General features: G+C 39.5%; 3 protein-coding genes across 6 annotated transcripts; 2 read left to right on the top strand and 1 right to left on the bottom strand.

Moving 5' to 3' along the window:
• Positions 1 to 648: 648 nt before the first annotated feature.
• Positions 649 to 59,542, bottom strand: LOC137939035 (calcium-dependent lipid-binding protein-like). 3 transcript variants are annotated; one of them, XM_068784202.1, is made up of 12 exons: positions 59,388 to 59,542; positions 59,003 to 59,182; positions 57,393 to 57,494; positions 46,706 to 46,756; positions 46,469 to 46,589; positions 25,714 to 25,832; positions 25,508 to 25,606; positions 25,008 to 25,088; positions 24,788 to 24,873; positions 10,333 to 10,558; positions 9,987 to 10,151; positions 649 to 1,284 (listed from the first exon to the last, which is right to left on the bottom strand). In XM_068784202.1, the coding sequence occupies exons 2-12, from the start codon at positions 59,105 to 59,107 to the stop codon at positions 955 to 957; spliced, it is 1,485 nt and encodes a 494-aa protein (XP_068640303.1). In that variant the 5' UTR covers positions 59,108 to 59,182; positions 59,388 to 59,542; the 3' UTR covers positions 649 to 954. The 3 variants fall into 3 exon arrangements, with proteins under 3 accessions (XP_068640303.1, XP_068640305.1, XP_068640304.1); XM_068784204.1 differs by having other exon boundaries at positions 59,414 to 59,542; XM_068784203.1 differs by lacking the exon at positions 59,388 to 59,542 and having other exon boundaries at positions 59,003 to 59,298.
• Positions 59,543 to 72,378: 12,836 nt separating this feature from the next.
• Positions 72,379 to 112,610, top strand: LOC137939131 (uncharacterized). 2 transcript variants are annotated; one of them, XM_068784332.1, is made up of 6 exons: positions 72,379 to 72,565; positions 72,821 to 72,884; positions 74,006 to 74,169; positions 98,815 to 99,517; positions 111,611 to 111,783; positions 112,053 to 112,610. In XM_068784332.1, exons 3-6 carry the CDS (start codon positions 74,036 to 74,038, stop codon positions 112,159 to 112,161), a joined length of 1,119 nt encoding a protein of 372 aa, XP_068640433.1. In that variant the 5' UTR covers positions 72,379 to 72,565; positions 72,821 to 72,884; positions 74,006 to 74,035; the 3' UTR covers positions 112,162 to 112,610. The 2 variants fall into 2 exon arrangements, with proteins under 2 accessions (XP_068640433.1, XP_068640432.1); XM_068784331.1 differs by lacking the exon at positions 72,821 to 72,884.
• LOC137939321 (chaperone protein dnaJ 8, chloroplastic-like) lies at positions 101,048 to 103,994 on the top strand. Its single transcript, XM_068784602.1, has 3 exons — positions 101,048 to 101,137; positions 103,609 to 103,677; positions 103,797 to 103,994. The coding sequence occupies exons 1-3, from the start codon at positions 101,048 to 101,050 to the stop codon at positions 103,992 to 103,994; spliced, it is 357 nt and encodes a 118-aa protein (XP_068640703.1).
• Positions 112,611 to 121,896: the final 9,286 nt, after the last annotated feature.

Raw genomic sequence — 121,896 nt, 5'->3', positions numbered from 1 at the left:
TAAGAGCGGAAGACATAGGTATTTAACCCAGGACTATAACAGTTACACGAGTCTTTATGAGCCTAAGGAAAATACTATAATTATAAAGATAAGAATTTTTAGTAATAAATAAAGAGAACGAGGAGGAAATCCTAAGGCAAGTTGGGAGTTGCCTTCATGATTTGCAATTTATAATTTATTGAGTAAAAATTATCATAAATGCAATTAAGGTAATAAGCTTGAATAACTAAAAATAGTAATGCATAAGTTACATATAAGGTGGCTAACATAGAACATTTACAACTAACTTCCAATAGTTCTTATTCCACAAAACAAAACCCTACAGGAATAATATGGCAAAATTTAAAGCACTACTGCTGACACAATTTTTGGCTGCCATCAACTACTGGTGCAAGTGTAGCCCCTCTAATGGGGGCAGGGTAAGAGCTATACAAGTTTAGACACATTTAATCCACAAGGGACTCGAAGTGGTAGCTTCTTTAATCAAACAAGCTTGAAAGCGAGTGGGTTCTTGGAAGCGCGTGGGGCTCTCCCTTAGGGTGACTACACTGATAGGCTCATAAAGTTGGGTCTCTGCCTCCACGGCCTGGGAAATTTAGGACTCCGATTGATTACCTCATACTAAACCAGTGGCATTTTAAGATAAAATTGTCCCAATCGTGAAACAAACAGTTATCTTATTCAGGTAATGAAAATAACAGTTTTTGCCACTACAACAAGCTTCAACAGCACAGCATGTACGGTGATCAAACAGCAGTGTGAATTAAAACTCTGTGATAAGTACAAGCATCAGAAAGGATTTTCACAGCTTTCAGAAGTATAACAAGAAACTTGATACAGAAATAGCAAACACTGTAGTGGATGAAGAACTAAAATATTCACGACATCTGCTCCATCTAGACAACAATAACACCAACAGACAATACGACAGGAGCTCACTAGTGTAATCATATTTCAGCTTCCATTCTCCTGTGTTACAGGGGTGCTGGCTCCACTTTTTTTCGATGAAAAATTACCTGTAATAGTTTTGCCCATAAACTTCCCAGCTTTGGTAAGTCCACTGCCAACTGTACCTAGGCCAGATCCAACCAGCCCTGCTCCTGCGCCTATTCCACTCCCTACTAGACCAACCCCTGATGTCACTAATGATGCTGCCCCATCAACTGCATCCAGCGTGCTGCCTATTAGTCCTGCTTCTTTTAGCTTTCTCCTCTCCTCTAACATCTTCTTCTCTACTTCCAAGGCTGACAATTGCTCCTCTTTACTAAATTGATGGTACAGCACCTACAGTCCCCAGAACAAAATATAAAGCGACTACAGAGAAGTTTCATAAGTATAAATCAAATCCAATAGCTGCACTAACTTCTATCACATTTAAGGAAAACCGTAGAAGTGTGATTAAATCAATCTTAAAATTAATTCCACATCCTATCAGCAATCAAAAGAAATTGCAATAACCATCTCAGTATAGCTTGTTTCAGTTTCAGTTTCAACATCTTGTAATGAAGCAATTGTCAGGCAGAATTAAAAAAGGGCAGAGTTGGAAATAGATTTATTTTGTCTTTAAATTTATTATAAACATGACAATAATTGAATAGTGCCGATAGTGCCGATACAACTTGTACTACTTGACTATACATTTTATATAGCTTAGTCCATACATTTTATATAGCTTAGTCCATGATCTGCCAAGCTATGCAAAAATTAACGCAGTATTATATGTTAAAGGGTATGCATGCAAGAACGAGAGAGAGAGAGAGAGAGCTGGTAGGAAAAATGGGGTATGTGAAGATGTTTTCTCATCTCCACAATAAGCAGCAGCAGCAAAAGTGCTCTGAGTCACACTTAGGCCATGGCCACCCAGAATCAGTTATCACCGTTGTTTACCAATCACAATCACAATCACCCATCAATTATTGTACAAGCACAAATTCCTTCAACAGCAACCATCTCTGCTAGTTTTTTCCTTGAGTCATTTTTTTCAGTGTTGTTTATCAAGCCCAAAAATTTCCATGTGTTAGGCACCGCATGAGTAAAAGGCACCACCTTATTGACTGCTGAGGAATTACTGAAAAGGCACCACCTTATTGACTGATATATATGAACATGATTTTCTCTCCAATGAAGCTGGAAACTATCTCATGTATGTTGTATTATATTTGAGAGAGATGTTATATCTACCCAAACAAGAATGAATTTTGGATCAATTCCAGAGAGAGCAACACTGCCCCTTTTTTCTGTCATTTATTAGTGATAACACCAAACAAAAGAAAACCAGGTCAAGGACATGATCTTACAACGAGGATATAACTCAAAAAGAATTGTGTAGGCAGTTTCTTTAGTGCAGCGAAACAAATCTGCCGTGGAACTTTTTCCAGGGAAGCTTCAGAATGGTTAGAATGAACTTGATTTCATTAATTGGCTTATCGACAATATGTATTCAGTAGCTAATGGATTCACAAAAGAAAAAGTAGTCAGAAATAGACTTCAGTGACAAGCCGATACATTGCCTTTCTCTGTAAAACTCTTAATGTTTTGTGCTGTTATTTTTATTTTATTTTTTCTTGAAATGGTGAGTCATTGCAGTTGATAAACTGACATGGAAGCCCAGCATTAATAGCTGATTCACAGTTGCATCTGCCTACTCTCATATTAGAAAGCAAGATTACAACATGCTTGAGCACAAGGCAAACCTGGCATGGAAGCTCTCAGCGCCTAGTAAAATCAAATTCTTCATGTGGACGGCCATCAAGGAATAGATCCTCACCTCTGACAACCTCCATAAAAGAGGCTACACAGCCCCCGATCGTACTTGTCCCCTTTGTGGTGTGTGCAACGAGACAGTCCATCATGTTCTCTTACATTGTGATTTTTCTTGGCAAGTCTCGATGAAGATATTTCAGAAGATTGGACTCCAAATGGGGCTACATCAGGACTTTTTTGGCATCTATAAGATGGTTATGGGGATTCGCCTTCCTAGGTTGGGCAAGATAACTCTCTTGGCATGCCTTGCACATGTCCCATGGTGCTTATGGCTCAAGCGAAATAACCGGAGATTCAACTCCAAGGCTAACACCCCAGATAATACAGCTTCTCAGGCAGTGGGCTTTATCTCGAGTTGGTTACATACTAGGAAGGAGTTTGCCTCTCTATCAGGTTTCCCTTCGGGAAAATTGGGGTTTGATCGCGCATATGGTGAGCCCCTGCAAGAATCCGGTTATGGCCACCTGGGGTTCTCCCCCTTGCGACTGCATCAAACTCAATTTTGATGGCAGTACTTTATGGCTGTCCTAGACTGGCTAAAGCTGGTGGTGTTTTCAAAAACAGCAGTGGAGACCCTATTCTATCCTATGCTGGGCCGGTGCGTATTGCTGAAGTGAGTACTCTTCTATTCGACCTCCAAATCTTTAAAGATCGTCTCCATGGTAAGCTGATTATCGAAGGAGACTCAAAGACTGTCATCAGCTAGTGTAAATCTTCAAAGAGCGTCTCCTTGGCGCCACTGGCCAATCACTAATTGTATTGCTGACATTGTGTCATCCATTCATTGTAATTGGAACCTCGTTCCTAGATCAGCCAATTCGGAACCTCCCAACAATATCTAATTGTTTGGGAAGGTTTTCCCCCCTTGTAATTTGCTCGTTTGAGCTATATCTTAATAAAATTCAGCATCATTTAAAAAAAAAAATGGCGAGTCGTTAATGTGAAAAAAAATGCAATAGGAAGGGGAGAGGAGAGCCCTCAGCCCAATTGAGAGAGAATATGCAAACTAAAAGGCAAGATCTTCATACGGATCTTGGATCAACACAGGCATGATTTCCTGATCTTGAAATAACTCCGAGAAATATTAATATCAGAACACAAATGCAGTATCTCATCACAATTACGCCAAAAGACGCCAAGCAGGTCTCGTGCTTTTTCTTTCTATGACAAGAGTCTGAATGTTTTTATATTAATGTTAATTTTTGTTACTTTTGATTATTTTTATAAGTGATTGTAGAGAGAGCATAGTCCCATATTAATTAGTATTAAGAAGTGTTATTGGTTTATAAGTGTTGAAAAACAAGAATAGAGGCATTTTGGTCATTTTACCTAGTTGTTATTTATATTTCTTGATGTAATCTTATTCTACATGTCAAAATATGTTTACGGACCAAATTTCATGTAAAGGAGACACGTAAAATAAGAGATATTGAAAATTAGGGTTTTTCACTTAAAGTAGAGTCAATGTTGTAAATTGACCCTATCTACTCAAACCTAAATCTATAAATAGAAGCAGGAGGAAGTCCAGCCACGAATGTTCAGTTTTCTTTTCTCAATTTCTCTTCTCCAAGCTCTCTTCTTCTCATTCTCTCTCTTCAACCTTTCTTCTTTTTACTTTTTACATTGTATCAGGGCAGTAGATAGCATCTGGGAAGGATCTTTGTGAGTTTTTTCTCCTCTTTGAAGCAGAAATTTACATAAAAGAAGATCTTTTTCCGGGTTTTTGGTTACTAGTTAGTAAAAATCCAATTTTTCTCCTTTTTTCTATGCCATAACCCTAGGGTTACTGGTCTTACTGTTCTAAGAACATATTCTAATGTGCTAAACTGTCAAAGGAGGCTCTTTTATGCTGATCTAGAGGAGTGCACCAAAATTCCAGAACTATAACTGCTAACATCATCTACACAATTGCTGATGCCAGCCCTGGTGCAGGTTTCGGTGCACTTTTTCTTCTGAATTTAATCCCTGTTGGATTTTCTCGACTATATGATCTGCGCACATCTTATAAGTTGCCTAATTGTGTTTTCTTTTTACGTGGTGGGGCCCACTTGAACTAGTCAATTTGGAATTTTTGAAGGGATTATTTGATCTGTCTATTTGATCTTCTATATCTGATACGGCTAACCCTAGTGAGGTCTACACTCCAACAAAGGGGTCATATAATCCTGATGGTAAAGATATTATCACTATCACCTCTAATAGGTTGAATGGTTATAACTACCTTACTTGGTCCAGATCTATTAAAATGTACTTGAAGGGCAAGAAAAAGTTGAAATTTATTAGAGACGACCCTCTTATTCCTCAGGATGATGATTGAGAGGTTGGAGACAGTCAAGTGATGACTTGGCTTATCAATAACATGGAATCTAATATCAAGAGCCAAGTTATGAACTTTGAAACCGCCGAGGCTATGTGGCTGTCCTTGGAAGCTCTTAATGCCAAAGAGAGCAATCTTTCCAGGGTTTATGAATTATATACAGAACTTTTTGGCTTTAAAAGGGGTAATAGAACTGTGACAAACTACTATAGTTCTGTTTTGAGTATCTGGCAAGAAATTAATGTCGTTCATCCTTTTACTACGGATAAAAGTGAACTTCGAAAACAACGGAGTCAACTCCTAATGGTGAAATTTCTAGATGGATTGGGTGCTGAATTTGACAACATAAAGGCACAAATTTTGGCCCCAGATGAAATACCTAACCTCTCTACTACCTTTAATAGGGTACATAAAGCGGGTGAAGCTACTGCCCTTAATACATCGACTACAACATCTAATTCTATTGACACATCCAAGAACGTGCAAGGGCTGGTAGAGGCAGAGGTAGAGATAATTCTGGCAGAGGAGGACGAGGCCGAAGAGATGGTAAATATGAGTGCAAGTGTGTTCGTTGTGGATGCACCAATCAGTACTCAGATAGATGTTGGGAAAATTTTGGGAAGCTTGTGTGGGAAAATGCTAGTACACATGAAGGTACAACACCATGGTCTGAAAGTACAATCCCACCTGGTGCTCCAGATGAATTACAGAAATTGATCCAACTACAACAACAGATCTTACAGCAGCAATAACAGATTTCTCAACGTATGGCACAACTATTTATTCCCTCTACATCCTTGGCACATACGACTCCTACTATAGGCATGTTTGCACTCTCAATGTCTTATTCCTCATCTTGGGTTTTTTATTCCGGTTCTACAAAACACATGTTAGGTATGTCCTCTCTATTTTTTTATTTCAAAGAGTTTGTTCTCGTTAAGCATGTTAATCTTGCTGATGGGTCAGTTTCACCAGTACATGCAGTGGGAAATGTTACCCTTGCACCTTTTCTTTCACCTCAATCTGCACCGTTAGTTCCAAAATTTTCTTTAAATCTGTTGTTTGTCAGTCAGGATGCTAAGTCTGTGAATTTTTTTCTCACATTTTACCCTACTCATTGTGTGTTTTAAGATCTCGTGACGAGGAAGATGATTGGTTTCGCTCATGAGAGTGGATCATACTATCTGGACAGCCACAATCCAGATAGTACTTTACATGGCCTAACACAGCTGATTCACCTCTTTAGTGGCATCTCAGACTTGGTCATCCATCTCCAGCAAAATTAATTCAAGTAGTTCCAAATCTTCCTTCTAGTATTACTTTCTAATGCGAGTCATATCAACTGGGCAAGCATCACCGGAGCTCTTTTCTTGTTTCATCTCGTAAAACTAGTAAACCTTTTAAGCTCGTCCACTCAAATGTCTGGGGTCCTTGTCCTATGACTGGTCGGTTTGGTCATAGGTATTTTATTTCCTTTATTAATGATTTCAGTAAATGAACTTGAAAATTTTTCTCATGCGAGAAAAATCTGAAGCTTTTGATGTCTTTCAACTATTTTTTAATGAAATAAAGAACGAGTTTGCAACTTCTATCCATATATGTCGTACAAACAATGGTCTTGAGTTTATGAATCATAAATTTGGTTCTTTCTGTCACTCACAAAGAATCATTAACCAAACTTCTTGTGTGTTTGCTCCGCAACAAAATGGAGTTGTTGAACGCAAGAAACGTCATTTATTTGAAGTAGCTCGTACTATGCTGATTCACATGAATGTACCTAAGACTTATTGCGGTGATGTTATTCTTACTACAAGTTTTCTGATAAATAGAATGTCGACTTCCATTCTTGATGGCATTCAGATTGTTTTACCTACAACACCTTTGTTTCCAGTGACACATCAGGTCTTTGGGTATGAATGTTTTGCACATGTTTTTTTATAAGTCAAAGGATAAGTTGTCTCCACGGTCTATCAAGTGTGTCTTTCTATGGTATTCTTGAACAAAGAAAGGTTACAAATGCTATTATCCATATATGAGAAAACATTTGTTTCTGCTGATGTTAGCTTTTTTGAGGATGTTTCCTTCTTTGAATCTTCTACATTTGAATCGGTTCCACCTGAACCCTCTATACCTATTCCCGTTATTCCTCTTCCAATTGATGAATGTGCTCCAACTTCACGAGATGCTCCTACTAAATAACAACTGTAAGTATCCCAGCGCCGACAACAACCTTCTCATTCTGATCCAAACCCCCTACTCACATCCGACCATGACTCTTCATCGTCTCCTGATCCTAAGGTAAGTGATCTACGCTTTCCTATTGCCCTTCGGAAATGTGTTCATAAAGGTACCCGCCATCCTTTATCTCATTTGTCTTCTTCCATTCCTTGTTTAATAACGCTTAAGAACCTGCCCTTGGGAGGGGAACAACAGCTGGAAACGGCTGCTAATACCCCGTAGGCTGAGGAACAAAAGGAGGAATCCGCCCGAGGAGGGGCTCGCGTCTGATTAGCTAGTTGGTGAGGCAATAGCTTACCAAGGCGATGATCAGTAGCTGGTCCGAGAGGATGATCAGCCACACTGGGACTGAGACACGGCCCAGACTCACCCAAGTTCCATAGCTTTGCATCCGCTATCCCGATCATGATTTTCCTACCCCCATAGGTAAAGGAAAGGTCCTTCCCTTTTGGGCCGGTTGAGGGCGAGGAGGGATTCGAACCCCCGACACCGTGGTTCGTAGCCACGTGCTCTAATCCTCTGAGCTACAGGCCCCACCCCGTCTCCACTGGATCTGTTCCCGGGAGTACCCTCAAAAAGGAACCTTTCCTCTCCTCAGCCATTTCGGGTTAAGAAGATGTGAAAGCGCGTTTCTCTCTATAAGAACAGTGCGTTCCGAGGTGTGAAGTGGGAGAGAGGGGATGTCATAATTGGGGTTTTGAATAAGACGACCTTTTCATTTTTTTCTTTTTTTCTTTTTTACTATTGTAAGTTTGCTTTATCCATCTCCACTCCACTTGCACTATTCTTTCTTCAATGCAGGAGGCCTTATTGCAACGTCATCGGAAGAATGTCATGGATGTTGAGATGGAAGCATTAACAGATAGGACTTGGGAGTTATGTGACTTACCTCCAGGTGTTGTTGTAGTTGGATGTCAATGGGTTTATACTATTAAATATAACTCAGATAGATTAGTTGAACGGTATAAGGTTCGTCTTGTTGCAAAAGGGTATATACAAACATTTGGGGTGGATGTTTTTTAGACTTTTCTCCAGTTGTTCGCATGTCCTCTGTTCGTATAATTATTTATATTGTAGTCCATCATAGCTGGTCTCTATTCTACCTAGATATTAAAAACGCCTTCTTATATGGTGCCCTTCAGGAAAAAGTCTACAAGGAGCAACTTCCAAGTTATGTTGCTCAGGAGAAGACACATACGGTATGTTGACTAAAGAAGGTTCTTTATGGCTTAAAACAGAGTCCGCAAGGTTGGTTTTAAAATTTTAGCAAAGTGGTTATATCCATGGGATTTGGTAGAACCCATTGTGATCACTCATTATTTATTCTGAAATGATCATATGGAATTATTATCTTACTGGTATATGTAGATAATATCATTCTATCTAGGAGTGATAGATCAGGTATTAAAATAGTCAAATCCCAGTTGGCGAATCACTTTCAGACTAAGGATTGGGTCAGTAGAAATATTTTCTAGGTATTGAGGTATTGAGAAGCAAAGAAGGAACAACAGTGACTCAGAGGAAATATGCTACTAATATGCTTCAACAATATGGTCTTTTGGGGGCTAAACCGACGAATACACCTATGGAAGTAGGACTTGATCTTCACGATGATCAAAGTCCAAAACTAAAAGATAAAACAATGTATCGAAGTCTAGTTGGCAAACTCATCTATGCTACAATTACTAGACCAGATATTTCATTTGTAGTGAGTGTAGTGAGCCAGTGCATGTCAATCCACAAAAAATTCACCTAGAGGCTGCACAAAGAATCTTGAGATATCTAAAGGGAGCACTATGAAAAGGTCTCCTTTTCAAACCTAATAATCACTTGAAGGTTGAAGCTTTCTCTGATGCTGATTATGTAGGTTCCAAGCTTGATAGGAAATCAACCACTGGATACAGTGTATTTTTGGGATGAAATTTAGTCAGCTAGAAAAGTAAAAAACAGAATGTTGTTGCTTGTTCCAATGCAGAATCAGAATATAGAGCAATGGCCCACAGTGTCAATGAACTAATGTGGATAAAATCTATTGTTCAGGAGTTTGGCCTCGATCAACAAGATCCTATGACTATGTATTATGATAACCTAGCAGCAATGTTCATTGCAAATAATCCAGTCTTTCATGAAAGAACAAAACATATAGATGTAGATTTTCACTTCATCCGAGATGCAACAATGAAGAAAGAAGTAACTACTCCTATGTTCGGTCTGGTGATCAACTCGGTGATATCCTAACTAAAGCACTGGGAAAGTGTGAATTCCTGAATTTCTGCGGCAAGGTGGGATCGTTCAAAATATACTCTCTAGCTTGAGGGGGAGTGTTGAAAAACAACAACAGGGGTATTTTGGTCATTTTACCTAGTTGTTATTTATATTTCTTGATGTAATCTTATTCTACACGTCAAACTATGTTTAAGGACCAAATTTCATGTAAAGAGGACACGTAGAATAAGATATACAAAGAATAGCGTTTTCACACCAAATGGCTTTTCGTATTGGATTAATCGTGTATATATATATGTGTGTGTGTGTGTGTGTGTGTGTGTGTGTGTGTGTGTGTGTGTGTGTGTGTGTGTGTGTGTATCACTTATTAGCAGGTTGAATGAACCTTGTTAAGGTAATACTAGAGGTACAAGAGTTGGTTAAAAGCACAAAAACAACATACCTTGAGAGTAATTGTGCCTCTATCTTTCTTATCTTTGATTTTTACCATATCAAGTGAAGGCATCACCCTCAACTCAACCTCTTTTGTTGTTTCAGGCTGCAAATCAATTAAAGGTAATTTTGCAATACCAAGCCTCTTATCTTGCGTGATGTCTTTGTCATAAACCTGCATTAAGAATGGAAAGACAAAGGCTCAGGGATTTCTTGTGACAAAATTGCGCAAAAAATCAGCTCTTGTTTGCAGTTCAGTGTACATTAAAATCTCATTAGTTGGTCAAAATATGTATCCATATAAATTGAAGAAAGAAAGAACTTAAACTATGGAGCTAAAAGACATAGGATGAGACCTCAACGATGAGAGATTGTGTCTCCTTGTCTTCAGCAATCACCTCAAATGTTTCATTCCATACAGGATTCAGGTTATTGTCAACAACTTTTGTTTTAACTTTGAACTGCGGCCGGATATAAATGACAGCATAAGGATCAGATTTACCGATCATTTCCTTATTTTTCAAAGAGGTTGCCTTCACCACAGTCACTAAGAGCATTCCCTGTGGTTTAAGCTCTAATTCGCTGCAGCAAAAATATAAGCTCATTAAATTATTGAATGAAAAATAATTTTCAGCAAGACTTTACTGGAAACACACACTAAATCAACAGTAAACTAATTGTAACACTTAGTTCCCAATTTGTGAGACTTACTAAGACAGAACAACCACTTTCTTGAAAGAACATCATGCGGTAATGATGATAAGCAAGCCATATTCATCGGTAGAACTGACACATTCATCAAATTTAGCAATATTAATGAGGTTTTAATTTTAGGCAAACACTTCATACCATTTTTATTTTTATTTTAAAATAGATGCTGATTTTTATTAAGAGAAAGCTCAATCGAGCAGATTACAAGTGGGGAAGCCTTCCCAAACAATGAGAGATTGCTGGGAGGTTCCAAATTTTGCCAATTTATCAGCCAAAGAATTGGCTGATCAAGGAACGAGGTACCAATTACAATGAATAAATTACACAATGTTAGCAATACAATCAGTGATAGGTCGGTGGCACCAAGGGGGGAAGTTATCTTTTGAGTACCAGCTGATGATAGTCTTAGAATCTCCTTTAATAAACAGCTTGCCATGGAGACGCTCTTTGAAGATTTGAAGGCCGAATAGAAGAGCACTCACTTCATACCATTTAAAGATATGAACAATTAAATATATATTTTTTTTTGTTTTTAAACAAGAAAGGCCGACTCTGAATAGATCCACAACCAAGCATTAGGGCAAAATTTAGTTTAAGCTATTGAGTTTGATGTCATTCCTTGCAGTATCAAAACAAATCCGGTGGACCTTTACTATTTTTATACATAATGAGGGCCCACAAATGTGGGATGGGGCTGTGTTGAGAAAAAATGCCACAACAATTGTGGAGTGAACCACAACCTAGAATAAACCTGTTCACTTTCAACAGTTACTCAATGTTACTAGTCATTTTTTAATTTATTTTTTTTAATAAGTTCAAATTATTTAAATATATCTGTTTAAATTTAATTTTTAAAAATTGTTAAAATAAAAGTCTAGGGGTATTTTGGTCAGTTCCCATATTTTCCACATTACATTTTTCTCTTATAATATGGCTATTATATAGAGAATGTCTTATTTTATTTCTAGTTCATTCAATTTAGATATGTATTTTAGGAGATGTAATTTTGAGTATTGAGGGACATTTTTGTCCTTTTATGAAAAAAAATTAAATGATGCTGAATTTTATTAAATCAAAAGCTCAAACGAGCAGATTACAAGGGGGGAGATCCCATACAATGAGAGATTTATGGGAGGTTATGAATTTAGCCAATTTACTAGCCTAGGAATTGGTTAATCTAGGAAAGAGATTCCAATTACATCTTTTTATAAATTTTCACCTAAACCCTGATTATAAAGAAATTAGACGGGTTTTTTTGGCTCGGATTCCAAGGCAGCTCTAATACCAAATGTTAAGCACTTAGCCAATACTACCCAAAAGATCGGCCTGGTAGGTAGCGGAAAACCAAGTACTTAACTCCAAGATCATAACAATACTCCCACCATTATGAACCGACATCCACGACGGCCAACTCTAGTGACCCGGACCGCCTTTTTGCGCTACACAAGTCTCTAGGTCGCCCCCTCCAGGATTCGAACTCGTAACCGCGGTATAGCTCTGATATCAAATGTTATGGTCCCAAATCTGACACATGGATTTGTAGGGAGGAAGAAGAGAAAGACAAAAATCAAGCCAAAGGGAAGCTTGAAAAACCTAGGTTCGTTAAGGAGAACGCACACCCCTGAGCTCGTTGAGGACAACTCAAAACCTTGTTTAACCTAAATCAATGCTTCTCTCTCATTACTCTTACCCCTTAAATAGGGTTCACCCTCACAAGGTTTAAGATAAAATATTACAAAAATACCCCTATAAATGAAATATTTCAAAAATGCCCCTGTGGCCTATTAATTCTTTAACTGAAATAAAATAAAGTAAACTAAATAAAAAATTAAAATAATAATGTTATTGCATGCATAACATTACACACACACACCCCCCCCCCCGTGGAAGAAAGAGCTTGTCCTCAAGCTCGAAGGTAGGGTATGCTTGCCCTTGCCGACATCTCCATCCGTTCTCAAGTATCAACCGCAATATCTGTGTCAGCCCTTTGGACTACAAAACTGGAGCATCCAACCAGAGAAGCAATTTTTTTTTTTTTTTGACACTGCTAGCTTCACTTGATGTAGCATACCCCAATACGGATAAGCAATCAAACAACAAGTTGAACGATCACCTGCGCCAAATTGGTAACTTCTGCTTCGACATTAATAGCCTTTGTGGGAGCTGCCCCAGTAGTTGCCTCATTGGCAAAAAACAGCATGTCCCCGATAACCTCAATCTTTGGACCCAGTCCATGTTCAGCAAATTGCCCAACATACTCGATGAAAGTATCATGGCCATAAGCACTGAGCATGATATCAAGATATCATCGGGGTCTACTACTTTGTCAAGATCCACCAATTCAAGGTTGCACCTTTGGTGAAACTTCTCGCCCATATCAAGAACATATGCACACCCCCACTCATCCCTGAATCCAGCTGGACACTGACATTTACTGCCCTCAGCCTCCTGACAAGCTGAGAAGGAATGTCCATCTTGAGTAGCATGCCAACAGCCTCCATTGTTTAGCTTGCATCGTCCAGGCCCACTTGCTTCACCATGGCTATAACCATCCCCCTTGAACTGCACTCCTTCTACCAAGGGACGCTCACAAACTCTACCATGGAATGTGTCCTTGCAAGCTGTTATATTCACAATTTTATCTCGCCAACAACCCCCATTGATGCTCAGGCATTCATTTTTCTGAATATCATCACTCAAACAAACAGGTTCAGTAGTTTCCTCAAAACCAGCACAAATAGCCTTCAGTACAGCACCTTTCTCTAACTTCCCTTGATACCGTCGATTATGCATAACAAGTGTAGACAGTATGGTAACATCTCCCCTGGATCCCTTACCAACTTGAGCATCTTGCTCTTTTGCCAGCACAGGATTGTCAGCATCAGCATTTGAGTCGCCCATGCAATTCTCAATTTTCATATTGTCAAGTCCAAGAGATTTGATAACTGTATCTGCACATTCCCTGTTGTAATTTTTTTTCCTTCATACGGCACCTTATTTGAAAGTCTGTCACATTCAGTTCTGCGTTGTCATCATCATAACTTTCCATACTGTAAAAAAGCTTGACTATTGCATTTTGCACTATGCCAATCACAGATTGACCAACTTCAGCACCTGCTAATGTAAGATTTCCTGCGAGTGGTTCAAGTGCCACCCCCGAAGCATAAGCACTAGATTCAGCACCACTGGAATCATACTTCCCTTTTCCAGCACTCTGGGTTAGTGCCTTGATTGCATGCAAATAGCCATCTGCATCCTCAAGAAGCACCTCGGCTGGGCTGGCTAGCAGCAGTGTATGCTGGATTGACAACAGCCTTGTTTGCTTGGCTTGCTGGCAGCAGTGTATGCTGGACTGCCACAGCAGCCTTGTTTGCTTGGCTGGCTGCCTGCACTGGTTTCAGCAGTGCCACTGGTGGCTGCACTATTTGCTGCTGTGCCACAGCAGCAGCACAAAACAATTTGTGGAAGAACCTAAGTGCTGCCAAACCAGCAGCTTCCTCCTGTCTCCTCTCCCTCCCAACCCAATTTGCATTCATATTAATCAATCCATTGGATACAAAAACATTAGATTTAAAACCCATTCTGTATCGTGTAATTATGTATCAACCTGCCCAAGAAAAAATGGGTGGGGCACAGATAGGAAGGACACAAGACAACCAGTCCATACATGGCAAGCCTCGTTGGTGTGATGGAGATGGACTTCTGTACAGAAAGTTATGAACCAGAAAATGTTTCGATAGAAATCTTGCATAACCACCATAATGACAACCGTTCTTGCAAACAAAACTAATAGCATCAGTATACAACCACCCAAAAAAAATTTATCTCCAGTTTTTCCCACGTTGGCTACCTTCTCAAATTCAGAACTCCCACTGACATGAAAATTGTCCATGAACAGGGACCAAGCAGCATCACACCTATCATCCAAAAACAGAGATACAACGAATTCAAATTGACAATGAACAGACGCATCGGTACTGTTCTCATTAATAGAAAAATAAATCATCACCCATAGAAATTTTGTGTTTTCCATTCCCGGAATCCCAAAAAAATTCCCCTCTTGCGTTTCGGACCCAAAATCCGGGATTCCATAAAATTGTCTTTGTTTCTTTGCTTCACGGAACAATTTCAACGCCATTGGAGAGGAATTATGTAAAACATAAAGGGATTCGAGAAAAGAGAAAACGAAATTTGGAGAAATTCGTCGCAGGAGTTTACCCCAAAATTTTTGAAAGTTCATTTTCCGCTGTGCTGCCGAGACCGAGAGTGAGGTTGAGAGGGAGAGTGAGAGCTGTTGTCCGAAAGCCAAATCCCACCGAAATTTTGTCCGACGGAGTCTCCTCTTTCTCCTATGGCGAACAGCAGCCCTTTGGGGCTTCGCCGCTTGTGTCCTGGTCGAAACAGTAGCCGAAAAATTTTCCTTCTCCAATTCGGGACGGAGTGTTGCTTGCCGTGAACAGGGATGGTTTGATTTCGGAATTTCTGGGTCCCATTGCCCTGCTCAGGATTTTTGCGCATGACGTCCCTGCTCGAAGATTTCCATTGTCCCCAATTTCAGAATTGAGGTTGCACCCAAATCGTCCAGTGCCGACGATTTCGGAATTTCTCCTGTTCGGATTTTTATTACGTCCCGTGAGAACGGTTTTTTCGAAGTTGAATGCAAAGCAGGATTTTTCGACGAAGGTTGTGTTGAATACCCTTCCGATTTCGGAATTTCTGAGTTCCCGCCATCTGAATTCCATGCCTAGGATGACACTGGAAATTTTCACGTCTCCTATTTTGGGAGACGTTTTTCATCCCATGAGAAAGGTTTGTTGCTTTCCATGAGAAGGGTCCCTGTGCGGGACTTTTGCTCCACATCCCTTCACTCTGCGGCCCCTTCATGCATCGCTGCCATTACCTTTTCGATTCTGTGGAGTTTCTGGTTCATACTTGGGATTAGATACAACTTTTGCATGATCTGAGCGAGCCTTCTATTGGTTTCTGCGTGCGCCTTCAGCCCGTTGATCACGAACTCTTAACTCCTCATTGCTGGAATTCCCTATGTTACGCAGCTCTGATACAAAGTTGTTATGGTCCCGGATCTGACACATGGATTCATAGGGAGGAAGAAGAGAAAGACGAAAATCAAGCCAAAGGGAAGCTTGAAAACCCTAGGTTCGTTAAGGAGAACACACACCCCTGAGCTCATTGAAGAGAACTCAAAACCCTGTTTAACCTAAATCAATGCTTCTTTCTCATTACTCTTACCCCTTAAATAGGGTTCACCCTTACAAGGTTTAAGATAAAATATTACAAAAATACCCCTATAAATGAACTATTCCAAAAATGCCCCTGTGGCCTATTAATTCTTTAACTGAAATAAAATAAAGTAAATTAAAGAAAACAATTAAAATAATAATGTTATTGCATGCATAACAACAGCAAAGTTGCTCCTCTTCTATAACTCTTTTTCTCTTCTATTTTCTCCCTAAATCACATATTTTTCATGGTATCAGACTTGTAACGCAAGTCTTGGGCATGGTATCTTGTTGCCATTTCCAACAATCTCCTTGAAGGTTTTTCCCAAATTTCTAGACTGGTAGGGTAAAAATTCCAATTTTTCATTTTTTCTGCTTATCTTAGCCTATTGGCTAATGATTACTACTTCTATTTGATTGATTGTTGGGATTTAGAAGTGTTTGATGATCCCAATGAAATTTCTCAAATTTGTTTGTGTCATCATCCATATAGCCTACATCATCCTGGTTTCTTGCAATTAGGTAACTCTTGCATCAATTTATGGTCTCAATTGCTGAAATTGATCATTATTGGTTCGAAATTGAATGAATTGGGTGTTAAATTGCCCAAATTGAGTTCGGTGTGGGGCCCACTAGACTGTGCAAGAATAGAAATTTGGGAAAAGTGTTTCCCTTTGGTTAATTGACGCTCTAGTGTACTGAGTTGTGGTATTTGGTGATATTTAAGTACTGATTCCAGCACATGGGTTGTTGTCCAAAAGATTGTTGAGAGCTTAGATGTGAAATTCTCTCACTCTATTCAGATAACTACGATCCGATTGAATGGATCAAATTATGTAAACTGGTCCAGATCAGGTTTTACGTATTTGAGGGCCAGAAGAATGGCAAAATATATAACTGATGATCCCTTGGTGCCTGTTACTGAAGATTGGGTTGCAGAAAATAATTTAGTAATGACCCGGTTGGTCAATAATATGGAATCCAGATTTAGTGAACAGATTTTGGGTTACAATACTGCTAAGGCAATGTGGAGTACCTTGGCTTCTATTTTGTCTCAAGAGAGTAATTTGTCCAGGATCTATGAGTTATATATGAAATTCTTAAATATGAAAAGTGGAGGTAGATCAGTGACAAATTATTTCATTGAGATGAGGGGAGTACTATAGGAGATTAGTTCAGTGGGGAGTACTATAGGAGATTTATACATTTCATCCTTTTACTACAGATGTTGAAGAAAGAAAATCATATTTAAGTAGCCCGATTTTTGGATGGTTTGGGGCCTGAGTATGATGCTATTAGAGCCCAACTATTGGTCAATGAAGATGTGACCACCCTTGAGCAAGCATTTAACAAAGTTCTACGAGCTGAAGGTGCAATTGTAAATAAGAATAAGTCGGGTGGAGCTCTCTCAGAAGCAGCTGCTCTTAACCTTCAGTCTTCTACTGGTAAGCCTGATGGTCAGTGTTGAATTTAGGACCCCATGATTAGAACCTCAAGCAAGATAAGAGAGGGAAGTCATGTAAAGAAGGGAGAAAGACATAAGTAGACATGTTTACTTTGACTAATTACACCCTTGTGCCATCTTTATGAGATATACCTTATTTACAATCATGTCACCCCTCTTGGACGTGTGGGCCTTCTCCATACTCGTGTGGACTTGGGCCCATCTTCTAACAGTCAGTTCATGGTGGTAATAATAGAGGTAGAGATCACTCTTACCCATGACCATGGCCGAAATAATTTGGGGGGGGGGGGGGGGGGGGGATCGGCAATATGTTCATTGTGGTAGGACTAATCATATTTCGTAGAAATACTGCGAAAATTTTGGTAAGCCTACCTGGGCCAACTCTATAGTCATAGATAAGGATGCCTCCTCACACACTGGATCCTATGAGAAAATGCAGCAATTATTATAGCGAATGGATCTACTGACTACTTCAACTACTGCTTCTCAGACTACCAAGACTCCTTCCTCAGCAAGTGCCATGATGGCCTATACAAGTATGAATGCATTGAATGTGTCTCATTCCCCCCTCTTGGATCATTGATCTGGAGCCTCTACACACATGTCATATGTGCCCTCCCTATTTCAGTCCATTATTCCATCTCATTCATATCGTCGAGTTACTTTAGCTGATAAATCCACCTCTCCCATTCAGGGGAAGGGTACAGTTCACACTACTCCACAAATATCCTTAGATTCTATTTTATTTGTACCAAAGTTTCCAGTAATCTTTTGTCTGTGAGTCATATAACTAAACTCTTAAACTATTTAGTAACCTTTTATCTTACTTCTTGTGTTTTCCAAGACTTGCAGACGAAGAGGACGATTAATTCAATACATGAGAAGGGAGGGTTCTACATGTTGGATGATGTATCCGTTTCTCGAGTTATAGCTATCACTACTGTAGATTCTTCTTACTTGTGGCATCTGCACTTGGGACATCCCTCACTAACTAAGTTGTGTTAAACTTTTCCTTCTTTGTCAACTGATATTTCATTTGATTGTGAACCCTATCAACTAGGAAACCATCATCGCTCCAGTTTCCCAATTAGTTCTAGTCAAAGCACCAAGTTGTTTGAATTAGTCCACTCTAATGTATGGGGTCCATGTCAGGTTCCTAGCCCATTTGGTTTTAGTATTTGTGTCATTCATTGATGACTTCAGTAGAGTCACTTGGGTGTATCTCCTACGGGAGAAGTCCGAAGTATTTAATGTATTCCTCATTTTTTTCAATGAAATAAAAAATCAATTTGGTGCATGTGTTCGTGTGCTTTGTACTGACAATGGTTTGAAATATCTTAACCTTAAATTTTCAGTATTTTGTGTTTCTCATGGTATTATCCATCAAAAGTCCTGCCCTTATACACCACAACAAAATAGGGTGATTGAACATAAAAATAGACGTCTCCTTGAGGTTACAATGACACTATTACTGCATATAAATATTTCAAAATCCTTTTGGGGAGATGTAGTTTTAGCTTCGTGCTACTTGGTTAATCGTATGCCCTCATCTATTTTGAGTGATCAAGTTCCTCATCAGGTTTTAAAGCCCAATTGTAAATTGTTGGATGTGGCTCCTCATATTTTTGGATGTTCTTATTTTGTTCATTTGTTTGGAACTTCAATTGATAATTTGTTACCTCGATCTGTCAAATGTGTTTTTCTGGGATATTATTGTCGAAAAAAAGGGTACAAATGTTATGATCTTATTCGACGAAAGACATATGTGTTAGCCGATGTGACCTTCTTTGAACATACTCATATTTTTTATCATCTACTGAGCTTCCTGTATCACCTGAATCTCCTTCAAATAGTCATGTTCCTATTGCAGTTTGGTATGTACCAGCTTCATCGAGTTTTTCATTGCCTCTTCGAGTTTACAGTCGTCGCTCTCATGCTTTTGCAGTGCCTCAAGTAATTACTTCTACAAAGCTCTCTACTCATGATCCACCAGCTTTCTCATTGCCTACAGATCATGTTGTCTCTGATTTGGACCTGCCTATTAGTCTACGAAAAGGTAAACGATCTTGTACTTCTCATCTGATATCCAAATATGTGTCTCTTGATTTTTTGTCCCCATCCTTCAAGTGTTTTGCTATGTCATTGTCTATTTCCCATATACCTCATTCAGTGCAGGAAGCATTGTGCTTTCCAAAATGAAAACAAACTATGGATGATGAGAGGAGTGCTTTGGTGTCTCGAGGAATAAGCCATCGATGTGATCCACCTGCAGGAGCAACTATTATGGGGTGTCATTGGGTGTATACTATCAAATATAATGTTGATGGCACTATTGAACGGTACAAAGCTCAGCTGGTCGCAAAGGGTATACGCAGACTTTTGGAATTGATGTCTTTGAGACATTCTCTCCTGTGGCCCAACTTACTTCGATACGTATCTTAATATTTGTGGTTGTTAATAACAGTTGACCTCTCTTTCAGCTCGATGTGAAGAATGCCTCTCTATATAGTGGTCTACATGAGGAAGTGCATACAGAGCAGCCTCCAGGGTATGTTGCTTAAGGGGAGACAGGAAAAAGTTGCAGAAGACTTTTTTTTTTTTTTTTTGGAATAGTGCTAAGTTATTTGTTAAGTTGGGTCCAATGCCCAACCCAAAATGACTAGCCACCTTAGGAAACATCTTTCCCAACTAATAAACTCAAGATCTTTGTACTCACTAATCCATGTGGGACTATTCCTTAACAATATTAATAGTAAAGAAGGCTATTTAAGGACTTAAACAGAGTCCACGGGCCTAGTTTGAGAAGTTTAGTGATGTGGTACTACTGTTTGGGTTTTATAGGAGCCATTGTGATCATTTTGTGTTCCCACTTAAAAGAAAGACCGGTATGGTGGTTTTGGTTGTCTATGTAGATGATATTGTGTTATCCAGTGATGATTTTGATGGTATTACATAAGCTAAATAATATTTGGCCACACATTTTCAGACAAGATTTGGGCTCTCTCAAGTACTTCCTTCGCATTGAAGTCGCTCGTAACAAGCGAGGTATTGTTCTTTCACAGAGAAAATATATATTGAACATGTTACAGGAATATGGTTTATTAGGTGTTAAACCCTTAGACACCCCCATGGAAGTTAATCATAATCTACATGACACTCAGGGTCCTACACTCAAGGATAAAACTAAATACCGACGATTAGTAGGTAAACTGATTTTTGTTACAGTTACTAGACCGGATATCTCATTTGTTATGGGAGTTGTGAGCCGGTTCATGAAAAATCCTTAGAAAGTCCATTTAGAAGCTCATTGTGCTCGATTATAATCAAATCAATGGATTTTTTCTCTATCTTAGAAATTCAACATTGTATAAGAGCAGGTTATGTAGATTCACATTACGTCAATTTACAAAGGTGATGTGTTTCTCTCTCTCAATTAGGTTTTATTGTAATTTAACTTTTGTTTTTACCCAAGTTATTTTTTCAGAATAATTTCTCATTATTCTTCTATTTGATGTCCCAATTTATTGTAGTGTACTTTGGCGCCTCCTGAGAGATTATTCGCCCTCCTTCCTTAAATTTTCTTTTGTTGAGCTCAGATATTTGCCTTGGTAAAAGCCTCCACTCCAAACCATGAAAGTGCTTTTTGATTAATTTCCGCAGTCATGTATTAAAAAAAATTTCTTGTGGCATCTCCTTATTCTGATGAAATAGGGACATGAATAAAGCAAACGACAATGTCCAGTGTCCAGTAGCTGGTTGGGATCTCTTTGCCGTGGTGACGTCTAGTAGCAGAAAACCAAGTAGGGAAATTTCAGCCAAGAATATGTTTGCATGTCATTCCTCTAAGCAAGCTGATATAATAATCTTGCCCAGCTTTTGAATCCTGAAGTCAAGAGTCATTTTGCACATACCAATGAGGGTCATTGTACGTTTCATGCCATTCCTCACCGTGAGCCTTATAATAGGTCATTTTCGAGTGTTGACTCTTCGAAAACTGAAGGATGAAGAACCATACCGGAAAAAATTGTTTGCAGCCTCCACTGTTGAAGAATTTGACCACTTGCTGTTACTTACAACTCGCCAATCAGAGTTACCTTCATCCTCTGGATGTCCATGCATAGCATCTTTATCTGCAGATGCATGATCTTTTTCTTTGTGTTGTTGTCGAATCTGATCCTTCTCTCTGATTCTTTGATCTTCATTGTTTGATGTAGAACTTTGTCTTCTTCCTTGATTTTCATTTTGATACACTGCTGATCTTGCTCTCTTTTCCTTCCTCAATTCTTTCTCGTCTTCTTTCAGCATCCCGTCATTACCTCTCCCTCTCTCTCACTCATTCCATTTTTTTCTTCTAGCTATAAAACTCAGAGTTTTCAACATTATAATTTATATTATATAGAAATGTAGATAAAAATTCTAGTTATCTCACACACTTTGGAATTCAAGATTCAGAAGATATTTATAGTAGAATTCCACATACATATTGCAGATTTCTAGTGAAAAAATTTCAGTATAATAGATTAGTGTTGAGTTATACTAAAAAGTTGCAAAGAGCATAATTACAAGGTAGGGGGACCGTCGAATACAATGAGAGATTTCAAGGAGGTTCCAAGTTTAGTTAATCTATCAGCCCAGGAATTGGCTGATCTAGGAATATGATTCCAAGTACAACAAATGGTAGATACAATGTCAGAAATAGAAGAACGGGTGGGCCAATGACACCAAGGGGGCGAGGCCGAGGAAGAGCACTAATTGCTAACAACTCTGGAGTCCCCTTCCATGAGCAATTTTCCACACAAACGGTCCTTGAAAATTTTCACTCCATGGAGAAAAGCAGTCACTTCAGCGATGTTAGAGTCTGCAATACCAACCGGCCCCCGCATAGGATAGAATTGTCTCTCCTTTGTGATTTCTAAAAGCTCCCCCCTCACCGGTGGCCCCGGGCGACCCAAAGCACTACCGTCAAAATTCAGCTTGATGCAATCACTAGGAGGAGGCACCCATTCAGCCGCACCATATGAGCCAGAAAACTCCAATTCTAGCAAAGGGAGATACCCGCCTGGGAAGCAAACTCCTTCCCGGTGTGCAACCAACTTGAGATCATACCCACAGTGCAAGAGACAATCCTTTCCATGTTGCTGTTGAACCGCCGGTTTTTTCGCTTAAGTCAAAGACACCACAAGATATGAGTGAGTCAAACAAAGAGAAGCAGTTTGCCGATTCTAGGCAGTCAGTTTCCAAAAACTTCTGGATAATGCCAAAAAGATCCTGGTGAAGGCCCAACTAGATTCCAATTTTCTAAAAGATGACCATCCAAACTCTCCAAGAGTAGCTACTGTGAAGGAGAACATGTTAAGCAGAATCCTCACAAACGCCACAGAAAGGGCAAGAACTATCAGGAGCAGTAAAACCCCGCTTGTGGAGGTAATCCACAGTGAGCATTTTCTCTTTAATGGCAGTCCATAAGAAGAACTTTATCTTGTTTGGGGCCGAGAGTCTCTAGGCAAAATTGGCCTTGTGTTCTGGCACATTGGGGTCATCTTCCCTGATGTGGGAGTAAGTTGAGGCAACCGAGAAGATACCGTCTACACTTGGCTTCCAAAGCAACTCATTGTGAATCAGGTCCCGAATGATGACACTGTTGAGGCTGAATAAGAGCGAGTAGAAAGTAATGGCTTCCTCATCATTCACTTCATTCAAACCCCGATAAAAGATAAGGCTCCAAGACTGATTATTCCACATTTCAACCACCGAATAGGACAAATCCACAACAATCCTAGATAGCCCAGGGTAATCCTCCATGAGGGGGCAGGGGCCACACCACTCATCAGTCCAAAAGGAGTCCTCCCATTCCCAGGATAGAAGGATGTCGCGGCCTTGAATGTAGGGAGCAGCTTATATACAGATTTCCATATCGGAGATAGACAGCGAGGAGCGCCTCCCTCTCTCCACCCATGACAAGTGAGCTCAAGAGAGAATCTCACCATATTCCTCCACAAGCCGCTATGTTTGGAATTGAGATTCCAAATCCATTTGAGGAGGGCACAATTCATGTCTTTAGTAGGCCGGATACCCATACCACCTCTAAACCGAGGCAGATAGACCTCCTTCCAACTGACAAGATGATATCTAAAGGTGTCATCGGAACCTCTCCAGACAAAATGCCGACAGATAGAATCGATCTTAGAACACAATGAGGCCAGACAATGTATGAAGGATAGGAGGTAATTGGGCATGCCCACCAAGCACGACTTCAATAGAGTAAGTCTTCCCGCTATAGATAAGAGCTTACCTCGCCAAGTAGCAAGCCTCTTCTCAAACTTCTCAATGAGAGGGAACCAAAGTGTGGCCTTGGGACGAGCATCAAACAGAGGCAGGCCCGTGTAGATACTTGGGGTGCAATCAAGAGCATACCCCAGAAACTTGGCCATATCTTGGAGAACCGCGTCGTCGATATAATACCCAAACAGAGTGGTTTTCCTCTAGTTAATATTCTGCCCTGAAGCCAACTCGAAGAGGCCAAGGACAGCACTCAGCTTTCTGATCTAACCCATAGTGCCCACACCGAAACAAATGGTATCAATTGCGAACTGGAGAATCAGGATGTCAAAAGCTTCATACTCGGCAATAGAAAGGAGCCAACCCATCTCTTGGGCCGAATAGATTAGGGTGGAGAGCTTTTCAGCCACCGCGTTGAGGAGCAATGGGGATAAGGAGTCCCCCTGACGAATACCACGGGTTCCCTTAAAATAGCCACACACCGTCCCATTAAGAAGCACATAATAACTGGCAAAGGAGATGCAACTTTGGATCCAGAACCGCAGTATAATAATTCTAAACACACTAACACCTCCAAAGTGAAAAACTGGAAATCATGGCCAGCAAATGCAAGAGGTAATAGCTCACATTAAACCACTTTGACATTTTTCTATGTTATTTATAGATCAAGAATGCCAAAGACAAACATCAATGATATTTACATAGAAAAAGTGAAGCCAGTGAAGGAAATGTTCAGATCTGATAAATATATATGAAGACCAAATGTTAAAATGAAAACAATACATTACAATAAAAAATTCTATTGGATTTTGAAACAGATTACAATTGAAATCATTTTTAAGGGAAGATATTAGAATCTGGATTGTGTATTTCAAGCATATATGTTGCCTTTCACATTGATTAATTACACAATTTGTATACGCATACATTTAAAGACATAGTAGAGATTAAATTTTGAACAGCCAAATCGGGCACCAGAAATAATCAGACTTTAAACTAGGATTCTGAAACCAATTCTATTGGTAATTGATGAGGCAACCAATCACAAACAATCAAAGAACTTGTAAAACTTTAAGATTTAATCTTCGGAACAAAATCATTGCAGGCATCCATTACCTCGTATCAACAGGAATACCACCAATTGGTACAACAATTCGGTGGGGCCATTGGAGCATATCAGAGATGATTGTTTCCACAGTGTCCTAACAAACCAACAATTTCACTACATTCTTAGTAACAGTTGAAACTGAATTGATTAGAAAATAAATGTTCTGTTGTAGATACTGAAAGAAAACAAAATTGCAAAAGCAAAAGTTAACGATTGTACTAAACTTACATCTATCATATCAGAAAGTCCAGGTATTGCAGTTAAGCTCCCTCCAACAGCCTTCAATGTATAATCTATGCGAGGCTTCGGCTGGATTAGTCATACAATGGTTAATGAACAGATGTCATGGTGTACCATTTCAAACAAGCAAGTTTCGGTGACCCACTTTTCTCAAAAAGAAGCAAGGATATGTAAAAGTAACCACAACCTGCAACTTCCATCTAATTTGCATTACTGAAATTATATTTTTTATATGATGGATTGTACCAACCACAAAACAATCAAATTAATGAGAAAAATCTGCATGAGGCCATCACTCGGGTGAGCTCTACATGAACCCTAACCCTCCCCCTCCCAAGTACTAAGGAGATCATCAAAATACAGGTGCACATGTTGAGTAAGAAGGGTTAGCACACAAAAAAATGTCAGCAGACTTCCATAAAAAATTAATAAAGAAATAAATAAATGACCTGAATGAAACTGAATATTTAAACAATGAGACATCTTACATCTGAAAGCAGTGCCACAACAACGGCTGAAATGCATGGAATATCTTCAGTAAGTTGGAATATAACGCGTACAACAGTGAAAACCTGAAGGTCTTTCAACTGCAGAGAGGAAAACAAAAGAAAAAGGACAACAAACGAATTATAATGTTTGCTCTGTGGATCCATTGCTCAATGATTTAAAAAATAAAGATGGCAGACAGAAAGACCTGAATTGGAAGTGAAGCAACAAGTGCTTCAACACCAAGGATAATGCTTGGGTCACCGCCCCATCGAAAATCAATATCCATTGTAATTTGACCTTTATTAAGACTCTGAACTCGAATACCTGCAGTAAGTTAGAACAATAATGGAGCTAGTCATGGGAGGTGCAAGGAACCACAAAAACATAAGACCCAGTGAGGAAAAACAAAAACTAACTAATCACATAATGCAGCCCAGAGAGTCAACAAGCAAGAGGATAAGAAGACAAGATAAATTCGATAGCTGGAATTTAAGTTGATAATTTTTTTTCCTTTTTTTTTGAGTCATGATAAGTATTTGAGATGATAATGCCATAGTTGCTACTATGTGACAATGGGTACAGAGAATTCAAAACGCAAAACTTGTATCTAATTGAAGTGGCTCATTGGTTCCAGCAATTGCACATATGGTAATGCATGGATTTCAAGCCATTCACCCAGAAAAGAGGAATTTGTTAGGTCATCACAAATAGGAGGTTTTTTGGTGGGGACACCACTCTTGTGCCACCAATTACATGAGTGTATACCAAGAACCATAGGGCCACGGCTGAACCCACCACATTTTGGTTGGTTAGTGATTCACTTAGAATTGATAAGAGGCCATTTTGTAATTTTATTATTCATATCTTGGATTCTTTTTAGGAATTAATTATTTCATTTGATTAGGGGCATTATCGTCATTTGAATTATCAATTAGGCTTTTTGAATCATTATTTAAGGATTGTATAACTTTGAAAAGCTTAATGAATGAATGATTTTGGAAATTTCCTTCGACTTGCTTTCTCTTCTCCATCGCTCGTCTCCCTCTGTTCTTCTTCTGCACTCTCAATTTCAGGACAGGCATAATTGTGCCGCATTAGCTTGGTATCAGAGTGAAGATCCCGTCATTGTCAACCTTTTATAGATACGAAGACTCCATCTCTTCCCTCTCCTCTTTTTGTCTTATTCTTTCTTCTCTTCTTCCGGTGCCTCAACCAACTCCAAATCAGATTCCGCAACTTGGGTCTATTCTGGAGCAACGTTGTTTTCCAACCTCTCGACCATCCCTCACCACGTCATCAGCTCACTATTGCAAAATCGATGTCGTCTGATCTTCTTGCCATCGCTCCCAACATCGTCACCCGTTGGTGTCGTCATCTTCTTCCCTCTTCAATCGTCATCGTAGAACCGCTTCACTGAACCGTCGTCGAAACCTCCATGTCAGCACAAAAACCAACGTTGTCGTCAGCCTTCACCAGCCCTCCGTTGATCATAGCTGACACCTTTCGCCAGAGCCGAGCCCCTTCCATCTTTCAGAAACCCAATCCCTCGACCTTAGGGAATGAGGCTTCTGATTAATCAAAAGCTCATGAAGGAGACCGTCCACATACGTGTGAACTTCACACATGTAATAAAAAAAAGTTCATGCTTGAGGATATCATGCTCATTTGTTTCAGCTCCAGCTTACTATCTACCTTACGTACATCGACTCGGTCAGCCCCAAAATGGTGTACCAGGTTACGTCGTTCCAACTCTTATTTTGGTATTCCACTGTTTGTCTCAAATTGCATTAAATATCTATTTTTGTGCCGGTAGTTAGTTTCCTTGTTAAACTCACTTGAGTAAAATTTGACCTCAAGACCTATGCCAATTTAAAAAAAAAAAAAACTTTTCCAATTGACTGTGGTACATGTGTGCAGTCAATCCTTGGTGTTAATTTAAGAGTTTAGCCAGTCGATGCAATCTACTTCATTGCATGAGATAAACTCTTTTATCTTAGTGGTGTTTGCACTGTTATTTTGCAATCTATTAATTTGAATCTTGACTAGTCACAAAACAAACAAATAAGAAACTAACGTTAAAGTGCATTGAGCTTGTTTGGGCTTTACTTAATAGAATTCAATAGTAAATGCATTTGCATAGTGGTCGCATCATATTAGGGTTATGACAAAGATGACACACTCAAACAAATCTTGGGACAGTTAGGCACCATCAATGATAGGCTCACTGCCTAGAAATTACGTCTTCGAAAGAGAAAAGTCTCGTAGAAGCTAAGTTTCACCTAGGGATTATGACACTGAGGATGAGGAGTTTGCTTGTGATCACCCTCACATATTCCCTCCTCCCAGGAACCACGCATCCTACATCCTGAGCCATGAGGGACCTAAAGACAAAATGTTGAAACACATAAAAATCAAAGCCCTTCATTTGATGCCCTTAAGATCAATGGGTATTTTCCAAGTGGGTTTGTGAGATAAGACGGATTTTTTTAATGGTATGAACTATCTTAGGATTGGAAGGTCAGGTTTGCAAAAATGAAATTAACAAGCACCGCTCAACTTTTTTGGGAAAATGTTGAGAAAGACATTGCAAGATATTGAATTTAGGACCCCTTAACTGAAATCTCGAGCAAGATGAGAGAGGGAGAAAGAAAAAAGAAGAGAGAGAGAGAGCTCTTGGGTAGAGAGAAGATAAGAGAAAAAAAAGGGAGAAGAGTTTAGGCTAGAGAGGAAGGCTTCACGAGATGAGGAGTGGAGAACTACTTCTTTCTTATTATAATTCGAGTACAAGTACTTCAATTTATAATAGAGGAAAATAGTAGAGTCCAAGTACAACTAAAATACCATTCTTCTAATTACACCCAAACTATAACTCTTAAAGATAAGTCTATCATAATTAAATAACTCAACATAATTAGAAGACTAACATAACTCAAACTCAAACTCTTCTATGATGCACGTGATCCGATTATAGGAGTCCCACTTGACCTTCAAATCTTCCAACTCATGCCAACTCGTGTGATGACCCATCATGCTATCTCACATTCTCATGGTGGGTCCCACCAACTATTGCAACCATGGTGGGTCCCACATTGTAACACTTCCCCTCAAGTTGGGGGTGAGAAAACATCGTAAACGCCTAACTTGTTGTAGATGATAGACAAGATCTTATGATTGACCAGTTTGGTGAGAATGTCTACAACTTGGCTTTGTGAAAATATATGTTTGAGAGATAATTTGCCAGTTTTGAATTTTTCTCGTATGAAATGGCAGTCTACTTCAATGTGCTTTGTTCTCTCATGGAAAACCGGATTTGATGTGATATGTATTACTACCTGATTATCGCAATATAGATCCACAGGAGCTTCTTTACAGAATCCCAGTTCAATAAGAAGGGATCTAATCCATAGAAGCTCACTAACTGTGTGTGTCATAGACCTGTATTCTGCTTCTGCACTACACCTTGCAACTATATTCTGCTTCTTGCTTCTCCATATAACCAAGTTCCCTCCAATAGGGGTGGCTTCGAACAGAGCCGGTTCACGAGCGGCTCGAGCTCGGCTCGGTTCAATTCGGTATACTTGGATCTCGAGCCGAGTTTGAGATCCGGGATAGTTTAAATTAACGAGCCGAGCTCGACCGAATCAAGATTCGGCTCGAAAGCTCGCAAACCGGCTCATTAACAAGCTGAGTCGGGAGGGGGGGAATTCTTCCTCCCCTCGTCACCGCCGAGCCCCTCCCGTCTGATGTTGTCGCTGTCGGTTCGATTTCTTCCTCCCCTCGTCTCCCTTCACCTCTATTTTCGTCGCCACCACTTCCGTCATCCCCCCCCCCCCCCCCCCCCCCCCCCCAGCGAAGACGATTTCGCACGTGCGAGATCATAAACTAAAAAAAAAACAAAAATTTTTTCTTAAACTCTCCTTTCTCATGGCTCTTGAAGAAATTGAAAATACATTTTAGTAGAAATAAGTTTATAGGGACTATTAGTGTCTCATTTTTTTGTAAACATTTTTCTAATTGAAAATTCTTATTAAAAAATAATATAATTTTCTAAGTAAGATTTTTCCGCCAAGATGGGCTAGAAAATCGTATAGAAAATTTTTGAATAAGTATTTGACAGTTAATATTGTAATGCTTTTAGCATGAGGCAATTTTCATAGCAATTTGTGTTTGACATTTTATTTGATTAAAAATTTATCGATAAGTATAGTAATATATTAGATTGATTATTAATTTTTATTTATTTCCCTAGAAGAGGCAATAAATGGTCCATTTAACTTTCCTAAGAAAATTTTAAAATATTTCTTGTAATTTTCTAATAAGTCACTAATAGTAATAGGATTTTATTTAAAGGTTTTTTTGGAAATATGTATCATAGGAAAAACATTTCTAGTTTTTCCTAGAATATAAATTTTCAACCAGGGGCACTAAGGAGGCCATAGTAAATTTATGGCCAGATTCAAAGTTTACAAAATAAGCTACACAACATTTGGAGTAAAAAAGATTAATATTGATGCGTTCTAATCCATTATTGAAATTCAATCCTAAACCTCCCCTATCATTCTTTTTTTAAAATGTATGCATAATTTTATATATAATTTATTTAACATATATTTTATATAGAGTATTAAATGTAAGTTAAGCTCGAACTCAGCTAGAGCTCGAGCTCGAACTCGGTTAAAATTATTAGGCTCGAGTTTGATTACAATTTTAGGCCCGAGGCTAGGGTCGGCTCGAGCTCGAGTTCGAAATATTTAAATCAAGCACGGCTTGAACAAGGTTCGGACTCAGCTGGATTCGATGCCACCCTTATACCCAATTTTAAGTAGAGGTCATTCCCAATTTTATGTAAAATGTATGCATAATTTTATATACAATTTATTTGACATGTATTTTTTGAAAAATTTTAAATAATATTGGAGCACGAACTCGAGACATGTATTTTTTTTTTTAAGTTTTAAATGAATGTTGAAGCTCGAGCTTGGCTCGAACTCGGTTAAAATTATTAGGCTCGAACTCGATAACAATTTTAGGCTCGAGCTCGAGTTTGAAATATTTAAATCAAGTTCGGCTCGAACATAGGCAGGTTCGGGCTCGGCTCGGCTCGGCTCGGCTCGATGCCACCCCTACCCTCCAACCATTGTACAATATCCCGAAGTAGATTTTCTGTCATCCGGGGATCCGGCCCAGTCTGCATCTAAGAATCCTTCTATGTTGAAGTGACCATGGTTCTTATAGAGAAGCCCTCTTCCTGGAGCTCCTTTCAAATATCGCAATATTCTTTCTAGTGCTTGCCAATGACTTAGTTGTGGCTTGTGCATGTATTGACTCACCACACTTACTGCATATGATATATCCGGCCTTGTTACACAAATATAAATGAGTTTCCCCACAAGTCTTTGATATTTTCCAATATCCACATCTTCTCCACCTTCCACCCTGGATGTTTAAGAGCCTTCTGATAGGACTGTGGGACTGATATAGAGGAGATAGATGAAAGAAATTGACAACATAAAGGGGATAAACGAAATTGGTGAGAAGTAGAGGGCCTAGTGCAAGTTTTGGCTTCGTTTCTCAATGTTTGTGGCCAAAAACAATAGGAGAAGATGGACTTACCTTGGTGGGATCCATAAACTCAGCAGGTGTGGTGTCAGGCAGTGTGTCTGGGGGTTGAACAGTTTCCGTAGCATGACGCACAACCGGTCAAGGAGAAGTTGGTACTGAAGATAGACCAGGAGGAGCATTGTCAGAGTATTATGAAGAATCTTCAAAAAAAGTTACATCCCTGGACACAACCTTTAGAGAGTGGGATTATAGCAAATATAACCCTTCTGTGAGCGAGAGTATCCTAAGAAGATACACTTGATAGATTTGGGATCAAGTTTACTATGTTATGAGGAGGTAATATGAACAAAACATTGACACCCAAAGACTTTTAAGGGAAGTGAAAAAGGATCATCATCTGGCAACAATAAGGAGTATGGGGATTTATGACCAAGAATAGAAGAGGCTAGCCTATTTATAAGAAAGCATGCAGTAAGGATGGCATGCGGCCAATAAAAGTATGGGACTTTCATGGTATACAGTAAACTGCGAGCTACCTCAAGAGGATGATAGTTCTTCCATTCTGCTACACCATTTTGTTGAGGGATGTAGGCACACGATGTTTGATGGATAATGATATTCTCTTGACAAAAAGAGGCAAGGTCTCTGGAAGTATATTCTTTGGCATTATCGGACCAAATTACTTTGATTTTCTGACCAAACTGAGTGAACACCATAGCATGAAAGGATTTAAATATGGATGGTATTTCAGAACGTTCTTTAAAGAGAAATAACCGTGTGGTACGAGTAAAATCATCAATAAATGTAATATAAGTACTTGACTCGGGAAATATTTGAGACGCTCAAGGGTCCCCATACATCTGTGTGAATCAATGAAAAAGGAGCAACACTTTTAAGTTCAGGACGAGGTGAGTATGTAGTCCTCTGGTGTTTGCTCAGTTGACAAACTTCACAATATAACTTTGACTTCCTCTGGTGGAAGGAAAAAGACGATGAAGAGATTGTGCGGATGGATGTCCCAACTGATTGTGCCATAGACTTGTCTCAATTTCACTAGTTGAAACGGTATTTATTTTAGGCACGTCCAGGTAGTAAAGCGCCCCTTGTTCACGGCCTCCACTAATCATTTGCTTCGTTATAAAATCCTGAAACACACAAGAAGTGGGTGAGAAGGTGATGGAACAATTAAAATATTTGAGCTGACTAACAGATAAAAGATTCAAGAAAAAGTAGGAACAAAAGAATATCTGTGAGCGGAAGCGATGATGTAACAGAGGTGGATCCTTTCCCGAGAACTTTAGATTGAGAGTCGTCAACTATGGTAAGAAATTTATGATATAGACAAGGAGAAACTAAGTGTAGTAGATTTTTGTTACCTGTGAGATGCTCGGAGGCCCCTGAGTCAACTATCCAGGATGAAGAGGAGGCAGATAGCATACCTGAAGCAGTGGAGGCAGCAGCAGTTGAGGAGGAACTTGGAGAAGAAACCATCAATGTTTTCATTTTCTGGAATAAATCATATTGATCATTGGTAAGGTTTTCTTTTCTGTTGATGTGGTAGACTGGTCCTCTTTTGTATCACTTACCAAGGCTTTATTAGCCTTCATCCGATTTGGTTTGCCATGGATTCTATAATATGTCTCTATAGTGTGGCCATATTTTCCACAATGGGTGCATTCCTTGTAATAGCACGTATCTATGGTGTGGCCATATCTCCCACACTGAATGCATTCCTTGCCATCTATTCTGCACGGCCTCAGCCGCGGTCAGTTGATGTTCCCCTATGCCCGGAGTGCATAGCGGATGATACTTCAGTAATAGAAGAAGATGCGTCTGGAATACGGAGTAATGTGGCACATACATCATCAAAAGTGGAATAGCAGAAGTGCTAAGAAGTTGACTTTAGCAACTTCGAGATATGGCTTAATGTTTGCAAGGCAAATGGTAGTGACTAAAGCTTCTTTCTTCTTATCTTGGACAGAGACATCTGTGGAGGTAGGTTGAGCTATTTTTCATTCTTGAAGAAGGCCTCTAAAATGAGCCAAATATTCATGAATATTTTCTCCTTGTTTAGTGTTGAATATTCTTTGGTAAATATCATATGGCATGTGTAAGTTGACGGAGCTAGAGTACAACTTATCACATGTCTCCCAAATTTGTTTAGCGGTATCAAGATGAATAACATTGTTGGAGACATGTTCTTCCATGTTGTTGATGAGCCAACTAATAACCAAAATATCATTTTTTAACCACTTAGTATAAGAAATATCTTCTTCATCAATAGGTGGCCCAAGTTTGGTGAGGTGACCAAATAGGGAGGCGGCCCAAATTAAGATATTTTACATCATTGCCACTATACTGGGGTTACACCTTTCAACAAACCGCTTGGGAAACCTACTTTGATGCCTCATAGGAGATCACCACTGCACTTGGGACTTAATTCTCCCAACAGCCCAATTTGTCTAAAATAATTTTGTCAATAGTTGTATAGGCATGAGTCAATCTCAAGTTGTCCATGGTTATCAGCCTAGGAAACCTTTAGACCTCATACCCATGCCTCCTCGTACTAGGGTTTCAGAATCCACCACCTCATTTGCACGTAGGTTTCAAGACCTACATGCCGAAGTTACTAAAGGCATCCAAGTAATGCCCAATGCAAACTTCAGGCTGATGAACATAAATGTGATAAACGGTTTAATGTGGGAGATAAGTCATGGAGGTGATATGTCATGGTTTCAGATTAGACCAGAACAGTTCTTTACAGGATCTGCTCGAAAGTTACTAGCATATAGTGCAGGACCTTTTAAGGTGCTAAAAAGGGTAGGTCCTAATGCTTATGTTGCAGATTTGCCACCTGATGTAAGCATTAGCTCCACTTTTAACATTGAAGACTTGATGGCATATACGGACCACCCCTCCATTCCAGATGACTTTTTTTGTACTCCACCCCATCACTCGACACCCCCTCCTTCCTTCTTTGATGTCCCTTTGGACCCTATTCCATTATCTATAACACCAGCACATATAGAACGTATTGATGTTATTTTGGATGAGCAAATTGTTTTTACCAGGAGTGGTGCAATTCAACGTTTCCTAGTACGATGGCCAGGATAGTCGGATTCCGACTACACATGGATTTCGAGAGTCACAACAACAGTTGGACCCCGATTTTTTGGAGTATTATTAGAGCCATCAGGAGTCCCACTCGATAAGGTTCAGTTCCCCCGCCCCAGGAGAGTTGGTGGGAACACCACTCATGTGTTGCCGATTACATCCACATTGTGGTTGGGTAATGATTCACTTATAATTGAATAAAGGACATTTTGAAACTCTATTAAATCATATTTTCAATTGTCATTAAGAATTAATTATTTCATTTGATTAGAGGCATTATCGTCATTTGAATTATCAATTAGGGTTTTGAGTCTATTGATGAGCAGATATGGAAGAGTCTTACATCATTCTCACAATAAGAAGTCGTATAGAGCCATAATTATTATGGAAAGAGGTCTCACAGAAGAGTTTCAATAAAAAAGTGTTTTAGTTATATTAGTTTTCTATTTATGTTGAGTTGTTAATTACGCTAGAACTTATCTTTATATGTTAGACTTTGGGTGTAATTGGGACAAGGGTAGTTTAATTGTAATTGGCCTCTACTACTTTCCTTTATTACAAATAAGGGTTCATGTACTCAGATTGCAACAAGTTAGTAAAGTTTTTTCTCTTTTCAAAAAATTCAACATCGTATCAGAGCAGGTTTTGTGAGTTAACTTGGTAAACCCACAGAAATAATGTGATCCTTTTCTGATCTATCATCTCTAATAGTTTGGGTTTGTATTCTATCTTCTTTCCCTCTTTCTAGTCCCAGTACCTGTAATTTTCTGGGCGTTTGCACCTCCATACTGAGCTTTTCATATAGCAAAATATATATGGACGGAAAGATCTTCGAGTCTACTTTCCAAATGCAAAAATAATTTTGGCAATCAGAGTTTTCTACAAAGAGAATTCAAAATTTGAAGTAGCAAAAGTAAAACTGAGAGAGAGGTTTGAGAAGCAACAGCAAAAAAGCTTCAACTTTTGAACCGTTTTATGTCATCAAGAACGAGACTTTATACGGAGAAATATTTATCAAAAGAAAGATATGTAAGTCTATTTTTTTAATTATCCAACCAATTCTCAATCTGAGTTTTCTAGAGGGAGATATTGATCTCAGAAGAGTCAATGGTCACGCTGGCCAAAGTAGAAAGAGTACTCAATTCGGCTAGATTAAGAGTCTAAAATCTATTAGATTATTTATCTTTTATTTTATTTTTTTTGAAAAAGTAGATTCTTCATCTCAAAATAAGTTTGTTTTATAAAGAGAAATTACACTTATATGAAAGGTATTGAAATCTAGTTCCAGATGGAGAAAATTTCATGTCAATTGATCTATATTTAAGGAGATATTTGCACTTAAGTTGGCAAGGGTCAAGCTACAGAACAAAGAGAATCAAAAGGTCATAAAAGATTCAAGAACGAATCTTTTTTTGTCAAATTAGGTATCAAATTAAAACTCTTCTGAGTCTAGTTTCTTGAGAAGGAAACCGTTTGTGATTCTGAGCTATATTTTGGGAGATATTGATATCAAAAGTACCAAAGGTCAGTTCTACCAAAAATCTCTTATTTTTTTTCCTATTTTCGCTCCTATTATCTTTCCAAGCATTGACATGAATTGAGTTTCCTTTTCTCCTAAAATCCGAGTTTTTTATCCAAATTTGTCTTCTAATCAGAGAGTTTTGGTTTGACTTCAATACTATCTTCTTGTTTGAAATCTCTTTGATCCAAAAAATCTCTTTATCTTTGGAAAGTTTAATTTAGGAAAGTGTTACTAATTCAGGAAAGTCTATCATTAGAAAGGTTTTTTTTTTATTCTACAGAATCTGGAAAGTATTCTAGATAGGAATTCGTTGAGTATTTGATTAGAAAATTTTCTCATATGGATTAATCAATTTGGAAACAGAAACTTGTAAGTTAAGTAATGCAATTATCAGAGTTTCCATAGTCAATGTTGTTTTCAAGATTTCTATTATTTTACTTGGTTGTATATCTTCCGCATCGTCAATTCCAAAAAATAATTTGCTCACCCTCATGAAATTATCTTGAGGTCATACTTGGTCAAATTTGTTAAGTTATTTTTCTATTTTTACAGTCTCCTTCTTATTGTCGAGGTGGTTATTTTTCCTTCGTTACATGCCCCGCATACTTCTTTTCATCGGTTACCTTTTTCTACTCTCGCATACCCCTTTGGGCCAACCTCTTGTGCATTGTTTCAATTGGTTTCTCTTTTTATATACATATAGGTGTTTTAAGTTCATCAAGACTTTTTTATGAGTACCCTTAAGTGGGTTTTATCATTGTCCTTTGAGTGACAGGCGTTATCCTTTTTAGAAAATATCATCACTTCTTTTGTTTGAAATCCTTTGAGGTTAGTTTCAAACTTTTTTATACGTACATCACCCATCTTATTTTTTGAGAGTCATCAGATTAAATTCTTATCCTCAGGACACCTTGATGGAGGAGATAATAAATATAGATATGTTTTTGTTTCAAGATTGAATTACACTGATACCTTTCAACTTGAGGGGGAGAAGTAGAAGAAGAAGTACAAGAAAGAGGTATTTTATTCCACATGTTGCGGTAATTTTTATGTGACCAAAATATTTCAGAAAGGGAGAGCACAAAAGATGAATTTTTTGCATTTATGAAGAATTGCATCTGTGAAGAACTTTTTTTAGCAAAAGAAAATTAAAGACCAAGAATCCTTTTCATTGCAAGCTGAAGTTATAAACACAAGCTTGAGGAGTTTTTTTTTTTTTTTTTTGAAGAGTGCGTATATTAATAAAAGAGGAAAAGAGAAAAAAATACAAACCTAGGTCTGGGGACCTGTCACTACAACAAAGTGTTGGAAAGAAGTGACATCCTTGGCCTGGGTATCTGCTAAGTAATTACTAGAGCGAGGAATGTGATTCCAATTACAGCTTAAATGAGAAGATAAATTGCATATTTCCTTAAACATATCCTAATGACGCCACGGAGGCCTGACAGAGTTTGCACACCAATTGATGACTACCTTTGAATCTCCTTCAATGTAGAGAGGACCTGAGAGGTCGGTAGAGAAAATTTTGAGGCCGTGCAACAGTCCCGAAAGTTCCCCTGTTGTAGAGTCAGAGTTACCAAAGGGGGCTGCATAGGAGAAAAGGAGGTCACCATTTGCATTGTGGATGACTCCCCCAAACCCTATTGGACCCGGGCAACCAAGAGCACTTCCATCAAAGTTGAACTTTAAATGTCCGGGAGGGAGGGCCCAAATAGCCATGGTCAGGGGGCTAGAGGGCTGAGAGAGACCAGCGATTGTCTGCCAATTTCCCCTAAGTTTGTCTCACTAAAGTTTCTGAATTCTTTTTTGTTCAAGAGCCAAACAATTACTTGGCTTGTAAGTTGCTCTGTTAGAACCTCAATAGGAGAGGTTTTGAAATTGAATTTCATCCTGTTACGTTCTTTCCAAAGTGCCTCGATGATATGACCAATACAGCATGACATAATCATTTTACCTGTCTTTCGGAGTTTGGATTCAATGAGTAAGAGGACAGTATTAGTTAAGTTTCCCGAGGCACAGTATTGGAAGCCAATTTTATTTAGAAGGGATGTCCAGACCAAGTGGGTGAACTGACATGATAGGAGAAAGTGGTTCGCCATTTCTAGGGCATTTCTGCAGAAGGGGTAGAGTGGGTCCTGGATATGGGTACCCCTTCAGATTAAGGAATCAGAGGTTAAGATTTTATTCCTACATGCAGTCCAGATGAAAAATTTAGCACGTGGCGTGGCAAGGAGGTCCCAGGAATAGGCCGTAGGGTGCTTTGGGTGGGCTGTGGAGTTGTTGCTTATGAATTTGTAGGCAGAGGCAGTGGAGAAAGAACCCTTTGGACATGGAGTCTAGATTAAAGTGTCACCTGAGTTATTTGGCTTTCTGACTGGGAAGTTGGCAAGGAGCTTGGAGGCAAGAAGGGCTTCAGTATCAGAGAGGTGTCTTCTAAGGTTTAAATTTCAGTCCCCATTATCTGACCAGATGTCGGAGATGAAAATCTCAGAGTTACCTGATAGGCCAGAGAATACTTGGAAGTTGTTTTTGAGGGGGGATTGACCAGCCCACCAATCAATCTAGAATTTTGTTGATGCTCCATTTCCAATGTAACATTTTACTGCCATCTTGATTTCAGGGAGTAGTCTAACAATTTTTTTCCAAGCAGGTGAGAGTGACTAAACTCGACCCCCCTCAGTCCACCAGCCAATGGAGGTTAGCTTTTGCCGCAATGAAAGCTCTCCAAATTAAAGAAGGTTGTAGATTGAATTTCCAGATCTATTTAAGGAGAAGAGCAGAATTTGTGGTGGTGAAATCCTGGATACCCAGCCCGCCCGAGGACTGTGGTTTTCACACTTCCTCTCATTTAACCAAATGATATGTCTTTTCCCCATTTGGACCACCCCAGAGGAATCTTCTCTTTAGAAGCTCAATTCTGTTTCTAACTAAAGCTGGATAGAGGAACGTAGATAAAAAAATAGTTAGGTATTCCGTACAGACAAGATTTGATCGGAACTAATTTGCCCGCTTTTGAGAGGAATTTTCCTCGCCAAGAGGCAAGACGCCCTTCCAAGCGCTCAATGACAGGATGCCAAGAAGCCTAAGAGGGGAGGCGTGGGGTCAAAGGGAGCCCCAGATAAGTTCCAACAGATGTTGCAATGTTGCATCCCAGATAGCTCGCCATTGAACTAAGCAGACTAGGCTGAATGTTGTATCCCGAAATGGATGATTTTCCACAACTGATTTTTTGCCCAGATGAGATTTCAAATAAGCTAAGCAAGGCACTTAAATTGTGAATTTGGCTAAGGGAGCCATCACAGAAAAAAATTGTGTTATCTGCATATTGAGGGAGGCTACCATCAAAGGCAAGGTCAGAGAAAATAGGTCTAAGCCATCCTACCGTTTTAGCCAGACGGACCATGGCAGCCAAATGCTCCCCAATGAGAGTGAACAAAAAGGGGGATAGAGGATCCCCCTGCCTGATTCCCCTAGAGCCCTTAAAATATCCACAAGGTTTGTCATTTACAAGGATAGAATAGGAGACATTAGAAATCCAACTTCTCATCCAAAATCTCCAACAAGTGGGAAATCCCATCTTGCCAAGGAGGTGGTCGAGCAACTTCTAGTTGACCCTGTCAAAAGCCTTCTCGAAATCTAGTTTAATAACCACGCGTGGTCGGTTCGATTTTTTTTCAAGAGTAAAGGATTTCATGAGCAATCATGGACGAGTCCAGGATGTTTCGACCAGCAAGAAAGGCACTCTGACAAGGACTGATGACACTTCGGAGAACAGACTTAAAGCGCTTGGCAAGAATACAGGCAAGGATTTTGTACGAGCTTTGTGGTGAGGTTAACGGGTCTATAATCTTGGGCCACGGTACAGTTGGGTTTTTTCAGGACGAGCAATGAAGGATTTGTGGGTGATTCCAACTCAATGGAAGTTATTGAAAAAATCATGCACATTGCTTCTAATAATGTCCCAATACTGACGGTAAAATTCACCATTGAAACCATCCGGGCCAGGGGCCCTATCCCTTGGCATTCCGAAAGCCGCCTCATCAATTTCATCCGGGTAGAAAGGTCTTTCCAGCTGAGCAGCATCAAACGCAGAGATACTACTGAATTCGATTTGGTCAAGGGTAGGGCGGTTGAAGCTCTCCTCAGTATATAGATCTGAAAAAAACTTTACAAACTCATTAGCAATGGAGATACTAGCCGTACACTCCTCACCATTTATGAGAAGGGAAGATGTACAGTTAGTTCTCCTACGGCCAGAAGCAATGGCATGGAAAAACTTTGTATTGCCATCCCCATCAAACAGCCAGTGGAATCTAGCATGTTGCTTCCAATGAGTAGTTTCGCTTGTAAGGAGTTTAGAGAAGTCAGAGTTTTAAGTTATTTCTACAAATGAGTTCAAGAGAAGTGAGAGACCTTTGCTCCTCCAGAAGATCCATCTCAGAGAAGCGGTGACGGATGGAGGCTTTTGTAAATGCAACAGCAGCATTGAGGTTGCGAGCCCAGGGCCTTATAACTGATTTGAGAGCTTTGAATTTTACATGGAACGCCCACCCCGGATTTGGATGATGTGGGAGATCTTCCCACCACTTCTTCAAATGCGGGACAAAAGAATCCACCAAGAGCCAGGAGTTTTCGAATCTGAATGGAGGAAACCCCCAATTTGGGGGATGGGTGTTTATGAGGATAGGCCAATGGTCAGAGCCGATTTTGTTGAGGACCTGACCCACAGTATTTTGGAAAAGAAGTAGCAAGTCATTATTAACCAATAATCGATCTAATTTTGAAAGGAAAGGAGGGGGGGGGTGGAATGGTGGTTGGCCATTGGACCAAGTAATTTTTTTCCCCGATAAGGGAATTTCAAGGAGCTCTAGACAACTAATCAGGTCCGAGAAAGCTCTCATTGTGGAGGTGATTCTTTTTGCAAGGGGGCTTTCAGCCAGAAGTTAGGGGAGACTCCATTGTTGAACTTTTTATAATATTTCATCCCATAAGAGGGATCGATGGTCGTTCCCCAAAGGCCAGGGCCCATTCTGATCCTAGAGCTCTGTTCCGAAAGCGGATGCAAAGGGAGAAATGACCCAGATCAATGGATACGGCCTCAACCGAGTTTGGGTTCCAGATTACAAGAATGCCACTAGAGTGCCCCACCACATCGATTACAGCCCACTCAAGGTCCAAATTAAACCATAGACTGTGGGCCACAAAATTATCAAAACATTGCAGCTTTGTTTATGTAAATATTATAATATTAGGCTTATATTCAAAAAGAGCTGCTTCGATGAAGTCTCGCTTAGAGGGCGAGTTGATTCCCCGAACGTTTCAGGATAGGACAATCATGGACCTGAGATTCTGAAAATATCCTCCTTTGAGTAGCAAAAGAGGCTGTTATAGTACTTGGAGAACTCCCAAGTTAGCTCCAGCATCTTCTCCAGTCGATGCGGGGAGACGACGCCCGCCGAGTGTTCCATGATGTGTTTCTGCATATTTTCCACCCGCTCCTTTCGGGTGAGTTTGGGATAGTCCCTGAGAGATTCGAAACGTGGGGGGGATGGGGAGGAGGGCGGGTTCTGTTCTGGCAAGCTGGTTTCCGGGGCGGGGTCTTTGCCTTTGCTACAGAGTTTTCTCCCTAGAGTATGTTTGTGTAATGACTTTGGGTGGCTTTCTCTATTTTGGTTTACGTCTGGAGTAGGTGATGGGGAAGGAATTGTATTTTCCATACCTTTCAGAATTACTAGCAGGTGTCTCTGGAAGTTTATCGGAGTTAGGGTCCATGGAGGCCAGAGGCATAGGGAAGAAGACGATGGAGTAAGGATTGTGGTTGGGATGTGATGATCTGTTCGGAGAAGGGGGATGCCATTGTAATAGAGGTGTGGTGTCAGCGGGGGGCTTTGGAGAGTTTCGGGGAAGATTTTCATCATTGGCAATAGGTGGAGGGGGGCTCAAGGGGGCAGAGTTGAGGGGACATGTTGCCAGGTTGGGATTGTCTCAGATTGTACATCTTGGGGGGATTTTGAAAGCGGATCTAAGACATCAAGATTCATAGGGTAATCAGGGTGTAGCAGGTTCTCCGAGGGGGTGAGAAAAGCTATATTTCACTTTTGTGGACTGGCTGGTCCGACGTTTCTTGTACTGTTAGGAGCAGTGAGGTTGTTAGGGAGATTGTTCTCTGGGTGGGTTGATGGGGGGCTGAGGGTGACTTTCGGGATGGGAGAGTCAACTGGCGGTAAAGTGTGGTGGGGTGGGGTTTGATAGGTTGTGGGACAGTGTGAGTTGGAATTGGTGGCTCGGGGCTCCAGAGGATGCTGAGTGGATGGTATATCAGGGATGGGATGGGGCATGTCAGTATGAAAAGAGAGGGCTGCGGAGTGAGGTGAGGGGCGTCGAGGTGTTTAACTCCAAGACATCAAACCTCGTCGCCGATTAACCATGTCACAGTGGGCCTCCACACGAGCCACCATCCTCTTTGAATTGGTGGCTCGGGGCTCCAGAGGATGCTGAGTGGATGGTATATCAGGGATGGGATGGGGCATGACAGTATGAAAAGAGAGGGCTGAAGAGTGAGGTGAGGGGTGTCGAGGTGTTTTGTGTTCTGAAAGAGGATGGTGGCTCCTGTGGAGGCCCACTGTGACAGGGTTAATAGGCGACAAGGTTTGATGTCTTGGAGTTTGGGTAGACATGGGGGAGATTGATCTTTGGCTGATAGCTTGGGAGGGAAGCTGATTTGATAGTATCTCAGGAGTGGTACAGGACATATCGATGGGAAAGGAGAGGTTTGTGGGATGGGAAAAAAGGTTATGTGGAATTTTGGTGGCCGAGGGGCGATGTGGCAGGCATTCAACAGGTGTGGTCAGATGGGCGCTGGGCTCCAAGCGAGAGGGATCAGGGATAGGTTGAATCAGATGGGGTGTCAGACTCAAAGGAGTAACAGGGGTGATTTGGTTAGGACGACGGGGATTTGAAGGTATGATTCCAGTGCCAAGTGTCTGGTTCAAGCTGGAGTTTCGGGGGGTGTTTAGGAGCATGATGTGGGATGGAGTGCTCTTGGAAATGGTGTTCGGCAATGAAAAGATGGGTTGAGTGGAGCTTTGGATTTTTTGGTTTTCGGAATTTGAATTTTCATTCGGGAGAGTTCCATGGGCATTGGCCGAAGTTATTTTTTGTTGAGTTTATAGGCTAGCTCGGCCCCTGACTCGGTGTAAGATGGACTCTGGTTTAACTCAGTACTCAGAGAGTCAAGGTTGCACTGAGTCAGACATTTATCAAGATCTCGCGAGTTCGGAATCATTGGGGGGAGACAGCTCATATCCTCAAATTCCAACATGATCCAGGCGAAGAAATCGCCCGAAAAAAGTTCAATGAGTTGAGTTCCTCTTACCAGGGATTTTGGCTTAATGAAGAAATTTTTCCATAGCAGTTCCTGCGGTTTCTCATTAGCCAGACGAGCTCACCGAAAATATTCGCCAGGCTTTCTAGCATGTGTCGGCATCGGAGTTCTACTAGAATACCGCGAGCAGCTACCCATTGGCCAACCCAAGATGTGCCGGAGTTCCAAAGGATTATGCCCATAATTGGGGATTTTGTCTCATTTTGTAGATGAAGCAGCGTCTCCCTATCCTCATGCGACTGGAAAGCCAAGAGCTAGTGCTTGTCCTGGATGTGTGTAATGTCCACTGTCCATTTGAGACTTTCTTCCGGATCCAATTTCTGATCATCTCGGCTGAGTTATGATCAGGTCGGACAATGATGGTGGGGGTTGTCGATAACCGCTTCTTCCCTTCTTCTAGGGCTTGCTCTGTGTTGGAATATTTGTTTGTATCGACTCAGCCAGTCCTTGTATAAGATCCGTGGGGTTGCTTTCCTAAAAGGTTCGAGCCTTTTAGTGCACTGGTTTCAACATGGTATCAGAGCAGGTTGGTCCCGAGTTCGAATCCCGCTCCCACCAAATTTGTCCTGGGCTTTTCCAGGAATTTGTCCCAGGTATTTCTGGTGAATTTGTCCCGGGTTTTTCTGGTGAATTTGTCCATGGGTTTTCCCGTGCGGGGGAGTGTTGGAATATTTGTTTGCATCAACCGGGCCAGTCCTTGTATAAGATCTGTGGGGTTGTTTTCCTAAAAGGTTCGAGCCTTTTAGCGCACTGGTTTCAACACTCTAGTGAGAAAAGGGGGTGGAGATTCTCATGGTAGATGGATTTCGAAGGGGGTGGAGGCGGGAGTGTGACACTTGTCTCTAGGATTTTCGGAGGGGGTTGGGGGTTGGGGGCAAGAGGAGTTGTTTCCTGGAGAGAAAGGGATTGATGGAATCTTTCCAAGATTTTTCTGGTTTGGGTAGCTTGGTAGTGGGAGTTTTGTTCTTCCCTGTGGGGGGATGGCGGGGGGGTGATAAGCTGGGCTTTTTTGGGTGATTGATGTGGAGGGTATTTCCTGCGGCTTGTGCCTGGGATAGTTGGTTGATCGAGAGCTTGAATTGCCTTCATCCCAACCCGAAGCTTGGGCTTTGCAGAATGAAAACCATTCCCATGATTTTATTTGCTCGTCTCAGAGTGATCGAGCACTCAAGCTTTCCTCCGTGAAATTGAGTGTGGATCTGAAATTCCAACTCCCTTGTGAAGAGTGATTTGTCATAGCTTCGCCCCGTGTTGTTGTCCCATACTTTTCCTAGGATAAAGCCGAAGGCTTCCACAGCATCGATGGGAATGGAGATGAAGGACTTCTTTGATCCAAATCGGGAGGTGATTCGCAGAAATTTTTGTCTTTCGCTTTTCTGAGGGAGATGGAGCCGTTGTTGTTTCTGTAGTGGAGTTCATCTAGTTCTTCCACCCCAATCCTTCTTCTTGATGTGCGACTCACGACGGTTTGCCATTCTTGTTCGTCAATTGGCTCCTTCGGTCTAGATGTCTCCCCTTCGTACCTTGCTGCTATTGCGTTTGTGTCAATTAGATTTCCACCATGATCTGCTACTCTAGATGCCCTTTGCACGTTTGGTACTTCTATATACCTGTTATGGTTTATTCAGGTCCTTGAAGAGGAGTGTTGAAGAGCAGATATTGAAGAGTCTTACATGACTCTCACAATAAGAAGTCTTACAAAGCCATAATTATTATGGAAGGAGGTCTCACAGAAGAGTTTTAGTTAAAAGGTGTTTTAGTTATGTTATTCTTCTATTTATGTTGAGTTGTTTAATTATGCTAGGACTTATCTTTAAGTGTTAGACTTTGGGTGTAATTGGGACAAGGGTAGTTTAATTATAATTAGACTCTATTACTTTCTTCTATTATAAATAGGGGTTCATGTACTCAGATTACAACAAAATTAGTAAGGTTTTCTCTTTTCCAAAAATTCAACAGAATCATTATCTAAGGCTTGTATAACTTGAAAAGCTTAATGAATGATGATTTTGGAAATTTCCTTCGACTTGCTTTCTCTTCATCATCTTTCTTATCTCTTTGTTCTTCTTCTTCACTCTCAGTTTCAGGATAAGCATAATTGTACTGCATCACTTTCTCTTATCAATATTGAAAAAAGTAAGAAGAGCGAGTTGAAGATAGAGAATGAGAGGGAGAGAAAATGGAGAGCGAAAAGCTCAAATAGAGAGCTACGAGGGCTGTGGTCATCCCCCAACCTGTATTTATAATGTTGTTTGAGGACAATTACAAATATGCCCTTAGTTAAGTGAAACTTTAATCTCCTTGTATCTTCCATTCTACATGTCCTATTTAAATGAAACTTGGTCCATAGACGTAATTGGACATACATAACAAGATTACATCAAGACAAAATAAATAAAGATAAATAAATGACCAAAATACCCCTGTACTTGTTTTTCAACAAATATGTTCCAAGAAAAAGATGGCTTTCTCTTATCAATCTGGAAGTTTTTTTTGAAAGTAGGTTGTGAATATATATTGCAAAAAGAAGAAAATACATTACCTAGCTAAGGTGGCCTTCCTCCCCAACAAGTTGTTGGAGGGCAACGCCCTGTTTAGCTTGTCTATCTGCCAAATGATTAGCAGATCTAGGAATATAATTCCACTTACAATACATTTGGGAAATTAAAGTACATATATCCTCATATAACTCCCAATGCTGCCAAGGAGGTTTTGAAGGCTTCGTATACCAATTGATAACAACCTTTGAATCGCCTTCAATGCAGCGAAGACTAATAGCTATAGAGTGATCTCAAGAGTTTCAATGGCTGAATTTATTCAAGGAGGAAACGAGATGATATCTATAGAAAAATACTAGATTCTTCTGAGTAAAAAGGATGATATTAATAACCATTAAAAAAAAGAAAATAGACTGACAGATAGATAGATAGATAGAGAGAGAGAGAGAGAGAGAGAGAGAGAGAGATGAATAAAAGAGGTGCCTTCTGACTCCCCATTTGAAGGAGCAAAAGTGAGTCATTAGCTACTCCTAGAAGCAGGGATGCACAGGAAGGTTTTCTGAAAATGATCAGAACTGCCCATGGAAGATTGCACAATGCACGAGAAAAAAATAAGAACCCATGGAAGAAGCATGGGTTCACCAAATACTACGACTTGCTATCAGTTTCCACACAAAAAAAGGATTTTCTTTTGTGCCAGAAAGCAAGGTTCACTGTCCCATAGATTATGGTCCCTATTTTCTTAACTTCTTTTCACTGTACTCACACCCTTTTTGTTTATTTCTGGTACAGGCTCAATAGCAGCTTAAAGTACAGAAAAATAAATCGACAACACTTTTTTCTAAAAGAGAAACTCTAGTATAATAGAAGGAGATCAAACCTTCAACTTTGGGAGCAACATTTCCCAGAGAAAGCTTGCTGAACTTAAGGGCAGTAATTCCAGGAGGTCTATATTCTTCAAGTAGTGGCTCAACAGATTCTTTAATTACCATTGTCGCTGCCTGAGATGGCGAATTTCAAAACTCACAATAAATACTTGAATATTTGTACATTTACAGAAAGAATACAACAAAATAGTTAATTTATCACTATGGTAGTAAAGATATTTGCCACTTACATCAGCAACAAAAGGCCACAATTTTGCAAGTTGCTTGTTCAGCCACTTCACCTGCAAATGAGCAAGAGGAACAAACTCAGTTCCACATACACCAATAAAGTATGAAGAAAGTCAGCAGATAACGAATAAATACTTGTTTTAGATATCTTGACTGCTTTTATGCAACATCTCACTTCTCACTTGAAATAACCAGAGATAACTTACTGTTTGAAAATTAATCATCTTTCTATAATTCTTCCTACCAACTAGGTGACATAACAAGCCGATCTAGTTATCCACTTTTCCTATGTATAGGACAAGCATGTTCACGTCCCAGAAAAAAATATGACTTGGGTTTAGTGCCAAAGGATCCTGCCTAAGTTCACAAATGCGAAAAAATAATATTTCCATATTCACTTGCTTTTTTTTCCCTTAACAGCTTGTTGAAAGTTGGAAGGATCAATGTTAATTTTACTCAGCTTATACATCATAAACCATGTAATAGCTCAAGATGTAGCCCAAAGGGTAATTTAGACTTTGTATAAAATTTGGTATAGATAAGATGAAGGTGAACGGCTGAGGTCATACCCTAAGGTAAATCTGGGTTTGGCTCTCGTTTGAGAAAAATTCCCTTGTTTCTTTTTGCTTGCTTTCTTCTTCTGTATCTGTTCTCTTTCTTACTTTTTCCCTTTTGTACTATCTCGAACTCACGATTTCATAACTTAAGTCAAAGATAATTTGCCAAAATCAAATGATATTGTTAGAAGAGTGGACCCATGTCCACACGTCCAAGAAAAGAAAGCTCACACATCTAAGAGGTAGCATGTGGGTAAATAAGAAGTCTTCTCATAAAGATGGCATGAAGTTGTAAATACTTGTCTTTTTTATATCTTTTCTTTTATAATGTCGTAGCCCTAAAAGAGCATTGTAAAAGCTATAAATAGAGGTATTGGCTAAGAGGTAAGAGCATTCAAGTTCTTTCCTCCTTTCTCCCAAAGTTCGCCCAACCTATCTCCCTTGGTAGGCGCTCTTCCTCTTCTCCTTTGTCCAAGCTCTATCCCTTGGTGGTTGATCCCTTTTCCCTCTCTTCTCCTTGTTCTTCTTGGTTTGGTTGAAATTCTTATCATGAGATCCTAAACTCTACATGGTATCAGAGCCTAAGTGTTTAGGATCCCCTTTGATAAAGTATACGAAAAAATATTTATGAAGGTTGGCCATGAAATCACTCATGAAGGAAGGAGTCCAGCCATGAAGAGATAAGTCATTTTTGGTTATTATTTACTCATTTTCCTTGCTATATGTTGAGGCTTTGATCTCTGGATTACATCAAGACAAGATGATCTTCATATGAGAAGTTGTGAAGATTAATCCCTTGTGTTAAGAAGATGTTATCATCTTGGCCTTCTTGTAGCTAAATTACAAGGTTGATCAAGATTGGTTGTTCTATCAAGATTGATGGCTTGAGATTCAGTTATTTACATGTGGCTTGGATGATTTTTCAATGAGTTGGAATTCCTGCACATGTTGCTGCAAGGCCTCTCACACTTGGTGCTGCTCATGTGGCCGATTCATTTAGCTGGTGAATCAACATATGTTTAAACCCCAGCATGATGAAAATTTATCCACATGCCTCTACTATTCTGCTGCCCTCTCTACTCTCTTGAACTCCAACTTGGTTATTTGAAAGTTGGATTGTCCCTATGAGTTGAGATTTATAAGAGACCTTATTTGCTACAAAGGATCTCAAAGAAAGATAACCGTGGTTCTTAAGTGTTTAGCCACGATTTTTGGAATTTTGGGTTAAAGCATAAGTTTTCATTCTATCATCTTGAGATTTTTTTTAAGGATATATAGGATTTGATTCATTTCTGGATGGTGACTGCACTTGACATAGGCACAAATGCTTTGATGATTTAGTGCCTGATCTTGTGGATAAGATTCTATATCTCAATTTACAAGTAATTGATTTGGTACACGGATCCTTCAAGTTTGAATTAGTGGATGTTTTTGAGAAGATCTTCTCTTATTTGGTCTATTTAGGACATTCAGATTGACTTATTTGGCAGCCTATACATGATTTAAAGTGCCTTCCCATTTTGATTTTACTTATTCTTAAATTTGGAGCTTCTATAATTGATCTTGAGTGTAGTTTAAGCATTTGTTTTACTGCAAGATGGATGCTGGAAATACAAGTAGTAAGAGTGACATACTAAGAATTACTACTATTCCCTTAAGGGGCCTCTCAAATTATCTCAGTTGGTCGCAATCGGTACGAGGGGCTCTTATTACTCGTGACCTTCTCGGTCACTTAAACAAACCTTCTCCACCGATTGATGAAGAAGATCTACCCTACCTCAAGTGGGTTAAGAATTATAATTTGGCCATTAGTTGGTTTATTAATAGTATGGAAGAATATCTAGCCAACAATGTTGTCCACGTAAAAACAGCCAAAGACATTTGGGACACATGTGCAAAGTTATATTCTAGCACGGCCACTTTGCAAAAATTATTTGATGTCTTGCAAAACATGCTAAATACTAAGCAAGGGGATAATATTCATGAGTTTTTGGCTCGGTTTCAGGGTCTCCTTCAAGAGTGGAAGATCGCTCAGCCGTACTCTACCAATATTTCAATTCAAGAGAGACAACGGGAAGTTTTAACGGCAGCAATTTGCTTGACGAATATCAAGTCATACCTTGAAGTTGCTAAGACTCAACTTCTTAACTCTTCCACACTTTCATCCTTTGATGAAATTAGTGTCACATTGCTGTGAATCCCTGACCTATCTCTTACCTCACATAATGATGCTCCATCGGCTATGTACTCTGGTAATAAAGGTGCATCATCCTTCAACCGAGGACGCAGCAGAAATTATAGAGGTGGTAGAACCGGTCCTACACACTCACGCACAGAGCGTCACATATGCACCTATTGTGGTGGTCAAAACCACCTTGTGGAAGGTTGTTGGAAGCTACATGGCAAGCAAGATTGGGCCACGGCTATCCCAACCTCCGCTGAAATTGATAAATGGGAAGATAAGGCTAACTCACAATCCGGGAAGATGACTTTCATTGTTGAAGACTATGACACATTTCAAAAAAAGAAGTCAATTATGGAATTTTCCCTTCCACCTTTACCTACTGCTACTACCACTATTGCTTCAAGTATGCTTTCTTCCTCTTCCTCTTCCTCCTTTTCATCTTGGATAATAGACTCCAGGGACTCCGAACATCTCTCAGGTAACAAACACATGTTCAATTCTTTATCTTCGTGTATTCCCAATAAATTTATTACTATTGGTAATGGTACCCAAACCAAAGTACTTAGCAAGGGATCCTCTTCTATTACATCCTCTATCCCACTTCAAAATGTCCTATATGTTCCTCAATTTCCCTTAAACTTACTCTCGGTAAGTCAAATCACAAAACAACTACATTGCTCTGTCACCTTCTCACCGGCTTCTTGTGCATTTCAGGATCTAACTACGAAGCGGGTGATTGGTGGCGGCCATGAAAAAGGAGGTTGGTATTACTTCGACCTACCTCCGGTAACTGCACTTTCATCCTGTACATCCGAGGCACAACTTTGGCACAACCGGCTTGGTCATCTATCTACACCTTCCCTTCGCCATTTACTTCCTTCGTTAAAGTCTTTATCTACTTTCATTGTTTGGGAAAGTTTCCCATCTTGTAATCTACTCGTTTGAGCTCTCATAATAAAATTCAGTATCATTTCAAAAAAAAATAAAAATTGTGACATTTGTCAATTAAGCAAACAGCAAAGGAGTACATATTCTCCTCGGCCTAAAACTACTAGTGTTGCTCATTTTTCTTTAGTATATTTTGATGTATGGGGACCCTTGTATGTTGCTAATATTTATCATATTAAATACTTTGTTACTTTTGTTGATGACTTTACCTTGGTTAGTTGGTTATATCTTTTTAAAGAAAGATCTAAAATAATTACTATCTTTAAGGCCTTTCATGCTATGGTATTAACTAAGTTTGACAAGAAAATTCAAATACTTTGGTCTAATAATGCTAAATAATATTTGTCTAGTGAGTTTCAATCCTTCTATGAAGGTTATGGCCTTATCCATCAAACATCTTGTGCCTACACCACTCAACAAAATGGTGTTGCTAAAAGAAAGAATTGTCATCTCCTTGAGGTTGCTCGGGGCCACCTCTACTCCATGAAGGTACCTTACTTTTATTGGCCTCATGCTCTACTTACGGCCTGTTTTCTTATCAATAGGTTACCTTCATCAATATTGGGTCATAAGACTCCATATTCTGTATTATTTCCTAGTGAAAACCCATTTTCTCTTCCCATAAAGGGTTTTGGATGTGCATGCTTTGTCCATATCACATATCCTCATAAAAGTAAACTTGCTCCTCATTCTATGAAGTGCATTTTCTTACTCTCACACCCAAAAAGGTTATGTCTATTACAAGCATGCCCTTCGACGGTTACTTGTGTCTCGGGATGTGACTTTTTTTTAGGACACCTCATTCTATTCCTCGGAAGATGCTCCTCCAGGTTTGTCCTTCCCTCCTACCACCCCTTGTCCATTTGTGCCCTTTAATGCCGATGTCACTCCACCCATTGAAGCACCAACCGACACCTCACCTATGGAGTTTTCAGATCCTACCGAGGTAAGTCCTTCCCCTATTCCATTTGGTCCACAGTTTGATACTCGGTCCATTGCTCTAAGAAAAGAATGGTGTTCCTATACTACTTCTCATCCTATATCCAATTTTATGTCTCACCATCGTTTGCCTCCGCTTGTCCTCTGTTCCTTGCATCTCCTTCTTCCACTTCTATTCCGCAATCCTATCAGGAGGATCTGCAACATCCAGGATGGAAGGTGACTATGGATGAGGAAATGCAAGCCTTACATGAAAATCAAACATGGCACTTAGCACCGGTTCCGAAAGGTAAGAAACCAGTGGGTTAATGAGTGTTTTTTGTCAAACACAATCCGGATGGGTCCATTGCTCGTCTTAAGGCCCGACTCATCGCTAAAGGGTACACTCAATATTATGGAGTAGATTATGAGGAGACCTTCTCTCCTGTTGCCAAGTTAAATTCGGTACGTATCTTATTATCATTCGCTGCTAACGCTTCATAGCCTGTATATCAACTCGATGTCAAAAATGCTTTCTTAAATGGCAACATCCGCGAGGAAATTTATATGGTTCAACCACCTAGTTATGTGGTTGAGGGGGAGTCCGTATGCCGCTTAAAAAAGTCCTTATATGGGCTTAAACAGTCCCCTCGGGCCTGGTTTGACAAATTTAGCTAAGCACTACTACGGTTTGAATTTCGTCGGTGCTCAACAGATCATTCGGTATATTTTAAAGATACCTCAAAAGGTAAGATACTATTGGTTGTGTATGTTGATGATATTATCTTAACTGACAATGATGTGCATAGCATACAAGAAGTAAAAAACATGATATGTCATGAATTCAAAACTAAAGATTTTGGACTTCTAAATTATTTTCTGGGCATAGAAGTCATTCAGTCCAAACATGGGATAATATTGTCTCAAAAGAAGTATGTCCTGGACCTCCTCGAAGAAACCGGAATGATGGGTTTCGCCCAGCTGACACACCTATGGATGCAAATATAAAACTATGTGTAAGTTCTGGAGAAGATATTGATATTGGAAAATATCAAAGAATTGTGGGCAAATTTATCTACCTCATGGTAACTAAACCAGACATATCATATGTTGTAAGTGTGGTGAGTCAGTACATGCATAAACCACAACTTACCGATTGGCAGGCTTTGGAGAGAATATTACGATACTTAAAAGGAGCCCCAGGAAGAGGATTGCTTTATAAGAAAAATGACCACTTCAACATAGAAGGTTTCTCAGATGCGGATTGGGTTGGATCACCTGATGATAGGAAGTCCACTTCTGGATATTGCACTCTTGTTGGGGGGAACCTGGTTACATAAAGAAGTAAGAAGCAAAATATGGTTGCAAGATCTAGTGCAAAAGCATAATACAGGGCCATCTCACACAGACAGTGAACTCCTATGGAGCAGGTCCCTTCTTACTGAATTAGGATTTTATAAAAGAGGTTCTATGGGTCTACATTGTGATAACTAAGTAGTCACTCATATTACTTCGAATCCAGTCTTCCATGAAAGGACCAAACACATCGAGGTGGACTATAGACAGGAAATTTCAAGCAGGTATAATCTCCCTCAAACATGTTTCATCACAAGAGCAAGTAGCGGATATTCTTACTAAACCGGTTACATCTAAGATCCTATCCTTTATATGTGTCAAATTGGGGGTCTATGATGTTTTTTCTCCTCCTCCAGCTTGAGGGAGAGTGTTAGAAGAGTGGGCCCAAGCCCACGCATTGTTAGAAGAGTGGGCCCATGCCGACACGTCCAAGAAAAGTGTTAGAAGAGTGGGCTCAAGCCCAAACGTCCAAGAAAAGAAAACCCACACATCTAAGAGGTGGCACATGGATAAATAAGAAATCTTCTCATAAAAATGGCATGAAGTTGTAAATACTTGTCTTTTTTATGTCTCTTCTTTTATAATGTTGTAGCCCTAAAAGGGCATTGTAAAAGCTATAAATAGAGGGTTTGGCTAAGAGGCATCCAACCTCTCCCTTGGTAGGCGCTCTCCCTCTTCTCCTTTGTCCAAGCTCTCTCCCTTGCTGGTTGATCCCTTCTCCCTCTCTTCTCCTTCTTCTTCTTAGTTTGGTTGAAGTTCTTATCATGGGATCCTAAATTCTACAGGTATCAGAGCAGGATATGAATTTTAAATTATCAAGTGAAGTAGTTACAAAGAGAAAAGAAGAACTAAAGAAGCATAAAACTTGTACCAGGTAAGACAGTTTAATCTCGTTTTTTTTTCTTGAGTAAAAGTTACTCTAAATCTGCAGAGGATTTATGCTTTGAATCTAGTCAAGAAGGTGACTGGAATGGATCCTCTACTACAACAACTGTAGCAGTTCGTGGAGAACAGTTATCTGATATACAGAGTGGGAAGATCATAGGAAAGATAATATTTTTCCATTCTGCTATGCATCATATGTGATCAGGTTAAGATCTGAATTTGTGTGTGGATGTTAAGACTGAAGCTTGACGTTGTTTTTGAGTTCTGAGTTTGAAGAAGAGGAGTCATTGTAGAGGAGAAGGATGCCTATAGTTTCCTGGTAGAAGATAAAATTCTGTCATAAGAGCTTAAAAGCAACTAGGTTCAGGTATAACTTAGGTTCTCGGTCTCATAATAGAAGTGTACTTATGAAGAACTATACATGCAACCTGCAGAAAGATTTGAGAGAGAGCTTGCAATATAGTTGCATGAGGCGCATATCAAGATTGTATGTGCTAGTTTCTGGTGCATGTCTGAAAGGCTCAAGTTTTGGTTTTGTTAGTCTTGAATTCAGGAGGGAGTTTATCATACTGGTTGTATGGCTGAAGGTTATAATGGGTCTGATAATGCATCAGAGAAAGAAGAATATTTCGGGAAAATCACTACTACCAAACTAAATGGTGGTAATTACACTCTATGGACTAGAGCTGCCGAGATATATATTGGAGCTAGGAACAATGAAAAATTCATATATGAAAAAACCCCTATAGTTTGCTCTACTAAACGGAGATCTGGAAATCTGAAAGTTATATCATGGTTGTTAAGTAGTATGGAGCCTCATGTAAATAATTAGAATATTCTGTGAGACAGCTTATGGAGAATGGGTTTATGAGGAGCAGCTCGGGTTTGTCTGTTTTCATCCTGAAAAGAGGTATGGGTTTTAATTGTGTATGTGAAAATAATATTGTGATTTCAATTAATGATACTGGTGAGATTGCTGAGATTAAAGGTCACCTCCAAAAGCATTTTCAAACAAAGGACTTTGGCCCTCTTAAGTATTTCTTGTGGATTGAAGTGTCCAAAAATAAATCAGGTATCTTACTATCTCAATGAAAATATGTAACGGACCTTCTAAGTGAGACAGGGCCACTAGGAAACAAGTGAGCTGATACTCTTTTTTTTTTTTTTTTTTTTGAAAAAGATGTATATATATAAACAAGAAAAATACAGAAATTACAAAGAGGGGAGCAAATCCCTGACAACCAACGATTGTAGGGTAGCTCCGAGCTTAGCAAGTGCATCAGCTGCCGAATTTGCGGATCTCGGAATGTGAGACCAAATACGAGATAAATATGAACAAATTTCAATAATCTCCCGAAAAATGTCCCAATGGCGCCACGGGGGAGGGGATGCATGCTCTCACCGTCCAATGACCACCTTCGAGTCCCCTTCAATATGGAGGGGACCAGTGCACTTATCTCTGAAAATGTGGAGCCCGTTGAGGAGACCATGACCAGCTGATACTCTTTTAGAAGAAAGTAAGAAATTATTTGATGAGAACTCAACAATCTTGAAGGATAAAACTCATTATAGACATCTAGTTGGGAAGTTGATATATGCAGCAGTTGTAGGATTCATGAGCAAATTATTGGAGGCCTGTAGGAAGATTCACCTGGAAGCTATACATAGAATCATTCGGTATCTTAAAGGGGAATCAGGTAAGGTACTAATATAAATATTATGGGCATACAAGGATATATAGGTATCCCGATGCTGATTATGCAGGTTCCAAGGAAGTTAAGAAGTCTACCAATGGATTTTGTGTAGTTTTAGGTGGAAATCTGGTTACCTGCCGAAGAAACAAAATGTTGTGGCAAGATTCAGTTCTAAAGTGGAATACAGAGCTATGGCCCACATAGCTTGTGAGCTGATCTGGTATATTCTCTAGCGTCTGAGTTTGGAACAAGGGCATCATTACCAAAGACTATGGAATGTGATAATGAAGCCGACATCTTCATTGTGGGATCAGCATCATTACCAATGACTATGGAATGTTATAATCAAGTCACCATCTTCATTGTAGGACTACCTAGTGTTCCATGAAAAAACAAAGCATATAGAAGTTGATTGCCACTTCATCCATGATCAAATCAGGAAGGGGAGAACTGCTACACCTCATGTGCATTCAGAAGATCAAGTAGCAGATCTTTTTATCAAGGCATTGCAAGGAGCTTGATTCCTAAAGTTGTGTTCCAAGTTGGGGTTATTTGATGCCTACTCCCTAGCTTGAGGTGAAATGTTGAAAGCTGGAAGGATTTATGTTATTTTTACTAGGATTACACATAAACCATGTAATAGCTCATTATATGCTCGATATGTAGCTCAAATGGCAATTTAGATTTTTTGTATTTAATTTAGTATAAATAAGATGAAGGTGGACAGCTGAGATCATAGCCTTGGGAAAATCTAGGTTTGGCTCTTGTTTGAGAACAATTCCCTTCTCTTATCTTCCTTTCTTCTTCTTTATTCATTATTTTTCTTACTTCTCCCTTTTGCACTCTCTCAAACTCACTATTTCATAACTTAAAGTCAAAGATAATTTGCCAGAATCACACAGCTTACTACTTAAATTGCATGTAGAAAGGCATGGAGATGGTGTCATTAACCTTCACCTAGCTTTTTTATTTTAAAAAAAAAAAAAGTATAGAGCAGCGTGAAATATCTAATCACACCAACTGGGTTAACCTAAGAAAATTCTAGAAGTTCTTCAATGTTTAGTTACACATACTTTGTGCCTACTCTAACTTTATGGCCCAAAAACACAAAAACCATGGACGAGGACAGACAAAGTATTGCTGCATGAGATCTGACAGAACTCAGGAAATGAACACGCTTTCTGTTGTGCTTTTATGTACCGAAATTAGAGTACACAAGGCCACCTCAGAGAGCAACTTTACTGAAAAATCTCTGCAAAAGCACCCCCACCTTAAACCACATGGTTATATGGGGCCAATGGATGTGACTTCAAAGAATACAAGTATACCAAGCTTGCTTGTAACACTAAAAACCTAATTTTCCTTGATGATCTTGTAAGAGAGAGAGCCCTTTCCTGGGTATTATACCACGAGATTGATTTTTCTTTAAATGGACAAGATCCAAGATTTTGAAGCCTTACAAACAAAACTTTGCAATCATTTATGGAGCAATAAATGATCATGGCATTTGACCAATCAGAAGAAGAAGCTATGTCCACTTCAGGTAGATAATTCAGAGATCCGACTAGTACATTATGTACTGAGCAAGATACTCTGCCACCTCAGATTTTCTTCCCAGTAGAACTTTTAGGATAGTATGCAATTATTTTGGAAGCAACCTCACCAACTTGGGTTCCCATATAAACCTATCTTCATCAGCCAAATATTTTCCCACCGTAATAACTAAATATTTTTTAAATCTCAGTTTTGTTTAGAATGATTCTTTGAATCACCATATGAATGTTGAACTAGTGGAAGAATTTGATATACTTCTACAGTTATGGTTCCATTAGAATTTGCTGTTCAATGAAAGATACACTTTAGTCATCATTTTTATCAAAGGTCTAAACAATTGGACAAGACTGAGTAGAGTTATTTGCCTTCCCCAGTCTTGCCACATGTTTCCTGTACTAACTGTTCCCATGTGCAAAGAATCAAGAGAACTAATTACAGAGAGATTATTTACTGCTCCAGGTTTTACCAAGTCTACACAAAAGACCTGTGAACTAGATAAGGGACAAAGAATACAATATTTCAATAAAGAAATAAGGGGACAAAGAAAAAGGCCAAGCTCATTGAATAAGACACAAATCCAGGAGAATCTAACCTGTTCAAACACAGGGAATGATATCCAATCAGGATAGTTGTCACCACAGAGTTTCTTCAAGTCCTCTCTGTTAAGGGTCCCAAGAAGTTTTATGTCAACAGCCTGCAGAAGATAAGGTGTGAGTATTAGAAAAATATTTTTCTGTTACAACTGAAAGCAGTTGGAAGAATCAGGAATCTTCCTCGAACAGCCTGCCATGGCTGTCTTTGCATAGATAATAGGGATTGACCAGAAACAACTGGTAGACCCCATATGTCTCTTTATAAGACACTGGAAATATTTCTTTTTCTGTGGAAAGGCCATGGCCTCTTAAGACCCTTCCCTTGAATCTGCCACGGGCGGAGTGAAAACTCTAGTCACGTAAGAATTTTTATTAAAAAGATGAATACGATCTTGTAACAATTTCAAAAGCACAATCAACTCAAATTGATTGTTGATGCTAGCTTCCTTCGAGGGATCATGTTCAGAAACACTAGATTCATAATCGTCTTAGCAGAATTTCTGTTGAGCATTTTAAGCAATCATAAAACATGTCATGACTTGTCTGTTGGTACTACCTAGACACCAGAACAAAACTCCCCATCAAATTTGAAGTAGAAAAATAAGAGTGAAATTGTACAGAAATTCACGAAAGTCACTCGTTACCAACAATGGAATTTAATATTTAAAGCAAGATTATTTCAGTCCATGACTCCAACACTCATACACTCCATGCTACTGCAACCTAGTGTTAAGTATGGAAAGGAAATCCAACAAATTGTGCAACATCATAACAGATCTATCAAATTGCTAACTTAGCTTGCATAAAACCAAATATATGTGACAATCTGAAAAACCAAAAAAACGAAATCAAATTATCAAGATCAATTTCAATATGTCCACAAAAGCATAGTTCAGTAAATGCTAAAAGTGCCTAGTTGAAAGTCATATAATCGCAAGAACCCTTAATAAAAGAAGAAGGAAGTGATATCTTGTTGGATCTTGGATCCATGAGATTTCATTCAGTTTGAGAAGGCCTGAGTTCGAGTAATTTTTCTGTATGCCCTGTCAGAAGATCCATTCCAACCCAGAGACCATCAATATCGATGCTCTCATTCACTTCAAGGCTGGTTCTGAACGCCGCATAACATCATCTTCAACCAACCTCCACCGCCCTTCTTCAATAATTTCCTTTGGGTGCGGCCACTAAAGAATTGCTTATATACTAAACATCTGCTTATATACGCTTACTAAAAGACTAACTTTATTAGGCCAGCGTGAAACTAAGAACGAGAGATGTGCCTAAGGCGGCAAGCAAGTAAACTGTGCACGCTACAAGAAAATTTACAAATAAATAGAAACGGTGGCTCAAGAAAGCAATAGCCCTGTAAAACCAATTGCCAAGCCATATTTAACAATTCTCAAGAGGTACAATAAACTCAAATTTGTTTAAAATTGGAAAACAAAAACAAAAAAGAAACTAGCGATCGGCGCTTGAAGTAAACCAACGAACACTAAAAACAAAGGAGGAATCTCCAAGCACTACCTAAAATTCTCATGAAAGCCAGCCCCGAAACCAGAACAGAAAAAGCTACACTTCGAGGACATAAAAAATGGAGAACAAGGAGTACCTTAGCCACCCGCTTCCTTGCTCGAGACTTCATCATTTCGCGCCATCCAGCCATGAGAGCGATCCCAACCAATACCCCCAAAATCAACCCCGTGATCAAACCCATTTTGTTCTTCCCTTTCTCCAAAACAAATTTCCTCTAACCTGAAATACGCCACCGATTTATTCCGTTCTTGAATTTCTGCTCCGGCGGATAGAGAGAAGCATTTAGAGATGAGAGACGAATCGACAAATTTTTACGAATTTATTTCGAAATGATAACGTATCATTACTACTACAGCTACTACAGTCGTTTCAGTTTCATTAACGTAATTACATTCGCAAATAACCTGAAAAAGGCCGACATGAAAATGGAAAGAAAGAACCAAATGAAAATCTCAACTCACAAAACGTTCAGGCAAGGTGTCCGTACACAGATTTCATCAACTGACGACAAGAATGAGGGCGAGCCACGTGCCAACAAGAATTTACTCATGATGCTTGCCCCTCCTATATCGCCGCTTTGGTACGGCTGGTGTTGACTTTAGTGACTTAATTAGTCCCCGTTTGCTTCCAGACCAGCAAATTAACTAGATTTGAGGACGTGGACGTAATTTTCGTAATCCATAGCCTCTCGGACTCATCTAAATCCGACAAATCTCCCCCTCCAAGTGCGGCCAGCCGGCCAGGCGCTTCGTTAGGTCAAAGGATTTCTTGAACTAGAGAGGTTAGAGATCCCACTTCTACCAAGTGTTGCACAATTTACCCAACTTTATAACGTTACTTGAACTTGACTAATTAATTTGAAACCCACGAGTGATAAATAGGTTGGCTTTGAGTTTATTTGTCTCATCTTATTATTAATTGGGTTAGAGTTCAAATTTAATACTATAACCCAACATGTCCTAGTTTAATTGTTCAATACAATACTAGGACCCAATATGTTATAATTTGTATTGCATGTTTGAAAATAATTATAATTTGTATTGCATGTTTGAAAATAAGGGACGTTACATAAACTTTGAATTAGGGTTGACCCATACCTATGCAAAGACCTCTTAGAGAATATGTAAACCATTTTTCATTTTGAGTGATATCGGCCACATGTCAAAAAGGTCACCTAAGTTTGGTCTATAGTAGACCTAGAAATGGTCTTGGTACCACATGATCTACATCAGAACTATCATTGATTGGTTTATTAAATTATCAGAACTATCACATGATCTAGACCCACATACTATTCTGGATTGAATCAGATAGGTTTATTAAATTATTTTTCATTCATGGATGTTGGATCATATTGGGTAACTTCAAGATCCATGTTTGATTTGTTTTCATGTAAATTGGATCATGTGTAGATCAGAGCAATCATACTACGTTTAGAATAATTTTTTTATGATTTATTTTTTCAAATTGGATGTAATAGGCGACGGTTTATCAACTGATTTGTCTCATTATTTTTATTCAATAAGGACATAAAGGTGGACTACCCACCCTCACTGTGCTTCCTCTTTTTACACCTCTTGAATATGATGATTACTCAAATGGTTTGTGTTGTTCCACCATAAACACCACTGCAAACACTTACAAACACAAACACAAAAAAAAAAAAAAAAAAACATTTGTTTCTTTGATATTAAAGTGTCCCTATACTTGAGAATTCATCTTACTAACAATATTTGTAACTTGTATTTCAATTACTAGGTTGTGAACTTGGTGTCACATGTTCACTTGAGGATAGCACGAATTGTGAAATTGTTTGATGATTAGATGACTTAGAGCTTAAAAAGAAAAGTGTTATGCCAAAGAGCTAAACTTTAGTTACCTTGGATATATGATATTAATTATCAATATATTAAATATAGGTAATTTATTTAGATTCAATCTCATCCATTTTAATCTGTGGATTGGGTTGGATTTTGTTTGTGACATAACAGCATATTGATCCATTCTAAATGAGGACCAACAATTTTATCCTAGAAAGTTATGCAATCAGGGGCAGTTTGGATTTCAAATCAATCTAATCCATTTTCTACCCTTTTCAACACTCTAAAAGTGTGAAACCCTTATTAGAATTGTATATCCTAAGAAAAGTTGTGTTAAAGAGGAAATATGGAAGAGTCTTACATGACTCTCACAACAAGAGGTCTCACAGAACCAGAATTAATATAGTGGAGTCTAAGAAGAGTCTCATGGAAGGAGGTCTCTCAAAAGAGTCTCAATTAAATATGTTTTAGTTATGTTAGTCTTCTATTTATATTCAGTTGTTTGATTATTTTAGGACTCGTCTTGTAGTGTTTAACTTTGGTTGTAATTGGGACAAAGGTAGTTTAATTGTAATTGGATTTCACTTGTTTCCTCTATTATAAATAGAGGCTCATTGTACTCAAATTACATCAAGTTAGTAAAGTATTGATCTTGTCTAGAAATTCAACAAGTTGGAAATGCCTTTTGATATTATAGGTTTTCGAAAAATCCTTAATTAAAAACTTATCAATGAACTATTAGGAAATTATCTAAAAACTTAATATTATAATAATTATTTGTATAATTTCAAGGGAGTGATAGAAAAATCATGTTTTATGGATCATCAAATCTACTTGGTTTTGGATTTAGGCACTTCAGGTTGTGAGATCAATGTGATTTGACCTTGTATCATGCAAGAACTTAGGTTGAATTAGGCATATCTTGTTTCAAGTAATGAGATAGGTTATTTGACTCGATGTTGAATTTCTAGAAAAGAGAAAAAATTCATGAACTTGATGTAATTTCAGTACATGAGCTTCTATTTATAATAAAGGAAACAAGTAGAAGCCAATTACAATTAAACTACCCTTGTCCCAATTACAGCCAAAGTTACACACTTAAAGATAAATCCTAGAACAATTAAACAACTGAACATAAATAGAAGACTAACATAACTAAGACACCTTTAAATTGAGACTCTTCTGTGAGACCTTCTTCAATAATAATTCTGCTCTACATGACTTATTTTTGTGAGAGTCATGTGAGACTCTCCCATATCTGATTTTTGACAAAACCCCTCAAATTGGAGTTTATAACTTTTGTTTGCAATGAAAAGGATTCTTGGTCTACAATTTTCTTTGGCTGAAAATAAAATTCTTCACAAATGCAATTCTTCAAAGATGCAAAAACTTTAGCTATCCATAAGGAACCCCGTTCTTATGTTCCTCAACAAGCTTCCACCCCTCATCCTATTTCTCATATTATATTCACTCACCTACTATGCACAGAGTGTTGTTCTTTTATTGTTGCCTTGTATTCTTTATTTGTTTCCATGGATGGAGAGTTGCCATAGAGAAATAAATGGCTACCATGTATAGTAATCAAACATGGGACTCTACTTCATTACTACTTGGCAAAAAAAGTTGTGGTATGTCAATGGGTGTTTATAGTAAAGCCCAATCTAGATGGGCATGTTGCTATGTTGAAAGCTCAAGTAGTTGCTAAAAGGTTTACTCAAACCTATGGCATTGGCTATGAAAATACATTTTCTCTGATTGCCAAACTTGACTCTGTAAGACTTCACATCTCTCTTGCCGTAAATTCTAATCCGTCTCCTCATCAACTGGATGTAAAAAATATCTTCCTTAATGGTAAATTCCATGAAGAAGTCTACATGCTTTAGCAAAATGGTTTTTTGGTTGAGGGGGAGAAGGTATGTAAACTTAACAAATCAATTTATGGCCTCAAGCAATCTCCTCAAGTATGGTTTGACAATTTTAGTAAAGTTGTGTGTGACTTTGATTTTAAGAGGTGTGAAGTGGACCGTTTAATGTTTGTTAAAATACTAATCAAGGTGCTATTATTTTGGTTATTTTTTTGGATGATATCATTCTCATTGGGAGAGATGAAAGGGGTATTCACCAGCTAAATGAAGGGTTGTCCAAAGTTTTTTAACAAAAGATCCTGGATTCTTGAAATATTTTCTTGGAATTGATGTGCTACAATCTCAACCTGGAATTGTTTCATCTTAAAGGAAGTATGCGTTAGACTTACTTGAAGATACATGAATGCTTGGTTGTAGGCCTCTTGATACTCACATGGATCCAAATGTCAAATTGTATGAAGAATGTGAAAATGTTGTTGTTGTTGGCAAGTTTCGAAGGCTGGTTGGTAATTTGATTTATTTAACAGTTACTAGACCAAATATTTCTTTCGTTGTGAGTGTTATTAGGCAATTCATGCGTAGACCTCAACTCTCTCATTGGCAAGCTCTTGAAAGGATATTGAGATATTCAAAAAAGAAGCTGGGGAAAGGATTACTATATAAGAATCATGGGAATTTTAAGGTTGAAGGATTTGCTTATGCAGACTGGGCAGGTTCTCCTGATGATAGGAAATCTATTTTTTGTGTTTGTATAATGGTTAATGGAAACCTGGTGACTTGACACAGTAAGAAACAAAGTATTATAGCACGGTCCAATTCAGTGGCATAATATAGGGCTATGGCGTAAGCAATCAATGAGATATTGTGCCTTCAATATTTACTTGTAGAGGTTGGTCTTTCAGAAGAAACTCGTATGCAACTTCATTGTGACAACCAAGTAGTCATTCAAATTATTGTAAATCCAATCTTTCATGGAAGGACAAAACATATTGAAATTCATTATCATTTTATTAATGAAAAGTGTAAGACTAGAGCTATTAGTATGCATTACATTCCTTCCTAGAATCAACTTGCAGACCTTCTCACCAAAATAGTCGCAGAAGGTCCATTGACATTCATGTTCCAAGCTTAGGGTGCTTGATGTCACTGTAACACCAGTTTGAGGGGAAGTGTTGAGAGAATATGATGCATTTAAGTTCTTATCTTTATTCTTGTTTATTTTTCTCTTTAAGTGGCCAATGGGAACTCTTGTAATTTCTTCAAGACCTTATAATATAAATTGAAGTGAGAGGAGCTAACCCAACTAGGACCCTAAGTGGGAAGCTCTCTATCAACTCTCAAGTTCTCGCTTTCTCCTCCAACACCTCCTGTATCTCTACACTTGGCTACATCTCCTCTTTTGTTTCTCTCTTCTTATTCTTCTCTTCATCCCTTTTGCTCTTACCACTAACCACTACAATGGATTAAACCCTATAATCTGATATGCCTAATCTACATATACAAACCCTTCAATTTTGATGTTTAGATGATTCTTGTACAGTAGTCCTTGACCTGCGCTCTTCTTCATATACCTCAAAATTCGTTCAAGTGATTACCAATTAGATCATTGAGGTTTATGTATAAACCAGCTAATGACACTTACATCAAATGAAATATCTGGTCCAGTAACTTTCAAGTAGATTAGCTTTCACATCAATCTTTGGAACTTTCCAACATCTACCTTCTCACCAGACCCTACACAGTGTTTCACATTTGGATCCATTGGAGTATTAAGAGGCCAACAATCCAACATTCAAGTTTCTTCAAGTTAATCGAGTGTCCACTTTGTCTGGGGTAAGATAATGCCATGTTAAGACTATAATACCTCTACACCAAGAAAATACTTCAATAGGTCCAAATCTTTGTTTGAAAGACTTTACCAAACCCTTCCTTGATATCATGAATACCACTCTTATCACTTCCATTGATAGTTATGTTATCGACATAAATAGCCATGAGGACCGTAAAATTACAAATACATTTAACAACTGAGTGATTCATCTCTCACCTTTTGAAATTACCACATTGCTGAATTTATCAAACCATACCCATGCTGATTTCTAAAGCCCATAATTTGATTTGTTTAGCCTACAAAATTTCTCCCCTTCAACCACAAAAGCCGATGGTTGAAGCATATAATTAGATTTCTAGAAAAGAGAAATAATTTTTTGACTTGTTTTAATTTGAGTACTCCAGGCCTCTATTTATAATAGAGGAAATATATAGAATCATAATGAAATTAAACTACCCCAATCTGAGTTACGCTCGTACTCCTAATTATAATCAAACTAAACAATGATTAAAGAGAACTAAAATAAATAAAACACCTTTTTAACTAAGATATTCCTATGAGATTCCTGTCAGACTCTTCAATAAATGTTTTGCAACTCACCCCTCAAGTTGGGGTTTGTAACTTCAACTTTTAAGGAAAAACAATTTTGGTCTTCAATATCCTTTGTCTGAAAAAATTCTTCAGAGATACATAATCTTCATTTTTTTTTTTACCCTCTTACTTGACTATTCTAGTCAAATAAAATAAAATACATCTTTCATTGTATTTCTTCTTATACTTCTCTCCCTCAAGTTGGGGATAAAAATGACATAGAGACCCAATTTGGACAAAAATATGGGGGGAGAAAATGACTCCAGGTAGAACAATAATACTCCATATACCACTCAAAATGGTCATAGTCTAAACAAAACTCTACTCAATTTCAAAGGAATAAAAAATGTCTAATTTCAGGTATAAAAAAAAGACTACTCACTTTTAAGGATAGCTCCAAAAAGATCATCACCTAGGTGAATAGAAAAACTTGATTCCACTAGGTGTTGCATGTACTCATATATTTTACAGGTAGTAGGTCTATAGGCATTGCTCAAAAGTGATGAAAAAATTAACGATGATAAATTAAATAAATACTAGAGAGTATTTATACTATCAAGTGGAAAGAGGTAACAATGCAACACTCAAAGTTCCAAAAATGACTCAAGAAACTTAAAAAAAAAGGAGGTAGCTATGCAACACTACTTCACAATCAAGCTTCTAAATTTAAAGAAAATAATAAGGAGCTTCTTATCAAATCATACAAATAATGAGTGTGTCCTTTTTTCGAACACATTCTAGGCGGGTTGTCGTGGTAGAAAACATAAAACTTAAAAAGCAAATTGTACCAAGTATGACCTCAAGGGAGTTTTTGGGGGGTGAGCTAAATTTTCAGAGATCACGATGTAGAAGCTATGCAATCGATGCAGACAAAAAAACCAACACTAGAGAGGAGATGTCAGACCAAATCATCTCAAACAAACTTCCCTAAAACATCAAAAGTAATAATTTTAATAGCAATGAACAATTCATGAATAGAACTGAACTAGTTATTTTTATTTGGACCAAATGCAGTCAACCCAAACCCATAATTGAAAAATATTATTTTTGTTATTTTTGAGTAAATTATCTTTACTCACCCTAGTATAGTCAAACTTGGATTTTTGAGTCAATTTACGCGTCACAAGAGATACAATAGGATTAGCTCTCCATGGTCTCCACTTCTTTTAAAAAGTTGTAGCACATCAGGCAATGGAATTGAGTTTTGAATGTATCTTAGGCTACCCCCCAGGTTCTCTTCTAAAACTTTCAGCATGTGAGTAATCAATGGTGAGATGCAAGAAGACTTGATCCATCTAGTTGGAGGATTTGCACTAGGATGCCCAGAAGTATAGAAAAATCAACGAATTGAATATACAATAGGAGATTTGAATAGATAGCATGCGATGAAGATGATAATAAGCATTCCAATACTTCCGGATAATAATCAATGTCCATACCAAGTTGAATCATTTGGGGGGGTTAGTCCCCCAGATGGATACATGAAGATCAAGTTCATGTCCAACATGAAGATCATGTCAGTCACGTACATGAAGATCATCTTCACACTTGGTGTTAGGGGGGGTTAGTCAACTTGAAGGACGAAATGATCTTCAACCGCATACCCGACATCGATCTCGTCTTTCATCTCCGGCCACCATCTCAGTTCCCTCTCGTCTCCGGCCTCAACTCTCGGTCTTCTATCGGCTTCGCCCTCTCTCTCGCACCCCCTCTCTCGTCTCCGTGACTCCCTCTCTTCTCTCGGACTCGATTTCTCTCGCATTTCTCTTTGTATTCCCTCCCGACCTCCCTTTCTTCTTTGTCTTCTCCCTCTCTTCTCCCTTTCGGCCTCCCACTCCCTTCTCTCTCTGGCAAGTCTCCTTTCCCCCGAAAATACCTTCTGATTTCGTTCGATTTTCCCATTTCCATTTCGATTTTCTTCGATTTTGGACATTTGGGCATCGATTGCTTAATATCTACTTCGATTAGGCATCGATTTCACCCTTCGGCTTCGGATTTCCCCAAATTTCAGAAGGTATGCCTAAACCCTAATTTGTTTCATTAAATTAGTGTTTTATTTGATTTAAATTTATTTTCAGTGCGTAATTGGGGGTTATTTGTGCATTATTTTGGGATTTAGGGTTACGGTTTATAGTCTAAATTAGGGTTTAGAGTTTAGTGCGTAATTAGGGTTTATGGTTAAGGGTATTTTAGGGATTAGGGTTTTTAAGGTTTAGGGGGTTTAGGGTTTTTAAGCTATAAGGTTTTTTGGGTTTAGGGTTTGGAATTAGGGTGTAGGGTTTAGGGTTTAGGGTTTAGGGCTTTTAATGTATTAAGTCCTGGAATTAGTGTTTAGGGTTTAGAGTTTAGTAGGTGATAGGGTTTAGGGTTTGATGGTTTAGTTTTTTTTTTTATGGTTTGTGTTTCGGGTAGGGTTTAGGCTAGGGGTTTATGGTATTTTAGGGATTAGAATTTTGAAGGTTTAGGGGGGTTTATGGTTTTTAAGGTTTTGGGGGTTTTTAAGCTCTAGGGTTTTTTAGGTTTTTTTTGGGGTGGGGGGTGGGGTTTGGGTTTAGGGTTTTGGGCTTTTAAGGTATTAAGTTCTGTAATTAGTATTTAGGGGTTTTTAGTCCAATTCAAACAAGGTTGAGTCGCCTACACGGGCATCCATTAGCCTACGAAACCCGACCCCCATCACTGACGAGGTACAGTTCAAAGTTGCTGCGAAGTTATATGGGGCTCTACCAGGGTCTTCGGTGAATTTGGATTTGATGTGTGTGTGTTTTCATTGTTTAGTGCATATGCATTAGTGAAAATAATTTAATTAATTTTGAAATGTGTGAGAATGTTGTTGAGAATTTTTGAAGTTCTATGAAATGTTTTTGCCATGTGGTGAGGAGATTCGGGTATTATACATATCCACCACATGGTATTTTTTTATGGTTTGTGTTTCGGGTTTACGGTTTAGGCTAAGGGTTTAGGGTATTTTAGGGATTAAGATTTTTAAGGTTTAGGGGGTTTATGGTTTTTAAGATTTTGGGGGTTTTGTGTTTTTAAGCTCTAGGGTTTTTTAGGTTTTGGGGAGGGGGGGGGGGGGGGGGGGGTTAGGGTTTAGGGTTTTGGGTTTTTAAGGTATTAAGTTCTGGAATTAGTGTTTAGGGGTTTTTAGTCCAATTCAAACAAGGTTGAGTCGCCTACACGGACGTCCATTAGCCAACGAAACCCGACCTCCATCACTGACGAGGTATAGTTCATAGTGACTGCGAAGTTATATGGGGCTCTACCAGGGGTCTTCGGTGAATTTGGATTTGATGTGTGTGTATTTTCATTGTTTAGTGCATATGCATTAGTGAAAATAATTTAATTAATTTTGAAATGTGTGAGAATGTTGTTGAGAATTTTTGAAGTACTATGAAATGTTTTTGCCATGTGGTGAGGAGATTCGGGTATTATACATATCCACCACATGGTATTTTTTTTTATGGTTTGTGTTTCCGTGACGAGTAAAGGTTGTCTGATAAAGTTTTTTTCGTGAGGACCGTATCGGATTTAGATTATACATGGCTACAAGAAGACAACCAAGTGGTCGAACATATGATATTTGGACATCCGATGATGATAGCAAAATGCTCGATCTCTTGGTCGAGCAGGTCAATCTAGGGAACAAGTTGCCTAACGGGGTGTGGAAGCATGAGGTATACATGGACTGTGTAAATAAGTTCAATGAAGACACAGTCATGAAAAAAACTGTTGAGCAGGTGAAGAATCGAACAAGAACATGGAAGAAAACATACCAAACGGTAACGAGTTGTATCAACACTAGTGGGTTTGGTTGGGATGCAACCACACAACGAGTTACTGCATGTAATTTTGTATGGCTTGATTACATAACGGTCAGTAAATCTGTATGGCTCGACTATATGATGTACTATAAAATATTTTTTATGTTTTTTGCGTTAGTATAACTCTATTCCAAGACGTCTAAATGATGTTTTATTTTTGTAGGAGCATAAAGATGCTGAGAAGTACAGACGTGAAGGCTGCCCCATGTACGACAAATTAGCTGTGGTGGTGGGAAACACAATAGCGGTAGGGTCAGGAGCTTCAACCTTTGTAGATCAGGGCGATGAGGTGATCCGTGAATCGAAACATGTCCCGATGGATGAGCCAGCGGATGTTGATATAGTTAGGGATACTCCATCACCATTATTAAGCATGGATGAGTCTCTAGGTAATCAATCTGAAAGAAGTAAACCGTCATCTTCAAGTCGTCGTAGAAAGAGAACCGAAATGCCCGATAGCGACACTAATAGCCGAATTTTTTATGCAATAGATCGATTTGCTCAGACATTTCATAATTTCATGATGAAAGACGATATTGTAAGAGGTTGCGTCAACGCCCTCAGAGAAATCCCAGACTTGCCTACAGAATTGAAGTATCGCGCTCCTTCATGGTTGGATACACCAACTAAGAAGGTCATGTTTATGGAAATGACAGTGGAAGAGTGGGTTGAGTGGCTTAAATTTTGTTTTGAAAACTAATTGTAATGCGTTATAAATACACTATTTTTTTGGAATATTATTATGTAGTAGACATGATATTTGAATTATGACGTTGCAAAACTTATTAGTATGGTTTGTATTTAAATTTGATATGTTGTTGTGTTTATATATTGCATAGATAAATATGGTGTTTTGAGTATGGATGTGGAATGTGATTGAATGTAGGATGTGGGATGTGGATGAATGTAGGATGTGGGAATGTTGATGAATGTAGGATGTGATTGAATGTAGGATGTGGGAATGGGGATGAATATAGGATGTGGGATGTGGATGAATGTAGGATGTGGGAATGTCGATGAATGTAGGATGTGATTGAATGTAGGATGTGGGAATGGGGATGAATGTAGGATGTGATTGAATGTAGGATGTGTGAATGTGGATGAATGTAGGATGTGATTGAATGTAGGATGTGGGAATGTGGATGAATATGGTTGTTTATAGGTGTGATTGCAAATAGGTTATGATTGAAGATTGATGTTTACTCGTGTTTATGAATTTTAGGCGATTAATTTTGTGGATTTCCATGGATACTATGACATACGATGAAAAGGTTGCAATTATGGTTGCATTCACAACTTTGATGATCGCCATGGAAAGATACTATATGTACCATTGCAACAGACGTGTACCACGTTCTTGTGGGATGAATGGTCCATTGTATTTGTAAAAGACACTAGACAAATCTCCAGTTAAATTTCGTAAAGTGTACAGGATGAACCAACTGGTATTTCACAAATTCGCAGATATACTTTCTAGTAAAGGGTTTTTATCAGCCACAAAGACCATCTCAGTTGAAGAACAACTTGCATATTTCCTCCTAACTGTTGGTCAAGGACAAGTGTATAGTGTCACAGCAGAGATGTTTGATAGATCAAACTGGACGATAAGTAAGTATTTCAACAAGGTGTTGGATGCAATCCCCAAACTTCACTCTGATTACGTCAAACGGCCTTCGGAACGCACACACTCGAAGATTTTAACAAATTCAATGATTTATCCCTACTTCAAGGTAACATCACTTCCTATAACTAAATAATTTTAGATTAATATACAAAGTTAGTAAATATTAATTGAAAATGTATAATTAGGATTGTATTGGAACTATTGATGGAACTCATATCAAAGCCAACATTCCACTTGAAGATCAACCAAGGTTTTGGAATAGAAAAGGTTATCTCTCACAAAATGTGATGGCAGCATGTTCATTTGATATGCAATTCACTTATGTACTTGCTGGATGGGAGGGGTCAGCAGCCGATTCCCGTGTACTGAAGGATGCATTGACTTGTCGAGATAAAATCTTTGTACCTGAAGCTAAGTAATATATTTTTATGCAGTAATTTTTTATCTATTTTATCTTCAATTATTTTATGTGGTATATAATTTTATTATAGGAAAATATTATCTAGTCGATGCTGGTTATGCAAATCTTTTGGGATTTTTGGCTCCATATCGAGGAACCCGATATCATATGCAAGAATTTGGAGATAATATTCCTAGAAATGAAAAAGAATTATTCAACCGAAGACATTCATCTTTACGGAATATTATTGAGCGAACTTTTGGTGCTTTAAAAGCTCGATTTCAAATATTAACAGGCACTCCTCCATTTTATTTTAAGATTCAGGTGAAAATTGTACATGCTTGTTGCATATTGCACAATTATATACGTGCAGAAGATTATGATGATATATTTGAAGATGAAGATGATGATTCGGGTGGCGAGCTCGGTGGAGGAGGTGATGCGGTCCAATTAGGTGCAATGGATGATACAGACAGTGACGATTGCGATGATCTTGAGGATGTGGGTAGCCAAGTAACAAGCATTCAGAGGCAGAATGCATTAGAATCCACAAGAGCCGCACAATTTTGAGATGCCATATCGACATCCATGTGGAACGATAAATGATGGTTTACTCTTATTACTTTTGAACATGCGTAATTTATATGTACTAAACTTGTAACTCGTTGATTGTAATATTAAAGGCACGAACTCGTTATTTGAATAATTTTTTTTAGGTTATTTTAAAAGTTGTATATGTATTTATTTATTATTTTATTTTATTTTATTACTATATTAAACTTCATATTTAAGTCTCTGGTAAATAAAATATAATTAAATTATGCATTTGATTAATATATCATCATTAATTATGTCAAAATATATTATTAATTAATACAATACAAATCTATCTTATGTTATTAATATAATATTTTTTATTCATTAATCAGAATTTTTTATTCACTCTATTGTATTAGTGATTTAATAGTGGTAATTAAAATATTGTTAACTCAGACACTTTGGTTTAATTAGTTTATTTTTATAATTATTAAAATCAATAATTTTAAATTTCTATAAGATGAAGATGAAGATGAAGTTGTCTTGACTAACACCCTATTTCAAAGATTTCGAAGATGAAGTTGTCTTGACTAACACCCATTTCGAAGATGAAGATCATGTAGATACATAAGATGAAGATGAAGATGAAGATGAAGATAAAGATTAAATTTTTATTTTGTTGACTAACCCCCCCTAATACCCTATTTCGAAGATGAAGTTGTCCATATTAACACCTATTTCGAAGATGAAGATCATATAGATGTATAAAATAAAGATGAAATAAAGATGAAAATGAAGATCAAATTTTCATTTTATTGACTAACCCCCCTCAGAATCTGAATTCAGGTTTTCAAAAACCCAAACCCTATCTATGTCCCTCGTAGTGTCTACCCTTTAGTGTCTACCCTTTTATACCCAATACGTGTAAACCCCCCGATACACGAGAAAGGAGAAACACAACCATGAGCACACCCTTCTCTAGGAAACGAGTCAAATTTAACCCTTCTCGAGAGAGTGACCGGGTACGATTCACAGCACGGGACACCTGTCTAATGTGCTTTTGGCTATATGCAAATTTCCATTTTTTTTATTAGACGGAGGGTTTTTGTCTGACAGAGACCGAGTTCGGAAGGGCGAGAGACACGGCGAGGTACATACCATCTGCTCTTTTAGTTTGTTCTGTCTTTGTATTTTTAAGCTTCTGGATTTATCTTTTCCTTCCCATGTGAAATCTTGTTTTCTTTCTTCCCGCCATTTTTTGGATTTCAAAGGTTTTGATCGATGGCTGTTTATACTACATCATGCTTTCTCTTCAATATCGTTTGCCCATTATGACTGCACTCTTTAAGTTTGATTAATTTAGCATTCTCAGTCTCATTTTGCTTCATTGTCATGCATTTTGTAGTCCACATATTGTTCTTCATTGGCATTTCACACGAAAAGAAGACCACATGACCAGAGCGCATGGGGTGAGATTAAACACCTGTTTACTTTTTATCACTTGCGCATCCTGGTGAAGAGTGACTTGGCAATGGAGTTAGGCATTAGATAGTCCAGAGTGGAAAACATCTGTAGTTGGGACAAGACTTTGATGCTGATGCTGATGACGTTTCTCTATCTTTGTTCCCTATATCAGTTGAAAAAAAAATCTTTGTTTACATACATGAAACTTAAGACTGGGTCTATTGTGATTGACATGAAAATCTAAGTCCATATTGTTCACGAAAAAATTATAAAAAACTTTTAAAAGAACTGATAATAAAAAATTCTAGAAAAAGAAGTCTATCGTTTATGCCCATTTTGCTACTACAACCATGTGTTTGGGAAATACCAATTTTTAATAAAGAATGGTTTAGTAACCTCTTCTCCAGAGGTAGTGAAGCTGAACTGACTTGCCAGTGTAGTTTTGTTTGTCATTTCTAATATGTGACAAAAGTTCTAATGATTGAATACGTCGAAGACTCCCATTAAATTTAGGGTAAAATCTGTCTTGATTTACAGGTAATTGGTTTAATGGTGTAACGTGGAGATACTTCACATTTGCTTGCAGAGTCCTAAGTATGTGTCACACTAAACTCTAGTCGCATCATGGGAAAATTATCATGCTGAGGGTTCAGACGTGGAAAATGAGATGATTATGAGTACCTGATGTTTCTTAGTATGCAACTGCAGCTCTACTACTTTTGTAGTGTAAATTAATTTATCTGATACATGGTTGATTAATCAGCACTATTCCTTACAAATGAGCTCCTATGCCATTCAGTTAGGTCTTCATTCCTATCTTAATGTTTGCATAGTGTATTTTTGGGATATTATATTTTATTTATTAAATAAATGTCAAGGAGTGGTTATTCCTTTCAAATTGTTGGGTTTTGGTGACATAGTCAAGTTTACAATCTTTTCATGGTTCTGTGTAATTTTTCTTATGATTGCAGCAGCAAACCACAATACTATATAATTTGACAAGCAATCCGAATGTGCTGGTTGTTCAAGATGCTATTCCATTTATGCAGTGTATAATAGCTTGTAATGGGGACTATCCATGGCACCACAATCTTCTAACTGATCTTTCTTCTGTTACTGCATGTAGGGTTTAAGTTGTTTGTGAAATTTCAGTGCCATGCAGTCAATAAAAGTTAGCTTGGTTTCACAACCATTTGCAGTCACAAGATGCAGTGATTCTGGGGGCAAGAGATCCCGAAGTCGGAAAACAAAAGAGGAGAGAAAAGCAATGGTTGAGGTTTTTGTGAAGAAGTAAATTTTTTATCTTGGAAATTCTTAGAACTTCACATGCTTTGTGTTCTTGATACCATTTGTTGATTTTTGAAAAGGAACTATGATTATGTTCTAAATTGGGAAATTTTTTGTTGCTCTTATTGCTTTGCACATAGAGAAAGAACTATTATTGATATAGTATGATCACTGATTTGCCAATACAAGGTGCATATGATCAGGTTTAGGGAGAAAAAGAGAGAAAAGAGAGAAAAATAGAGAGAGAGGGAAACAACAGTGTGTGGAACTGCACTCCTCTAGGGCAGAAATCGAGCCCCCCTATTCCTTCATATGTGTTGAGGACTCAATAGCTAACCGAGTCATCCAAAGGAGGCGCACTGAGTCACTGAGTTAATTACTTTATTTCTATATCGTTTTAAATTCGTTTTTATGCATTATTTTAAGTTAAATTGCCACAGGGGCAGAATTACAAAATTAAACCCTAAAACTATGTTGGCATCAACCCTACTTAGAGGGGGAGGGGAATGAGAAAAGGCAAATCTTGAATTAGGTTAAACAGGGTTTGGAGTTCTCCTTGACGAGCTTTAGGGTTTGGGGGTCTTCTTGACGAGCTCGTTCCCTCTTGAATCTGACTTTTCTTCCTTCTCTCTTTTGATTTCTGTTTTTCCTTGCTCCTTACCGAAAAGAAGGAGGGAATTTCTGTCCCTTTTCCAAGCTCAATCAGAGGCTTCGGCCTCTCATCCGTCCACAGCAGCAATAGAGGGGCTCTCTCCCTCTTTCCGAGCAAGGATAGAGGCTTCCCAGCCCCTATATACCGAGAGCAGCCAAAATCAGAGGTTCTTCAGCCTAAGCCAGCAAGCAGCAAGGTTAGGGACCCTAACCTTTGACCTGAGGACTGTCCAAGTTAGAGGCTTTTCAGCCCCTAACCCGAACAGCAGCAGGGAGGGTTCTAACCCCTCTCAACCGTGAGCAGCAAGGGAGCTCTTCTCCTCCTGTCCGAGCAGCAGCAGCAAGGGCTCTCTGCCCTTACCGAGAACAGCAGTCTAGCTGCAAAAAGGAGGCTACTTTCCTCCTATCCGAGAGCAGCAGCTCTCTCTCTCAACACTGGATTTACCAATCCCACACTGAGTTAGTCGATCCATGACACGGGACCATAACAACTTGGTATTAGAGCAGGGTAACATAGGGGATACATCCAATAATGAAGAAATAAAAAGCATGATCAGAGAGATGCAAGATGCACAGGCTGAACAACAGGGGAGACTGGACAGTTATGGGCCGCAACTGGAACAACTTCCTAGTATTCAATTGCAATTCCAGCGACTCGCTAGCCTAATGTTTGATATCATAGCAGAGAGACACACTACCCCAGAACGAAGAGGGGAGAATAATTTGCACAACTGAAGGGAGGAGCAGTTTGCTGGGGGCACCACTGTCTATGCACCACAAGGTGGAGGCACAATACCCAGGTACACAAAATTGGATTTTCCTACATTTACTGGGTCAGTTGATCCCTTAATTTGGTTGCATAGATGTGAGATTTTTTTTTTTTCAAATCAAGGGACTGCTGAGTTTGACAAGGTGGGATTAACTGCCTTCCATATGTTAGATGAGGCACAACTATGGTTTCATCAAGTGGAACTAGAAAGATTAGTGCTGGATTGGGATGAATTAAAGAGTTATGTACAATTAGATTTGGCCCTCCCGCCCACAACAACTCCTTAGGAGTTTTGGTGCTGCTGAGACAAACCGGGTTTGTTGAACTGTATCAAAAACAGTTCCAAGAAAAATTGGCTCGCGCTGGGCCGTTGGTACGCGTCGACCAGTAGGTCAACTTATTTACAACAAGCTGCAATGAAACTCTGAGGTTAGAGGTGGAACTTCACTCACCTTCAGATTTGGCTCGAGCAATGAATTTAGCTCGAGCAATGGAACAACGACAATGGCTTCAACATCGAAGGCTAGTTTGGCAAGGGGACCGGAACACTTCTACCAATTGGCAACACCGGCGAAATACTTCCCCTCAGGTGCAATATCCAGCATTACCACCGCCTAGAAATAATCCACACTACTCTGGCAGCCGACACATGCCCGAGTAATCCACCAGCCCAGTATATCAGAAAATTAACCAGTTTGGAGATGGCGGAATGGAGGTCCAAGAATTTGTGCTACAACTGTGATGAACCGTATAGGGCAAGCCTCCAATGTAAACGATTGTTCTAGCTAGAAGTGGATGACCGAGAGGAAACAAACAACAGTGATGATTTTATTGCGGAGGAACCACCAAAAATCTCTTTGAATGCTATTATCGGGTAGAAATCTGCCAAAACTATGCAAGTAAGAGCTCGAGTCATCGACCAGGAACTTGTGGGACTAGTGGATTCGGGAAGTACCCACAATTTTCTTAGCTTAACAACTGCTCAACATCTTCAGTTATAGATCCATCCACACCCAACAACCATGGTTTTAGTGGCCAATGGGGAGAAAGTCCCTAGCTATGGGATCAACAAAACAGTAAAATTTTCAATTGGTACGACTTTATTTCATTCAGAATTTTTTGTCATACCTTTGGTAGGATTTGATATGGTTTTGGGCATCAAATGGCTACAAACATTGGGACCCATATTGTGGGAATTTTTTGCTTTAACTATGAGCTTTGTACTGAGCAGACGACAAGTGCTATTCCAGGGCAGTCAAGTGGACAAGCCCCACCACCTTCATACCATTCACACACAAGACCATCCATACAGCACTATAGAAAAACTTCTTGACGAGTTTTCGGACCTCTTCCACGAGCCTTCCGGATTGCCTCCTTTGAGGCACTGTGACCATAAGATCTGTTTAAAACCAGGTTTTGATGTGGTGGTAGTTCGGTCATACCGGTATCCACACCTACATAAGGATGAAATCGAGTGACAGTGCCAGGCCATGTTACAACAGAGCCTTATTCGCAGCAGCCGCTCCCTCTTCTCTTCACCAGTTTTGCTCGTGAAAAAACATGATGGCACATGGAGATTTTGTGTGGATTATAGGGAGTTAAATGCCTAAACCGTGAAGGATAAGTTCCCTATACCGGTAGTGGAGGAGCTCCTGAATGAATTACATGGGTCATGGGTCTTCACAAAATTGGACTTATGCTTGGGATTTTATCAACTTCGTATGCACTCCTCTGACATCGAGAAGACGGCTTTCCGCACACATCACGGTCATTTTGAGTTTGTGGTCATGCCGTTTGGGTTATCAAACGCCCCCTTCACTTTTCAGGCATTGATGAATGAGGTATTCCGCAACTATCTCCGAAAATTTGTACTTATTTTTTTTTAGCCAGTCCGGGGAACAACATTTAGCGCATTTATGGGTAGTTTTTGAATTATTACGAGCCCACCAACTCTATTTGAAGAAATCTAAATACTCTTTTGCAAAGTCACATGTCGCCTATCTTGGCCATATTATATCACATGAGGGGGTCACTGTTGATCCTGAGAAGATTCAAGCAATTCACGATTGGCCACAACCTCAGACTAGCTTAGCTTTGAGAGGATTTTTGGGCCTAGCCGGATACTACCCCAAATTCATTCAAAATTATGACCCTTTAGCACCATTGACCAGTCTCTTCAAGAAAAATTCCTTTATTTGGAATGAGGAGGCCACACAGTCCTTCCAGGCTCTCAAACTAGCTCTCGCCTCCACACCCGTACTACAACTTCCCAATTTTGAAGACTTATTTATGGTAGAGTGCGATGCATCCGGTGGGGGCATTGGGGTCGTCTTACAACAACACTCCCAGCCCATTGCATATTTCAACATGCAGTTGGCAGCACGACATCACATATTGGCAGCGTATGAAAGGGAATTAATCGAGTTGGCCAAGGCTGTCCAACATTGGTAACCTTACTTATGGGGCCGTGCCTTTCTCGTCTGTACTGATCATTACAACCTTAAATTCTTACTTGAACAACGACTCACTATTTCTCCATAGCAGCACTGGATCAGTAAGTTGATGGGATTTGATTTTTCGGTAGAGTACCGCTCGGGAAGATTAAACAAGGTAGCGGATGCCTTGTCACGGCGTTTTGAGAATCAGTAGCTAATATATTCTATCAGCCAGCCTCGTTTCCTCGTATTAGACTTGGTTAGAGAGGCACATGCCAATCTTCTTGCCCTACAGGAGCTACACAACAAAATTAAAGAGGGGACAATGGATTCTAAGTGGTCCATCTAGGATTCCCTTATTTGCTACAAAAGGCGGATTTATCTACCACACACTTTAGAGTTGATTCCAGCCATCCTCTTTGCCTACCATGACATCACACATGAAGGCATCCAAAACACATTGCATCGCTTTTGAGCAGATTTCTATTGGCAAGCCATGAAGACCAACATAGCAACATATGTCACAGCCTGCCAGGTATGTCAATGCAACAAGGCCGAACACTTAAGTTCAGCAAGTCTTCTTCAACCTCTCGCGCTCCCTACACAAGTTTGGGCCGATATTTCTATGGACTTCATTGAGGGTCTTCCCTAGACAGCCGACAAATCAGTATTATTTGTGGTCGTCGATCGGTTCTCCAAGTAAGCACATTTTATTCCTATGGCACACCCATATACAACCTCCAGAGTGGCACAAACCTTCCTCGAGCATATTGTCCGTTTGCATGGCATTCCAAAATCCATTATCAGTGATCGGGACGCGGTATTTACAAGCACTTTCTAGCGGGAACCTTTTCGTTTGAGTGGAACGAAGCTGAAATTTTCATCATCATATCATCCTTAGACAAATGGCCAAACAGAGGTGGTTAACTGCACCATCGAGATGTATCTCTGATGCCTTGTGGGCGATCGTCCAAAAACCTGGGTTCAGTGGCTCACGTGGGTTGAGTATTGTTACAACACTTCTTTCCACTCCGCCTTGCAATCCACCCCATTCAGGGTTCTATATGGCAGAAATCCTCCTAGGCTTCTCTCTTATACTCCAGGTTCCACCCGCGTGGAAGCACTTGATCAAGCCCTCATGGACCGCGACCAGATTTTGAAGAATATTACAGATTGCCTCTTGCGAGCAAAGGTTCGTAAGAAAGATTTTTATGACAAGGGCCACAGAGATGTTTCATATGAGGTGAGGGACTACGTTTGGCTACACCTCCAACCGTACAGACAACACTCCATTGCAGGCCAGCAGCACCATAAACTATCGCCAAAGTACTTTGGACCTTTCCCTATTATCTGGTGTGTCGGACTAGTGGCCTATCAGTTGCAACTTTTAGCCACAACCAAGATGCACGATGTCTTTCATGTGTCCCTACTAAAACCCTGTCAGGGTTCACCACCACCGACCACTCCGTTCCTTCCACCATTGGATAACAGATGTGTCATCCTTACACTAGCCGCAGTGTTACGTGCCAGAATAGTTAATGACCAGTGGGAGATTATTGTCCATTGGAAAGACACCGAACCCGAAGCAGCTACATGGGAACAATTGGACAACTTCAAACAGGTATACCCAGCTTACGAGCTTGAGGACAAGCTCTTTCTCTAAGGGTGGGCAGTTGTTGAGGACACAATAGCTAACCGAGTCATCCAAAGGAGGTGCACTGAGTCAATGAGTTAATTACTATATTTCCATATTGTTTTAAATTCGTTTTTATGCATTATTTTAAGTTAAATTGCCATAGGGGCAGAATTGTAAAATTAAACCCTAAAACTATGTAGGCGCCAACCCTACTTAGAGGGGAAGGAGAATGCGAAAAGGCAAGTCTTGAATTAGGTTAAACAGGGTTTGGAGTTCTCCTTGACGAGCTCTAGGGTTTGGGGGTCTCCTTGACGAGCTCCAGGTCCAGCTTCCTTCTTGAATCTGAGTTTTCTTCCTTCTCTCTTTTGATTTCTGTTTTACCTTGCTCCTTACTGAAAAAGGAGGGAATTTCTGCCCCTTTTCCGAGCTCAATCAGAGGCTTGAGCCTCTCATCCGTCCATAGCAGCAATAGAGGGGCTTTCTCCCTCTTTCCGAGCAAGGATAGAGGCTTCCCAGCCCTTATACGGAGAGCAGCCAAAATCAGAGGTTCTTCAGCCTCAAAGCCAGTGTTAAGTTGGGTCCAAGGCCCTATCCCAAAATGACTAGTCAACTTAGGAAACCTCTTTCCCAACTAATAAACTCAAGATCTTTGTACTCACTAATCCATGTGGGACTATTCCTTAACACCCCCTCATGTGTAGACCATCTTTTGTGGCTTTACAAGTGGATAATTTAGGAGTAGGCAGTTTAGGTGTAGGCCCTCTTTTGTGGCTCTACAAGTGGATAGTTTTAGGTGTAGGCCCTCTTTTGTGGCTCTACAAGTAGATAGTTTTTAGGTATAGGCCCACATATGAGTACCTGCTCTGATACCATGTTATCATATTTAACTCACTTGTGGTAGGACGCATCTTCTTCATCAATCGGAGGAGGAAAGTTAACAACGTGGCTCAAGAGGTCACGAGTAATAAGAACCCTCCGAACCGATTGTGACTAGCTCATGTAATTGGAGAGACCTCTAAGTGGAATTGTAGTAATATGGAGTATATCACTCTTATTACTATTGTATCCAATCTCCATGATGAGGCAAGTAAAATATGGAGGTCAAGGGAAAAGGTCTTCTTTCAGCACTCTTTTCCTTCTCTCCACTCACAAGGAAATTACAGTTGCGGATGCTTTTGAGGGAGGGAATGCGAACCTACTCCCCCGAAGGGGTTTAACAGACATGGAGGCCATGGAAGCCAGCAGCCTCTTAGATGCTTTGAATCATGTCAGAATTTGGCCTTCCAATGAAGACAAGCTCATTTGGTGGCCTGACAAAAGTGAGAAATTCTCAGTTGCTTCGGCATATGGATACATCAGCGGTTGGGATCCGATGCAAAGGGAGCATGACATCAATTTCGTCTGGAATCTATGTGCCCCCCTAAGGTAAAATTTTTCATGTGGAGTGCCTGTCAAAGTAAAATTCTCATGGCTGATGTGCTTAGAAGAAGAGGTCACCCATCTATAGATCCACTATGCCCTTTTTGCCACAATGAAGATGAATCCACTAGTCATACTCTTCTTCAGTGCCAGTTCTCATGGACTGTGTGGACCTCTATTTTAAGCAAATTGGAGATTCAATTTTGTATTGCTGTCGACCTGGTAAGCTTTTGCAAGTCGATCTTGGGATATCCCCTTCCAGGCCTCGGTAAATTGATTATCTTAGCTTGTGCTAGCTTCTTTCCATGGGGGCTTTGGAATGAACGGAATAGAAGGCGGTTTGATGCTAAAAGCGAATCTGAGGCTAAAATTGTTGATAGAGTGATAGGGCAAATATCAACCTGGTTATTGACAAAAAAACCCCTCTCCTCTTTCAAAGGCACTGACATTCGAGACAACTGGAGCAATTTGGCGAGGATGCACATTGGAGCTAAAATCCCAGCTATGCAGAAATGGACCCCTCCGGAAACTGGCTACTTAAAACTTAACTTTGATGGATCTTCTCTTGGAAATCCCGGGATCGCGGGATTTGGAGGCGTCATTTCAAACTCAACTGGGAATCAATGTTTTTCCTATGCTGGTCCTTTAGGCATATCCGACTCAATGTCGGCGGAATTTCATGGCCTTCTTAATGGATTGCGGGTGTTCAAAGACAAATGTAGTGGGCCTATTCACATCGAAGGAGATTCCAAGGTGGTGATTGGTTGGTGCCAGCGCAATTCTTCTCCCCCATGGAGGCATTGGGATGTATTCCAAGAGATTTTGGATATTGTTTCTTCCTTTTCTTGTATTTGGTCTCACATTCTGAGATATGCTAATTCGGAAGCAGACGTGCTTGCCAAGGAGGGAGCTTTCCTGCAATCTCTCGTTGTAAAGGATTTGCGCCCTCCGCTTTTGTAGTTTTGTAGTTTTCTTTTCCTTCTTTTTAATAAAATTACATCTTCATGAAAAAAAAAAAAAAGGGAAAAGGTCTTCTTCAAAGAACAATTACTCAATGTAATTTGAAGAACCCGTAGACCAAATCAATCACCAACAAAAGAGAACAAGAACCAATTTCTTTCACAAGGGCAAACACCAAATTATCAACAAATTTGTGCCTTTAGAAAGTGATAATAACATCCAGCCATCACTCAACTTCTCTTGTATTCATAAGAACAAAGAGAAGAAAGTAGATACAACCGATTAGGCCTTAATCCAAACTCCAACACAAACGAGCAATAGACAAAAATTTAGAGAAGATTTAACGACAAACCAATACACTTGGAAGAGATTTATCTTCAGCTCATGGGAGACTTCAACGTAAAAAAAAATTGAATTGTTGAAGTTAAAAAAAAAACTAAACTACAAAGGGTAAATGACTGCTGGAATTTCATCAAACATATAATGGGCATCCGACAACATAACACAAACCCATGAGCAACCTTAAGTAGGAGAAGATACAACAACATGTGCTGGAATTCTACATCAAATGAGATGGATCTAAATTACATAAAGGTAATTGAATTTCACCCATCAATCTTAATAAGATGCAAAGAGCAAATGATCTTGATTACTCTTGTAATTGATTTACAAGGAGTCAAAATTATAACATCAATTTAGTCATAGAAATAAATCTTTACAACATATAAAGATTTATCTTGACTTGATGTGACTCAAAATTCAAGAAGTAAAGAAAAACAGTAAAAATGAGTATGTAAATAAGAAAAGGAAACAAAAAAAAACCATAAATAAGAAGAGTATGAACTTATCTCTTCATGACTGAACTCCTTTTACAACTTCTTGAACAAATTTCATAATAACTCCATGAAGAGATCCTAAACTCCTTGCTCGGGTACCATGTTAAGTTGGGTCCAAGGCCCTATCCCAAAATGACTAGTCAACTTAGGAAACCTCTTTCCCAACTAATAAACTCAAGATCTTTGTACTCACTAATCCATGTGGGACTATTCCTTAACAGCTAGCAAACAGCAAGGTTAGGGACCCTAACCTCTGACCCGAGGATTGTCCAAGTTAGAGGGTTTTCAGCCCCTAACCCGAACAGTAGCAGGGAGGGTTCTAACCCCTCTCAACCGTGAGCAGCAAGGGAGCTCTTCTCCTCCTGTCCTAGCAGCAGCAGCTAGGGTTCTCTGCCCTTACCGAGAACAGCAGCCTAATTGCAAAAAAGAGGCTGCTTTCCTCCTATCTGAGAACAACAGCTCTCTCTCTCTCTCAACGCTGGATTTACCAATCCCACGCTGAGTTACTCGATCCATGACACGGGACCATAACAATATGCCACTTAAATTACAGGCTTAACAAAGTTAGAAAAATGTTCCTCACAACCTAAACCCTGATACTCCTAGAATACTATCAAGAATTATGTCAAATTTGAAATTAATACTTGTATACACCTATACTGCTGCTACTTACAAGGTACCTACTAGAGAGGTGACAGGACCAAAATACCCTCATATATATATATGTCAAGTAGCCCCAACTTGTTACAAAAGATCCCAAAATTCTTTTTTCCCCAAGGTGTTGGTGAAAATATCACAAATCAGATTAGTCAATTGATCATACGGAGTAACCATTGCTCCACTCATCTTTGCATCATGAATGAAGTGATAGTCCACTTCGACATGCTCTGTATGTTCATGAAATACAGGGTTGCAAGCAATAAGAATTGTTGCTTGATTATCTTAGTGCATAGTCATGGCCTCTTTGTTCGGAAAACTCAACTCATGCAACATGCATCTGGCTCACTTTAGCTCACTGATTGTATGAGCAGTAGCTCTGCATTGGAATGGGTCACTAGATTTTGTTTTTTACTTTTCCAACTAAGTCGCCACCAACAAGAACACTATAGCCAGTAGTAGATTTCCAATCTGGTTTTGCTCCCCGCATAATCTACATTTGAATATGCCTTAGTTTTCAAGTGACCATGTGGTTTATATAGGTGACTTTTTCCTGGTGCCCCCCTTAGGCATCCTAATATTCTATGAGCTGCCTCTAAATGAACCTTGTGAAGACACTCCATAAATTGGCTGACTATAGTTACAACAAATGATATATTTGGATGTGTAACAGTAGCATAAATCAACTTAACTATTAGCCTTTTGTCCTTAAGTTCCACACTACCATCTTTATGGAAATTATGATTTATTTCCATAGGAGTCTTTGTGGGTTTCCCCCCTAGTAAGTCATATTCTTTTTGCATATCTGTCACGTATTTCCTCTATATCAAAACAACCCTTGCTTTACTTTTGGTTACCTCAATCCCCAAAAAGTACTTCAATGAAGTGAAATGAATTCCCCCCGCATTACCTAGGTCATCACAAATAAGGCGTTAGTGTAAAAAGACTTGAATTGAAGTGAGATTACACCATTTCATCTACCTAGGCAAAAACAGAGGAAAGTTGATTCCTACCTTTTTTCCGAATCATTCACTTATCACGAGCGACGACGTCACTTCTTTCCCCCCTCCCCTGCCGAAACAAAAAATGCCTCTTATTTCCTCTTCTCCTCTCCTCTCGCTCGGCCTTGGTCTCCCAACGATTTTTTTCGCCCCATTTCTTCCCCTCGTCTTCGCTCTCTCTGCTTTCTCTCGTTTTCACTCTTTGCTTTCTCCGTTCGCCCCAACTTCATTCATCCCGTCTCTCTCGCTGTGCAATACCTAGGGTTTCTGCCATCGGCATCAGCGAATCGCGGGATTTTAGGGTTCTTACCGAGTCTATGATGCTTTGGAGAACTGATTGGGACAATAACCTCGTCGGCGCAGAGCAACGGAGGGACATTTGTTGCCGTGAGGTCGATCTTGACGCCGTAACAGAATTTCGCGGCGGTTTCGAACGTCTCGGAGCCGCAAGGCTCTTCGACGACGACTTATTATTTTTTATTTTTTTCACTTTTTAAAATTTTATTCTAATAACACGTAATTAGTATATTAATTTATAATAAACTTTAATCATGAATTAGTTTAATTATAATAAACTTTAAACCACTGGATTTACATTTTGTGTTAATATATTATTAATTAATAATGCGTAAATAAATATATTATGTTATTGATAAATTAATATATTTATTTATTTATTATGTATTTTTTATTTTGTATTAAAATAGTGAGTTTTAATGTTAAAAAATATCTTATGTCATTGCAAAATAGTTTATTTATTTATTATATTCGTTTATGTTATTTTAAAAAAATTATTTATTTTAAATAATTTATTCTAATCACACGTAATTAGTATATTAATTTATAATAAACTGTAATCATTAATTGGTTTAATTATCCAATTGCTATAATTAATTAAACCATTAGGTTTATTTATTATATTCTCTTATGTTATTTTTTAATTTTTTTATTAATTTTATATAATTTATTCTTGTCACACGTAATTATTGTTTTAATTTATAATAAATTATAATCATTAAGTAATATAATATGAATTTTTATTAATTAAGATGTTAATATATTGTGGACTACACGTTAAATCACTTATAAATGTAGTAATCACGTTTATTTTGGTTAATTATATGTTTAGGTATATGTTCTATTTAGTATATTATAAAAGGTTACTAATTCTCTTCTTATATCATACTTTTCATTTGGTGGCACTAACACTGGAATTTGTTTTCTAGCCACTTGAACTCGTCTATACTAACACCCAAACATGAGTTGAAGTGGAAGTAATTCATCTCACTTCAATTCAATTTTCCACTTCATTTCCACTTCATTGTGGACTAACCCCCCTAAGTCTTTAGTTTGGAAATTGCAATATGTACTTTCTCCTCCTCAAGCCCTTGTTTATCACTTCCAAATAATACTTTTTAATATAAACAAAAATTGGTGATAGTAACTTCTAGAAAAGCCCAATGACATAACTATTTTGTTAAATTTGTCAAAACTTGGGACTTTGCTTGAGGCCATAAATTGCATTGTTCACTTTACACACCTTTTAGTCTCCCCTTGAGCAACATACACAAGAGGTTATTCCATATAGACCTCTTCATCCAAGTCTCCATATGCTTTTTGATATCTAATTGAAATAGAGGTCATCCTTTGGTTACTGCCACTAAAACAAGAATCTGAATAGAAGACAATCATTCTACATTAGAAAAAGTCTCAAATACATCAACACCATAGATTTGGGTATATCTTTTGGGTTTATCTTTTAGCAAGTGGGTGGGTTTTATACTTTTCAATAGATCCGTTAGCTTTATACTTCACTGTATATATACTTAGTGACAATCTACAATTGTAGCACCAGGAGGCAAATCACATAGCATCCATGTTCTTCGGTTAATCAGAGTATCTATCTTTGTGCCATAGCCTATTTTCATATAGGAGACAATAATGCTTCCTACATTGAGGAACGGATAGTACACAAAGACAATTATTGGAAGATGGGCCCAAACCCATAAGCTATAGACATACAAAAGATGGGCCTAAGCCCACAAGACCAAGGAAGGCCCACATATCTAAGAATGTTGGAAGATGGGCCCAAGCCCATTAGATATAGACCCACAAAAGAGTTTCAGTTTAAAGGTGTTTTAGTTATGTTAATCTTATATTTATATTTGGTTATTTTATTATTCTAGGACTTGTCTTTAAGTGTAATTGGCACAAAGGTAGTTTAATTGTAATTAGACTCTACTACTTTCCTCTATTATAAATAGAGGTTCATGTACTCTGATTACAATAAGTCAATGAAGTATTTCTCTTTTCCATAAATTCAACAACAATGATAGAACAAACTCTTTGAAAGACTGAGATAATGAGTCAAATGAAACAAATTAAGAAATAGGATACCATGTACATGTATGAACACCTTTATAGACAACAAGAAGAAGATGCAAGTTGCTTTCTTCAGGATCCTTAGATTGAGAGGATAGCAGCCCAGGTGGCGAGGAGAAGGCTTTTCGTGGTGTCGTAGTATGTTTTCTGCGTTGTTTAACTTGTAGCAACAGGGCTAGGAACATCCTCCATAGGACCTAGTAGCAACAAGATCATATGTAAGAGGTGGAATGGGTGGAAGCAGACAAGGAGAAATACGGAGTGCCCTAAAAAAATGTAATAGTAGACATGCAAGAACATTTATACCCGTTTGGTATGCGCAAGTAGCCCAGAAAACACACTCAATGACTTTTACAGTGAGCTTATGAACCATAGGGCCACAACATGCACGAAGCACACGGATCCAAAAACACTAGGAGACACAAGAATCGATTCACTATTAGGCTTTAAAGTGTGAAGTAGAATTTTTCCTCTAAGTATTGAGAAATCATTCTGTTAATGAGAAAGCAAGCAGTGAGAACTGCATCACTCCATTAAGACTTGGGAAGATGCATATAAATTAGTTGTGCAACTTCAAGCAAATAATGATTTTTTCTTTCTGCAACTCTATTTTGTTATGGAGTATACCCACAAGAAGACTGATGAATGATACAAGTGGACTGATAAAATGTAGTAAACTTATAATTCATGGACTCAAGCTCATTATCTATATGTAGAATAGGAAGAGAAGCACCATACTGGTTTTTTATTTCATTGTAAAATATCAAGAATACATTGAAAACTTTAGATTTCTCCCTTAGAAGATACAACCATGTACATTTACTCAAGTCATCTATAAACGGCACAAAATACTTGTAACCAAAAGTATTAGTAATAAGACATGGTTCCCATATATTTGAATGAATTACTTAAAAAATGCTACTACTAGAAGTTTGACTGGAAGGAAAAGACGCTTGTTGGTGCTTTTGGAAGGAAATTCATGACCTAGCGAGTGTACCATCTACATGAAGTGCTGAAGAAGTATGCAGTGTTGAATCCTCCAAGTGATACAATCCACTTCTTTCATGCCCAGAATCAATCGTCCTCTTCGTTTGAAGGTCTTGAAAAACATAGTAAGTAGGATAAAAGGTAACTAAACAATTTAAAAGATTTTGTAATTTGACTGACAGATAGAAGATTTATAGGAAATTTAGGGACGAATAAAATTGAGGCAATGAGGGTGTAAGTTTGGTAGAGTCTACTCCATTAATAGAAGAGGAGCCATTTGCAAGAATGACTTATTTACATGGTCAAGATTGACTCAGGTTAAAAATAATGAAGATATACCTGACATATTTGAAGGCGGAATCTGAACCCATGTAGACTCTGAACTCATAGGCAATGCGGACTCACCTGAACTCACCAAAGTGGCTTTAGATAAAAAGGTGGATTGAGGTACAAACAGAGAGAAGGAAGCCAACTTTGCTATCCTCAGGAGTAACTATTGCATCTCATCTAGAACATCACGTACTTAGTCACCCACATGAGTAGTAGAAGTCTTTCTAGTGTCAGGGACACTAGAAATTTGGTAAACTTGCCTGGGCCAACTCCATAGTCACAAAAAGATAATTCTTCTTACAGTGGGTCTTACGAAGAGATTCGACAGTTAGTATAGCAACTGGACCAGTTGACTACATCATCTACTACTTTTTTTTTCTGTAGAGACTCATCCTTCATCCTTAGCCAGTGCCATAGTAGTGAGTACAAGTATGACTGCATTGAATGTGTCTCCCTCTCCCTCCAAGATAATTGATTTAGGAGCCTCTACCCACATGTTAGGTATGCGTTCCTTGTTTTTATCCATTAATCCATCTTCTTTATTTCGTAGATTTACTTTGGCTGATGGGTCCACCTCTCCCATTCATGGGGAGGTTACTGTTGACACTACCCCATAGATATCTTTGGACTTTGTTTTATTTGTTCCCAAGTTTCCAGTCAATCTCTTGTCTGTGAGTCACATTACTAAATCTTTAAACTATTTAGTAACTTTTTATCCTACTACCTATGTTTTCCAGGACTTGTAGACGAAGAAGATGATTGGTTTTGGACATGAGAAGAGAGGGTTTTACATGTTGGATGATGTATTTGTTTCTCGAGCTGTGACACTTTTTACTACAAATTCATGCAACTTATGCCATCTATGCTTGAAACATTTGCCACCAGTTTAGTTGCGATAGTCTTTTTTTCATTGCCTGTAAATATCACTGTTGATTGTGAGCCTTGTCAATTGGAAGCATCATTGGTTCAGTTTCCCAGTTAGTTCTAGTCATAGCACCAAATTATTTGAGTTAATTCATTTTGATGTATGGGGCCCATGTAAGATTCCTAGTCCATTTGTTTTCAAGTAGTTTGTGTCATTTGTTGATGCTTTTAGTCGAGTAGCTTGGGTGTTTCTCCTAAGTAGAAATCCGAAGTCTTTGATGTATTCCTGATTTTTTTAGTGAAATAAAAAATCAATTTGGTGCTTTTGTTCATGTGCTTCGTACCGTTAATGGGTTGGAATATCTTAGTCATAATTTTTTAATTTTTTGTACCTCCCATGGTATTACCCATCAGACGTCTTGTCCATATACCCCTCAACAAAATGGGGTGGCTGCACGTAAAAACAAACATCTTGTTGAGGTTACTTGGACACTGTTACTACATATGAACGTTCCTAAGTCGTTTTGGGGGGATGTTTTTTAACTTGTTGTTGCTTAAGTAATCACATACCCTCCTCTTTTTTGAATGGTCAAGTTCCTTTTTAGTTTTTAAAACCGCATTGTAAATTGTTTGATATGGTACCTTGTGTTTTTGGCTGTAGTTGTTTTTTTCACATGTTTAGAGCTTCAGTTGATAAGTTGTCACCTCGGTTAGTCAAATGTGTCTTTCTAGGGTACTCTCGTCGACAATAAAAGTACAAATGCTGTGACCATATTTGTCAAAAGATGTACATGTCAGCTGATGTGACTTTCTTTGAGCATACTTCATATTTTGAGCCATCTATTGAGATTCCTATTTCTTCTAGGTCTTCTTCAAATAGTCCAATTCTAGTTGATGTTTTGTATGCCTCAGCTCCATCAGGTTCCTTTCTGCCTATTCGTGTCTACAACCGCCGTACTTGTGCTCTTATAGTGCCTCCAATAGATAACCCTATAGAGCTACCTTCTCATGATCAACTGTCTTTCTTTTTGCCTGTAGGTTATGTTATATCAGATTTGGACTTGCCTATTAGTCTGCGGAAAGATAAAAGATATTGCACTGCCTATCCTATCTCTAAATATGTTTCTCTTAACTTTTGGTTTCCTTCCTTTAAATCCTTTGTTATGTCCTTGTCTATTTCTACTATACCCCATTAAGTATAGGATGCTTTGTGTTCTCTAGAGTGAAAACGAGTTATGGATGACGAGATGCTTTGCTGTCTCAGGGAACTTGGTGTCTATGTGATCTTTTGGCAGGAGCCGCTATTATGGGTTGTCGTTGGGTTTATACTATAAATATAATGTTGATGGATCTATTGAACGACACAAGGCCCGACTGGTAGCAAAGGGCTATACACGACATTTGGTGTTGATGTGTTTGAGACATTATCTCTTGTGGCCCAACTTACTTCGGTACGTATCTTAGTTGTAGCAGTTATAGTGGTTGGCCTCTTTTTTCAGCTTGATGTGAAAAATGCCTTTTTGTATGGAGATTTATATGAAGAAGTTTATATGGAGCAACCTCATAGGTATATTACTCAAGGGGAGCTAAGGAAGGTATGTAAATTATAGAAGGCCATTTATAGACTTAAACAGAGTCCCCTGCCATTCTTGAGAAATTTTGCGCTCTAGTAACGTAGTTTGGGTTCTACCAGAGCCATTGTGAACATTCTATGTTCATACTCAAGAGGAAGACTGACGTAGTTATTTTGGTGGTCTATGTAGATGATATTTTACTATCTTGAAGGCATTACCGAAGTTAATTAGTACTTAACCACATTTTCAGATGAAAGATTTGGCTCCCTCAACTTCTTTCTTGGCATTGAAGTTACCCGCAACAAACGAGGTATTGTTCTCTTTTAGATATGCTAGAGGAGTATGGTTTGTTGGGTGCTAAACTGGTAGACACTCCTATAGAAAGTCAGCCATCATCTTCATGACACACATGGTCCTGCTCTTAAGGACAGAATTCATTACCGACGTTTGGTAGGCAAATGATTTATGCTATAGTTACCACTCCAGATATTTCATTTGTTGTGGGAGTTGTGCCAGTTCATGGAAAATTTGCAAAAAGTACATTTAGAAGTTGCTCAACAGAATTTAAAATATTTGAAAGGTGTACTTGGAAAAAAGTTTGTTGTATACTTAGAACAAAAAGATTGATGTACTCAGATATTCTGATGCTGATTATACTGGGTCTAAGATGGATAGATAGTCTACATCAAGCTATTGTTGTTTTATTGAAGGTAACCTTTTTTTTTTTGATTAAGATGTAATTCATTAAAAAGGCGAAAAATTACAAAGAGATAGGGAGCAAATCCCTAACAACAAGATGTTGAAGAGATGCTCCCTGCTTGGCAAGCATATCTGCTGCCGAATTTGCAGATCTCGGAATGTGAGACCAAATACAAGAAAATAATGTGGTAATCTCTAAAATCTCCTGGAAAATTTCCCAATGCCTCCATGGCGGAAAGGAAGTGCCACGACCCCATCCAATGACTACCTTGGAATCCCCTTCAATGTGAATTGGGCCACTGCATTTATCTTTAAAAATCCGGAGCCCATTGAGAAGACCATGTAGCTCTGCAGACGTTGAGTCGGATATGCCTAATGGACCCGCAGAAGAAATACATTGATTGCCAGATGAGTCCGAAATCACACCTCCGAAACCTACGATCCCCTTATTGCCGAGAGAAGAACCATCAAAATTCAATTTTAAGTATCCAACCTCCGGGGGTGCCCATTCTTTCATAACTTGAATCTTGGTCCCCAAATGCATCCGTGCTAGGTTGCTCCAGTTTTCACGAATGGAAGTGCCCTTGAAAGAGCAGAAAGACTTTTTTGTCAGGAGCCTGGTGGATATTTGGCCCGTCACTTTTTTCGCTACTTTTTTCTCAGATTCAAATTTAGCCTCAAACCGCCTCCTATTCCGTTCATTCCAAAGCCCCCATGGCACAAAACTGGCACATGCTGATAGCATCATTTTACCAAGCCTAGGAAGGGGATAACCATAGATTGACTTTCTAAAACAGAACAGATCTGCAGAGATACATATTTGCAAACCCAATTTGCAAAAGATAGAGGTCCACACCTTCCAAGAATACTGGCATAATAGCAGGGTATGGCTGGCATATTTTGCTTCAATGTTACAAAAAGGACATAGTAGGTCTATAGAGGGGTGACCCCTTCTTCGAAGCACATCCGCTGTAAGGATCTTATTTTGGCAAGCACTCCACATGAAGAATTTTACCTTTGGAGGGGCACAAAGACGCCACACAAAGTAGATATCATGCTCGCTCTGCGTTGAGTCCCAACCATTAATGTGTCTGTATGCAGATGTAGCTGAGAATTTGCCGCTTTTGTCAGGTCACCATATTAGTTTGTCTGCATTAGAAGGCCTCATCCTGACATGATTCAAAGAATCCAATAAACGGCTTGCTTCCATAGCCTCTGTATCAGAAAGACCCCTTCGGGGATGGAGGCTCAAACTACCCCCCTCGAAAGCTTCTGCCACTGTTATCTCCCTTTGAGTGGAGATAAGAAAGAGACTGCTAAAAGAGTTTCTCAACGGTTCCTGCCCTGTCCGCCAATCGTCCCAAAATTTAAGAGACCTGCTGTTGCCCACAAAGAATCTACAAGCTGAGGAGAAATCCGGAAGAAGTAAATAAAGAGATCTCCAAATTGAGGATAGCCCTCTCCGATTTCCCCTGGACATCCACCATAAAGAATTCCAGCCCAACTTGGTACGAACCATATCCTTCCAAAGGTTTGATGAATTTGTATTGAACTTCCATATCCATTTCAGAAGCAAGGCTTTGTTCATTTCTTTGGATTTCCGAATCCCTAGTCCACCTAATTTCTTAAGCAAACATACTTCATCCCATCTAACCAGTTGATATTTAAAAGGAGTCACTCGAACCTCTCCAAAGGAATCTTATTTTCAATTTATCCATGGTTTTGCATACCGAAGACAGGCAAGGCATAAAGGACAACGCATAGTTTGGGATGCCAACAATACATGACTTGAGGAGTATCAGTCTACCTGCTTTGTTGAGGAGCCGCCCCTTCCAAGTTGCTAACCGAGCTTCAATTTTTTCCACCACCTGGTTCCATTAGTTATGAGAAATACGCCCATGAAAGAGAGGGAGACCAAGATATTTTGCAGGAAGTGTAGTAGGTAGAGTAACCAAATAAACTTGCCATCTCTGCAAGGTTCTCCTGGACTACATTAAATCCTATGAGAGATGTTTTCCCCCAATTAACTTTCTACCCAGATGCTATTTCAAAAAGTCCCCATATTGCCTTTATCCTCCTAGCACTGTGCATATCTCCTACTCCAAAAATAATAGTATCGTCTGCGTACTGCAGAATCGGAATATTAAAAGCCCGGTGCGGACTTGTTGGAGATAGCCATCCAAGGTCGACCGCTGAATAGAACATAGCGGATAGGAATTCTGTTGCTATGTTAAATAGGATCGGGGAAAGAGGGTCCCCTTGGCGAATACCCCTGGTTCCTTTAAAATATCCACATACCGAGCCATTGAGTATAAGGGAATATGATGCTGAACCCACACAATTCCTGATCCAAAATCGCCATCTTTCTCCAAATCCCATTTTTTCCATTATTTCATCAAGCAAGATCCAATTAACTTTATCAAAAGCTTTCTCAAGATCAAGCTTTAGGGCGATTCTCGGATCCGGATTACGTCTGAAATGGTCCATTAGCTCGTGTGCAGCCATTGTGGAATCTAGAATCTCTCTCCCCTTAAGGAAAGCGCCTTGACCTCTGTGGGTGAGGGAGCACTGCCTTTAAACGATGTGCTAAGATTTTCGCAATGATTTTATATGCACTCGTAACAAGACTGATGGAGCGAAAATCCTCAGCACTTACTTTTTTCGGAACCAATGTGATAAATGATGTGCCCATGCTGTGGTATGTGATGCCGTTTTTTAAGAAGCCGTGGATCATAGCACTTCTATCTTCCTTCAGACGAGCCCGTAACTTTTTCAGAAAGTCCTCATTAAAACCATTTGGGCCTGGTGCCCTGTCACTCTCCACGCCCAAGATGGCCCGCTCAATTTCGGCCGAAGAAAAAGGAGATTCAATTAGTGCTGCAGCTGCTGTGGAGATGCCAGAAAAGTTAATGTGTGTAAGCTTCGGCCTGCTGGTACACTCCTCCGAGTATAACTCTTTGTTCCTCCACCAAGTCCAGAGCCGCAATCTGGGATATGAGGGAAGCCTTCTCAGCAACCAAAGAGGTATGATGACTAGTGGCCCACTCCTTAATTTTTCCTTTGATGAAGCGCAGTTTTTGGGGGAATGCCCACTCCCTTCTACCAAGACTCGGACCCTCATCCCACCAACCATCAATAAGAGACTCAAATTTTTCCTCCATTAACCAAGAGTTTTCAAATCGGAAAGGCGAGGGCCCCCATTTTTCAAAAATTGATGTCAACAAGATCGGCCAAGGATCTGAGCCTACCTTGTTCAGAACTCTTTCAGTAACATTTCCAAATATCTGCAGCCAGTTGTTACATGCCAAGAACCGATCCAATTTAGATAATACGGATTGCTGCTGATTGTTTGTCCATGTGTAATTCTTCCCAGATGAGGGAATCTCCTCCAAACCATTCCCCCCAATGAAGTCTGAGAAGCCTCGCATAGAGGCTGTAATGCGGATAGCTAGGGGGCTCTTCTCATGATAGTATCTGATGGCATTAAAATCCCCTGCAAGGAGCCATGGGAGATTCCAATTCTCCAGAAGCATACTGAGCTCTTACCAGAGAAGGCTAGGGTCCCTGTAACTAGTTGGACCGTATACTCCACCCACACACCAAATTCTGTTAGTGGAGAGATCTCTGAACTGTATACCCAAAGAGAAGCAACCTTCCATTATATTAAGAGAGTCAAAACTTTGCCGTGTCCCATGCAACAAAGATACCTCCGGAGTGGCCAATAGCATTCACCGCTGCCCACTTAATTGAGGGGCATGCCCAAAGTTCTTTGGCAATATCATCTGTCATCTCTTGACACTTTGTTTCTTGGAATATGACAATTGAATGCTTGAATTGAGATAGCTAACTTGATATCGTGCCGCGCTTCCAGGTAGTGCCAATCCCTTTGACATTCCAAGACAGCAAGATCATTTGCTACCCCGGCCATGAACTCCCAACGCCGCAATGTCCCCATTCAGCTGTCCTTGATACATCACGCCCATTAGGCGTGCCAATTCCATCATATTTTGCCATGTCTCTTCATCATATTTTTTATTTTCCATGTGAGGTTCCTTCACAATACTCTCAGCTCTGTCAGTGGGAGAAGGAGCCGGATCTATATTCTTTTTTACAGCAAGACTAGTAGCTTCTCTCTGAGATAAATTAGTTTCCAGATTTCCTCTACTTCTCTGGTAAGTATTCTGTAGAGGGGGAGAGCTTGGAACCATGTTAGGGAGTTTTCCTTGGCCTGGGTATTCTGCTTGATCAGTCTCCATTTGAGTGCTTGATAATTCTGTGAAATTCGCCAACCTTTCTTTTCTCTACGGGTTTGATCCTTGCTCGGCAGGAATTGGAAGAAGACTTAGAGTAGCTCCTTGAAAATGTTCATTCCATTCCCTGAAAGAGACAGAGGTCGGGGGGAAGACGGATTCGTGACTTTCTCCTGAATCTGAGCTTGAGGCATGAAAGCCCGATGTGATTACTGGTTCCTCGGGCTGATGCGCATGAGAGGCTCTTGGCTCGAGGTACAAATTTATCTTCTCTTTTTGTTTTTGCCTTTTTGTAATCTCGGGATGAGTGGAGGGATGTTTCTGTTGGGTAAACTTGGGTCTGGATGAAAAGAAAGACGTAGAGATAGGGGAGAGGGTATTCTTGGAGTTTGAAAAAATTGAAACACCAGTATTATCCGAGAGGCGTGAAGTGTTAGACTCGATTTCTGAACCGGGCTATTTTATCGGGATACGCTAACACTTTATTGTTGAATTTTGAAGGGACACGATTTCCGAGAATGTATTTGTACTCGGTACACCCTTTTCCTTGTTTTGATTTGAATTTTGAATTAAGGTGAGGAGGGAATGAGTGCACTGCTCGTTGGAGTCCGTGAGTGATGTGTTGGGTGCTGTGAGGGGTAAACTGGAAGAGAGCCTAGACACGCTACCCTCGGTAGCTTTTTGGGGTTTCGAGATAATTTTAAAGCCTCGGTTGCAGAGTCCCCTTTTTCAAACTTTGAATCAGAAATCAAATTAACTTTATCTGACAGATGTACCTTTTTTCCGGGATCGATGTGCTTCTCGAAAAACTCCCCTCTGAGTTCGCATTCGAGCTTTTGTGTGAGTCATGATTCGGGAGTGATGCTGACTCACCCGAAGTGGAGAAACTTCGTTGAGTATACGCAGAGTTACCTCCTCCCGAAGTCACGCTGGCTGGAGTCTCCGGAATAGTGTCTCTTTCACGTCCGGCGACCTTCCGGTGGCCACAACACACCGAGCTCCCCGAAAGACACCTCTAGCCATACGAAATCTTTACTGAAGCTCAGTTTTTGGTAGCCCGTCTCTCTCCATTGACAGTTGGGGTCGACGAAAGCCATCGCAACATCCAGTCTGGAGCCATTTGCTGTGGATTCCGACCATTGTATTATCTTTCCGAAGGAAGTAAAATTTTTACTGAGTACCTCCTCCGCCCATAGTTCGATTGGTAGGCTACGGATTGAAACCCATTGGCCGAGAGGCTGCCCTACCGGAGTTGTTTCCCATTCTGTCGCAGATAGTTCCTCTTCTTGTAGCCATTTCTTATTCCCCAAAATTTCTTCCGTTTCCTCTCTCGATTTCGTAGTAACCAACCACTTCCCGGGTTCCATCCACGCAATTTTTGGTTGAAGAGAGAAAAACTCGCTAAACCAGAGAGTGAGTCTGAGGCTATTCCATCTCGCTGAGGGGGATTCCACGATGAGGCTTGTGCTGAGTTTCTGTTTTCCATTTTCGAAAAGATCCGGTAGATTTATGACCAGGAGTTTATCGGGAGTTTGGGGGATTTTCTTGTGGGGGTTTGAGGGTGATATAGAGAAAGAGGGTTTAGGAATTTTGTTGTTCGAAATGGACATTGGAAGGGGTGGGAAATGACGAACATCTTTCCTAGGAGGTAGATTGTTCTTTCCCTTTCTCGTCGCAGAGATCTTAACCATTTTCTCGCCGAGAGCCAGGATCGAGCGTCACAGCTCTTTCCAACAGTGATAATCTTCGAGAAATTCCTGTAAGTACACGCGCGCCATGACTTTGAGTCCTCTCCTCTGAAGAATTTTTAGCTCTCTGATATCTTTTTTTCTAGAATGCAGATATGGTAAAAGAAATTTCATCGATGCGGATTTCACGAAATCTCTGAGCATTTCCGTAATCTCCTTCTTCCAAAACGGGGGCAAAATCCGAGATTGAAGCAGGGGGGATAGAGATATACGATCTTCTTTGCCCATTCCTTATCGTTATGCGAATTGCCTGTCCCTGCGTTAGCTCCATCGAGAGTTCTGTGTCACCGTGTACCCACGATGCTTCTCCTCTTCTGCTGCTTCTTTCGTGAATTGCAGACCTTCCCTTCACCGTGCTCCAGGGCCCATCCTCCTCCGTCGCCGGCGATTTTTCCCTGTCCTCTTGTCTCTGTTGAGCCTCTATATCCGACGTTTCCATTTTTTCTCTCCATTTTATTGAAGGTAACTTGGTAAGCTGAAAATGTAAAAAACAAACAGTTGTGGCTAGATCTAGTGCAGAAGACGAATATCGAGCAATGATTCACATGGTTAGTGAGCTTATGTGGATTAAATTTGTTCTTCTCGAGTATGGTTTCGAGTTACTAGGTCCTATGGTCATGAAGTGTGATGATCATGGGGCCATCTTTATTGCAAACTACACTATTCCACGAGAGAACTAAACATATAAAGGTTGATTGCCATTTTATTAGAGATGTAGTTACGCAAGGAAAAATGGTAACTTCATATGTAGTATCTTTAGACCAATTGGGGATGTGTTTACCAAGCCATTGGGAAGATGTGAACATGTATCTTTCTATGACAAGCTGGGGTTATTTGATATCTATTCTCTAGCTTGAAGGGGAGTATTAAAATCAGTTCAGAGGTGTTTTGGTCATTTTTATGTTATAATTTTATTTTCTATTATGTTTGTTAGGTAGACAATGTCTTCATATGCCTATAGTTCAATTTTCATTCATTTTAGAGATGTTTTTTTTTCTAGGAGATATATAAGTTTGTGTCTTGACGGGCATTTTTGTCCTTTATGTAAAGTTTACTTAAAACTCTGATAAAAAGAAGGGGGGGCATGCTTTTTTTTTGGCACACACTCCAAGGCAGCCAGTGCTGCTCCTCTCCAAAGCCTTTGTTCTCCTTATTTCTCATCTTTTCTCATCTAGATCTCTGCTTTTTTAAGTTTTAAAATCCATTTAAATCTTGGTTTAGGAGTGCTAACAAACTCCTTTTTGTACTGAAACTACATGAGAAAGATATGATGGTAAATAGGAAGATAAACTCCTTTTTTGTAAAATGATTTATTTCTCTGTTGTCTCCAGAGGTGAAAATGATGTTATCTTTGAAAGATGCCTTTGGTGGTGTAGATTCAGAAATTAATACTATATGTTTAATGTTTAGATAACATGCTGCATCTCATAGGATATGAACTTGCTTTCAGGTATCGTGCTTCAAATAATGGAAACTTTCCCTCTCTGAACCTCACCAATAAGGAAGTCGGTGGATCATTTTACACCGTACGGGAAATTGTCCGAGAAATAATTCAGGAAAATAGAGTGCTGGGCCCCGCTACGCCAATATCTGAAATTGAAAATGTGGTCAAAGATCCTGAAAGTCCTGTGTCCTTGTCCCATCTATGTGGTACTGAAATTAACTTGAGTCAAGAGGATTTTACGTTCCTTCCCGGAGAGGAGGATAGGGCCTGTGAGATATCTTTGGACAGGGATCATACTATAGTTGAACAGACATCAGAGGAAGCGCATGCAAATCATGCAGATAATCATGTTGTTTCTGAACCTGAAGAGTGTAACAAGGTTATCAGTGTGAATCAGGGGATTGGGCGACCTGACAATGGCTTTCCCAGTTTGATCAACAACCATAAACTTGTCGAAGAAGCTTCTATTGCACTTCCTGAAGCTGCGGTGGAGAATAGTTTTAGAGACCTTTCCAGCAATATAGTTGTTGAAGCACGGGATCCAATTTCTGATGCCAAAGAGATACACTGTTCAGATGGAAAGTCTGAGGCAGCACAAGGCTTGACTGAAGCTCCTGCACCAAAACAAGCAAATGCCTTTGATGTACATATTGAAGACTTGCCTGCTTTTAATGGAAAGGCAACCATTAGTTCAAGAGGTTCAGATATGGTAAGTTTAGGTTTTCACTTAACTGAAATAAGTCAGATTGTTGAATTAAAAGATCTTTCAGTGAGTGGTTATCAAGACCAGCAGGTTGCAGGTCCCAGGGTAAGACAGTACTTTTGCTTCTTTGCCTTTGGCATCTCGTGATTATCTTTCTTTTTACATAACGTTTAACAGATTTGGCAGCATTTGTGACTAATCATACAGGAACTAAGATAAGGGAGGGATTTACTCTTTGTCCCATCCTATATAAACTTCCTCTTAATCAATGCTGTATTTAGCCAAAGGAGGTAAAACTGTGACCTTTAGTAAGTGAAAATATTAGGGGTTAAAAAGGAGAAAAAATAAGTGGGTATATTTCAAATTAAAGTGGGATAGGGATGGCAATGTGTCAAATCGAAATCTGACCCTTATCTAGTGACTCTGTCACCAAACCCCATAGTTTTAATAATAAAGGGAATGAAAAATAAAAACTTCTTTTTCAATTTTTATTTAATCACAACTACAATGGCTACAATATATACAACGTAGGAGAATGAATCTGGACATATTTCAACTCTCTCCCTCAAGTTGGTTTATAAATGTTGAACGTTCCGAGCTTACCAATTAGGAAGTCAAAATTGCTGTGATTGAAGACTCTTCGTGAACATATATGCTACCTATGGTTTGGTAGAAATAAATGGAATACACAATACTCCATCTAGCTTCTCTTTCATAAAATGCCGATCGATCTCAATATGCTTTGTTCTATTGTGATATACTGGATTAAGGGAGAAAAAGAAATAGAAGAATGAGAGAAGAGAGGAAGAAGAAAAAGGAGAAAGGAGTGCTGGGAGAGTGCCTGAGAAGAGTTCTTGTTGTGGTTCAGAATTCAACCAATAATCCTTCTTATTCACTTAAGTGAGATTAAGGGACAATTACACATTTACCCCTTTAACACTTAACTCTAACTACTACCCATCTACACCTCTAAATAACATAAAAAATGGACCATAGACACATCTAAACATTCTGAACATGATAGTACTCTCTCTGAAATATTCAAACCATGCAGAAAGACCAAACTGTACTTTATATTACATTTTAGCAAGCCACATAGATCTGAGTTTCTTGAAGAGCAATTTTTTTGTTGAAGAATAAATTTTTTGTATTTTCTTTTTATGCTTTTAGTACTGTGAAACAAGTTCCTGTAACTAGTTGAAGCTACATGCTCCAACTTGAAAGGGAGGGTTAACATGTATAATTAGCTTAACGTGTTTTCCAGTAAGTATTTTCTACTTAGAAACTGAATTTGTAGGGTTTATAGGTTACATGACTTGGATGTAATTTTGATATTATTTAAGTTATAAATAGGTGAGAGGGGTTTGTAAACGCTAATCTCTCCCATCTTTTTTCTTCTTGTAAAAATTTCAATAACCAACAAGGGTTATTGCTACCCCTAGGACTCAAACTCGGCATCAAAACTATCACAGACAATTGCTGTTCATATTGAACAGGAAAAACATAATAACTTTGTTTTGGCTTGAGGGGTAAGAGATGTTGGAAGATGGGCTCAAGCCCACACAACCAAGGAAGACTCACACATCCAAGGAGAAAGCCCACACATCCAAGAGAGGTGACATCATGGTAAATAAGAAGACTTATCATAAAAATGGCACAAGGGTATAATTAGTCAAGGAGGAACATGTCTACTTATGTCTTTTCTTATGTAAAGGTTGTAGTCCTAAGGGCATTATAGATATTGTAACATCCTCTCTAAAACTATAAATTAAGGCCCTTGGCTTGGAGTAGAGCATTCAAGCTCTCTTTCCTTCTCTTAATTCGTCCAAACTCTCTCTTAGCCCTAAGGTTCTCTCTCTCCCCCTTTTTCTCCTCTTCTCTTCTTCTTTTCTTCTCCTCTCCCTCTCTTACTTTGCTCGATGTTCTAATCAACATGGTGTCAAAACGGAGAAAGATCTGAGATGGAAAAGGAGAAGAAGATGGAGAAGAAGGAGAGGAAGAAGAAGAAAAAAAGAAACAAGAGGAGTTTTTTGTTTTTCCTTTAGTCTTCTTTCCCAATTCATATTTTTCATTGTACTTTTAACTCTCTTATTGTATTTTTAATATAGCAAATTATATATCGTTGGAAAGATATTTGAGTCTAGTTTCCAACTCAAAACGAATCGTTGAGATAAGATTTTTTTAGAAAAAGAAATCGACATCTGAAGTAGAAAAGGTCAAGCAGTAGAAAAGTTTCGTGCAGCAGTAGAAAACTTCAACTTTCGAGCTGTTTTATGCCATCAAGAACGAGACTTTATATGGAGAATTATATATCAAAAGAAAGATATGTAAGTCTATTTTCTTAACTATTCAAACAATTCTCAATTTGAGTTTTTATATGGAGATATTGATCTTAGAAGAGTCAATGGTCATGCTGGCCAAAGGAAAAAGAGTACTCAGTTCAGCCAGATTACAAAATCCGAAATCTATCAAATTATTTATCTCAAAAGGAGTATATTTTAGGAAGAGAATTTATACTTGAATGAAAGGTACAAGTTTAGTTTCAGAAGGAGAAAATTTCATGTAAATCTGATCTATATTTAAGGAGATATTCGCATTGGAAGAATCAAAGGTCATGTTGGTATCCTGTTGCATGCAAAGATCCGAATTTAAGCCAAATCTTTTGCTTCATTTTTTGAGTTGCTGTTATTGATCAACAATATCAGGAAAGTATCTCATGATCTACCCTTGGAAAGTTTATGTTTGTTAACTACCAATATTTGGAAGAATCTTTAGAAGATCATCTTATTTTTCAGAAACTTTTTTTGATTTATTTTGTCAAAGAGAAGAAGTGTTCCTATTCTGAATTCTGAATTTTTTTGGCCAGCCACGAATTTTGTCAGATTTTGTTGGTGATTTGGAAAGATTACAAGAATCTAATTTGATATCCTTAAGTATTAAAGCAAGGAAAGATTGATTTTTTTGGCAAGTAGTGCCATAATATAAGGGAAAATTTCCTTATTTATATTTGGAAGTGATTGATTTTATGAAAAATCTTTTCAAGATCATGATTAGGTGGATAATTTGATTATCATCCTTTTGATTAAGAAAGATATGATTTTTGGCTAGCCAAGAGTTTCCTTAAGTAAGTGCATGATTAATTCACAAGTCAATAATTTGGTTCAAGTTGAAATTGGAAGATTGGTCTCGAATTCTTCCTTGAGCTGAGACAACTTGAACCCTTTGATTTGGTTTGGTTCTTCTTAAACAAATTATGCCAATTGATATTTGAGCTATTGTGAAGTTATTACTATTGGCCTCTTTAATTAGTGGATGAAAAATTGAGATGGAAAATTGATCTAAGCCCATCATCAATTCGGGCTAGCTCAATTTTCCAAGGAAGGACATCTCGGGCTAAGTTTAGTTATGAGGTGGTTCACAAATATTTTTGGTGAGCTTGTACTTAATCTATTCTTTCTTGAATTGATTATTAGCCCTTTCCAGTCTTAAGAGGATCAATAACTCTCGGCTTCAAGTTTACCAAGGCTTGGAAATTACTTTCTTACTTCATTATATTACTCGGTTGGTTCTAGCTTTTTATTTGGTGCATATTCTCCTTATTCAAGGATGGACTCGCTACGGATTATTTCATATGTCCTTATTAAGGACTTTCATTATTTGGGCATTGGCCCATATCCGTTGTTGCTATTGTGTCTATTTGACTGAGACATTATTATTGACGGACTTCTTGGTTGCTGATTGTTGTCAGCATTGGTGCCTTGTGTTGGGACACTGTGATGGAGAAGCTTATTACTACACTTCTAAGTAGGGGTGGCTTCAAACCGAGCCGGCTCGCGAGCGGCTTGAGTTCGGCTCGGTGCCGGCTCGGTTCGATTCGTTATTTCCCGAAATCGAGATACGAAATCGGCTCGTTTAACCGCGAGCCGAACTCGTTAATTTAACGAGCGGCGATTCGGGAATCGAGGGGATTTGGGAATTTTTCGGGAGTCTCTCTCGGGACCAGAAGAGAGTCACGTCGCGGGACTCTCTTCCATTCCGTATCTGCGATTCCCATATTTCTCTGCCATTTCCCATGCTTCTCTCACAATTTTTTTTAGTATCATCTAGATGTATGCAAGGGGAACAACTGTGGCGTTCAGTTTCATCGGATCAACGAAGCTTATGATGTAGGTAATTAAAAAATATCCCCTTTCTCTCCTAGTTTTAATCCATTCCCTTGTCTTCCATCCACAAAATCAGAAAGATCAATTACTGATTTCTTCCGGTGACCCTTTTCCGTGTTCAGATGGTGATGAGCAGTTTGAGGGAATCCGATGAAGATGAATCGTATTCTTACAACACCAAAAGCTACGAATACGCGGACGGTTGCGACGAACCCTTCAGGGGAATGAACGATTCGACCTGGAATTTATGGGAAGAATGGATGGGTTGGGAAGGAGCCGGAATCCGAGACTACTCATCTCACTTCAACCCTTACATCTAATTCCTTTCATCATCATCTTCTTCTTTGATTTTCTTCTTATTCTGTGAATTTCGTCGCCGCATAAGGAAGAGTTTGTTGGAATTATTATTTGGCATATTTTTTGAAATTTTTGTCTTGATCTTCATCTCTTCACAAATTTTCTCTTTCCCATATAAAATTTTAGCTCTGGAAGGATTAGATATCCTAATTCTTTATTTCTCTTTAGCATAATGTGGAAATTATCTAGTTATCTTGCCCTAGTTCTTCAATGTATCATCGTCTTCAAAACTCTGTGAGATTTATTATTTCAACAACTGTGACTTGTTTAATTGCTGTTAGTTTCGTATCTCACACTGTAACTGACACTGAGTTTTTGCCACTGCTGTTTTTGGTCTCTGCTTTTGAGGGTTAGTAGATATCCTTCTTGTGTTTTGGTGTTCTTATTTTTTTGAGGTTCCTGAAGCATGAGTGAGAGTTCTGTTTTAGTTGTGGCATCTGGAGCTTAAAAGTATGATAAATTGATCTTGTCTTTTCTTCTGATTATTCTTGTTTTCATACTCAATTAATATTCTTATCGTATTTCCAAATCTATAAGCTGCAATTCAAGGAACAATCCCAGCATTAGATATTTCTTTGTTGTTACTTGAAGCTTCCAGCGTGTTTTGCTACCAGATTTGCAAATATTTTGTATTCTCCATTGCTTCCTTTGCTCTGTGCAGTTTTTCGCCTGCCATGTCATTAATAGTTTTTACTGTCAAGTATCCCTTTGGCAAGTGATTGCATCCTTATTCACTTCAATAAATACTGAAAATTTGAATATTTCTACCAGATTCTATTTGAATGACAATACCATGGCAAATATAGCAGTGATCTGCATTCTGATTTCTATGGTTTCATTTCAGGTGGGTTCAACTTAAGTTAGAGATGGCAAACTTCAGAATGTACATAAAACTCTTTCTTAATCCAAGAACTTTTTATCTTAGTTGTCTGTATCGGTTGTTTTGGTTGTGTGCCGTCCGAGCCGTTGATTTTTTTTTCTTCTTTGCACTTAAAAGAATTAACTTATTTTTTAATTCCTCCGGCACAATAGAATATGCCTTAGGAGGACGAATCATCATGAATGTGAAGAGTTGTGGAAAGGACTCTAAAAAAGAACTCTTTAATAATTAAAAAATAAAAAGTGGAGTAAATATACTTCTTAGGTAGGTGAAAACGAATATACTTGTTATTAATATGTGACTCTTACCTCATTCGAGGATATTTGCTTGCATATGTACACAGTAATCTTGATTCATATTAATATGAACCTATAGTTGGTTGGTGATTGGATTTGGACTTTTGAACTATAGGTTCATATTAATAAAGACTTTTCATAGTTACTTTTAACTGGTGGATGTGGCCAGTGGTCACCAAAGTTCAAACTCCTTCCCCTACTTGAAGATTCTTGTTTTCTTTTTTTTCTTTTTCTGGATTATAGGTTTTCAACTAATTTCCACTTTAAAATCTTATTAAAGTCCTACTTGAAAGTCACAGACACGACTTAACAATGTGGACTTAAAGCAATATAAGAGATTAACGTCTGATGCCCTCCTTTTTCTGTTTAGTTGGTGAAAAGAATCTGCCAGCATGAATGATTTTCCAGAACAATATTTTTCTTAGAAATTAAAAGTGAAGGCTCCTAAAAAAACCCCTATTTTTCGAGGGTATGTTTCTAGGGAGATAATACTTTTTTTCCAAGAATTAGTTTCTTTCTACGTAGAATAGATTTCCTAAGGGGAACGGGACAAAGTGACCCTATATATCTTTTGCAAAAGTGGAAATCAGATGGGAATTCATATTGGCCTTCATACCCAATCTTATACAAGTATTATATACATAGGTTATGCCCAATTTTATGTAGAGGTCATGCCCAATTTTATGTAAAATGTATGCATAATTTTATATATAATTTATTTGATATATATTTTTTGAAAAGTTTTAAATGTATGTTAAAGCTCGAGCTCGGCTCGAAACTAAGTTAAAATTATTGGGCTTGAGACCCGGCTCGGCTCGAACATAGGTAGGTTCGGGCTCGGCTCGGCTCGATGCTACCCCTACTTCTAAGCAATGCCTATTGACTCACTACCTACAAAGGATAGGAGTGTGCCCAACATCCAACGTAGAGACCACCAGATTGAGTGGGAGTGTTGGAAGATATGGTGGACTGCCATTTTATACAGGAAGATCCTATACACTATTTGTAACAAGTTGGGCGTTTATGATGTTCTCTCACCTCCAGCTTGAGGGGGATTATTCGATGATGGGCTCAAGCCTACACAACCAAGGAAGGCTCACACGTCCAAGAGAGGTGGCATTATGGTAAATAAGAAGACTTATCATAAAGATGATACAAGGATGTAATTAGTTAAGGAGGAACATGTCTATTTATGTCTTTTCGTATGTAAAGCTTGTTGCCTTAAGTGCATTATAGACATTGTAACATCCTCTCTAAAACTATAAATAAATGCCCTTGGCTTGGAGTAGAACTTCAAGCTCTCTCCCCTGCTCTTAATTCGTCCAAGTTCTCTCTTAGCCTAAAGGCTCTCTCTCTCTCTCTCTCTCCCTTTCTCTCTTCTCTTCTCTTCTCTTCTCTTCTTCTTTTCTTCTCTTCTCCCTCTCTTACTTTGCTCGAGGTTCTAATCATGGGATCCTAAATTCAGCAAAAGACAAGGAGTTTAGCTCTTTAGACCATCAAACCCATGAGAAGATTGTGGAAAGTCAGAGGAAGCATCAGAGAGCGAGGAGAATTGATCTTCTTTTTGTTGCCTCAAGTCCTCACTAGAAACTATCTCCTGCAATAGGAGCTTTGCTTCGGATGTAAGAGATGAGTTATACAGAACCCCTATCACTTTGATATTGCAAATGTTTAGACGGGTAAAGGAACTTAATGGATGAGTTAGGAGATAAGAGAAAGAGAAGTTGGAGAGTGGAAGAGAAGAACGAAAGGGAGGAGAGAAGAAAGGGTTTAGAGATATGTGTTTGAGAGACGAAAAGACAAATGGACATGAAGTCCAACTCTCTTCTCCACAAGAACTTTATTATAGTTAAAGGAAAATATTCAATGACTATTCTACCCTTGTTCCCTTTGCACTCAGTTTCAGAAAGAAAAGAGAATATGAATAATAAACTAGTTGCCGTTCTTTCCAACATCGGCTAGGCCTGGACCAAACTTTAACATGGCATTTGAGTTGGTACTTGCATGCGATTTTGAATTGGCATTTGGGAGCTGATTCCTCTTACATTCCAAAAGGTAATAATCATTTCTTTTGAGATTTTGAGACTCCATCATTGTCATCTCCCGAAAGTTTCCCTTGATATACGACTCCCATAAGTTCAACGTGTTCCATCATGTTTCTCCAGGTTTCTTCATCGTATTTGTGCTGCTCAGACTGAAGCACCAATCCACTTTCTTGATCTCTCACCAAGTGGGGGAAAAGAAAGTCGGCCAGTGGTAGGGTCAGTAGAGTATTGCTGCAGACAGCTGGGTTCGCCTTGGAGAATTTGTCTGGGATGGCATCTATCTATGGGGGTGGAGGATTCGTTATCGGATCGAGGAGGGTTCTATAGCATCTGGCTGGAGGATTCCCCGGTGGCAGGTGTTGAGGAATGGTTCTCTGGCATCTGGTCCAGCAATCAATAGTAGGGCAGGCAGTTGGCAAGTTGGTGGGTTCTTAGGGGGTAGGTAGGTGGATGAGGGTTCACTTCCGGGGGTGGTTGGAGGCAAAGGTTATTGGTTTGACTCAGAAAAAGTCTCTTCGTGTCAGCGGACGGTACAAAGGCTGCAGAGGTGTGGATGCAAACAGGTTGGAAATACTTTTTTCTTTTGTCCGGGGGTTTCGTGGTTGACGTGGAATACTGGAGGGGAGGTGGGTGGGGGATACTTTTGCAGGTGCAGGTGATCTACTGCTGCACAATGCAGATGGCAGTCTGGGTTGGGGGAAGGATGCAAGTGCATGAATTTTGAATTTGGAGTTGAGGCAAGGAGAAACAGGAAGGGAGGTGGATGAGTCACTGTCGTTTAACTCCAAGTTGGCCTGGGGGCAGGGAATGGAGCAGACACGGCTCTGAGTGGCTGAGTCACCAAAATGAGTGCCAACTTGGTGCCATCGTTCCGGGGCGGGGGGAGTTCTTGTTGCTGTTCAAGCAATGGCCTATGCTACATTCGTCGAAGAGTATCTTGATCTAGAAAGGTAAGTTGCCAGCATCAAGTCTCAGGAATTTGCATCCAGTCCGAAGGTGATTTGGAATGATGAAGATTCTGGCACAGTTGAGTTTGGTCATCTGAGCAGTGGCATTATCTAGTTTGCCCAATCTGCCAAATGTGTTGACAATGAGTTCCATCGTTTGGTGGTTCTAAAGCTTGATGGGCAGGCCCTAAATGGTTATCCATTTCCTGAAAGAGCTATCAGTCACAGCTGGGGTCCAGTCTTGGATGGCGCAAATTTTTGATTTTGAGTTTAGGGGAAGGGCCGCAGCTGCATGCTTGTCTTCAGTTGTTGGGTATGGGATGATCAGAGAACCCGGCAGAGATGGTTTGGCCAGTGCAGTTTGGGCTTGCAGCTGTGACAACCAGGGATTGGTAGAGTTTTCCACGTCCTTCAGCTAGGACATAGGCTGGTATGGAGATGATGAGATGGTTGTTATTAGCATTGGTCACTTGTGAAGGTTGGGAGTTTGTATGGGGTGGGGAGAAGTGGTGGTAAGGAGGGGGTGGGTGTGTGTGTGTTGTTAATACTGAATGCGTGCTGGTTTAGTGATATTTTTGGTTGGAATGGTTGGGAGAAGGGGAAAGTGTAAGGTGAGGCTCTTCTTCGGTGCAGTCTCTGAATTTGCACCATCCAAACCCCGAGTTAGTGTCGTCAGGAATATACACTCTTCCCATATGTTGTCTCTACATTCCCAGAGTGATGTCACACTCCCAAGAGTCTTTGTACTGAAATAAGAGAAGTAGAACACTAGTTGTCCAGTCCAGAGTTCTCTGATCTTGGTTTGGTCCCGAGTCACCTGGTCAAAAGTCTTGATGAACGCTGAACAAGCGATGGCCGGAATAGAAATAAATGATCTCTTCTCACTGCATCTTGCAGTTACCCGGATAATCTTTTCGATGTGGTCTGCTGCTTCAACAAGGGTGAGTCTTGTGTCTCCATAAGCGAACTCCCATGGTCCATCATGCCTTGCTGCTTTCTTGCTTGCTTTACTAAGGACATTATGCCATCCTCCTTTGTCTTCTTTGTGATTGATAGTCCTCGGTCGTTCTGCAGCTGGTTGAGGCACGTTCTTCCTCCACGCTCAGAATGGTCTCTTCTTCCGGTGTCTTGAGACTGGTGCTCCTTAACTCCCAGGTCATGTTCTTGATCTTGAGTCTGAGGCGTCTCTCTCTCTTCTCCATATTCTTCCTCCGATCTCCGACTTCTCTGGTTTCTTTTGCTCTCTTCCTCTCGATTTATCTCTCGTCTTTGCTCTTACACTCTCAAGAGTCTTTGTACTGAAATAAGAGAAGTAGAATACTAGTTGTCCAGTCCAAAGTTCTCTGATCTTGGTTTGGTCCCGAGTCACCTGGTCAAAAGTCTTGATGAACGATGTACAAGTGATGGCCGGGATAGAAATAAATGATCTCTTCTCACTGCATCTGGCAGTTACCCAGATAATCTTTCCGGTGTGGTCTACAGCTTCAACGAGGGTGAGTCTTGTGTCTCCATAAGCGAACTCCCATGATCCATCATGCCTTACTTCTTTCTTGGTTGCTTTACTACGGACATTATGCCATCCTCCTTCGTCTTCTTTGTGATTGTTGGTCCTCGATCGGTTGCTCTGCAGCTGTGTTGTGGGCTAAAAAGGATTATGGGATCCTGGGTTAAGTACTTAGCTTTCCGTTACCTACCAGGCCGGTCTTTTGGGTAGTATTGGTTAGGTGCTAAACATTTGGTATCAGAGCAAGCGCCCACGTCGAGAGTTCGAATCCCGGTGTGAACAAACTTAACGGAGGGGGCGACCTAGAGGTTGGATTAAAATTACTGGTAGGGTCACAAAAAGGTGGGTCGGGCTAGTGTCGCTAGAGTGTGCTGTCGCTATCGCAGAGGGGGCGACCTAGAGGCTAGATTAAAATTACTGGTAGGGTCACAAAAAGGTGGGTCGGGCCAGTGTCGCTAGAGTTGGTTGTCGTGGACGTCGACTCGTGAAGGTGGGTGTGATGTTGTGGGCCAAAAAGGATTATGGGATCCTAGGTTAAGTACTTAGCTTTCTGCTACCTACCAGGCCGGTCTTTTGGGTAGTATTAGCTAGGTGCTTAACATTTGGTATCAGAGCTAGCGCTACGTCGCGAGTTTTAATCTTGGCGGTGGTAGTGACCCAAGCAGAAGGGGCGACCTAGAGGCTGGATTAAAATTATTAGTAGGTCCACAAGGTGGGTTGAGCCGGTGTCGCTAGAGTAGGCCGTTGACCAGAGTGGGCCGCCGTGGACGTCGGCTCGTGAAGGTGGGTGTGATGCTGTGGGCCACAAAGGATTATTTCTGTTACTTACCAGGCCGGTCTTTTGGGTAGCATTGGCTAGGGGCTTAACTTTGGTATCAGAGCGGGGGCCCACGTTGCGAGTTCGAATCCCGGCATGAGCAAACTTAGCGGAGGGGGTTACCTAGAGGTTGGATTAAAATTACTGGTAGGGTCACAAAAAGGTGGGTCGGGCCAGTATCGCTAGAATGGGCCTTCGCTATAGCGGAGGGGGCGACCTAGTGGCTGGATTAAAATTACTGGTAGGGTCACAAAAAGGTGGGTTGGGCCAGTGTCGCTAGAGTGGGCTGTCGCTAGAGTGGGCCATCGCTAGAGTGGGCCGCCGTGGACGTCGGCTCGTGAAGGTGGGATATGATGTTATGGTCCTGGGTTAAGTACTTGGCTTTCCGCTACCTACCAGGCCGGTCTTTTGGGTAGTATTGGCTAGGTACTCAACAAGCTGGTTGAGGCACAATCTCCTTCCATACTCATAATGGCCCCCTCTTCCGGTGTCTTCAGATTGGTGCTCCTCAACTCCCAGGGCATGTTCTTGATCTTAAGTCTAAGGCATCTCTCTCTCTCTCTCTCTTCACCATAGTCTTCCTCCGATCTCAGATCTCTCTGGTTTCTTTCGCTCTCTTCCTCTCGATTTGTCTCTCATTTTTGCTCTTGCCTTTCTTGCTATCTCGGTCTTCGTCTTACTCTCGCTCTCGCTATTCTTCAGCTGGAATAGCTAGAAGTAAGTTTGCAAAATTTTTAAAGGCAAGCGTCAGACCTCAAAGATCTCCTCACCTACAACTTTTTGTCTTATGTTATGTTTTTTTCCGTCTCACTGGCTCTCTTCTTTATCAATTCTTTATCCTCTTTTCTTTTAAAAAAGCAAAAAAGGATTTAAGTTTGTACTATGTTTTTCTTTTTTCTAATGTTGAGTGTCTCTGCTGGTTTTATTGTTTCTTCCTGAAACGAAACATCCATAATTTCATTTGCATACATAAATTTCAAGGTTTTTTCTCTTTTTGTACTTTTTAAGTAGCGTGTTTCCATTTGGAGCCTTTTCTGTCCATAGCTTCTGTTAAGGCTAATCAGCTCTAGTTTTTTTTTTGCACGTGCAGATTACAGCTGCTCCTTATGAGCCCCAATTAAAAAACACTTTAATTGATGCATCTGATACTCCTAGCGATACATTTTCATCCGTTTTGAAAGAGAGAGATCAGGCTGGAATCGAAGTTAACAAGAATCACTGCAGTGAGAGAGAAGAAGGCTCTTTATTTGAAGAAAAAAGCAGGTAAGAAGTCTTACTGTACACACCAGACATTAGAGCTTCAACATCTAGTCGAACAGGATGCTATACAGGTTTCAGTTTACTTTCTTTATGGTTACTTGAAAGATTAGGACGTAGCAATGCTTTCATAGGCTTTGTTTCATGCTTGATTTCTAGGTACAAGGAGTGAAACCATTACCACATGTTACTTTGGCATTCCTTGATGCCCGACATATTATACCCAAGGTCATGTTATCTTATTTCCTTTTGTCATATGTATGTTTTTGTGGCAGTGTCTGTTTAGAGAAATCATCCAAGGTTCCTGAAGCCAAGGTGGCTAATCCTTTGTGGCAAGTAATCAAATCAGTGATTATTTCTTTCGTCAAGTTTTGGGTGGAGTGAAGTACTTGATGACCCGTGACCTGCAAGAGATTGTGACCGAGGGTTCCTCGGACCTATGCAAGAGAAGGTTTGAATGGACGTGTGATTGAAATTTGCCTTTTCCCAGTGACCTCTCAAGTTAAGGTGGTAATGGAAGATTACACATTTTCTTTGCTTGATGATTTTTTTCTTCCTTTCCCAACCCAACTATGAGCCGCTTATTTTTGTATGTCACTAATAGTTTGCCCTCTAGTTGAGTTTTCGCTTGCCCTCTTTGTTTCATTTTAGCAAGAGGAGTGCAATATTTGCTTTTTCATTTTCAGTGTATCAATTAGCTTGAGTTGAAATTGATGAGTAGGGGCATCAATTCATCCATGTGTAGGACAAATATGAGTTATCAACTCAGGCCAAGTTTTGGACATGGTAGTCTGTAACATTTCTCTTTAGGCAGCGTAGTTTGACATTTCGTTCTTGGGAGGCACCAGAAAACTCAAAGTACCGGCTGTGGCTGTTCAATGCCTGTTTGCTTTATGATCATTTTTCAGAACTTCACTCTTGTAACAGTGAATATGCTTGATATGTAATAAATCTATATACCAAGTAATTGATTTCTTGACGAGGTACCTCCATCTATCGAGCCTTGAACATTGTTGACGCACATCATCATGATTCTCTAGAAATCAAACCATATTAAATCCAAAAGATGTTTCAAAGTTACAAAAAAATTACAAAAGCTATCATCCCTATATGTTTAAATTTGCCACAATGGACTTATCTCTTCGTGCACCGTGCCCATCTCTATTCTTTTCTTCGTCCAGGTTCGTAGTTTCTATTTTATTACCTATTTTTATCTTTGTTGTCTCTCCTTGGCTTTTGTAAGCTCTCTACATCCGTTTACCCAAGTACAACATCTCCACGATATTTTTTCTCGCGCTGCTGAAAAAATGCAGTTTCCGAAGAATGGTTCCTGTCTTCCGGTTCTCAGTCCGCAGCTAAAATCCAACGTTCAATCCCATAATTCATAGCAGCAAATTTTGAATTTTTGCATCTTCAGTATGCAACGCTATTTTAGTAATTTCAGACCCCACCAATTTCTGGATCTTCTTGTTGTCCAGGCCCAAAGCAGAATCTCAAACAGACGTGCTGTTGTTTCTGGCAAAGGCGCAATCCCTTGTTTATCCTTTCCTAATCACCTCTTAGGTACTCTCATTACCTTATTGCCTCAGCAACATAAAAGTTTTTTCTTTCCTAAACTGAAAAATCTATTTCACTACAGCATAAAGTTTTTTCTTTTCTAATATCTTGTTCTACATGGTCAAAGCCCTTGATTTGGCTCCGCTTTTTATTTATGTTTCCCTCTCTTTCCATTCAGCCTCTCTTCCCATGGAGAATCACTTATTGCCATAGAAGACCAACATAACTAAAATACCATTAACTGAGACTCTTCTGTGAGACTTCCTCTTGTGAGATTCCTATAAGTCTTCACCATAATAATTCTGGTTTTGTTTGCTTTTCAACATACTTGAGGGAGAAAATCCATTTGTACCCGACTACCTTTTTTACTGGTGGAAGAGTGGCCCAATGCAATTGGAATTGTGGTTCATAACTTGGATATCTTCATCCATGGCAGATTTCCACCTCGGATCAGTGAAAGCCTCTTCATAGCAGGTAGGAATGGCGGAAGAAGACATTGTGAACAAAAAAAAAAGACACAACTCGGAGACAAATGGTGAGTGAAAACATAATGAGAGATAGGATGTAAAGTGGATGGAGGTCCAATAGTAGTGGAGCGAGGCTCTTTGCAAAGAGTAATGAGTCTAGTATCATAAGCTGTTCAATGAACTATTGGAGATGAATGAGGAGAACATACATCGGGATCATCTGAAGACTTCACAAGTGATTGATCAACGAGTGTAGAGAAAGGGTCTTCAGAAGTTTGGTCCACAGTCTGAAAATCATAATCCACTGGAATAAGTGTCATTGACATCCCTGTCTATGATGAGAAACTAGGAGGAAAGCTAGCAGAAAAATAGGGTTGACGCTAGAAAATAGAAACATCTATTGAGATAATAGTTTCTTCAAGGATGGAGGGTAACAAACATAACCTATTTGATCTTTGGAATACCCCTAGAAAATGCACTTAATAGGCCAGGAAAGGAATTTACCCTGGGGAGGCCTCAAGTGGTGAACAAAAGGTGTACACCCAAATACCTTTGGTGCCAATTGGAAGACAACCAAATCAGGAAACAATTTCGAGAAGGGGATGACACCTTTGAGCACACTAGAGGGCATATGGTTAATAAAAAAACAAGCAGGAGGACAACATAAGGCCCATAGAATGGGGAAATATTCATTGACAACATAATAGTTTGCCCAACTTCTACAAGATGGCGATGTTTTCTTTCCGATACACCATTTTGTTGAGGTGTATGAACATATGACAATTGATGAATATTCCAATTTTTCTTGAAAAAAAATTGAAAGGTAGAGGAAAAATATTGTTTCGCGTTATTAGACCGAAATATTTTGACCTTGGTTTTAAACTGATTTTCCACCACAACACAAAAGGAGGTGAAAATAGGAAATACATCAACCCTGTCCTTCATCGAATATAACCATGTAACTCTCGTGTAATCATCAACAAATATCAACAAATACTTAGATTGAGATATATTTGGAACATTAACAAGTCTCTACACATCCGAATGAACTAATGTGAAAGGACTAGAAGCAATATTGTTTTGCCTGGGGTTCAAAAATTGACCTATGGTGTTTCCCAAGATCACAAAATTCACACGACAACTGTGAAAACGAATGAAGAGTAGGAACTAAAATTTTTAAATTTGGTAATGATGGATGACCAAACATTTTATGCCATTTGGAAGACTCTTCTGTTTTAGTTGTTGCTACCACTATCAATGTCGTAGGGTCCTTATAGTACAAGTCCCCTCTCTTATGGCCATCACAAATTACCTGTTCGTCTTGATGTCTTGAAACACACAATGAGATGGAAAAAACTGTAACAAAACAATTTAGTTTGTTGGTCAATTGACTCACTGACATAAGACTCAATGGAAATTGAGGGACAAATAGGACATTAGAAAGTGAAAACAAAGGTGAAATGGTGGATATATCGGTACCCTGAATCCTAGTTTGTGATCCATCTGCAATGTAGACAAAGCACTCTAAAGTGCATGGTGTCACAATGTAAATATTTTTAATTTTACCTGTGAGGTGCTCAAAGGATTCGGAATCCATGATCCAAGGTGAATTACTAGAGCATGAGAGAAAGGGATACATACCAATTGTAGCAATTGTGGCAATTGTGTTGCTTTGAGAAGCATCCATCATACTTTTAAACTTATGAACCAATTATGATCCTTTTCTGATAGAGTCAAATCTTCCTCTAGAGGACTCTGAGGGTGTTTTTCTGTTGGTAGATGTAGAAGAGATTGATGCTTGATTAACCTTGAAGTAAGTTGGTTTTCCATGTAGATTCCAATAATTTTCAACTAGATGGTTGTTGAGCCATCAAAACTTACACTTCCTTTGCTAACGAACTGCCAGTGTTAGAGGTAGGAGCATTCCCATTCCTACCTCTACCTCTGTTATGGACTCAATAGCATCGCGAGTTACCAACAGGCGTAGGAATTAATTAATGTGGTTTTCAGTTTTCATGTAATTGATTTTGGTTTGGTTTGGTTTAGAATTTATTTGGCTTGAACCAGTGACCCAAGGGTCTGAATTGTTTTTGCAGTCCTCAACCCTATTTAAGGGGATGACTAGGTTAATGAAAGATATTGATTGATTTATAATTTAGCCTAGAGTAATTTAGATAACAGGTCGAGAGCTCCTTCAAGCTCTCCCCCGTTTTCCCCCAATTCCCTTTTCCGAAATTCCTTCTTCATCAGTCCATCAATCTACATCGATGTCAAGCAAGGCAATGGAAGGAAGAGAAGAGAGGAGGGTGACAAGATCCATGGCTCGTGAGGATCCTAACAACGTGGTATCAGACAGGTCCACCCCCAGTGACTCCTCTTCTCCAGAGGACATATGTCAAGTGCTTTCAAATCTTCAACAAAGGTCCACTCTTCAAGGTGCTGAAATTACTAACATCTATAATACATTGCACACGCTGGAATCTTCTTTCCAAACAGTCATCCGCCAGCTTGCTGCACTTCAATCGCCAGCGCCACCACCAACAACCAACTTTCAACCACCGGCAGCACATCACCCACACTTCACGCCACCACCACCCCCACCACTGCGCCAACAACCTGTTCCCATGGCTGCTCACGCACGAGGACCAAGTTCTGTTCCCAGGTACTTTAAACTCAACTTTCCTACATATGATGGATCTAAAGATCCTTTACTTTCCTATCATCAACAAACGGTGGATATGGACAAGGTCACAATGGCCGCCTACCACCTGCTCGATGAAGCGCTCATATGGTTCCATCACTACTGAAATGTCCATTCCACTCAGGATTGGCTACCTTTTAAACATGCTTGCCAGATCAGGTTTGGACCTCCAGCTAGTAGCAACCCAGTGGGGGGAATTGATCAACTATAAACAGACTAGCACCTTAGAATTTTACCAGAAAATATTTCAAGAAAGGTTGGCCCGAGCAAGTGAATTTGTTCCTCCTCACCTACATGTTCAGATTTTTAATGCGGGCTTGACTGAGGTGGTTCGATTGGAAGTAGAATTACTTGGTCTGAAAGATTTGGACTTAGACATGAATTATGCCAGGGCTATGGAATAGAAACAAAGAGTTCTGAGGGAATCATTAGGCTGAAAACCATTTTGGACCAACAGACTACCGGGTACTGCACCTGGACCACATTTTGCTTCCTCTGCCCCTAACTGTGTAGACCAGTCTACAAGTGTGCCCCCCAAAATCTTCCACGTAAATTCTTGACTAAACAGGAAATGGAGATAAGAAAGGCCAAGAGCCTCTGTTTTAATTGTGATGAACAATTTCTTCCAGGACATACCTGCAAACGATTATTCAGTATTGAACTTTGGGAAGAAGGTCCAGAAGAGCTTCCTGAAACTGATTTTGTTGAAGAGGAACAACAAGACCCAGAGGTCCCCCTCCATGCCATGCATGGCATGCGTAGTTCTAATACGATGCAGGTGAAGGTCAAGTTACACCAGCTCCTGTTACTTGCTTTAGTTGATTCTGGCAGCACACATAATTTTATCAGTGAGGCTGCAGCGAAACAATTGGGATTAGAAATTCAACAACAAAAGGGTCTCTCGATTTCAGTGGCCAATGGGGACTAAAATTGCCAGTGTGGGGTTATGTGCAAACACCCCTTTTACCATTGAGGGACATTCATTTCAGGCGGACTTACTGGTCATTCCTTTGGCAGGATTTGATTTGGTGCTCGGGGTAAAATGGCTTTAGTTACTAGGCCCTATATTGTGGGACTTTCAGGCTCGGACTATGACATTTACAACACAACAGGGCCAGATTACATTACAGAGTATTATGGCACAGGTGCCTAACGCACTTCACACTTTACAGATTCAGAACACTGGTGATTGTAAGTTAGTTCCATTACTTATATCATTTTCGGATTTATTTAATGACCCTACTGGTCTACCACCAGTGCATCACTGTGATCACCGCATTCGTTTGAAGTTGGGAACCGATCCAGTGGTGGTGCGCCATTATCGTTACCCACATATACAAAAAGATGAAATCGAAAGATAGTGCCTGAATATGCTCGCTCAGGGAGTTATCCAGCCCAGTGGGTCTCCCTTCTCATCACCTGTTTTACTGGTATGCAAAAAGCATAAATCGTGGAGGTTTTGTGTCGACTATAGGCAACTCAATCTGCAGAAAATTAAAGACAAGTTCCCCATCCCAGTGGTGGACGAATTTCTGGATGAGTTACATGGTGCTACGATTTTTACCAAGTTAGATTTGAAATTGGGCTATCATCAAATTAGAGTTCACCCTGTAAATGTGGAGAAGACTGCGTTCTGCATGCACCACGGTCATTTCGAGTTCCTCGTCATGCCCTTTGGTCTCTCCAATGCATCCTCCACCTTCCAGGCCCTCATGAATGAGGTATTTTTCTCACTTCTGCAGAACTATGTGTTAGTATTTTTTGATGACATCTTGGTCTATAGCAAAAATTAGGTCGAACATCTCCAACAGGTATTTACCATTCTACGATCCCATCATTTGGTTTTGAATAAATCCAAATGTTCTATGGGCACCTCAGAAGTGGCATATTTGGGCCACGTTATATCAGCTGTGGGCGTGAAGGTTGACCAGAGTAAGATCTAAGCAGTCACAGATTGACCTCCTCCCACCTCCCTTACCGCATTAAGGGGATTTTTGGGCCTAGTGGGATATTACAAAAAATTTATCCGTTCTTATGGCCAAATAGTAGCACCACTCAACAACCTTCTCAAGAAACATACATTCACCTGGTCTTCCTCAACGGATCAGGCCTTTCAGTTGTTAAAGGAGGCCTTAGCCTCAACGCCTGTACTACAACTACCAGATTTTGATGAAGACTTTGTGGTGGAATGTGATGCATCCGGTGGAGGTATTGGTGCAGTGTTACAACAATTGGGACACCCATCACTTATTTCAGCCACCAATTGGGACAACACCACCACAAGTTAACTACATATGAGAGGGAACTGATTGGGTTAGCCAAGGCTGTCCATCATTGGCGGCCTTATCTCTGGGGACGACCATTTCTCATTCGTACAGATCATTGCAGCCTCAAGTATCTTCTTGAACAACCCCTCACCACATCACCACAGCAGCATTGGTTGACTAAACTCATGGGCTCCGATTTTACAGTTCAATATAAGCCAGGCAGTTTGAATTTGGGGGCTGATGCTTTGTCTCGTCGGGACATTCCAGAACCACACGTTTATGCTATCAGCAACCCACTTTCACTTTTGTTGGATTCTATTCGAGAGGAGACACATCAATATCCAGAACTTATTTCATTATATCAGGATATTCAGCAAGGGACAACAACTCATCATTGGACGATTCAGGATTGCCTTATCCTATTCAAAAACAAGATTTTTATGCATCACACGTCCCCACTTCTTCACACCATTCTGTCTTCTATCCATGATAACACACATGAGGGTTGATAGAAAACATATTTCTGAATAAGTCGGGAATTTCATTGGAGGGGCATGAAGAGCACGATTGCTGACTATGTAGCTACTTGTCAGATTTGTCAACGAAACAAGGCCGAATCTTTAAGTCCTGCCGGCCTACTACAACCTCTGAAGCCATCGTCTCAAATCTGGTCCGACATTTCCATGGACTTCATTGATGGCCTTCCCACTTCATCAGGTAAATCAGTGATATTAGTTGTGGTTGACCATTTTTCAAAATATGGTCACTTCATTGCTTTGGCGCATCCATATACTGCTGCTCATGTAGCTCAGTTATTTATGGACCACATTGTCCGATTACATGGGATTCCAACATCCATTATCAGTGACAGGGATGCCATTTTTACCAGTACCTTTTGGAAAAAATTATTCAAGTTACAGGGCACCCAATTGGCATTCTCTTCTGCATATCATCCACAGACTGACGGACAAACCGAGGTCGTCAATCGCACGATTGAAATGTATCTTCGTTGTTTTGTGGGGACTCACCTAAATGGTAGGTTAAGTGGCTTTCTTGGGTAGATTTTGCTATAACACCTCTTACCACAGCGCACTGAGAACTACTCCTTTCAGGGTAGTTTATGGCAGAGATCCACCTCGTTTGTTATCCTATGAACCAGGGGCATCCAAAGTCGTCACTTTGGACCAAGCGTTAGCTGAAAGAGACGCTATGCTCACTGAGGTCCGTACTCATCTCCAGGAGGCCCAACACTCTATGAAGCTCTATTATGTTAAGAAGCACCATGAGGTCTATTATTCCCCACGAGATTATGTGTGGTTAAAGCTCCAACACTACCGCCAGGTGTCACTAACTGCCTCCAAGCGCCATAAGCTTTCTCTGAAATATTATGGTCCATTTCAGGTGTTGGAATGAATTGGCCCCGTGGCCTACCGCTTGCAGCTACCACCTGAGGCCAAGATACATAATGTATTTCACGTATCCCAACTGAAGCTGTTTCAGGGCCACTCGCCCTTGATGCACACCCCTCTGCCGCCACTCCATGAAGGCCAAGTCCTTTCTACTCCTGCTCAGGTATTGAAAGCACGCCACATTCAAGCAATTGGGAAATTCTCGCACAGTGGGCAGATGCAGACCCCAGTGATACTACATGGGAGCCCTTATCAGCATTTCAACTTCTCTACCCTTCCTTTGAGCTTGAGGACAAGCTCTTTCTCCAAGAGGGGGGGGGGGGGGGGGGGGGGGTGATGTTATGGACTCAATAGCATCACGAGTTACCAGCAGGCATAGGAATTAATTAATGTGGTTTTCAATTTTCATGTAATTGATTTTGGTTTGGTTTGGTTTGGTTTAGAATTTATATGGCTTGAACCAGTGACCCAAGGGTCTGAATTGTTTTTGGCGTCCTCAACCCTAATTAAGGGGATGACTAGGTTAATGAAAGATATCGATTGAGTTATAATTTAGACTAGAGTAATTTAGATAACAGGTCGAGAGCTCCTTCAAGCTCTCCTCTGTTTTCCCCCAATTCCCTTTTCCGAAATTCCTTCTTCATCACTCCATCAATCTACATTGACGTCAAGCAAGGCAATGGAAGGAAGAGAAGAGAGGAGAGTGACAAGATCCATGGCTCGTGAGGATCCTAACAACCTCTTCCTCTACCAGGTGTCTTTCTACCTCTTCCTTTACCTCTACCAGAAGCATTGTTCCCTCTCCCTTGGTAGAACATAGTTGAATTTTCCTCTTGTTCTGGTTGACTGTTGGACTCCTTAACTGGAATCCGTAAATGGTTACACACATCATTAAAAGAAGGTTTTGCAACAGAGCTAAGTACCTCTGACTTGGCAACATCCAAGTAGGGTAGAAGATTAAGATATATAGTTGAGACCAACTCTTCCCTCTACTTTTCCTGTGTTGCAACATCAAGTGCATATGGTCGTATAACTTTCCACTTTTGAAGCAGCTCTCTAAATTTGGCAAAGTACTCATGAAGATTGTCTTTACACTTTGTGTTGCAAATCTCCTTAAAAATGTCATAAATAATTTTTAGACTGTCAAGGGTCGCATATAATTCAAAACATGTCCTAGATTGCTTTGGCTGTCTCTAGGTGCACCACATTGTTTGCCACATTTTCCTCCATACTATTAATCAACTAGTTAATAACTAGTGTGTATTCTCTGAACCACTTATGGCAAGAGGGTTGATCCACATGTATAGGTGGTTGAGTTATATGCTCAAAAAAGTCTCTAGTAATCAGAAAATGTTTCACATGTTAGGACCAAGACAAGTAATTACTCGTGCCTTTAAGTGGAATTATAGAAATCTTCAAGAGATCACCTTTGCTGAAATCAGCATATGTAGACGAAGAGGAAGTATTTTAAAATTCAGACATTATAACTTACAAAATAACTTTTTTTATTCCAAAAAACGAGCACCTTTAAGTTAACTTAGGAGGAAAGAGGATAAGAATTTTATAGAATGCCAAGTGATCAAATTCAGCAAGTAACAAGCTAGGAAACCAGCCAACAGAGCACACAAATATGACCCCCTTTTCATTTTTTTTTATTGGTAGAGACTCTAAACATGAATTCTAATCACTCAACAACCAATGGTGGTTGAAAAACGACC

Source organism: Aristolochia californica, unplaced genomic scaffold, assembly GCF_029961685.1.
Source record: "Aristolochia californica isolate CCGP_79_NKW_82.1479 unplaced genomic scaffold, dmAriCali1.0.hap1 SCAF_8, whole genome shotgun sequence".
NCBI classification, from domain to species: Eukaryota; Viridiplantae; Streptophyta; class Magnoliopsida; order Piperales; family Aristolochiaceae; genus Aristolochia; species Aristolochia californica.
Note: the sequence above shows the minus strand (reverse complement) of the source record. Positions and strands in the feature narration are given on the sequence as shown.

Coding starts and splice junctions, on each gene's coding strand:
- LOC137939035 (XM_068784202.1), bottom strand. CDS start 59,107: ATGGGTTTGATCACGGGGTTGATTTTGGGGGTATTGGTTGGGATCGCT. Junction 57,495..59,002: donor CAAGGAAGCGGGTGGCTAAG/GTACTCCTTGTT, acceptor TATCTTCTGCAG/GCTGTTGACATAAAACTTCT. Junction 10,152..10,332: donor CACAATCTCTCATCGTTGAG/GTCTCATCCTAT, acceptor TTCTTAATGCAG/GTTTATGACAAAGACATCAC.
- LOC137939131 (XM_068784331.1), top strand. CDS start 74,036: ATGCAGTCAATAAAAGTTAGCTTGGTTTCACAACCATTTGCAGTCACA. Junction 74,170..98,814: donor GTTGAGGTTTTTGTGAAGAA/GTAAATTTTTTA, acceptor ACTTGCTTTCAG/GTATCGTGCTTCAAATAATG. Junction 99,518..111,610: donor GTTCAAGAGGTTCAGATATG/GTAAGTTTAGGT, acceptor TTGCACGTGCAG/ATTACAGCTGCTCCTTATGA.
- LOC137939321 (XM_068784602.1), top strand. CDS start 101,048: ATGTTGGAAGATGGGCTCAAGCCCACACAACCAAGGAAGACTCACACA. Junction 101,138..103,608: donor CCAAGAGAGGTGACATCATG/GTAAATAAGAAG, acceptor AATTTTTTTTAG/TATCATCTAGATGTATGCAA. Junction 103,678..103,796: donor GGATCAACGAAGCTTATGAT/GTAGGTAATTAA, acceptor TTCCGTGTTCAG/ATGGTGATGAGCAGTTTGAG.